The 144,179-nt window shown below is 39.8% G+C and overlaps 1 protein-coding gene and 3 long non-coding RNA genes across 4 annotated transcripts; 1 reads left to right on the top strand and 3 right to left on the bottom strand.

Annotated features, from left to right (window-relative positions):
• Positions 1–25,495: 25,495 nt before the first annotated feature.
• LOC134168277 (uncharacterized) lies at positions 25,496–31,287 on the bottom strand. Its single transcript, XR_009966480.1, has 3 exons — positions 31,092–31,287; positions 25,664–25,819; positions 25,496–25,562 (listed from the first exon to the last, which is right to left on the bottom strand). It is a non-coding gene; the product is annotated as an uncharacterized LOC134168277 (long non-coding RNA).
• Positions 31,288–46,228: 14,941 nt separating this feature from the next.
• OXCT1 (3-oxoacid CoA-transferase 1) lies at positions 46,229–131,991 on the bottom strand. Its single transcript, XM_062627761.1, has 17 exons — positions 131,768–131,991; positions 129,182–129,290; positions 127,747–127,837; positions 116,380–116,515; positions 113,532–113,681; positions 111,746–111,852; positions 108,327–108,387; positions 90,032–90,139; positions 87,309–87,420; positions 86,732–86,826; positions 86,031–86,079; positions 82,921–82,993; positions 82,083–82,158; positions 60,321–60,410; positions 54,768–54,848; positions 53,197–53,298; positions 46,229–46,702 (listed from the first exon to the last, which is right to left on the bottom strand). Exons 1-17 carry the CDS (start codon positions 131,849–131,851, stop codon positions 46,667–46,669), a joined length of 1,560 nt encoding a protein of 519 aa, XP_062483745.1. The 5' UTR covers positions 131,852–131,991; the 3' UTR covers positions 46,229–46,666.
• Positions 131,992–132,240: 249 nt separating this feature from the next.
• LOC134168268 (uncharacterized) lies at positions 132,241–133,923 on the top strand. Its single transcript, XR_009966473.1, has 2 exons — positions 132,241–132,579; positions 132,698–133,923. It is a non-coding gene; the product is annotated as an uncharacterized LOC134168268 (long non-coding RNA).
• An 8,240-nt stretch (positions 133,924–142,163) lies between these two features.
• On the bottom strand, positions 142,164–143,306 carry LOC134168276 (uncharacterized). The gene is made up of 2 exons (XR_009966479.1): positions 143,065–143,306; positions 142,164–142,486 (listed from the first exon to the last, which is right to left on the bottom strand). It is a non-coding gene; the product is annotated as an uncharacterized LOC134168276 (long non-coding RNA).
• Positions 143,307–144,179: the final 873 nt, after the last annotated feature.

Below are 144,179 nucleotides of genomic sequence, written 5' to 3'. Positions count from 1 at the left end.
TCTCTGTGGATGCAGAAGAGGATATTTCAGTCAAAAGTTTGTTCATCATTTCAGATTTTTTTTTTTTTTCTGATGCATAGTCAGTGCATAACATTTCAGGATTTTGACATGTTTTAAAATGCTGACAGCATGCACTGCTTGGCATTATTTTTTCTTCGTGGGAGCAGAGATGTAAGCATACAATATATGCTGAAGTAGAAGACAGGTAAGCGATTCAAGATTAAGAGATGCCATCTCTCTTTGTTTGTCTCTGAGGCTACAGGGATAGCAAACGAGGATAAGATGATGATAGGCCATTTAGACCTCAACATTTCATGAGATCAGCGTCGAAGTTAAACCACAAATATATTCTTTGCTTTTAAATCTGTTTTTCCTTCCTCATGCTGGTGTGCTGATTTTGTAACAGAAAAACTGTTACCCCTTCAGTGAGTTTTACAAGAACGTCTGTATGATATGGTCTTTTCATACCAGTGCAAACGTCCAAACTAGAGAAATGTGCAAAATCAGCTTCTTGGTTCCAGTTAGTAAAAAATTTAACATTACTTAGCTGAAAACATGGAGCTAGATTAAAGGACTCATGCAAGACAATATGATTAAACCAGAAATGTAAAAGTTAGGACCTCAGAAAGGATTTTTCATCACCTTTATGTGAGCCTGTTCTTTGCTTCGTGGGACTGCCCACAGCTTCCTTCTCACCAGGTGAAACCAAGAGCTTGGTTCAGCTCTTTCAGACTTCTCTCTTTCACCAGAGTAAACTAATTCTATCACCACAACGCCATAAGGCAATTTACAGTAGTATAATAGACTTTATCAGCTCAGACTATTGTCCATAAGACACTTTGATCATTAGAGCTATTTGAAATAAAAGCTTCATTCCTGTACGCTTGACTTTGTCTAGAATTGGAGGTGAGAGTCTAAGCCATTTGGTAGGAACTGTGGCCAAATCCCTGAGATACCAAATACTCAATTTCCCATTGAAATTAGTGGTTGATTAGGTGCTTTGCCACTGCTGTTGATCAAATCTGGTCCCCATCTGTTCCCCAGCTTCCTTGGTCTTGCCAGTGAAACACCGCACAACACATTTCTGTGTGTGGCATGCATACACACAGGTGTATATGAGTGTGCTATCAGGTTAACTATGCAGTGCTGTCCGGGGACTAGTCCCACTCTTCTTCACCATTGCGAGCAAGCAATAACCATTCTTTATAATGAACATGAATTTGGGAGGCCCATGCAAAAGTGACTCTTGCAATCCATTAGAATTCTGTTCCTTTTTGCATGGTGCTATGTTTCCCAAGATATTCATAGAATCATAGAATACTTAGGGTTGGAAAGCACCTTAAGATCATCTATTCTGTTGTATTCTTACACAAAAAATATTGAACATGCCACTTGTAAATAAAGCAATGTAACTTGATGCGCTGATCAGTTATGTGCTCTTTCTACCACTGCTGCCTGTGCTCCAGCTTTAGCAATGACAGGACTTTAGCTCTCTTGCTGCAAGCAGTTATTATTCTGTTTTTCCCCTTTAGTTTTATCTTAGCCCATTTCACTTCTGCAAGTTACAGCTTCTCCATCTTCAGATTAGTTCTCTTGCTATTAAGTAACTTCCATTTAAGACAGTGAATAGCCCATTGCAGATAACTGTGCATAGCACTCTTATTAGGTTAAGCCCTCTGCTGCAGGAAGACTTAGGTCAGACATTGGCCCTTTTCAGTCCAAATGTCATTTCCAAGAATAATTTCCCCTGGTTGCTTAGCAACTTCTCTTAATCTTTCCTTTCTCTCATTCATATCAATATCCAGTCCCTCAGCCACATCGCTAAGCCAAAGCATGCTGCCTCCAGCTTGCTGTTTACAGTGTCCTGGTAAAACTAGTAAGAAACTCATTGATTTCGTTGTTTTGCTCCTCAGTATAGTTGCTTTTATGGTTGATTTGCCCAAGGAATACATTAGGCATGAGATTTTCAGGCATCCAGGAAAGAGATCTACTGCTGCCTTTCTGCACTGGGGCGGAGGGATGTGAGTCACATCAGTTTTGCAGTCCTTGAGGAACCCCAGACTGGACAGAGGTTGCCTCTTGCTCCATTTGTAAGTAAGCACCTAAGGAAATCTTCACACCAGCATGTAGGGATAAACTTCAAGCTTCTAAGGAGTTCCTGAGCTTTTTATTTTTCTTTCCTTTCACTTTTTCTTTTCTTCAATATCTTTGTCTGAATTTGGCAGAACAGCAGCATGGCTCAGAAGGAAGATGCTCAGAGTTTAGAGGAGTAACAGCATCAGGTGTATGTGATCCTTTTCCACGAAAAAAAAATGCAGGCTGTCATTTAAAATACATAGCACAGTCTTGCATGATCGAAATATAATTTTGTTTCTGCAGAGTAATTTTGGCCCTTGCTGGTTTATACTCATTTACGCACAATTCTTCCCCTTTCTCTTCTATGCTGGTCAAGACCATGCCTCACAGTTAATGCTGCAATATCACTGCTTACACAATAACCATGGGTCTAAGCTTTTCTCATACACCCAGTTGCAGCTCAGAATTCAATGCAAGTGATATCATATTTACTTAAAAGAAGCAGTTATTCAAGCCCCTCCCTCTGAAAGAAATATTTTCTCTGGATGGTATTTAACAGTCATTGACCAAATATAGGAACTTCCAATATTTGTCATCTCTATGATTGCACTGGTTTATCCACTGGCAAGAACAAAATACTCAGAAGTATCACTATAGTCTCGTATGGTTTGATTTTTAACTCTGCTAGCATCTCTGTGTTTGCTTATGCATAAATAACAAAGATATGCTCTGCAGTTTTGTGGTAACCCCACTGGTACCTTGTGTTTCTCAAGCTGTAGGAAAAAAAAGTGACCTTGTAGTTCTCAGCCATACCACTGAGGAAACTTCAACTAAGGCCTTTATCAGTTTGAAAGTGTCCTTTACAAAACTAGGCAGATACCAGTGTTCGTCCAGAGCAAATGACCCTTTCAATAAGCAACTAATTGAAATGTCAAAATAAAGTCACTTAAAGTTCTTGGTGATATTCAGGACTACCCACAAGACTGGACAAAGCCACTATTTTCCTACATACCCCGGTGTCGTCCTCATGTACAGTGCAGACTGGAGACTGCTCTCCAAAGGTGAGAAATAGAAATATTTTTCAATGTGGCTGGGGACAACAGGTGGTTACTGGGTTGTTGGCAAGTCACAGCCAAGAAATCTGTCTGTGAAGAAGTTAAACTCAGCTTAACAGGACATAACCTGCTAGTCATCCTTGTAGCATGAAGCAAGTATCAACAAGAGAAGTTCTTCACCTATATCAAGATTATAAATAACAGTTGTCAATGTCATGATTATACACCATTCCTTTCAGTGGCACAAGAACAAAAGGATAGTTTGTGCTATCTTTTTTGGAGGAGAAAAGCACAAATCCTCACTTTTCTACTTGAACTGCAGTAATCGATAGAATTATGAAGACATCCGGAAAACAGCTACTAATGATGATACACCCTGAAACCAATATCATATCAAACAAAGCTAGACAGATGTGAGAAAAAAGCTTGTATCCATTTCTTCTGCCCCCAAGAGTAGAAGGGAAAAAGGTAAAAATAATGGAGACACATCGTTATTCACATTAGTGGAGAGAAATGGGTTTTCTTTTTTACAGATTCTTAAACAGAAGAGTTTTTCAAAAGACGAGGTGACCAGTATCTTCTGTGTCACAGCAAGAATTATTGGGAATGGAGGCAAGCACAGCAGTAAAGAAAGTAGTGCTTTAAAAAATAGAAAGAATTATGCAAAGGAGACAAATATAACACAGACATTAACTCAGCAAATCATGAACAAATTGACCTAAAATGACAGAAAAAGTGAAAAGAAATATCATCCAAATTGTTAGATCTTGCAGTAAGAAGCAAAAAGAGTTGGAAATTTCTCATTTACAAGATGACATTTAATATAATTGGCATTACAGAAATCTAGTGGGAGGAATTGCGTATCTGGAATGTTCAAAACATTGCTTTTAACCAGGTTAAGAGGAATAAAGCAGGTATAACGTAGGTAGAAGAATTACAACATATCACAGGCGCCATTGCTCAATTTAGGGGCTTGAAGTCCAGAGTAACAATAACAACAATATTACCTGGACTGGACAGCAACTTGAAAGCTGGTTATACCACCTATGAGTTGGTTTGCTTTTCTGGTTTTTAGCTCCTTTTTTCCATATTTGACACATACAAATATCTTGAACACAGTAGACCAATTAGAAGATTATATATGTGGACAATAAGACTGGTCTGAGTCAGTTTGCTGTTCTAAAATTTGCATCTTTGACATGGATGCTGCCTGGCATGCTGCTAGTTCGTATCGTTCTCTGTTCATCCCTTCAGACTGCTAACTGCTGTTTCTGTGGGGTCTTTTTAAACTTTCTTTTAATGTTCTCGAATTTTAACATTAAAACATAATTGAACAAAGCTGATTTTCTTCTAAAAGTTTCATTATTTACATTCCCACTTAGTATTCTGTTGAGGTCTAAATGTTTTACTTCCTCCAGTTCTTAAATTCTGTAAGATTCATGGATTAACATCAGTACTGATAAAAAGGAGATAGTTCTTTTCTTGTATGTGAGGAAAGTTTTAGGCAACTTCACCTGAAAGAAAAGATCAGACGAAAGAGAAGGAATAAGAATAAATTAGCTCTTTAAGAAAAGTTTTAGATGGTCAAAAATCTACAGTCAAGGCAGAGAACTTTTTTTGAGCAAAAGTTCCTATTGGGTAAATGAGGGCCAGCTAGACAATAGATATCTAATAAGGAAACAAGGAGGAACAGGTAAAATGAATATGATGTCCAGTTCAGATTGTAATGGGAAGGTGTAATAAGACAAGTTAATGATGTTAGATAAAAATCCATGGCAGGCAGGGCAAAGATCAAAGCAAATTCCTTTTAAGTGTTTTAAGAAAAAAAAGAGGAAAGAAAGAAAGATGGGCACCCAATTTTTTAACAACTCTTTCTACCTCATTAGTAACAGCTTTTCTATAATCATCTACTGCTTTACATCCGGCAAAAGGCAAGATGAGGTACTAGATGAGTATTTTCATGACAGTGGTGAAATGATTCCCAGGCCAGCAGTAACCAAAAAAGCACACCAAGCTATTGGTAGGGGACAAACTCTTGAGTCAGAAGGGCCAGATAACTTTTTCACAAGTCATGAAGCAAATTTTCTAAAGAAGAGTCTAGACAGTTGATTTCCTCTATTAAAATAAATTTTAGGAGAAGCAAGAGAAAATACCTGCTGGAAGAGTTGTGACATTGTCCACACTTCAGTAGGAATAAACAGAATGACAGATGGTGGCTTAATTTGATAGCAATCTCAGACAAAATAGTGTGAAATCAAACAATCAATTGTAGGAGATTCAACCCACAGAAAATGAGCCATCCTACATCTGCCATGGCAACGCATTTGCCACTGCTGATCTTCATTCTGCCCAAACATTTATTGATGGTTTTTGCTCTGTAAGCAGGAAGATACAGCAAATCTCAAATGTTAAGGACTTTTTGACCTAATCCCCAGCTTTCTGCCTTTTCTGTGATCCTTGTTATCCTTCTTCCTTTTTCCTGACTCAATGTTCTTTAGTTGTAGCTGGAGAAACATCTTAGTAAGCCTTTGTTGGCTCCTGTTAGGCAGAGTCTATCTAATCTGTCATAGGATTTAATTAATAAAGAATTAGAGGAAGACAATAATCAACGTGACTCAATGTGATTTTATGGAAAACAAGCCTTGCCAGACTGTTGATTAAAATTTATTGAGTGGTTGAAGGTGACAGACACAAAGTCTTGAATGGTGTTGACATTGTTCTTCACAAAGTCATGATTGAAAAATGAGTGCTCTAAAATATCTTCAAAGCACATGAACTGGCTAATGAGTTGGAATGTTTCTTACAAGATAACAAGGAAAAATGTTGCTTGAAATATGAAAAACCATCATCAGCTATAGTTTCTAGAACTCCAGTGCACAGCAGCTTGCTTATAACCTAAGCAATGAGCTAAAACATGAAACAAACTCAATTATGTAGAAAGTCTGCACATTAGCAGCAGAAGACTGTAAATAAGGGACAATGCATCTGAGAAGTCAGTAGAGAGCAGATATACACAATGGAATCCTCACCAAGATAAATCCCAGAGCAACCACTTGCTCGTAACAGCAGCTGCAAGAATGTTAGTCCACATGGCTTGGTGCTTTCTCCAGCCCCATCATGAAAAGCTCCAAGAACACAGACACTACGCTTCTCTTCACAGTCTGCTTCACCCTGGACTGTTCCCACGTGGAAAAAGGTTTCCCTTTATATATATTCTGGGTTGTTTCTGTTTCATCTTAGACCCTCAGTCTGCTTCCTTGCACTCCTGTGGAGAGCCTGGCTTCATCTTCTTAGTGACCTGTCTGTAGGCAGAAGGCTTCTCTGAGGTGTCCCCAGAGCTTTCCCTTCTTCAGGCAGAAGTAGCCCTGTCTCTAAGGCTGCCCTGCTACCCTTGCAGGGCAGATGCTCCAGCCCCTAAGTATCCTGACTGCCCTATGCTGGACTCCCACTACCTAATCGATCTTTTCTTCAGGTTTTGCTATACGATAAAAGGCTACAAAGATGCTTCCATTAATATTCCAGCAGAGATTTGTAATTAAAATAAACTACTGATTTAATGGTATTAGGAGAAAGACATTTTTGTTCATTACTTATACAAATCCATATCAGCTCCATTGTGGGAAGCCTTATACTGTGGTTCGACTAGATCTCCAGAGGTCCCTTCCAAACTCAACCGTTCTGTGATTCGGTGACCTGTATCTTAAAAAAGACCTTTTTAATGATGAAGGAGATCAGGCTGCTACTGATTGGGGATTGAGACAATTTTTGGCTGGATTTAGTCCTCAACTGCTTTTTCTGAACTCATCAAACTTCCACAGAGGAGTGGGAAGGATCTGTTTTCTAGCTTCAGAAGTTAATCAGTTAACCTGTGCCAAGTACTCCTGGGAAAAAAAAAACAAAACAAACCAAAACCAAACACAAAACAGAACACTAAAACAAACCAAAACAAAACAAAGCCAAGCCCCTATCTGTAAGTATTCATTTAATATTTTACAATAATTACAATATTTTACATCAATTACTACGATGAGGTTTATTTGTATTTGTTTCTGTGAATATTCTATTCAATGAATTTGCTCTGTCAGCTGACATGAAAAGCACTAATATTAAGTTGTTTTGAGTTCCAAATTCGTTGACTCGGCAATTTACATTTAAATGTCATGCAACATATGCATTAAATAAAAACAGACCAATATTTATGGTTTGGGTTTGTTGTTTGCTTTTTTTTTTTAAACTAGCTACTCTTCAAAGCAATTATTTTAAAAAAAAATTGGTTGTAAATAGTAATTTAAAGTAAATATTGAATCAAATATCACCCCATTTCTGGACATCAGAAAGTGAAAATATTTGCTGTTCAGATTACATGTCATCTTCTTCCAAGTCACATATACAAACATCTGTCTCTGAAATATCAGTTTCCCTCATTCACCTCTATTTTTTATACCCAATCCAAACACTGATCCCACTGTAAATTGCTTCTTAAAAATTTGCTTAAGATTAAAATAATCAATAATCATCACCATGTTTTGTTTTGCAGTGTTGGAAACAACAGACACATGTCAGTAGAGATGTTAAGTTCCCAGAATACATCCTCTTAAACGAGAATCAGATTCATACAGAATGAATAAAGCATGATGATGCAATGCACATTGTTCTCAGAGAAAGCAGTTCTCTTCCACTTTGAAAGGAGCTTTATTAACTAATCACATAGTAATAATCAGAACATGCTGATCCCAGGGATTAATGACCAGAAGGTTGTGATTGTTTCTGTGCACACCTTGGCACATTAGCTCTCAGCAAGCCCCTAGTTATTCATCCTCAGGAAATTGCGTTGTCCTTATTGGCATATTAAACTGCATATGAAAGTAGAGCCTTCAGGCTTATGGATAGCTTAATTTTTATCGGCTAGTATATGAATAACTAGTATGTACAGCAAAGGCAATGAATATCATGTATATCAAATTAATTGGGAATAATCCCTGAACCTTCTAGTAGCTTGATAATCACCACAGATTTTCCAGTAGCAATGTGGCTGATTTCATTTCGCACCACTGTACTTCCTACCGGTACCAATGAATTTACATTGCCACAATTTTTTTATTTTTTCTTTAACATAAGTATATATGTAATTTGACAATTTGGAGCTTACTGTTTTCAAAATAGTAATTGCAGTATTCACAAAATTACAAAAGCTTTGAAGAAGGGAAGGAAAGGAGTGATTTGATTTTTTTCCAGCTTCAAGCAGGGTTTGCTGACTCCCGTTAATTAATAGCAGTGAGAACCGTGACCGCAAAGCAGTGCAATAGCAAGTCCTCACAGCCAACAGCCCTCCTTCCTAAGGGAGTGTCATGGTTTAAATCCAGTCAGACAGCACATTCACTCACTACCCACCCCCCCCCCCTTTTTTTCCCTCCCCCTACTCCTGGAGGGACGGAAAGGAGAATCGAAAAGAAAGCAACTCCTATGGGTTGAGATAAGAACAGTTTAGTAACTAAGGTATAACACAAATCACTACTGCTACCACCAATGATAATAATGATAAAGGAAATAACAAGGGAAGAGAATACAACACCTCAGCACCAGCTGACTGATAACTCGCCCCCTTAGCCCGACCAAGCACCAACCAATACCTCCTCCAACCCCCACAGTCCTAGCCCTTCTGGGTAACTCTCAGTTACACCCCGGGCATGACGTGCTGTGGTATGGAATACCTCTTTGGTCAGTTTGGGTCAGGTGTCCTGTCTCTGCTTCCTCCTGGCTTCCCCTCCTCCCTGGCAGAGCATGAGGCTCACAAAGTCCTTTGCCAGACCAAAACATCATTGTTATCAGCTCTGTTCCCAGGCCAAAAGTCAAAACACAGCACTGCACCAACTACCAAGAAGGAGAAAAATGACTGCTACTGCTGAGACCAGGAGAGGGAGACAACCATTAGGAGAGGGCACAGCTTATTTCTCATAGAATATGTTCTTCCATCAACATAGTTTTCCACAACATAAAATATAACTGCTCTATTAAATCCCAGCTAGACTAAGTAATTTCTTACAGTATGGTTTTCTAAGACAAAATAAAAGGACCTGAACATCTCCCCAGACTTGAGCCACACTGCTAGGGCTGCTACACTAGATCTAACTGCAAGTTAGATCTAACCAGTTTGTTTTCTGACAAGCAGGATGGAGGGCTGGCTTTTTCAGCTCAGCAGTTTCTTCAGCATTAGCTGTTATTTGAGGTTTAATCAGGGCATGGACTGCTACTGGCATAAACAGTTTGATCACATTTGTAAGCATGGCATGACACCACTGTGGTAACTTTTCAGAAAAGCACAAGTGGAACATGCGCACTGGACTTGTGTTATTATGTAGAAAAAAATGGTCTTACTTAAGCAAGAAGCAGGATCAAACCATCAAATATGCCTTCTAAAGAAAGCACGGTTGAGTGAAAAAGAAGGGAAAGCTCAAACTTTTCAGTCCAGACTAGAAATATGATAATGAGTAATTTTATGGCCACTTTCACCCAACCTGCTCCAAGGGCTTTGATTAAGCATGCCTTTAATTCTTCATTTGTCCACCGTTTGTAACTTTAGAAAACAATCTTTTATAGTTATGTTATGCTTGATTTTGTCAAAGTAGGACCATAAATTCAAAAGCAAATGGTATTTTCCCCATCATCATATTATCCCAATCCCTTATGATTAACATAATCTCATTTTATCTGGATAAAAGACAAAAGCAGTATTTAAAGCCATCATTTTATAGGTGAAATAGGAAGGTCTAGAAAGATTTGAAAATTGGGCAGAAGTGGCCTAGAGATAAAGCCTGGGGACAACACCTTGATCACAGCTCACCCCATCTTCCTGCTTGCTCAGACCATTCCCTTGCCCTGCTGTGGGGTGTGAATAAATACATTTTGGAGGAGGTTAGGTGTCTTGTTCTTCTTTTATTTCTTTTAGCATGCATTAGAATCATAGAATGATTTGGGTTGCAAATGACCTTAAAGATCATCTAGTACCACTCTCCCTGCCATTGTATATGCTTTAGTATCAATCTCTGCTCTGAAAGAAGAATATGCTCTTTATTTCACAGCCAGGCTCATGCTCAGCTCAGTCTCCTCTTTCTACAGGGATACTCAACTGAAGATGCCCCCTGCAACCAAAAAACTGTGCCAGAAATATTATCCTCCCCTGAACATGGAGCTTTCTTGGAGGATGGAGAAGTCCCTAAAGCAGAGTGTTCATCATTATTCCATCAATGACTTTGAAGATGATGAGGAGGATTTTTAACTCCGTTCTGAAATCAAGGGGGATGAAACACGGTTAGCAAAGCACAGGTGTGAATTGCTTGCATTGGTTGTCATTGTTTATGAGGCATGTAGCTGCATGCTGTACATTTTCAGGATTCCTATAGCACTCATACTAAGACAGAGGAAAAAAGGAGTTGTAAGAGTCTATACTAGAAGTTATAGGAGTGTGGATCAGTAGAGATATCTCCTTGCTGGGAAAAAAGAAAAAGGTCTCTGGACCACCTGCAAGCTTCTTGACCAAAACACAAAATGTGAGTACAATTCTATAGCTTCAGGGTGCTCAGTCTTGATGAGAGAAGTTGAGCTTTGAAGTGTTACATAATACTGCTACAGAACTCTTAAAGCTCATGTGTTTCTTGGCTGGGTAAAACTTCCATCAATTGCTCTCTGCCAGTCAGTTTAGATTTTCCAAGTTTTGGAGTTTCTGCAAAAAGAAGGAAAGGAAGGAAAACCATTGCTGTCTCTACAGAAGTATGGCATGAAAGTCTTTTCTCTCAAGCTCCCCGAGGACAAACAATGTGAGGAAGGGAACAAAGGGGAAGAAATAGAGTCTGTGTGACTCACTAATATACAGGTGTACATAGCCAGAAGTATCTGCCTAACCAAGATCCAAAAAGATACATTCAAAGAGTTCTACAGTTCTTTGTATAAGGTCTTTAACAACCCTTGATATCAAAGTCCTGCCAGAAGCCTCTCAAAGCATCTGCTTATGTTGCTTGCAATTTAAGGCCAGCAGCAAGTTGCCTGTAACACCAGCAAACCCTCATCCAAAGACAAGGGCTAGGACCCTGAAGATGAGCATTCCTGCAGACTAAGCTGTCAATACAGCAGGGATGACAGCCTGGCTCTAGGCAGTGGCAGGAGGTCATTGGCACCAGCTGTATACCGTGACAATCACAGGTTTGAAGATGGTGGGTCAGTTGCAGCTTTCCACGGAGGTGTTGGTACCCTTGGTCACCTGGGCCATATGACCTCCTTGCTATGAGTAAACTGAGATTCAGTACATCATGAACAGCCTTCTGGGTTTCTGTTTGAGAGGGCAAGTCTAAATTTCAGTAAAGCCATTTCTTGCATTTCATTACCTTTAAGAGAAAATCACTCTTATTTTTCCTTAGAAACAGAAGAACTGCTTGCTGAAATACAATCATCAGTAAACACAAGCCATCTTTGGCATAGGATAAGAATAATAAGAATGGATGGCAGACATCTCCTCCTAAGAGATATGATGACACAAAGTCTGGCAGGTGAGGATGCTGACAGGTGGAACAAAGCACCAAGAGACATTGATGTTCAGCCATCACTTGGTCTCTCCATACCAAAAACGGGTATCTTTCTGGAAAATAAATCATAGATCAATGGACCAGGATGAATCTTTATAGCACATGGCATGTTGGTCAGAAGAAATAACTAGAGATATCTTTCAGTCTTAATATCTATTATTCAGATGATCAGAGCAGTGGATGAAAGATTGTGCATTCAGTAAGAACCACGGGCAGGAGCTAAGATAGGCAGGAGACACAATCTCCTGACCTTCCAGTGGGCAAATAATTTCTCCTTAAAGCAAGGTACAATGTATTCTATAGGAAGGCACATAGCTTCTTGATTTCACCCTTATGTGGTGGAGCTTTTTGCGTAGGAAACTATTTCCCTCCATGCTTTTATTGTTCTTGTTTTTTTCATGAGACAAAGGATAGGAAGAGTACATGACTTTCTGTTGTAGCTCATGATTTTATATCCTGCCTCTGAAAATGAAATGCAGTTTGAAATTTACTTTTAGTCCTAATGTGAAATTGTATCAAGTAAAAGCAATTTCTGTACTCTTAGCATGGAGAGATCCTTAAAAATAGCTGAAAATTTCTCTGTCCAGTTAAAAAAAGAAATTACCATCAGATTTGTACCTTGGCTCAAAATTATTTTATTGCCATCTAAGAATGATGATATTGAATTACAGATGGATCTTCATATCAAGCAACAAAATTATGAGATTTTTCTTTTGCCTTAATGTATTGTTCAAATCCTGGTTCTCTTGGACTCAATAAAAAGCACCAGGCTCTATGCAGCTGCAGCTGAAGGAACTTCAGCTACAAAACATTGGCTGATTGTAGCAATTAGGACAATAGTTTTCATTTTAATAACAATGTTCAGTGACTCATGTTAATAAAAAGTCCTCAAGAAACATAGGCCTGGAATGCTTGGATTTTTATTTTATTTTTATGAATTATTCTCCCATTTGAATATGGCTGTAGAGTTCAGAAATCTGTGGGGAAAAAATCATATGATTACTTTAGCTATTATTCAAACTCAAGCGAACAGGACAGATAAGCTGCCTGGGAGGTTGCAGCAAAATAGGAAGGAAGAACAAGGGTTCATAGGCTATTCCCCAGTGGCTTCTCTTTGTGCTTTGTCCTGCTGCAAGATCTTGGTGACAAACACAGGAGTTGCCATAGCACTGCCCAGCTCCCCACATGCAGAAGCATACACTCTGCCGTAGCCCAGAAGGTACAAAACAGCCCTGGCAGGGCAGAGTGTGACCCATTTGGTGCATCAGAAGATGCTCTTGCAAGAGCTGCTGAGAAGATGCTTTTTACAGACCTCAGCAAATAAAACAGGTCAGAGACCAAACTGGTCCTTAGAAGTCCCCCAAAATACCCTTCTCCCAGTGAACATTAAATAGCAGAAATACACATAAGTTGGCAGAATGAGCAAAATGCGAGTGCCTCCATGCATCCATAATGCTGGTATCCCTGTGCATGGGGAAAATGAGCCCTCTTGAAGAGCAACTTTTCTCTCTGCATTTCACATTGCCTTTCAAGGTACCTAAAAATACTGTTGAATCACCATGTTTTGAGTAAATAAACAGAGTTCCAGTTTGTAATTAGTATAAAACAGAATGATAAAATATAATGAAAAATTGGACCTTCCTTAGGCCATAAATAACGTTTTTCTAACACAGCACTGAAGAGTGGTTTGTCTGTACAAGAACAATGTAGGGTGAACTGCAAGCAGCAAAAGCTTTTATGCATCAATAAATTAAAGTTGTCTAGGTGGAAATTATACACAGACATGCACACTCATATGCATATGCAGAGATTTCACTAAGAAAATTACTCTCAAGCTGTTCCTCTGAAGCCATAACGGTTGAATGACCAAACTCTCAAGCAATTACTCAGGTGCTTGGCTTCACCTGCTCAGGAAACCCTAATACAGGAAGGGGATTAGCCACAGGTAACAGCTTAGGCAGGTGCAGGATAAGCCCCCAGACAGCAAAGCTGCTATTATTTTGAGGAAGACTGTTACCATGGTTTCTACAAAAATATTCCAGGTAACACTGAACCACTTGCTCATTCTATTTCAGTGCTATTTCCCTTTCAAAGGCAATGGTGCAACAAAAAAACCTTGCCCCAGCATCCATGCCTTTCAACCAAAGAGTTCCCAGCCCATGGCAGGCTACCATGGGTTGAGCTCTCTGAGCTCTGTCATTTTGTAGAAGAAGTGAAGGTGCTCGGGCCACTGTGGCTGGACTGGTGCCCATGAACTAGGGAAATGACTCAAGGTACAGTGCAGCACTGGAGCCCCAAAACTATCAACTTGCCATTCCAAGATGTAGAGTCACCAGTTTAGACCCTGTGACTCCTTACTTATCTACCACAGCAGTTCGTCAGCATCCTGTGTCCCTGCTGTCACTTGGAAAGACTCTGTGGACCCAAAGGGTGTGTCCAGATCCCCATAGTAAGGGTTTCCACAAGAAAACCTCATCAAAAAGGGTCTGAGCCCACAAGCACCTTCCTGAGTGCCTAAACCACCAACTATGGGCTCTCCTGGAGCAAAACTCTGTAAGCACCACTTTGCAAGGGATAATGAATTCTCCTGAGGATGGAGAGGGGGTGAACATGACTGTACACAGAAGTATGGTCAGAGCTCCCATCCATCAGTCTATAAGCTTACCTCATCCAGTGACTAACATTAAATGATATTATTATAAAATATAGAAAATGAATTGCTAACATAATCTGATTTCTAAATGCAATGGCATATGTTGAAAGCCATTTATCTGTAGTATGAATGGATGATAACTAGAGCAGGCACATAGTGAGACGGTAAAAGTGGCTGGCCAGTCCTTGCAAGGGCATGAAACATCCTGGAAGAGTTAGCCATGGCAAAGAGTGGCGGGATTTTTCTCAGTATGGATAAAGTGAATACCAGAAAGAAGAATTATTAAGGCCAAAAGGCCTTAGCCTAGGCACGAGAGGCTCTGGAGCAGCACCTCAACCTCTAAGGTGGGCAAGACGATGTGCTGAAGTGGGTCTTGACAGACATGCAACTGGGAAAACAAGAAGTGACAGGCAGGGATAGTGGGAGAACTCATAGCAGCCTTCCAATAGCTGAAGGGGACCTACAGGGGTGCTGGAGAAGGACTTTTATCAGTGACTGCAAGGGTAGGAGAAGGGGTAATGGGTTTAAAGGTAAACAGGGGAAGTTCAGTTTAGATATAAGGAAGTTCTTTACTGTGAGAGTGGTGAGGCACTTTAACAGGTTACCCAAAAAGCGATAAATCTTCCATCACTGGCAGTGTTCAAGGTCAGGCTGTATAGAGCTTTGGGTGACAGGGTCTAGTGTGAGGCATCCCTGCTCATGGCAGGGGATTGAAACTAGATGATCTTAAAGTCCTTTCCAAACAAAACCATTCTATGATCCTATGAGACTAGACTTGATGGCTCAGGAAGGCTTGGATCCTATTTTCATATCTGCAGGCAGAAAATCTCAGTCTGAAATTTACATTTGTCCTGGGTTCAGCAGTAGCAGTCATGTTTCTCCTTGGTAGCTGGTGCAGTGCAGTGTTTTGACTTTCGGCCTGGGAACAGAACTGATAGCGATGTTTTGGTTTGGCCAAGGACTTTGTGAGCCTCATGCTCTGCCAGGGAGGAGGGGAAGTCAGGAGGAAGCAGAGACAGGACACCTGACCCAAACTGACCAAAGAGGTATTCCATACCACAGCACGTCATGCCCAGGATGTAACTGAGAGTTAGCCGGAAGGGCTGGAAGTCTGCAGGGTTGGAGGAGGTATTGGTTGGTGCTTGGTCGGGTGGGGGGGGGCGAGTTATCGGTCGGCTGGTGGTGAGATGATGTATTCTCTTCCCTTGTTATTTCCTTTATCATTATTATCATTGGTGGTAGCAGTAGTGATTTGTGTTATACCTTAGTTACTAAACTGTTCTTATCTCAACCCGTGGGAGTTGCATTCTTTTCGATTCTCCTCTCCGTCCCTCCGAGAGCAGGGGGAGGGCAAGAAAGGGGGGGGAAGTGAGCGAACGAATTACCTGACTGGGTTTAAACCACGACAACATTTTTTTTCAAAGTCCTGATGCCAGATAGCATCTAAACAGTGCTTTCAACTTTGATACCTCTGTAAGAGGTTCATTCCCATTCTCATGCATGACCCAGCCTTGGTTTCACAGCTTCTTATTATTGTCACCAGGACAGTAGCAGTGTAACATTAATAGGACCTGGAACTCAGAAAGATTCTATTCTCAATAAAAATATTTCTAAATATTTCTAAAGTAAAATGCTCTTCTGCAACTGTGTTTCCCTCTGAAGACGTATTACAGAATGGCACGTGCCTCGCTGAAGTATCATGGAAACCATTCAGATGCTACACAGGGATTGTGTGAAAAGGGAGAAGTACAGTTAACACCTCTGAAGAGGCACACTATGAACTGCTTTGTGTAGTGGCTTCTAAAGTTTATTCTCTGTTGTAAATCTAAATGTAATGAAGCAAATAGCAATCTCTGTTCAGATCATCTGGGAAAAGATTGTTTAATGTCATTAATATTGTATAAGAATGAATTACAAGCCCACTGTTTCTTGCATAAAACAGATAAACTCTGTAGACTCAAGGGCTTTTTGAAATATGCTTGCAGCCATATCATTCGGACAGCCCATAGGCCTCTCACAGCACCATCTTCACAGCCTGCTTTGGCCTAGCAGTGGGTACCATGTGGTTTTTGCTAAGTCCACAAGGAATCAGGCTTTTCAATGGAACCAAAAACCCCAGGTATTTGCATGCCTTTGTGCATCACTTGTGATGAGAGACTAAACAGCCATGCACACTAGATGATTTTGAAGAATAATCTAGCAACATCAGGCTGCATGCACTGCCTAGATAGTCAAGAAAAGCCTTCACTCTACACTAGTGACTCTAAAGTCTTTGAGTGATGGCACTGATCTTATTCTTCACAGTATGACTGCTGTACGTTCTGAGTAGGAAAAAGGAGTTGCGTTTTAAGAGTTGCAAGGATGCGCATGTTAGCTACTATGTAGTGAAAGGGTATCCTCAAAGGACAAGGCAGTTATTCTTCGAGCAGGGAGTGAATCTGCAGGATCCTGTAAACTAGGAGGAGTGACAAAAATATTTGTAACAATCCAGACTGATTTGATTTTGTTTATGGACAATGGCAAAGCTCTCCAGAAAAACCTTACCTGGCACAGCAGGTTCTGGTATTTTAAGGCGCAAAAGCCCCATGCATAGTTGGAAATGACTACATGCCCTTACAGGGGACACTAATGTAACAGACCCACATGCTTCTTAGACAGGTGGCAGATTATGAAATGGGTGTTTTTTAACAATCTGTGGTCACAATTTTTATGCAGACTTTTAACTGTAAAGAATTCCTAAACAGTGAGCCAGGCTCCCATGGTTAGCATTAGAGATGGACTTATGCACATCTATGATTGCAGATAATTGTAAGGGTGGTGAGGCACTGAAATGGGTTGCTCAGGGAAGATCTATCCCTGGCAGTATTCAAGGCCAGGTTGGACAGAGCCTTGGGTGACATGGTTTAGTGTGAGGTGTCCCTGCCCACAGCAGGGGGGTTGGAACTAGATGACCTTAAGGTCCTTTCCTACCCTAACTATTCTATGATTGTATAATTAGTAGACATGATTATGAACAATTTATTGACCTACTGGATTTCTTTATTGAGATATCCATGATTAATTCATTAGCTTGTCCATGATGAAGTGCTTAAAATTAAAAGCATAACCTTAAGTAAGGTTAATTATTTCCAGACTGTGTTTTCCAAACAAAAAATTCTTCCCTAGTGAAAGATAAAAATATTCCTATAAAATGCTGTTCTGAAAAAAAGACAAATACTGCTGTTGAAACACGACTACAGCATGCATGTGCTCAGACACATCTGTACTTCTCCAGGTTTTGGAATAGTGGAACTGCCCAAGGACTGAGTTCCTCAGAGGTGTCTCCTTGCTGGACCAGTCACTCTCTTTTTCTCTTTGCTGGCATTTCCAAAAGAAATCTTCCTTATAGGTTAGCTAGCTTGGTCTTTCATCTTTCATTAACCAAAACTGATCACTACAGTTTAATACTCCTACTGTACCCTACTCTGAAAGAGGAGGAAAAACAGCCTACTAACCAAACAGAAAAGAAAATACACACACAAACAAAAAACACACCAAAAAAAAGCCAACCAAGCAAGCAAACAAACAAACAAAACAAACAAAAAAACCACACACACACAAAAAAAAAAAAACAACAAAAAAAAAAAAAAAAAAAAAAAAAAAAAAAAAAAAAAAAAACCACCACAGAACATCTCCCCCACGAAAGAGAAAAAAAGAAGAAAATATTGATTGGGAGTGTTAACAGGCTAAGTGGGGTTGCATGTTGATGATGCTACATAGAAAGTTTCACAGCTTTCCTACATGCAGAGGAACAGTCTTCCACACAGAGTGGGCAAAACATATGCAACAGCAGCGCAAGTGTTAGGAAAATAGACATACTGCCTGATTTACATTTCTTCATGGTCCCAGAAGTTGCAGGTGCTTTATTTTAGGGTAGATTGGGATCTCAATCCATTGTAGTTCATGTATGAAGTTTTCAAAAGAGAAATCCAAAAAGTGAGTGCAGAAGGATACAAAAAGAACCTGCTTTTTTAGGATAAGCCACACTCTCAGATTATGTCGTAGAATCATAATATGGTTTGAGTTGGAAAGGACCTTAAAGATCATCTCATTCAAACCCCTCTTGCCATGGGCATGGACAACTTCCATTCAACCTGTCCTTGGACACTTCTAGGGGTGGGCCACTCATAGCTTCTCTGAGCAACCTGTTCCAGTGTCTAATCACTTCCATATAAACAGCTGCTATAAGGCCTCCACTGAACCTTCCCTCCAGGCTGAACAACCTCATCTCTCTCAGCCTGTCTCCATGGCAGTGCTGCTTTAGCCCTCTGAGTATCTTCATGGCCTCCTCTGTACCGACTCCAACAGCTCCATGTCCTTCTTCTATTGGTGTCCCCAGAGCTGAACACAGTACTGCACGTGGGGTCGTACAAATACAGAGTAGAGAGAGGAGATGTCCCACCACATTCTTACAGAAAAACTAAATTCTCTGAAAACACAATATTGTTTAAGTGTACACACTGTACTGTCAAAACTACCAGATTTTTTAGCTTTCAAACCTACCAGATTTGTGCATCCAAAGGCATTTTCCAACATTTTAAGACTATAACAAAAGATGACAGGCAAAACTGTTTTTTTTTCTGTCTGTAAAAACTGAGCTTCAACTATCCTGCCTGACCAATTTGGTGGCCTCCTATGATGGGGCTACAGAACTGATGGACAGGGGTAGAGCAGTTGATATCATCTATCTGGACTTGTGTAAAGCGTTCGACACTGTCCCACACAACATCCTTGTCGCTAAATTGGAGAGATCAATTTGAGGGATGGACCACTCGGTGGATAAAGAACTGGCTGGATGGCCGCACACAAAGAGTTGTGGTCAATGGCTCAATGTCCGGCTGGAGACCAGTAACAAGTGGTGTCCCTCAGGGATCCGTGTTGAGACCGGTCTTGTTTAACATCTTCATCACTGACATGGACAGTGGGATTGAGTGCACCCTCAGCAAGTTTGCCGATGACACCAAGCTGTGTGGTTTGGTTGATACGCTGGAGGGAAGGAATGCCATCCAGAGGGACCTCGACACGCTTGTGAGGTGGGCTGATGCCAACCTCATGAAGTTTAACCATGCCGAGTGCAAGGTCCTACACCTGGGTCAGAACAATCCCAGGCACAGCCACAGGTTGGGCAAAGAAGAGATTCAGAGCAGCCCTGCGGAGAAGGACTTGGGGGTGTTGGTTGATGAGAAAATGAACATAAGCTGGCAGCATCCTGGGCTGCATCAAAAGGAGGGTGACCAGGAGGTCAAAGGAGGTGATCCTGCCCCTATACTCTGCTCTTGTGAGACCTCACTTGGAGTATTGTGTACAGTTCTGGCGTCCTCAACATAAAAAGGACATGGAACTGTTGGAACAAGTCCAGAGGAGGGCCACGAGGATGATCAGGGGACTGAAGCAGCTCCCGTATGAAGATAGGCTGAGGAAGTTTGGGCTGTTCATCCTGGAGAAGAGAAGACTGCGTGGAGACCTCATAGCAGCCTTCCAGTATCTGAAGGGGGCCTATAGGGATGCTGGGGAGGGACTCTTCATTAGGGACTGTAGGACAACGGGCAATGGGTTAAAACTTAAACAGGGGAAGTTTAGATTGGATATAAGGAGGAAATTCTTTCCTGTTAGGGTGGTGAGGCACTGGAATGGGTTGCCCAGGGAGGTTGTGAATGCTCCATCCCTGGCAGTGTTCAAGGCCAGGTTGGACGAGGCCTTGGGTGATATGGTTTAGCGTAAGGTGTCCCTGCCCACGGCAAGGGGGTTGGAACTAGATGATCTCAAGGTCCTTTCCAACCCTAACGATTCTATGATTCTATGATTCTATTAGTGCTACAAGTGATGCACTCAGGGGGTGGTATGACTTGCTATGGGAGAAGGTTCAACTCTGCAGTTGTGGCTCAAAGGCACCACACTGCTTATGGTCAAAGAGACACTGCATAGTCAAACAAGCAGCTTTTTTGCAAACAATTCCCACTCTGTGAACATTATATTTCAAGCTACCATAGGCTCAGTTTACTCTAAGCAAAAATATCTTCATTTAAATAGAACTTTGTGATTTCATGTATGATTGATGAGAAAAGTGTGCAGAAGATACAGCAAGGTAATTTTAATGATTACCTTATGATAATATGATATGATAATACATACATTGTCAAAAGTCACCCTGGACTAAGAACCTTACAAAGCAGCATCCCTGGTTTTCCAGAGCTATTTGCAGGGCAGTGGGTAGTAGTATGCAGTACATATAGGAATGCAAAGCTCAAGGGGCTGCCATGATCAGAAGGTGCCAGGCAGCAAGTGTCAAGTATAGAGGGAGCCGGGACATCCACCCATCTGCCAGGATATGCTGCGAGTCACAGAGCATCCTAGCTTGCAAGAAACCCGAAATCCACAGTAATAAGCTGAGGTCCACCCACAGGAAGAGAATAGGAGAAATCAGGGACATTGCTCAGTGGGTCTCCTGTAACTGCAAATTGATGTGCTATTGCAAAAAAATAATGAAAGACCCCTCACCTGGATGGATCAACAAGGCAGGAGAGGATCATGTCACCAGAGCAGACATGAGAAGCCCTCAGTTATCTCTTCCATCTAGACCGAGTTCTGGTGATGAGTTTAAGCAGAGAAGGAAGGAGGATGTGCACTGAGACTCCTTCTGAAGTGAATGCCCCAGCAGCAACTATGAGCGTCACCACCACTCTGGGTCACCAGTCACCAGTGCTGAGGGAGAAAAAGGAGATGTGTTCTTACTGTCACCCAAGACAGCTGAAACACTAGGCAATGGCAGTACAAGCACGGTATTAGCAGAGGAATCCAGTGTCTCTTCAAAAACACTTTGGGTTTAATTTCTTGCACCTTCACAGGTCTCACAAAACAAAACTCACCCCTTTTCTCCAGCAATTCCTCCTTCACCTATTCTGCCCCTCATGTGAGGACATGAAGCTCCATCTTGAAACAAGTCCAGGTTCCCCATTTTCCTGACCAAATGGGTTTTTCAGAACTTGTCTTTTCAGATAATCAGAAATTGTCTTCTAATTTACCATATGAATTTATTCATGAGCAATATGTAGCCATTTGATCCTCAGCAGATATTATTCTTCAACTCAAAGAGCTCTTTCAGCATTTACCACCCAACATGTTTATTAAAAGATACCCCCTCTAACCTTTGCTCAATGGCTAAATGAACTAAGCTCAACAGAGGAAATGTTATAATTATTTTAAAATACAATTACCAATTCTGCTAACAAGAGAGAGCAGAGAGACTACAAAGACAGGAGGATTTCAGTAGTAACAATTAAAACATGAAGGTATCTGCCTTAGAGGCTACAGACAGAGACAATCATTAATTCCCCAAATATGTATTTCCCCCTGACACGCAGCAGTGAACAAGTCTCCCACTAAAGATAAGGATAGTTCTTTATGTTCCACAATAACAAACCTTTCTGACATCCAGCCAGCCTCCATCTGGAGCAGCAATTTACCTGTCTGCTTGTCTTTGCCAGCACTGGTCTCAGGAGTTCCCTCCAGCCGAGGTATAGGCAAGTGCACTAGCTGTGGTGGGAGCAGAGTAGCTGTGCCAAGGAGTGATCATTTCTCAGGTTATTATTGAATTCGTTTTCCACTGGCATAGACTGTCAGACTGACCTGGCTCCATTTCTAATTAAGTCTTTCTGCAAATATTTTTAAGGAAAAGAAAAATCCCTTCTTTTCCTTAACCAAGTTGTGATTTAAAGATATTTCTGTTTTTACTTTGACATTTCAGAGATTTAATGGCAGGTGGGACATGTGGCCCCACACTGGGGAAAAGCCCTGTCATTAAATACAGGAGTGCTCAATATGCCAAACAATCTCAAAAAAGAAACAGCAGAAAAAAACATCTCCAGTATTGATGAAAGTCTTCTGCAAGAAGTGGCTAAACAGACACAAAGCTATGACTCGGTCATAGAACTGCTCACCCATGCCTGGGGGAGATGCAATGGGAGGACACCCTCAAGGTACTTGTCCCTTTGTCTGAGTTAGAACCTTCAGGGTTAGAACCTTGCTAGTCAAGCAAGAAGGATTAATCATCTGCTGAACCCTCTACCTGCTCTGGCTCACTGTGCTTAAATCCTGATGATGACCCTTACAGCATATCTAAGAGTCCAGGAATTGTATTATGTGTAGTTGATACATGTATCCATATAAAAGATCCTTCCATAAATGCTATAGGAAGCTGCTTCCATTTGCATAGAGGAAGAAAAATGTTCTTGCCTTGCAGCCTGATAAAACCTGTAAAAGCTGTAGATAATTTCTCTTCCTCATATGTAGTTCATTTTTTCCAAACCATTACATTTTCCTCCATGAGCAAAAGTAGGAAACTACAGCTGTTCAGTAGCGAACTATGTATTTACATCCTGCATGTGGCCTTACATGTGTTTGGACCAGACCTGGTGCACGTCAGGAAGGTTAGAAGAGAGGACATGACATGCAGCACTTGGCAGAAGCTGAAGGTGAGCAAATGGCACCAGATGACAACTGGGTCATCTACAGGAGGTGCTGAGACACTTGTATCATACAAGAGCCTGGAGTATTTCCACAGAGCTGCCCCATTTGTTACCCGCCCCACTGCCCACCCAGGCTACACTCCAGGAAAGGGAGATGAGGACAATAAGATGTATTATGCACCCGTGGATACTGCCTGCAGTCATCTGCATGTTGAGTGCTTTTCCAATTGCTCAGGCTGACTTAAGCCTAGCCATTGTTAGCTTTCCAAAGTATCATATGAACAGTCATATGAACACAATTCCTCTGTTTTATAGTAGCTGATCTACAATAGAGATGCAGTGCTAAGGAATAGTGTTTCCAGTGCTGGCACTGCTGGACACGCCCTTGGTGCCAGTCACCTGAGGACACAGGCTTGCTCTGAACATGCCATGGAGAGCTTTACCGCAGGGCACTGCAGGATCAGTTTTCAAGACAGGCTGCAGGGATGCAGAGCCCATCCTCCTGTCATCAACTGCTTCCTTTGTTATAACTTAAAAAGACTCAGAAATTAAAAAAAAACCCTCATTTTTACTTTTGCTATATGGCTGAAGCAGGTAGCGAAAGCCTTAATTAGGGTAGATAATGCCAGAAGAATAAAAACCTGATATAACATAATGTCTCTTGGTGGTACATAAATGTCAAGACATTCTTGGAAGACAAGTGGTGCAGCAAAACAAATGCCTGTATTTTCGTTATACTGAGCGATGGATGAAGATGCAAATGTCACCATATGGCTGAAGGGTGCTGTGCAGATGAGTGGAGGTGGCTTGCTCACAGCACACTGCTTGAGCCTGTTGCGCACCACTGCTCCTGGAGAGGGACCACAGCAGGCAATCTGGGCTAGAGCTGTCCAGGAGGGCATGCCAGGACTGGGCTTTGATCATGTTTTGGGGTGCATCCCTGCATCTCTTTTCTCACTGGATTAATCCTGGGTCCACCTAATGTGATACCTGCGTTGTCCATAAAACATACATAAGCTGCATAAGAGAAAAAAAAACATCGCCTTGGAGGAGGAGATGGGGAGACAGGGCAGAGGGGACCCTTTTCCATAAGCACTTCACACAGTGAGGATTTAGGCTCCAAGACACATTGACAGTTCAATAAATAATAAATAGTAACAGGATACAACCTGGACACTGGGCTTCAGTTTGAAGATAATATGACTAAATAAAATTAGTTTTTATGTTCCATTCAAATCATACTCTAATTTCACAGACATTTTCAGAAGTCTACAGCACTATACACGGCAGAATACATTAAAGATGCAAATAGAAGGTGAATGACTAATATTAGAGATTAAATAGGGAGAGTTACATTAGATATAAGGAAAAAAATTCTTCCCTGTGAGGGTGGTGAGGTACTGGCACAGGTTACCCGAAGAAGTTGGGGCTGCCCCATCCCTGGCAGTGTTCAAGACCAGATTGGACAGGGCTTGGAGCAACTTGGTCTAGTGGAAGGTGTCCCTGCCTCTGGGAGTGGGTTAGAAGCAGATGATCTTTGAGGTACTTCCCAACCATTTTATGATTCTATGATAAGCAATTAAACAAAGAACAGAAATCGTTTCCTAAAAGGAATAACTCCTTTCTTCCTTTTGCCTTATTTTTACTGTTGGCTTTAACAGATATTTTGCATTTAAGGGATTCTAAGTATGGCCTCAGTTTTCATTAGCACATGCATCTCCAGCCCCTGAACACTGCAAGGCCTTCAGGACCTCAGCATGGTCCCCTGCAGACGCCCAGCACCCTGGCAGAGAGCCCCTGGCCTGAGTCTGCTGGACACAGCACATGAACACAAGCACGTGTGAGGAGGTTCACATGCACCATTTAGCATTTGGCCAAGGCTGATTTTCTTCTCCTTCCCCTCCTGCTAAGCAAGAGCCCAATAGGAGGATGAAGGGCCAATCAAGACCTTACAGTTGGAAGATCTTGCAATTTTATACAGCTGCTGAACCCCTCAGGAAATATACTGGAGTAGGTAAAAAAGGTATCTGCTTTTCCTTCAGCTATAAAGGGAATCACTTGAGAGGTGCTACAACAGAGGAACACCCTCCCGACGACACCAAGGAAAATGCTATGGTTTAACTTAAAGGAAACAAACTGCAATCCCACATTACTCAAAGCCAGCTCCTATGAAAGATATAGTTTTCATGACCAGCCAACTTAGGCAATGAATGAGTGATTAAAATCATCAGCTGATGGTTTTCTTCTAAGAAATGACAGATTAGACCATAAAACACTGTAGTTTGATGTGTTAGACACTAGAACAAATCAATCAAACCTTTTCGTACCACACGTTAATGACAGACATTCCTTCAGCAAAGAATTTTTTCATCAGTTCCCTACACTGTAGATAAACTGAAATATATGAACCTATTTTCAAAGTAGGTGATTTAAAAGCAGTATTAAAGTAAGACAGAGCCAAATAGTTAAACTTTCCTCTAAAGGACCAGAGGTCAATCTTCCTTAATGTCAAATTTTAGTCTGTAATGCATTTATTTTCTTAAGATATTTTTTTCTTTTCAAATCAGATAAACCTTTACACAGGATAGTCTGACTTTTGCAGCTACTGCTGCTTCAGAAGGGAAGTCCTTTTTGCCTCTTTCCCCTGTCTCTGTAGGTCTCCTGCAGCAAGCACTTTCCCTCAGCACCTGCCTGTGAGCTGTGGGTGTGTGAGAGAAAAGAGATTAATGAAGTAGTTTCAGTGCAGTCTGTATGCAAAGGCATAAACCCAGCCAGAAAGGAATGCGCTCCAGTTTTGACCTCTTCCAAGAACCCAAGTTTTTTTGTAGACAGCTGAATCAAACCCACAGCAGAAATGGGTTTGTCAAGCTGATCGTGTCTCATCAAAGGGAACGGCAGGACGCATTTTGGGGATGAAGACATCACTTATTTACGAGAACAGGAGGTTGTAGGAAACTGAAAAAACTAGAGAGTAAATACAGAGTGACTAAAGCCTGGAAAAAAAGGACCAGTCTGCAAAGGGATTTTGGTGGGATATTTTTTGTGGTTTTGTTTGTTTAACTCTTCTGTCTCACTTTAAGGTTTTTCATCAATTTTCAGTTTGCTGCTGGAGTTCAGGGATTGCGTTTTGAAGAGGTGCTGCAGCTGTTCTCAGAGCTGCCACCAGGCAAAAGCCCACCACAGCCATTCACCAGAGGGAAAGGGGGAGTGATCCATAGAGAGTCTCATTTTCTCTCACAATATGAAGGATTTTAAGAAATACAAAAATATGCCAAAGCTTCTGAAACCTCATCGTTTGTAATGTCACTGACTTGGTGAGGTGGGAAGGCACCTCTTGGATCATCTTGTCTAACACCCCTGCTCTATCAGGTCACCCAGAACACATTGCTCAGTGCGTCAGGTTTCAAACCTCCCCCAAGATGGAGATTGCACACCCTCTCTGGGCTGCCCAAACCATGAGGCATGGCCTATTAAGTGTGATATCACTATCACAAATATTTCAGTTTCAGCTTTTCTAATGTGGCAATATAAAAAGTAGCTTCTATCTCCCTGTGCTCATGCTTAGCACCATTATGAAAGTCAGTTTCCACCAGCTTCAGATGCATACAATAAAATATACTTCCCACTAACTTAAGACTAGAATCATTTAGGCTGGGAAAGACCTTTAAGATCATACGGTCCCATTGTAAGAGACATAGACGAAAGAATACAAGAACTAGAAAGAGTTTGTTGCTGTGCGCAATCCATAATTCCTCTTGTATGAAAATACTTCCAGCAGCAGCCTGCCCCTCTGCCAGGCCCTGGAGCGAGCAGGGCAAGCTGCCCTTTACAAGCATAGGCTCTGCTGCGTGTGAGCATGTCACTGTGACCTGCTGAGATACTACCCTTGGGTTTATTAGCCCAAGCAGACTACACAAACCACATATTGTCTTTTACTCAGGCTTGCCCTTTCCAAATATTAATCCCTTTGTTATTCAGTGGATTTGCTTGCTTACAATGAGACTTGAACACCAGCTAATACTCTACATGATACCAACCAGAGAGGACCAGATATCCTCCATGCACGGTGCCTTTCTTCTCCAGGGACAAGCAGGAACACTCAAGCAGTGTCCCATCCCACTGCCCTCACTGGTAGTGTGCTTGGTGGCTGCAGCCTTGCTGGCCTGCCCAGTAAACACGTGCCTGCAGTGTACCAAAGCCTGCCAGGTTCTTTGCAGCACCCAGCCATCCCTGCTGCCACACAGAACAGCCCCAGGGAAGCTGCTGGCTGAGATTTCAATTTGTTGCAGTAGCACTCTCCTGAAATACTGGGAAAGGCATTTAACACTATTCCCAGCAGGTGCCCACTGCTGTATCCCTACCAGTTCAGCCTAGCCCTTGGAAGTAGCTGCTTAGGCAGAGCGCTGTGGGAAGTCTGCAGTCTGAATGTCAGCACGAGATCTGGGCATGGCCCTTGCTGTGGCTAACACCCCATAAAGGCAAGGCCCTCAGTTCATGAGCTTAGAACAGTCTTTGCTTCTCTTTTCCTTGGCTTTTTCACCAGCAGGGGAAGGGATGCTCAGAGGAGGCAGAACAAGGGCTGACCTGTCCATCTTTTTACTGCTCTCCTCAGAGTCATTCCAATCACACCAGCCCTGGCACGCCCAATCAGTTTTATCGCTGTCCTTATATTATCTAATGCACCCGGTTTGCTTAGAATCCCCTTTGGTGTTCATTTAATTCAATAATAATACTGCCTAAATGCTTGTGAACACCTCTAGGTGAATACCAGGGAGAGCACAATCTGCCCACTGGCACATCCTTGCACAGCTGATGGATGTGCAGGAGTGTGAGATTCCTGAAGCATTAAGGTTGCTGAAGTTTGTGTCTAAGTTTAGAAAAGGATCTCTCTTCTGCCTGACATGGAGGACAGGTGCCTTCTGCAGGAGAGCTGCGTAAAACCTGTGCATTAATAAACATCAGCTTCCCTGGGGCAGCTCCTGCTGTTTTGGCTTGCAGACCAAGATGTAGGAGGCAGTGAGAAGCAGTAACCTGTGGGACAGTTTGCCTCCCCTGCACAGGCAGCTGAGGCTGGACTGGGCACAGCGCCTCCACCAGATCCCAAACCAATTCAACCCCTGTCTGACGCTTTAACATTTGCTGTGGGTATATTTGCCCTTGACCTTTCAGGGATCTTTAACTTAGTGTTTTTACAAAGGGGACATAGGGGAGATGACAAAGAAACAAAAGACATAGAAAGGAGTTACACCCTTGTCTTCAAATTTTGACAACACAGTACCTTAAGTACTTAAAGTTATTCATGTCCTTATCCTGACTCCTGCTTCTCTGAGACGCTCCATGACATCCCTGTGTAAGAAGCCTATTTGGACATGTTAAAATAACAGGAGCTTCTGCCCAGTCCCTCCTGCTCTAACACATCCAGCAAGTACAGGCTCACAGCAAGAGCTGGTTTTGCTTTTCCCAAGGATACAAAAAATACGGTTTCAGCTGCCACACTTGAAAACCCAGCGCCACAATATTCTCACACTGTGCAATAACTTCACAGAACATATTTCTGTGAAGAAAAATCCTTCTTTTTCTTACCGCATGCAGATATGCAACACCTTAGCTTGCTTTTCCTAGAAACATTCCTGAGTATGTGAAGAGAGTGAAAGAACAGGTAACCCTTCTGACTGTTGTCTTGTATGAGCCAGAAAATAAGTAGCAGATAGGACCAATTACCATGGACGGAAAAGGAGAGGCAGGATTTAAAGAAGAGGGATTGAAAATGCATCACTTAGTCTTGTTCTTAATTACATATTGCACAGCTGGAGTAAATAAATGGACACTTGTCTTGAAGTGCTGCACAGCAGCAGGGGGCAGGAGGAGTACCTTAGGGCTCAGTGGTGGGGGTGAGTCTCCTTTAGCAAATATCCAGTGAGAAGAAGCCAGTTACTTTAAGCTGGTGTTTGAGAGGAGGCAGAGCTACTGCCTAGCTCATTACATGCCTAAACGAATCATAGAATGGTTTGTGTTGGAAGGGACCATCTCATTCCAACCCCTGTCATGGGCAGGGAAACCTTCCACTAGACCAGGCTGCACCAAACCCCATTCAACCTGGCCTTGAATGCTGCCAGGGATGGGGCACCCACAGCTTCTCTGGGCAACATGTTCCAGTGTCTCACCACCCTCACAGGGAAGAATTCCTTCCTTATACCTAGTCTAAATCTACCCTATCTCAGCCATTCTCCCTTGCCCTGTCTCTACATGCCTTTGTAGAATGTTCCCCTACAGCTTTCTTTTTCACCCCTTTAGTTATTGTAAGACTGCTATAAGGTGTCCTGGATTCAGCTGTAACAGTTAATTTTCTTCCTAGTAGCTGGTGCAGTGCCGTGTTTTGGCTTTAGTCTGACAACAATGCTGATAACACACCGATGTTTTAGCTGTTGCTAAGTAGCACTTACCCTGAACAAGGATTTTTCAGTCTCATGCTCTGCCAGTGAGGAAGGGCACAGGAATTCAGGAGGAAGCAGGACGCCTGACCCAAACTAGCCAAAAGGGTATTCCATACCACAGCACACAGGAAGAAATTGGCTGAGAGGTGACAATCGCTGCTCAGTTTGGGTTGGGTATCGGTGGGTGAGTGGTGAGCAATTATATTGTCATAGAATTATAGAATCAGAACAGTCAGGGTTGGAAAGGACCTTAAGATCATCCAGTTCTAAGCCCCCTGCCATGGGAAGGGACACCTCACTCTAAACCATATCACCCAAGGCTCTGTCCAACCTGGCCTTGAACACCGCCAGGGATGGAGCATTCACAGCTTCCCTGGGCAACCCATTCCAGTGCCTCACCAGCCTTACAGTAAAGAATATCTGCCTTATATCCAAACTAAACTTCCTCTGTTTAAGTTTTTACCTGTTACCCTTTGTCATGTCACTACAGTCCCTATTGAATAGTCCATCCCCAGCATCCCTACAGACCCCCTTCAGATACTGGAAGGCTGCTATGAGGTCTCTACGTGGCCTTCTCCAGGCTGAACAGCCCCAACTTCCTCAGCCTGTCTTCATACGGGAGGTGCTCCAGTCCCCTGATCATCCTCGTGGCCTCCTCTGGACTTGTTCCAGCAGTTCCATGTCCTTTTTATGTTGAAGACACCAGAACTGCACACAATACTCCAAGTGAGGTCTCACAAGAGCAGAGTAAAGGGGCAGGATCACATCCTTTGACCTGCTGGTCACACTCCTTTTGATGCAGCCCAGGATACGGTTGGCTTTCTGGGCTGCGAGCGCACACTGCCGTCTCAGGTTGAGTTTCTCATTGGCCAACACCCCCAAGTCCTTCTCCGCAGGGCTGCTCTGAATCTCTTCTCTGCCCAACCTGTAGCTGTGCCTGGAATTGCTCTGACCCAGGTGTAGGACCTTGCACTTGGCATGGTTAAACTTCATGAGGTTGGCATCAGCCCACCTCACAAGCTTGTCGAGGTCCCTCTGGATGGCATTCCTTCCCTCCAGCGTATCAACCGAACCACACAGCTTGGTGTCATCAGCAAACTTGCTGATGGTGCACTCAATCTCACTGCATACTTAAGATCTTTTAAGGTTCCCCAGATGGAAGTAATGGCCTTTATTATTAAATGCCATTGAGAAACTGGTTGATACAAGTATTGTCCTACTTATAATTTTCAACATGAATAAGCTCTGCTTGGAAATTACATTACATATTTCCACATCACTCAGCAGCATATAAGACTGTCTAAAAATACAGACATACTTAAATAAATCATTTTAATAAAGACAACAAGAGGGAAATCCTGCCTGAGCAGTTTGGTGGCCTTCTAAGATGGGGCTACAGAACTGATGGACAGGGGTAGAGCAGTTGATGTCACCTACCTGGACTTGTGCAAAGCATTCAACACTGTCAAGCATGACATCCTTGTCTCTAAATTGGAGAAACATCAATTTGATGGATGGACCACTTGGTGGACAAAGAACTGGCTGGATGGCTGCACGCAAAGAGTTGTGGTCAATGGCTCAGTGTCCAGCTGGAGACCAGTAACGAGTGGTGTCCCTCAGGGATCCATGTTGGGACCGGTCTTGTTCAACATCTTTGTGATTGTGCATCACTTGTGTTTGTTTTGAAGGTTTTTTGTTTTCCTTTTTCCCTTTTGCTTTTTAGTTTTATATTGTATCCCTTTGTTTTTTACCTTATCATTATTAGTAGTAGTAGTGGGTTTGTATTACTATACCTTAGTTGCTGGACTGTTCTTATTTCAACCCATGAGATTTACATTCTTTCAATTCTCCTCCACATCCCTGTGGAAGAGGGGGGGAGAAAAAGGTGGGACTGAGCAAGCGGTTGCATAGTTCTCGAGTTTCCAGCTGAGATTAAACCATGACATAAGGTCTCCCTGGAGCCTTCTCTTCTCCAGGCTGAACAACCCCAACTTTCTCAGCCTGTCTTCATGGGAAAGGTGCTCCAGGCCCTGGAGCATTTTTGTGGCCTCCTTTGGACTTGCTTCAGCAGGTGCACGTCCTTCTCATGTTGTTGCCCCACAGCTGGGCAAAGTGTTCTAGGTGGTATCTCACCAGAGCAGAGTGGAGGGGCAGAATCAACTCCATCAACCTGCTGGTCATGCTTCTTTTGATGCAACCCAGGACATGGTTGGTTTCTGGGCTGCAAGAGCACACTGCAGGCTCATGGGGAGCTTCTTAAAATCAACAAAGAACAACGCTCTCAATTAATAAAACAAAATAGTTCTCCCGCAGGTAATGAGAAAGGAAAATTGCGGAGCCAGAGGGAAGAGCAGCTGAAATTTGACAGTGAAAACTGGAAAGGAGTAAAATCAGCGCAGCAAAGTTTGCCCAGTATGTCAGGGAAACACTTAGTGGTAGGAAGGTAATAGTTAAGAAAGCTATGAATATTGCATAGAAATTTAATTTGCTTCCATCAGTCACCATTATAGCAGATACCACCCTACACATCACTGGGGCCTATGAGTTGAGATAGCAACTTTTGTGCTCTGTCCATAGTGTGCAGCACTGCAGGATGGTGCCTGACTCTGCAAGGTGCTGATAAACTGTGCTGAACCACATCTGCCTTCACAGGAGAAACCAGGAGAGCCGGCACTTGCTGTGTTTTGCAGAGCTTTACCCCAAGCACCACCGCCCCCTCCATGCCCCTTCCCCAGGCAATAATGGCTCTATTCAAGCTATTTCAATGGTCTTTTGATTAAAAAAAAAAAATCTCTCTCCACCATTAGGTATTCGCAGGCACCAATGTCTGCTTGGCTATGGACACATCCGCTCTCCATCCTGGTGGTGGCTTCCAACAAAACAAATCAGTTGCTGTAAGCGGAGAGCTTGAGTCATGTCAACGTTACCACTGGTTAATATATTCAGAGATGGACAAATATGAATTCATTGAAAAAACAGCGTTATCCATGGATTGCATTCCTTTCCTTATGCCAGCAAGCAGGTGAGTTGGCAGTGTATTCCCAAGATCTTTTCCATCAGTGTCAGATGATAACACTGCTCCTAGTCTGGAAAAACTTAGGGGGAAAAATCAAGTGTGAAAGAAAAAGGTGAAAAACTGCTTGTGGGGTGTTTCCTGATGACTAGAGAGCTGATCATAGAACACTAGAATGGTTTGCATTGGAAGGGACCTCAAAGATCATCTAGGTCCAATCCCCTGCCATGGGCAGGGACACCTTTCACTCAAAGCCGTGCAGGAGGGAGACGTTCTCAAAACAAACCTCTGGTGTGTGCAGGAAAGAGTACTTCCCCTTACACAGCATTTGTGTAGAAACTGTCCTGCTTTAGGGGTTATATCAGCCAGTTACTGTTGGAGGCTTTGGAAGTCTCCGGGCAGGTTATCACATGTTTGTAGCCATGGAAATTTGGTGCATGTGGGAAGTGGCCCTATTTTAAGAAAAATCAGTTTCAAAAAGCAATTTAATTTAGTGCAAAACCTCAACAGGGGGTCTTTGATAGCAGATTAATCTTGAGGTATCAATTTAGCTGAAATGAACTCCTTGCCAAACTAAGCAAGACATGTTATGGGTTAGATGAAGAAGTTATGGAAGAAGCTGGATGTCAGGCACTAAGATGATGTCAGCCCCTATGGGTCTCCAAAAGCTATCCATGGTGCTTAAACCTGATTTTGGACTGCTCAGATGGGATTTCAAACTTTTGAAAATATCACTTCTGAAAACATACTGAGTGGGATGCACATTTTTGCCAAGAGGCCTGTAAAACATTAGCCTCTTGGGAGGGCAAGTGGCTGGAGGACAGCAGGGAGCCGGAACAGTCTGTCTGTCCCACCAGCTCACCATACCATCCAGCACAGTCTGTGTCTCTGGAAAGCCCCTTTCTCCAAAACTAGGCTGTGTTTTTCAGCCCCAAAACCTCATCTACCAAATCATTGCTTTAGAAAATCCAAAATGCTAGAGTTTTGTCAATATGAAAGTAAAATTCTAACAAGCATTTGCTCTCCTGCCTTTTGGAAGTTGATCAAAAGCTCTCTGGCTCTGGCAAGCAAGAACTGAAGCATTATTTGTCTGAGTGTCTTCAACTCTTTGCAACCTGCCTTTGCTCTCTGGTTTGCCTGTGGAGGAAGTCTGCCAGGCTTTTGGGTGGGGAGGAGGCAGCTGAAAGCTGAGCCTGTGAAACAAAACTTTACAGAGGGTACCTAGAAACTGCTTATGTTATTTTGCAAATGCATTGAAAATAAATGTTTCAGTTGCACTGAAAAGCAACATTTTGGGATTTTTTTATTCTTAAGTGGCTTTTCATTCTGAAGTGTTTTATTTTGCTTTGCACCTTACTGAAAAGAGAAAATCTGTTTCACTGTAACAAAATGTTCTAAATGGCTGATCTGAAATTAATTGCTTTTTATCTTGTTTTGTGAAGGAAACTTTGATGCTTTGGGCTTTCTTTTCATTTTGCTGTGAAAACAAGTAGCAATATTGTGCAGCTTTCCCAGGCAAAGGAATATTGAATTTCAACCAGATCTTGTTAAAAATCACAAGCATATGAATTGCAGAGTTTTGTCTGTATCTTTACGAACAAAGATTTTTTTATTCTGTTTTTCCTGGAGTTAACAAAGATTTGTGAGCTACGGGAAGAGGCTGGGGAAGTCTAATTTGTTGCTTCTTAGTGGTACAGATGTAAAACATTATCTGTATCCTTATTTACAGCTAATAGCAAGATAACATGCCCAAGAGACAATTCATAGGCTCTTTGAAGTGCTTGTTAGCTCAGAAACACAACATCCCACAGCATTCAGCAAATAACAAAGGCTTGCAAAGGTATTGTTAAGTTTATTGTTAGAGAATAAAGATGATGTGAATGGACACAGGACTATAAATATAATTTCATGAAAGGCCACTGAGAGGAAAAATTGAAACCAGCACCTTTGCAGCCTGACTACAGAAGCAAAGAGGGGTGAAGCCATGCGAGGGTGATGGAGGAGGGTCCTGGGCCACCTGAGCTAAAAGCTTGTGGGAGGGTAATCAGCTGCTCCAGTGACTCTAAAAGCAAAAGTGTGGCCTGAAATCACACTCATTTGACTTCAGTGCTTGTTCCCAGGCTTTTACCATCGTTGCAGCTTCCTTGGAGAGTATACCTTTGCTGCCAAAGTGTGTACTGGAGAAAAATGAGGTGCCAGGCATGGCTGAGGTGGGTCAGTGCCTAAGATCAGGTGGCACAGCTTTGGCAGGGCTGAAGGCTTTCCGCTTTGATAAGGGAAAAAAAACAGGAATCTTCTACATTTCCAGTCTCAGTCTAACTGACTAGAGCTCTTCCCTCTTGTGTTGCCATGTGGCAGGGCAGGTCCCTTCTCTGTCAGAACCTCCTTGCTGATAATTCAGGAACACACACCTCTCTCCATGTTTGATTCTCACTTCCCTCTGTCCCTGCAGTGTTATACACAGCATGGTAAATCCCAAGAAATAGTCATATTGTCATCTTTTTCCAGGGTTACTTGAAGACTTCCATTGTGAGCAGCCTGAGAAATTGCCTTGAACAACATTACAGCAAAAGTCCCTGTTGCCATAAATGACAGAAATGAGCCTGCTGTAGGGTCACGGGTGAAGGCTGCACTGTCCCTCTCTGCTCTCTTGGTGCAGGTTTGCTCTATCAAAAGAATTACTGCATTGGAATAAACTGTTACTGTGCCAGACTTACCACCCCTGAGAGAGTTACTGTATAACTTATTATGAAAAGAGCATTTGATTGGAGGAGCATACAGATGGTCAAACCTACTTTACACTCATTAGGAGCTGAAGTGAAGGTTAAGCGAGAGGATGAGCTTTCAGGGATGCAGTCAGATGGGACATAACTGAAGGGAAATAACTTTTTCTGGTAACAGGAAAACTACCACCATTGCACAAAAATGTTTTTTAAGTTTAGTGAGACTTTTTCCAGTTACTGGCATGGGCAGTGAGCAAACTATTCTCCTGGCCTAGGGACTATGGGAGCCACTCCTCTCCCAGGCTTCATCTGAATTTTAAAATGAATTTTTTCTCCTGGATACTATTATATTTTTCTTTGTTTTTGGGGGTTTATTTTTGTTTTTGTTTTATTGTACTAGGATGTTCTGGGGATGATTCCAGAACCTGATTATAAAAGACAAAGCTCTGACCAAGTGCACACAGAGAAGCCTTGTCCCAAGCCCTGTCCCCAGCAGGTCCCTGCCTGCAGGCCCAGGGGCTCCATGGCAGCTCACATCAGTACCCACAGCCCTCGCATCACACACATGCACCATTTTGTAATCAGAAAAAATTTCTTTCACCTGTCCAAAAATAATCCATGGGGAGTAATGCACACCTCCAGTACTGAAACCGCATCTTGCCCTGCCAACACTTCACATGCTCCGTCAGTTCTAGCGTTGTCCAGAATACTGAGTAGCAAACTTTATGTATGCTCTTTGGCTATCTAAAAAGCTCTGAGACTCTGAAAGCTGGAGATTTGCCTTCTGCCTCACTGTTCCCTCATTTTAAATGATTCCAACAGCAAGTCATAGGATTTTCAGGCACTATGGCTCATAACCTGATGTGCAGTCCCTTTCCAAGGGCTGGTAACAAGACAGTGACCCAGGCAAAGAGATTTTAAATTTATCCCTAACCACAGCATATCGAGCACCATGCCTCTTAGTATCACTGCAACATGTGTGACTGCAGTCTTCTCCCACTTTATCTTACACTCATGCAGATGCACATATGCTGAGGATCCTGATCATCTCTGGAAAATAAGGTACAAAACCCCTATATCTTTTGTTCCAAGAAAAAAAAGCTGATTTTTTTTTTTTTTTTTTTTTTGCCTACACATGTGAAAAAATGAATATTCTGTTTGTACATGACTGAGAGGAAAGGAAAACTGTGGGGAAATGATGTGTGAGAACCAACTCTGCCTGTGCTTTCTGGAGATGGCTCTCAGCTGCAAAGATTTTTTGTTTACTGCAAGTATGTCTGCAATTTTTGAACCACTCAAATAGAAGTAAGAGCCCTCCGCTTTGAATAATATCTCTGCAACAGCTCCATTTTATCCTTAAAGATCTCCATTGCCTCTAAGGCAAGGACACCTTCCACTAGACCAGGCTACTCAAAGCCCCATCCAACCTGGCCTTGAACACTTTATGAATATTTATGATAACCTTCAGAAATGCCCCACTCCAGCCAGAGTTCAGCACTCAGCTTCTCAGTGAGAAGATGCAAAATCTCTGCAAAACAGGCTGAAGGGCCTCCTCTTTTCAGACAGCTTTGCACAGCCTCGATGAGACTTTGAGATGGGCTTTGACAGCATGCGGCAACTGTCACACCAGCAGCAGCATGCACAGCACTTCCCAGCTCTCCTGTCCACCATCACTTGCTCTGCCCAGAGAGTAGTGGCGTGTCCCACACACATGGCAAACAAGTGCCCCCTTGACTTCTGGCATGTCTGCTGCAGCCAAAAAGCCATTTCACAGCAGGGTGTCTGTCTCCTGCTTTTCTCTGGCCTCTTCCACTAAGCCCTTGCTCCTGGAGGTACCCAAGCACACCTTTAAATCTGATTAAATTTGAAGATATGCTTAAACTAAACATGCAGTAGTAGAGATCACTCAAAAGAGGATCCCATCCAGATCAATAACCATGAGTAGTGACTTTTGGAGGGTGGGTCTATTGGAACCCCCATTGGTCCCCAGGACCAGCAGTGCCATGATGTGATGCATGGGGCTGTTCACCTGTGACCCACGGCTGTGACTGAAATCGACTTTCATTTGCTGCTCCCTGGTCCCTCTACCGCTTTTTAGTTGTGCTGTGAAAGTCATCTGATGCACAATTAAAATCCCCATGGAGAAAGCTCTCAGGTTGGTACCTACTCAGAGGGATTGTTTTGCAAAGGGTCAGTCAGGCAGGTTGTTAGGTAGAGACATACAGAAGTGGTGATTTGGATAATCAGTTTCTAGAGGTCACTAGTGGGGAATGACTTCTGCTTTTGAAGTAAAGTTACCAGTGATTGTTACCCTTTCTCAGTTTCTCTGTGTTAATACACATTAGCTTTATTTTTTTATCCATGTGCAAACATGGAGATTTTTTTTTCAGATTGGATGAGTTTTACAGCTCCACATCTCAACTGGTCTGCAACATGTTCTTTGTAACTATTACCCTGTTGATGTACTGAGAATGACTTTCCTACATGACTGAGGGAAAGTACTTTGGAAATTATAAATGGGATTTTACAAGGCTGTGTTTTATTTTATATTGATCTGCAGCTGTTAACGTGTCCTAAAAATGCTGAATTGCTCTTAATGAGAACATGGATATGCTATTGCAGACTAATTTCACCATCCTTCAGTTTTATAGCTACTGGATTTATGCAGTTAGCTTTTTTTTTTTTTTTCTTTTCCAGGCTATAGGTTGTCTGAAAAAGAATCTTGAAATGTCGGTCTAAATCAATACAGCAGCAGAGAATCAGCAAATACAAGCTTGAAAGCTTGAAGAAAAAGGGAGTATCAACAATACCGTAAGCATCTCTTTACATAAGCCAAAGTTTCAATGACAGTTCTGCCACACAGGGCAAGGAAGTGTTTCTGTGCCACTTCAGTCCCTTTTCTTAATCCAGCCCTTTGTTCCAAAGACATCCTGAGCCATTCTCAGTCAAGGCAGTCAGACCTGATGGTACAGCCTTGTGGCCTGCTGCTGTTTAATCATGTCCTGTACGATGAGCATCTAAGATCTGAGAAGAACCATGTCCAAGCTTGGCATCTTCCTCCTTGCCCCAGCAGGCATTGCAGCCAGGAGTTTGCCCAGGGCTTGGACCAGCCAGCCCCTGGCTCTTCACCAAGATGCGTCCATTTCACAGGAGGGCATGGTATTCATTTTTCATCTATGTGATCTCCAAGCTGAAATGAAATGACAAACATGCATCTTCTTTATTCTTCTCCTGTCAGGAGGTGCATGAGTAGCAGTGCACTATAAACAGGTCAGCAAACTAGACAGGCTGATGTCAGTGTTAGCTCTGTAACACCATTCCTCAGCACCGCCTCTGCCTACACCATCCATTGCAGCCATATTTTGACTGAGAGCATCAGGAGTGATCAGTGCCCCCCTGCAGCCATACAGTCAGGCACTGCACACATCAGCTCTGCTCTTCTGGTCTCACTTCCCCCACTGGCATGGCTCAGCTGATGCAAAGAGACATGCTTCTGCCTTCTCTCCTTCAGCTGAGAATGAGCTCAGGAAGCAGGAAGGCTAATGAAAATTGAGCAGTCTTCCTTGGTCAAAGGGACATACTCCTTTAGTGTTACGTGCATGCCAAACCACCACAGGTGATGGACTTTATAGGAGCAAAGGCAAGATGGAGATAGATGGAAATTACTAGTAGCCAGAGCACCCTATTATAGCCTTAAAGTTTGTATTTTTAGGGATGTCCATTGGACAAGACAGCTTTGCTTGCTGTAGGCTCGCACTGATTGCCTCATTCTTGGACAGATCTGAGAGAAAGTGTTAATTTCCCACAAAACTGGATTTTCCAAAGTGATGGTGGAAGCACTGTTTTGCAGGGTATGGGCATCAGATACAATTTATAGTCTTTATTTACTCACCAGCCAGAGATTAAATTTGCCCTAGAATTAATGTATGCTTTCGGTAGGTGGTACCAATGTGCTGCTTCTGTGGTTTCCCTTTATATTTTAGGGTTAACATATTAAATTTGCTTTCCAAGTTGCTTTTGACAAATTTATGCAATTTATGCCAAATTAATTCTCCTCCTGGCTGCAGTTTTTGTGCTTCTTGTAACATGTTTTCCCTGCATTTATTTTTTTCCTATTTCCTTTTCTACCTATGCATTACATACTTTCCAGCTGACAGAACAAAAGGGAATGTTCAGAAACTCATCCAAAAAAATAAAAGTAATTGACACAGGCACCAGCAAGAGAGTATAATTAATTTGGGCAATCCATTCTTGAAAGTCAAAATCCCTCTCTGTGCCATGCTGAGGTGCCAGAGCACCACACTGATTGACCTGCCAGTTATGCAGAAGCCTTCATGCTTCTGCTCTGCATTTGCCCTGAAACACCTGGCTAACTGTAGGGAGATGCCTACATGCACGGGACCCAGAAAGGAGGGGAACTGAGTTGTTTTCATGGTTTAAACCCGATGTCAATAAAACAAAACCCATTCTTCAAGGGATAATTCAGACCTTGCCATTACTGGGTGAATGACTTACACATTAGATTATGGTCTCCTGCTCTTTCATTACTTCTTCACTCACAGCCTCGTAGCCCTTGCAATCCTTTCTGTAAAATAAGCTGTTTCTCCCCAAAGCAGCTGTCTTACCCAGCTCACCTCATAGTGTGGCAGGTTAGGTGCTTTCCTGGAACAAGTGAGATGAGCTTTGGATCTTCCTCAACAGAGTTAGGAACTGAACATTCACACACACTCTCCTCACTAATACAGGGAAAGAAGCAGTGTTGCCATTTTTTAAAGCAGCTATGGCTGTGCCACTTCTGTGTTGAAAACTGCACAAACATACCTACTTGGTGAGACCCCTCAGCAGTCAGGTGGAGGGACACCGACTTGTGAATCTTATACAGGCACATGTTTGCGACAAATGTAATGACTTGCATAGCACCAAAAGTAGCAGTTCTTTCACCCTGTGCAACAACAGCACTCACGATGCTGAAAGTATTGCAGCAGCTGCAGTCTAAGCATCTACCACAGCTTTACAAAAATTTAAGAGTGTTTCTCCTTATTGCATGCTCAGGAGACAGTTTAAGAGAATGGAAATAGAAATTCTAGTTTGAGACCCTACTGCTCCCACAAATAAGCAATGTTCTACTTGCTTTTGCACGCTATTACAATAATAAAATACAATAAATAAAATCTAAGTACCATGGGAGGCAGATGGAGAACCCATTGGCCTTGAAGGCAAGCATTTCTTCCATGCTCTCATTTATTCTAAATATGTACATGAATACATGAAACAGGAAAAGCAACACAAACACTATAGTACTTTTACCTTTGCTGAAACCTCAAAATCTCATGTTACATAAATGCATTCAGGAAAGGAATTTCTCCTCCCACAACCTCCCTCCTTCTCCCCAGGCGTCTCCTAAAGTCGTTCCATTAAAAACTAACTGCTATACATCTCGCAGTGTAAGTGTATTCAGAGCTAAAACCATATGGTCTATAGCAGCAGATGGATATGGGCAGAAGACGGGCACAGAATACTGCAGTGTATCAAAGAAATGATGGGAAATTGTAAAACAGTTGTTGTGGTTTAACCCCAGCCAGCAGCTAAGCACCACACAGCCACTTGCTCTTTTCCCCTGCAGTGGGACGTGGGAAAGAACTGGAAGGGTAAAGTGAGAAAATTCATGGGTTGAGATAAAGATGGTTTAATGGGTAAAGCAAAAGCTGCACACACACGCAAAGCAGAAAAAGTAATTCATTCACCACTTCCCATGGTCAGGCATGTTCAGCTGTCTAAAGGAGAGCAGAGCTCCATCACACGTAGTGGTTACTTGGGAAGAAAAACACCATCACTCCTAATGTCCCTCTTCCCTTTTCTTGCCCCAGCTTTAGATGCTGAGCATGACACCATATGGTAGGGGATATGCCTTGGGTCAGTGGGAGTCACCTGTCCCGGCTGTCCTCTCACTACTCCTTGTGCACCCCCAGCCTGCTCACTGGTGGAGTGGTGTAAGGAGCAAAGGCCTTGACTCTGTGTAAACACTGCTCAGCAATAGTGAACACATTTACACAGTTATCAACACTGTTACCAGCACAAATCTAAAACATAGCTCCCCACAAGCTACTATGAACGACTATCAACAGAAGAAATGCAAAATGGAGCAAAACTGCTCAGATATGGCTATAAGCAACTTTTTTCCCTCTTATCTAGTAAAACTTTTCCTTCAACATTTGTGTGAGTGGATATTAGAGCTGCAAGACCAGTGTATTATCTGCCTCAGTGGTTTTGGCGCTTACCTTGAATCCCCTGTCACATGGGTGACAGACTGTTGGATTTTGACTATGCATATAAATTACTCAATAGTTTCATTTCAGAGGAAATCATCAAGGTTTTTTCTGAGCCTAAACATTCTTCTTCACATCCATCAACCTGCTTTCTGATGATACTAAAGACAAAATGAAAATATGACATATCTACTCATGACCTTACACAGGTATGGAAGGATGACCCAGACCAGCATTTTCATCACTTTGCAGTCATCTACTTTATCATTCACTAGGTGGTTAATGGAATTCATCTTCATGTGTCATCTAGTACTATTTTCAGAGTGCAGACACACACTATCATCAATGATTAACATCTCAAATGCTATCATTTCTACAGCAGCTTTAATCAAAAGGTAAAAAATCACTTCTCTAAGGACTACATATGTAGTCCATTATTTGGCTTGATTGAAAAACAAGTAATCGCAAAAACGAACGTGATAATTATATTTGAGATTGACCCAACCGATACATCAGTGAGGTGAGAAGACATGGAGAATCCAGCTGTTAACTGAGTTTCAAGCTTTATTATTCCTGTTTATCAAATCCATCTTCAGAAAAGATCTTAAGTTTTTTGTGCGTGCTGAGATGTGACGTGATGGTGAGAACATGAAGTAACGTTTTATTGCACAAATGACAGAACAGAGCACCATGAAATACAGTAGTAATAGACAAAACCCAAGATTTTGAATTTTTATTTTATTGATTGTTTTTCAAGTACATAGAAGGACTTCAACATTTAGTTTGCAGAGTTTACAGTACAACTACGTTTTCTATAATATTTCATTTTTTTGCTTTTTCAGGGCAAGAGTCAATAAAATATAAAGTTAAATAAGTCCAATGTGATAATATAGTAGAATCATCATCTTCTTCAGGACAAATGATATCAGCTATCCTGTCCTGTGAAGTGCTGTCAAGCAGGGGATATCTCAATGACATCCCAATAAACATTCACGCATATCATCAACCACTGAAGAGGAGTAAGACAGTCTCATCCCTGTAATACCAATCATCACAACTACTACTCAGAGTAAACCTCACCTACAAAGCCACACTTGCCCCACAGAAAGGGAGATACTCAGAAGTGCTTTAATTTCTAATCCTACTTTACAAATCAGCTAAAAAAGTGGAGTCACAGCTTGTTGCAATTAGCTTGTGCGGACACATGTGATTTTCTTAACAATACCAATATTCCACTGCAACATGTCCTCAAGATGAAAAAATTCAAGGGTGACATGCAGATATTTACAGCACTTATATATGAAGAAAGCCTGTTCTCCTTTCTTCCCCAGTTTTCAGCACTATAGTGACTTTCACTCTCTTGCATTAACAGTGACACAAATAAGACAAGCCAGAGAGCTCTTGGTGAAGTGCGATCTGCAAACTGAAGAGAAAAAAATAAGCTGTTGCACAGACCTTTGCTGGTTATTTCTCACAACATCCATGTGAGGTAGGATGAAAAACATCTCCTTTTCCAGCAACAGGAGATAAGGCAGAGAGCACAGATGACATTTGTCAAGGCAGTATGCACAGAACTGGAAAAACGAAAACTCAGGAGTTCTTGGCTCTTACTTCTTTGCTTCAGAAACCAAGGTGCTAAACTCTCAGACATCAGGTCATCAATCTTTTTATAGCCATACATTAATGATAGATATGGCGTCTGTGCGTATGCCAGCAAAGCACAGTTTTATGGCAGAAGCAGCATACTCCTGATGCTGCCCTTAGACACTTCCCTTGTACTTTATTTACGTCAATAAATGTTCGTTGCAATAAACTAATCAATCAGTCTTACAATTAATGTAGCAGAGGTAATTGCAATAGATCACATTTCACTTATAGATTTCTTAAAGACTTCCCAGCTATTTAAATACATTTGTTTGTTTGCTTGTTTGGATATATTAACAGTTACTCCCTTTCCTTGTATAATAGTTTTTATATTCCTCCCCTAAAACCAGCATCCATTCTGGGTACTCTTTATGAGAGCTTTGGGGGACGATGAACAAGACACCTTCAGGGATCACACACATCCCATCAAGAGCAGCTTTCCACCCATCCTTGGCCATGAAGGTAAAGGCAGGCACCTTTTGCTGTGTACAGCACTCCACAAGGGTCAGAATTGTCACCGAAGTGTCTTTATGCACTGGGGAAGAGGCCTCTGGTCTGCTCTATCCAAAACCAAAACTGTTTCATATTGAGCTAAAATGGAGTAAACTTTTCTTACACAGAGAATTTTAATCTGCAAAAACTCTGCGAGCAGAACTTCAGGCTACCTCCATAGCAATAGAAATAGCCAGACTTTAAGAATGTCACTTGTTTGGAACGAGTAAGTAACATAGCAAATACATCTAAACAGAGAAAAAAGCTGAAAACTAAATCTAGGTAAAAAGTAGCTTGTGCTAATCCTGCATTAAGATATTTTAAAGCACTTTGATCAATATAGTTTCAAGTCTTGCATGCAAATTAGCTATCAACAAAAAGCCTAGCATATGCTTAGCAGTAGCCTTTGTACAACACGTTTCTTTGCCATGGGCTCAGCATCAGGCCTTGCCTATGCATTCAGGCTGCACAACAGCCTATCACCTGTTAGCACCCAGCAGCTCAAGTCATACAACTTGGTACTATGGCAGTACTTTTGTACTAGCATAAAAGTGCTTACAAAGGCATTTTGTTTATTGCTTTGTGGGAAGAGGGATAATCTATGCTGGTATTGACAAGAAATTTAAAAAGAACTGTTTAGAGTTAAGTGTAACTAAACAAAATCTCACTAATCAAAACAGTTTTACTGCTTTAAAACCTATGTATGTGTGGATCAAGACAAATTTTAAAATTGTCCATGAAAGAGAAGCATTTTTTATTTCAGAATGGAAAAAGTGCAGTACAAAGGCTAGTACAGGAGCTAAACATTGCTGGATTTTTTTATTCAATTTTTGGTTCCCTAGAAATGAGTTATACTTTTTCCACAACAAACACTGGCTATGGTGAATACCTCACCTATCTAGTATTCAGATGCCTTCCATACCATATCCCCATACTGTTTATCACTGCATATCACAGGTATGATAGGCATATATATATATACATACATATTTATTCGTGCATCTACATTTTACATGTTTTTTCAGTCACTTAATTTGCTCCAGTCCTGATGTCAAAATTATGTCAGAATTATGTCAGGAACTATTGTAACTGAAGTGTTTAACACATTCTTATTTACATGAATGACAGAAACCATTATACTTGGAGGGAACACTGCATTTTAGTAAATGCGTATCTCCAGTCAATTCATGATCTGTACAATAAAGACATATTGTGCTGATCTGGGATGTGATATCTAATGCTGTCATACTACCTATTTGCAAAAATAACAGTAATTTTGTAATTAATAACAGGGAAAGGAAGATCTTTATCAAATAGCAGAACGAGTATGAGAGAATGACTTTACATTTTGATTCTCTCACGGTACTCATTCTAGTTATCATGAGTCTGCTTCCAAACTGTTTAATTTTTGCTGATTCCTCAACTGACAAGTGGTGCAAACTTTTTACACTTAACCAACTGTATTCCTTTAGAAAGAATCTTCTAAGTGCCCACAGCATTATCTTCCCAGGTCTCTATGTAACACTGCAAGGACAGACCTCACACCAGAAACAATCTTAACTTGCCTTTGAATGGAGGCTAGGGAGAAGGATTATATCTGGAAAATACGAGCAGTTCAAGTAGGACAGTTGTGCAGCTGCCAGTTGTATGCATGGGGACATACTCCTTCACATTAGCCCCATTCCTGTTTGCATGATTTAATTTGCCATCCAGAGGGACCTTGACATGCTTGTGAGGTGGGCTGATGCCAACCTCATGAAGTTTAACCATGACAAGTGCAAAGTCCTATACTGGGTCAAGGCAATCCAGGCACAGCTACAGGTTGGGCAGAGAAGAGATTCAGAGCAGCCCTGCGGAGGAGGACTTGGGGATGTTGGCCAATGAGAAACTCAACATGAGCAGGCTTCAGTGTGAGCTCACGGCCCAGAAAGCCAACAACTATCCTGGGCTGCATCAAAAGGAGCGTGACCAGCAGGTCAAAGGATGTGATCCTGCCCCTTTACTCTGCTCCTGTGAGACCTCACCTGGAGTATTGTGTGCAGTTCTGGTTTCCTCAACATAAAAAGGAGGTGGAACTATTGGAACAAGTCCAGAGGAGGACCACAAGGATGATCAGGGGACTGAAGCACCTCTCATATGAAGATAGGCTGAGAAAGTTTGGGCTGTTCAGCCTGGAGAAGAGAAGGCCACGTAGAGACCTCATAGCAGCCTTCCGGTATCTGAAGGGTGGCTATAGGGATGCTGGGGATGGACTATTCATTAGGGACTGTAGTGACAGGACAAGGGGTAACGGGTAAAAACTTAGAGGAAGTTTAGTTTGGATATAAGGAAGAAGCTCTTTACTGTAAGGGTGGTGAAGCACTGGAACTGGTTGCCCAGGGAAGCTGCGAATGCTCCATCCCTGGCGGTGTTCAAGGCCAGGTTGGACAGAGCCTTGGGTGATGTGGTTTAGTGTGAGGTGCCCCTGCCCATGGCAGGAGGGTTGGAACTGTATGATCTTAAGGTCCTTTCCGACCCCAACTATTCTATGATTCTACGATTCTGTGAATTATACGGGATCAGAGTTGGACTGTGGGAGGTGTAGGACTCTTAATGTCAACAGACACACTGTGAAACATCAGATATAGTCAAGGTTAAGGACCTAGTTATTTCCACCAGTATAAAGAGTTTTGTCACTCATGAAAATTTTCAAGAAAAGGGAAGTTCATATTCCTGATATCTCTCTACAGGTGTGTACATTTTCTCTAGACCACTCTAGGAAAAAACAACACACCTTTACAGGCACAGGAGAATGGACATCCTAAGTGCTGTAGTTCCAGAGCAATGGAGTGACTTGTAAGTTTAATGACATCAGGAAAAGGAGAAGCAATTGTAAGTTTGCATGGACATTTTCTGATTCTGTGTAAAAAAGCATAATGTTTGGCAGAGAGACTACAAGGCTTTTTTTTTTTTTTTTGACAATGTTTATATTAGCATAACATCATTCAAAATAAATTCACCCATCCATTAAAATTGGTAATGTAATGAAAGTAAAATACAATTCTGATAGTCACAGCCTGAGTTTAACTATCTGGAAACTACTTAGCAAGCCCTTAGAAAAATTAAAAAATAAAAAATAAAAAGAAGACAAAGAAGAAGTAAAATTGCAAACCAGACATCAATTTCTCTTCACTGAGCTGCCGTTTGGAAACAAGCTTTCTGGCAAGTTAAGCCCAGTCCGTATTTCACGTTTAAATCTGCCTCATTGGTGTTAGTTTTGGTGAAACCTAGCAGAAAAGAGGGAAAAAACCACAACAGTTGGCATACAGATATAGCAGTACAACGCACCATTCACTTTCACCTCTATCAACTGTGCCACTGAAGACTAGAGATACTGTATTTATTTAAACTAATACATTTACAGGATTTCTGAGATAAACACTCCCACCGCTATATTTTCCAATGCAGGAATGCAAGATACGTGTGGTGTGCTAGTACCCATCCTCTAAATTTCATTTATCTTGATTTGGGTTATTGATTTAAGAATACAAGAAGATTAAATAAACTTTGAAAGCTGAACGTGTACTCGCCCCTGCTAACTGCATGGTCTTCTTGCATAGCTTCCAATGCCAGCAGAAGAGATAGCTGTACTCAGGTGAAGGAGCTCCTCAGTTGTACATTGCACGAACATCACTCAAAACCAGGCCTTGACCTAGTTAATGCACCGGCCCATAAATGGTTATGGGTGCAGAAGTAGTCAGTCAACTGAGTTTTGGAACATGCACATTAGAAAGGGATATACAATCAAATGTACATTACAATATACATACTGTACTTACAGTATATGTAACCTTTGATTTGATACTAATTTGAAGATGATATAATTCAGTACTTCTAATTTTACCTATTTTTTTAAAAAATATTTGCCTTCTTTCATTCACATTTGATTTGTTTGATGATGATGTAGTTTAATCTTTGTAATTTTACCTTTTTTTTAAAAAAACTTGCCTTTTTCCCTTCATATTAATTTTTGTGTGACAACACACATATTCTATTAATTCCACATACTTGTAAGAATAAATTAGTGATATTGGAAGACATCCAGCAGGACAAAAATAAAACACAGTAAGCTTAAATAGGAAACTAGATGAGGAAAGAAGGTTTAAATGGAAACAATACAAGACTTTGAAGAGTAGCAGTGGTTGAACCTGGACTGCAGGTCTACACAAATATCCTGAGGAAAAGCTCTGCACTGAAGATCCAAGCCTCTTCAAATACCTCCTGTTCTCAGCCCTATTTAAACATATGGTCCAGTATCAAAACCAAAACCAACTCGTGATCTTGTTCAGGATAAAAGACACTTCCATAGATAATCTGGCTCCTAGTTCATTAATTCATCCCTGTGAAAAATGCATTCCTTCTGCCTCCTTCTCCCATCTTTTTCACTTAATAGTACTGAACAAGCTAACTCATCAAAAGTGATGTATAAAGGCCTTTCCAAGCATTAAAGCTTCTTTTTTTTTGTTAGAGTACAGGGCTGTATTTCCTGTGCCGGTTAGATTTTTACATTTTCCTTCCTCTAGCCATTATCTATCATTATTTATAATCTTATGAGAAAAACCAAGAAAAGCTTAGTTCATGAAGAATACGTTTACTGTATCAAATGCTAATGAAATGTTTTTAGGAGATGGAAACTGTTCATTGATTTTTCAAAGTTGCGTGTGAACCAAGATAATAAATAGATGTAAGAGATACAAGTGCAGAGGAGATGGAGAAAATCCCTGAGTGCACCAGCTTTCCTGGACTAACTTCAGAAATGTTTCAACATTCCTAACTCTAAGTACTTATGTGCCTCACTTAATTTGTGCCTACTTCTGCCTTACACAGGGATAGTTCCATTGAATTGAAGGCAAAAACTAGACGGTGAAGACAGCACCATTAAAATCTGTATTCTGCAAATAACGACAAAAGCCAGTTACTGGAGGAGATTGTTCTTTTCTGCTAACGTAGATTCTGGTGCCATCAAAACCTCAAGTGTTTTACATTTGAGCAGATTACATTAAATGTAATGTCTGCACATCTGATGCTAACAGCTATCATTTGTGTGTACCACTGTCTGCTTCAGACATGGTCAGATCCCCTGACTGCTGAAATGCCACAATGCCAGATGAAGATAGTAGAGGTGGTGAGAACCCAGCACCCCTCAGAAATGGACTCAAATGCAGCTGTTTATTCTAAATAAAATGGGATTAAATAAGCATAAAACTGCTAATGTAACAAAAAAGAAGGTTTGTGCTTGGAAAACAAGGGCTCTGAAATGCAGAAAGCCCCTGACTTTTAAATCCCATAAGAGTCAGTCAATTTGGTAAGGGCTGAATGTGCTTAATGACGTCTGTTTTACAGTATACATCCACACAGTTGTCACTTTCTTACAGTACCTCCTAAGCACATTCTTAATATTATTTCACTTATAGGAAGAACAGCTTATCTTGGAAGTTTCACAGTAGTTTGCTACCATTAAACAAGAAGGTATACTGGGGGAGGATTTTGAAAGGGCAGTCCTGTAAGCAGCCTACAAACTGGTAAGAAAGAGGACACAGGGCCTCCAGGATTTCCTGCAATTCAAGCTCATTGGCTCTGATTTCCAACCCAAACTACCCTTCCAGCTACACAACACAGCCCTATGCTTACTTAGTTTTATTTCTTTTTAGCAAGCAGTTCTTTCAAGACCTGGTTCTGAACAATGCTTAGTCCTAATAACTTCTAATGACCTCACCAGGTGCGCAAAAGCAAGTTATTGTTCAGGAATGTAAAGAATCAGAGAAAAGAAACACAAACCAAAACACAAAGATGGCCAGCTTTAGCATATTTGTTAAAATAAGTTGCTTATCCCTTATTAACTCCTAATTATTTGAAATAGCAGATAAAAGCAAACTACATTTCCAACATCAACTTTTGTACAAAACTCTGTTCCTAATGTGACTTTGATAATGGGGGTGATTGATCAGGAGAAAACACAACATCCATTTTAAAATGGACTCAATACCTGACATCCTGTTTCCTCAAAGGAAATGTTCTTCCAGAAAATAAAACCTTATCCTCTATTATTTTTTACTCACTGGCAGATGCTTTTCCTAAGCAATTTTCATGATTTAGTGTGAGGTGTCCCTGCCCATGGTAGGGAAGGTGGAACTAGATGATCTTAAGGTCCTTTCCAATCCTAACTATTCTACGATTCTATTCTATAATTCTATGATTCTAAACTGTTATCTTTTAAGATCATTTTGTAAAACTGAGATTTTACAAAAAAAAAAAAAAAGATAGAGACTTATCCTGATTATTTTTATAATGAAATACAAATTCAGAAGTATGGTTCTCTCATGGTCTCCCCAATGATATAAACCAGTATCGGCCCAAACACATTACCTGCCAAGGTGATCTATATGCTAGGCTACAGCAAATATGATTTAAGCACACAAAATAAGCCAACATTTTGTCTTTAGAGCAAATTTAGTAAAATTGAGGGTGAACTGTTAATTTTTTATGTAATGCCAGTCTTTAATGAAGATTGTTGACTCTAAATCACGTGTTCTTTGACATTCTGTTGCTGCAAATGTCCTTTAGGGGATGTTTTCCCAAATAAATAAGCAGGCTGAGAAAATGGGAATGCACAGCTGAATGTGTCTCTAAGAAAGCTATATAGGCTATAAAATACCCTATAAAGGAGTAGTCTGCAGGAGGCAGATAGTTACATATAAAGTTACAGCTATCCCTTACAGTCTCACTTGTAATGAACCTAGAGAGATGTTTGTTTCAGTTCAGATCACCCACTGCACTCATGGAATAAAGCTGCTAGAAAAGGGTCAACTTCTCATTTTCCACCCATTATTTGCTTCAAACTAGCAAAACATATGATCCAAAAACCTGTAGCAATACAGCATCACTAAAGTTCCTGTCACTGATACAAACAAGAACAAGATGTCTCGTTCAGTGAACATACATAATCAGAGGCACAACTGTTATTCTTGCAAGGAAGCCTGAGGCAAAGTCTTGAAATGTGGAAAAAAGGACCAAGGATACTGCTTTCTTTAATAAATAAATAATTGCGGTTCATGCTTCCTATCTTTAGTGCTATAGAGATTTCAGGCACTTTCATATTTAGCAATCAGTAGGTAACACTGACCCCCTGGCAGAGGTACATGCTCTGCACAAAAGATGTGCTTTGCAAGCATTCATGCAAGCTGCATGCTGTTAAGGTAAGTATATAATAGTGCATAAACCAAGCAGTATCTACGTTTTTCATGCCCACAGCTCCTTTAGTGCGGCTCGTGATTTCATGCACGACAATGGCAGCTGTACAAAACACACTGCATCAGTTTGCCTCCAGGAGAGCTAGGAAATGGTGCCTGTGAAATGTCCCAGTGAGACAGATCCCAGAGACCTAGATGGTGGACTGTTGCAATACCTCTCATCAGTTGCTAACTTCAGGCTACCTTAAAGATTCAAGATTTATGCCACTGTTTTGTAACATTTACAGTAAAGTATGAAGGGATAGTGGGTGGTGCTAATCTTTTCTTTGGTCCTAATAGCCTTGCCCTATCATATCCACCATGCTGCTGTAAAGCTTAATCTCATAGCCCATCATTTTAAGGTTACCACTTCTTTATCTGAATTCTTTGGCTGCTTCTGCTTTCATTGCCTTGAGCATAGGCTGCTGGATTTTGAGTAACTCGCTCTCAATTAATACATATATACTCGTCACCCGAACCAAAAAGAAACAACTCCTTCCAAACAAGCAGGTTTGGAACACATAACAACTGGTGTCTTCTGAAAACAAAGGTCCTCTACTGTAGTGTCAGTCTATTTAAATGCTTACTATACATCATACCTTTAAATCATGAAGTTTATCCCCAAATTAAATGTACAAGGCCAAAACAAAGTTCCTGACTGCAAAAGACAAAAACTTAGAAGGTTGTCCTGGTTTCAGCTGCAACAGGTTGCTTTTCGGGTTTTTTTCTTCCTTCCTAGTAGCTGGTGCAGTGCTGTGTTTTGGCTTCAGTCCGACAATAGTACTGATTGGTTTAATTGTTGCCAAGTAGCACTTACTCTGATCAAGGACTTTTCAGTCTCTCATGTTCTGCTGCTGAAGAGGGGTACAAGATGCCAGAAGGAAGCAACGACAGGACACCTGACCCAGACTAGACAAAGGGGTATTCCATACCACAGCACATCATACCCAGTATATAAACTGGGGGGAGTCACCCAGAAGAGACCAGTCGCTGCTCAGGTTGGGCTGGGTATCGGTCAGTGGGTGGTGAGCAATAGTACTGTGCATCACTTGTGTTTACTGTTTTTTTCCTTTCCCCTTTTAGTCTTACATTATCTCCCCTTATTATTTCCCTTATCATTATTATTAGTAGTAGTAGTTTTATATTATACTTTAGCTACTGGACTCTTCTTATCTCAACCCATGAGGTTTACATTCTTTCCATTCTCCTCCCTACCCTCTCCCAGATGCTGAATGAATAATTTATTTTAAACATAGAATTGCTCAGCATGGAAACTTGCTTCTAGCATAAATTAAAAAATAACAATGACCTCTATAAAATGTTACATGGAAAATTAATAAAGAAGCAAAGTGAATTTGTAGCAGTTTCCTGCCCCTGCAATTGCAGCACACTTGTCTCTAACCAAACAATTGTTCTCAGATAAATGAATGTATTTTCAGAAGTAAAGACATCTTTACTTAGAATATTTAAGAAAAACATACACTATCAAATTTAGTTATCAGAAATTACAGGAATTGTAGAGAAATTCCACAAGCCCATTCCTCAGATAGTTTTACTTACTACCAGTAGTATGCTCAACCCTTAATAACAAACTCTTTTACATACTAACTGCTCTGCAATCTTTCAATTTTGTGCCCTAGCCCTGCCAAGTAACTGCAAAGAGGAAGAGTATTGCACATTACCAAATACTCCTCAACTATTTTTACAGCAGTATGTACATTGCCATACTCTCTGTCCTTGCCAAAGGAGGGCTGACCTGCCCCAAAAGACTTCACATCATGGAAGACAAAATTTTGCAATGTGCACATAGAAGACCGGGAAGAAGCTGTATGTTTTCAATCACACATATGCAATCAGTTACAGTCCCGTGCGCTACAACTTTTCCACTGGCTTTTCCACTGATAAACCAGTTTTATGTTAGCATTGAGTAAGACTTCAGAATGAAGGTCAAAAGGCAGTGGCTTTTCTGGATTAATGCAGAGCATATGTTTCGCTTGTAGAAGGCAATGGGAGAGAAAAAGCAAAGATATCAACAGTAGAGTACTTAATTGATTGGCACTAGTAACAGAGAGTGATGTGTAGTCACCCCTGTTGAGAAGACTCAAACCCTACCTAAAGATAGCATGAAAACTTAGTAACAGTGTTAGGTAAACTAACTTACACAGTGGAAAAATAAATATTCCTCCACCTTTCAGATATGAATAAACTCCTCTCTTCAAAGCATCATGAAAGTTCCATTTACACTTTGTCCTTTTACTCTTTGTCATTTCTCCATCTCTTCTGTTCATCCCAGGTGCTAATGCTTCCATTATAATCATATGAGATTAGTCCTAGATTGTCTTATTTTCATTGAAAATCCAACACCTAATCTACCCAGCCCTTACAAGTAAGGAGGAAACTTACTGCGTCTCCAAGACTTCATGTGATGAGTATTTGTGGAGAATGTATGTTCTGACACTCAACTAACTATATTTGTTTGTAAAATTACTTACTGTGAAGTCACAGCCAGTGCTTTTCTTGATATCATCCACTGTCAGACCTTCCCAGATTTCCACAAGGGTCAATCCCTTCTTCTTGTCCACATCAAACACAGCCTGTCAGGGTTCAAATAGCACAAAACAATTTTTTTATTATTAAAGCAGAAAATGAGGGTGTAAGTAGTAATATTGTATAAAATGGTGCCAAAGTAGGCAGTGTTCAGCCAGTAACAAAAGATGCCATTATCACTGGGTTTCAGTTTTCACTTTTCTGACTGACCAATTAAGATTTCTGCTACCTTTATCTGTACGTGAAAGAATCTGGAGTCTGAGACGTTTAAGTTTTGTGAGGAGAGTGTGCAACTGCTCTTCAGTGCACAAAATGAAGACCACGTTCCCAAACAATCTGGTGAGAACTGTCAAGTCCAAAAGAAAGGGCTGAGATGTTCTTTGCTGCAAGACAATGCTCATGAGCAGATTATGAAGAAAACCAAGAAAAGACAATGTCTTCCTCACTCTTCGATTTTGTTTTAAGGCCAGTAGAGAGGTACAGTGTGGTTGATCACCTTCATCAGATTATGAGATTCTCCAACAGCTATTGCACAGTCAGTACAAGTTTTAGCATTTCCATAAGATAGCAATGGAAGAACAGATTTCTTGTTGTATTTTTAATAGAAAGCCTGGGAGGAAGTGGCTGAAGGAGCAAAGGTTGTTCTTTCCCCTTGCAAGGCTCACAAATGCATCAAATAAAAACACATGTAAAATGATGTGCACTTTAATGATGCCTACCAGAGGGATATATACAGGTTGCAAGCTAGTTGCCATGGAAACCATAAGGTCTATAGTGATTTTTCTTAAAAAAAAAAATAAAGAAGTTAGTAGCAAAAGAACAATGAAGACTGAATTTGAAATTAAAGCAAAGTCTTAAACTTATCACAGAAGTGTACTTAGGTTCAGCTGTCCTTTGAGCATAAGACTTATTTATAGGATGGAAAAACAATAGCTCCTCTAAATCTTAAAAGAAAATCTGGGCATAAGGAAGTTAGTGTGGAAACAGAATTTGTAACACTACCTAAGTATTGTTGTACGTTTGTGTCATCACCTAATAAAGCAACAAGACATGACAACTGGTAACACAGGGCAAATTCTGTTGTTTATTTTCTATCAGTCTTCGCTCACTCAATTTTTTTCTGTACCTTATATTTGTATGAGGTCAGTTAGTAGAAGACTGAAAAAACTTCAGTTTTCATTTGTTTTCCCTTACTTTGTGGAGAAAAAAAAGAACAAACCACATTTCAAATTACAGTAGCAATATACCACCAGGAAAAAGCAAATTCTACACCGGCACCTTTGATGAATTCTATTTGAATGTATGACAGATGGCTTATAGAGGGACTATTCTAAGCTCTTAAAAATGTAAACACTAATAATAAAAGGAGTATGACTGCAGAAAAAATCTTAAGTCACTTATCCTTCGCTGAAAAGATCCTCTAATGTACTTCGAGCAGCAGCACTATCAGATGCTCACGCATACTTGCACTGGAGAAGAGGAACATATTGACAAGTATTCCAGAAAAGTATTTTACCTTCTCTGTAATGATGCGGTTTACACATTGTTTCCCAGTAAGTGGTAAATTGCACTTTTCCAAGATTTTATGGACATTGCCCTGTGTTTAACAATAGGAAGACAAATGTTAATTTTAAAAAGCAACACAACTTACATAGCATTCAAATGCTTACATGAAAATTGCAGATGTAGCCATTCAATATTAGTGAAACATTCACTGTACTCAGAACACTCTTTGAATTAATTTATATGACAGATTACATCTCCGGCAATTTGGGACAGTTATTACCTAAATCCCACATATAGGGAGATGAATAATAAGAATCTCACTGTACTACTGAGTGGGCTCCTGAGTTTAGAACTTCTGTATTCTTCTGGTTTATAATTTGTCTTTCCTTCTGCAATGTGAGGATAAAAGATACATGATAAGACCCCAATGATGAAGGACAAAAATAAGGGAAAGACATTATAGGCATGACATTTTTCTGTCTTACACTTTATCATAAACTGTATGTGCAGGATCAGCCATACACACAGGCATTTCAAATACCTACTAGGGCACAAATGCATAGTCATGCTCTGAAATTACTAAATACACTTTCTTTACCTACACTGCATTCACACTCCCTGTATCTCTCCACGAACACCCAAAAGCACAAGACATGAGTACAATAGGCTCATCTTCAAGTGCTACACAGGAGTTACATCTCCATTTTAGACAGAACAAATTAGCATGCAAATACAGAAGAAAATAATATATACATATATAAAATTGGATTTATTTTAAGGCACTTCCTTTTAGGGGCATTAAATACCTGTTCCTCTAAATCGTAAGAAAAATACTACCTAATGAGAAGGAATAACTTTTGACATAAAGGTTTGGGTGGTGAGTTTGGGGAGGTTTTCCTCTTCTTTTTTTGTTTTCTTTTTTTTTTCCTTCCTTTTTTTTTTTTTTAAATAGTTCACAAATGGCTTTACACCCTCCTAAATGAATGTAGGCTGCAAAAGCTCTGAATGAATATAAAAGTGATGGATTATTTTATTTTCAGTCAGTATTTGTAGGCATTTTACAGAGGTAGCATAAAGTACACGTTTCTCCCATCACCATATGCTTTTATTTTGTCTCTAATTATCAATTTTCAGCTATGCATTTTGAAACTCTCAGAGTATTATGTGTCTTTATTTAACTATCTGAATCTAATACTTTCTAAATTGACAATCATCAGTTTGCCTTAAGGCTTAATATAATCTCAGGAACCATCTCTCAGCCAGTTTGACTCCTGAGTGATAATAAAATGAGCAATCCATGCACTTTTGAATTTATCTTTTTCTGTGAAGACCTATTTCTTCATTCTAATTCTAATACTACTGGCAAGATCCACGTCAGGTATCAAGGCAACTGCTTTGATGAAACTTGCTTACTCGTAATAAAACTAATGACTTGCCACTGTTACTTTCAATTGATCTACTTATATCTCATCCATCTCAGGGACCTTCCTGTGTGCTTTGCCTAACAGTCAAGATTAACCTGGGATATTTGTAATATCTTCAAAAAGATATCAGGTATGCTTCTCAGCCATATGAAATGAAGCGTCTCTTCAACTAAGATTGAAATGTACGGACTTGCAGAGGTGACAGCTTGAATATCTCCCATGACCCTGAGAACTGGTACCTTCCATCTTCCTAACACTTCAGCTTAAGATCATTGTATTATCAATTGGCATAGGAGGCCACTTTTGGAAGACATTCATCAGGGCACTATCAGAATAGGAATCCAAATGGAACTGCATGAATTTTTACCATCTTGAGTTCATACAGGATTTGTTCAGACAAAGGAAAAGACTGCTGTGTAAATACGTAAAGCCTTAAGGTGTTTAGTCTACTTTAAGTAGAGAATTCTGTTGTTGAAGAATAAAAATGTCCTTAATCTTCCACAATACATTAAAATCAAAACTATTCACAATGATACAAAGGAGTTTTCAATTCAGGGCTCCATGCTTCAGTCATGTCCAAATCAAGGGCTTAAAACTAGTTTCCATTCTCTTTTTCTGAATGGTGTAGACAACTCATTTTACAACATGGAACAATTACCAGCCATTACTTTATTATGTTTTGCAAAACATGTCAATGATGCTATGAGGGTAAGAATTTGATTGTTATTTCTCTTAGGCAGTATTCAGCAGATTAGGCACAGCTGCATAGTGACTTTTAAAAGATTAAATAGCAACCTTACATCCTATTATTTTTCCTTATGGTTATAAACAAAACCCTAATTTAGCAAAAAGTACATGAAGAAATATCGTAATGAATTAAACTTAAGGTCTGTTTGCAAAGTCTTTCACAGTGGCTTAAGCATATGGAGCTTAAGCATATGGAGCAAAAACTGAGATACCCTTCCACAGATACGTACTCCTGGTTCCTGGTTGCATCTATCTCCTCCATGCCATTATAATTTTTTTCATTTCTATGTCACCTTTCCACAATAACATTTCTTAAGCTAAAAAATCTTATCACAGAATCATAGAATAGTTAGGGTTGGAAAGGACCTTAAAATCGTCTAGTTCCAACCCCCCTGCCATGGGCAGGGACACCTCACACTGAACCATCTCACCCAAGCTCTGTCCAACCTGGCCTTGAACAGTACCAGGGATGGAGCATTCACAACTTTCCTGGGCAGCCCATTCCAGTGCATCACCACCCTTACAGTAAAGAACTTCCTCCTTATATCCAATCTAAACTTCCCCTGTTTAAGTTTTAACCCACTACCCCTTGCCCTATCACTACAGTCCCTAATGAACCTCCCCAGCATCCTTATAGGCCCCCTTCAGATACTGGAAGGCTGCTATGAGGTCTCCACACAGCCTTCTCTTCTCCAGGCTGAACAGCCTCAACTTTCTCAAGCCTATCTTGTACAAAATTAATTTTACGCTCTGTCATCTTTCTTCTGTATGTTTTGGTTTTCATTACAAGTAAGGAGTTTAGTAATTAAAAAATGCAAATAGCTTCTGGCAGAGTGTATTTAGGTTTAGTTGCAATATATTGTATATCAGAGTTTATCAGTGTTAAGACAGAGTCTAGTTTCACCTTCATAATTAAGCTAAGTATTTTGCCTCCCCTGCAAGGACTTAGCCTATCCCTATGTTTAAAAACTACAACGTGTACTGAAAAGGAGAATGCACTTTTAAACTCTTGGAAAACTTATTTCACTGCTTAAAAATCCATTACTGTTCCAAAAAAAAAAAAAAAAAAAGGATTGAAATATCCTTCACAAGATCACAAATCAGACAAAGCTGACTCCAAGAACTACCTATCGCAGCAACTCTTGAACAGGTCCATTGAAGGTACTGCGTACATCTCATGCCTTTCACTTTATTTCCATCCATCAGATCTTGACTGCTGTTGATTTACAGAAGTCTTTGGTGTCTAATGATAGATTTCTTATTATTTATTTGGAGAGTAAGGTAACAGAAAAGCCCTTATTCTAAAAAGCCAGCAGACACCACAAACTGTCACAGTACATGCAGACATTTCTTTCACTCAGTAGCACATTGGGCATTGAGCAGGATAGAATAATGTTCCTCTGATCCATAAATACAGATGCAGTAACTTTGTGAGAAAATATTTTGTGTAAAGAATTAGACAGCTGTAGTGTGAGGTGTCCCTGCCCACGGCAGCGGAGTTGAAACTGGATGATCTTGGACCTTTGCAATCCAAACTATTCTATAATTCTATGAATAGAAATCAGCTTTGTAAGAAACAGTCACTCCAACAAAAAGCTGAATTTCAGAACTGGTCTCACAGGCACTATGTTTGCTTGTGTTCAAAAAGATTAAAAAAAAAAAAAAAAGGAAAAAAGATAGAGGAGCACCTGAAAACTTTTAAGATCAGCTTTTGATTTCCAAATGTAAGATTTTCATATTTCATATCTTCACTTATGAGCAAACAAGAAGAAGCAGTATGAAGACCCCAAAAACAGCTAAGGTAAGAGGAAAGAGCGCTAAGAATACCCTCTTTGAAAATAAGAGTAAAATTAAAAATCATGCATATAGTTTAGTTTTGCTGTGCAGTCTCACAAAAGCAGGAGAAATAATTTATGAAAGCCTACAACTGGCTCCGTAGTGGTGCTCACCAGGCATCTCATGTACTTAAGAGCCCAAGTTATGTATACATATGCCAATAAAAATAAGTCAGTGCCTGGACTGTTTGTAACAGTGAACATATCTATGTTTCCATCTTTTGCAGGTTTCTGTACTCCTGCTGACAAAAAAAAAAAACAGCATGCAAACACTTCGAAATAACTGTAGTGAAAAAAAGATTCTGGTAATACTACTTTTAAGAGAAAAACTGGCATGAATAATTACATTTGTGCGGACTCTGGGCCTTAACCAAATTCCACTAGAAATTTAACATAAATATTTTTTCAGATCATATTTGCACCTCAAGTACATCTCTGAGTAAATGGATAATTACATATCCAGTTTTGGGGTGGCTGTGATACAGATGCGAATCACATAAATGAATTTGCTTTGTACATTAATTTACTTATTGACACAAATGCACGCAGAAACCATCAGGTCAAACTCAGCCCTGATACTAAAAATGTGCTCCTTGAGATCACAGCTTAGTATAAACTGTGAAACTACTATATTTTATAACAATTTTTTCAAGTGAAAATTCAATTCTTCAAACAATATTTAAAAACACACAACTGTTACTATATTTAGTTTTAATATTTACATATTATAGTTTACCATGCAAATTCCTTATGTTTGCCCTTATGCATGCTGAGAGGGATATTATCTTGCACAACACACAACTAATTCTTATTGCAAGCATTCAACAAACTTGGAATTACAAAAGCACAGGAATAAAAGAAAAAAAATCATTTTTTAACATTTGGTATACTTCCCTGAAAATTAAGATATTTGTCCTTCAGCACATTTTTGTCATAGTTTGGACAGTGCCATTTTAGAATTTTCAAATGACACGTTTCTTTGACCTTCTGTGGGAAACTGTTTATATCTATAAAACTCCACCCCCCCCCCCCACAGCCCCCCCTCAAAGAAGTCTCTAGATTAACCTCTTAACCATATAATGTTGTAAGGCATCCAGCATTTCATCACGTCAAAAAGATCTGTGCTGTTAAGCTGTCAGTACCAATTTGACTGGCAACTTCAAAGGTAAATACCTTTCTATCGTAACAAGTTTTTAACCGTGGGGAACCTCATTTTCCAAATTATTCTGAGGCAAAGAGTAAAACCTCTGGGGTAGTATCTACTGCAGCTTTGGCAATTGTCACCCTCCTTAAACTTTTATAAAGTAACTAAAAAAATGCGTACAGCTTTTGAACATCAACTTACTATTTTTTTTTCCATAGTAAATGATTCTCTTACAATACGAAAGGAATCATACTAACCTAGCCCCCTTTTGCACCTCCATAATAATTAACAGCAAAACTGTCAAATCCTTACAAAGTAGCAGAATGAATGTAAGATGTCTTTTTCTTTTTTTTCTGTCCTTTTTTTTGGTATAGTACAAAACACTTACCTAGAAAGAAGTGACAGAGCCTTACCTTGGCTGAGTGCTCCATGGTGACAACCACTTTGGTTTGTGCACTGGATACCAGGTCCATGGCACCTCCCATTCCTTTCACCATCTTACCCTAAAAAAAAAATTTTAATGGAAATGTAACATTCTGACTACTACAAAAAAAAAAAAAAAAAAAAGAATATGTTGGCTGCACCAGAGCAAAACCAGCAGTCTCATTCTAGGCTCTATTCAATGCAAATACGAGAAGAATAGTGAGTAGAGTAAGGACCTACTGTGTTTAACTTAAATCTAAGTAGTACCATTGTCTTAATGGAAGCCCTGACACCCAGAAGTGATGAATTCAGTTCAATGGCTCTGACATTAAAAAAGCAAAGTGTTCACTCTCCTGTTGATAGAAATGTCATTACTTCCTCAAAAGAAATCTTTGCTTATGAAATGTAGCAACAAGAGCATCTGAGCACTCTCCACCTGCCAGTTTAGAAAGACATAGCTTGTATCACTGTATCAGCACAAACCATTTTGTTCTATTCCAGATATGTGGATACCATTTCAGAACATGGCCAAACAAATTAATGTGGATCAGTATTCACTTCTGTTTGCCCCTCAAACCACACAATGTTTTCTGCATCTGACTCATTCTTCTCTTAGAGTGCCTGAATTTCACCTGTTATGACAGCAGCGGTATTATGGCTTGGTGTTCAACTACCTCTATTTTTACTTTCTGTAATGCTACAAACAAGGCAACAACCTCATATTCCATTTGATGAGAAGGGCAAAAGGGGAGCGAAACATCAAGGTACCTGCATGATACTGGAGGTCAGTAGGAAATACAAGGCAAGGAATTTTATAGCTTAAAATAAATTAACTTCTGTCTCAAGTGTTATGTATTTGCTCTCTTTTGACTGGTTATTATCTGTAATTAAAGTAAGTTATGGACAGTAATAGCATTTATTTTATGTTTCATAATCTAAAAGTAAACAGTTGACTGGAAAACTTGCTAGTATAAGCCTTTTCTCTTCATTTTATTAGCTAGGTGATTCAGTACTTTACTAGTATCAGTACCTATGATCCAATACATAAAACATATGGAAGGGACTTACTGGTCTCTTGATCATCATGAAGGGAATATGCACATGCTCTCCCCTTAAAAATAACCCAAACAAACAAACAACGAAAAACAACCGTATTTTCTTACTGTTTGCACTATAAATAATAAATAAAATCTTCCTGTATCTATAAACAACCCCTTTGGAATTTCTCACATCAGATTAATATTTACTGTTAATCACATTAATTAACATTACCACTAAGTATTTCTTGGCAAATACAAACCTGAAAGGAATGAAAATATTTATCTACATCCTTAACTTCCTAGCATTCAGATAATTCTCCATCTTACCTGGAAATACAGAGCTCTTACAGAGACTGCAACAATCTCTCACCTGTCTGGCAAAGGCTCACTGACGAGATAATGCAGAATAGCTGAAGACAATGGATTATCTCCCTAGTAACTCAGAATGTGTTTGCATTGAGGATTATGCTATCAATACATCTGTCCTGACAATGCAGTTAGTTCATTTTCCAGGCCTTTTAGTTCAACTAACTAGTAAGACCTACAGCAAGTAGGAAATAGCTGAAGAAATAAGTGATGATGAAGGACAACAAATCTACTTCTGGAGAAGATGTCATACAGGACTCAGAGAAAAAACTCCCTCCCTTTGTGTATGCAGAAGCCACAGAATGAAAGTTCAAGAGAAGGACTTGTGTACCTTTGAATTGCTACATCTGTGTCTCCTCTTTAAGCAAACATGCTCATCAATGCAGGGTGCCTAGTGAAGCAAATCAATCAAGCATTACCTCTAACTAGCCAAGTAATCACATGTTTTTATTTTGAGGAATATCCAAAGCATAAGAGCTTTACACCACTCTCAGTGCATCTACCAAACTCCCACAACTTGCTCTTTCCCCCACACCATACTGGCATAGGGGACAGCTATATATTACATTTGAATTAAAATGTTTGAGACTCAAAGCGATTTCCCAAAGACAGTTTGTTCCTTTGTGCCTAGGATAAGTACACAGAACAAAACAGTTTGATATTTATAAACACTGCATATTTACAAACAACAAGCAATTTCTGTTCCTTTTAAATTTTAATAGCGCATTTAATTGCATCTGACATAAGTCAGACTGTTTTATTTGAATACTTTGCATGTGATATGCAGTCTGTCATAAAAATGTTTTCTCCTGAAGACTGCTTGCCACAGCCACCACTGAGGTGAAATCTCTGGTTTATAGTTCTGGATATTAACTGAAGTGGGAACTATATATTTCAGTTCAATAAAGTGTTAATTTTTATTTATTTTTTGTTGAACAGGGCAAATTGCAGGCAGTAAAACTGTTCACTCTTGGTTACTTAATAAGGCATTTAAGTGTAATGTAATAATGTGTACAAAGTTCAATTGTTTTAAACAATAATAATAGTAATAATAATAGGAGGTATTTCAAACAAGCAACTGATGAAGTATTTTTGCAGGTTTCCGGCTCCTTCTTACCATGTTGGTAAGGTTTGTGCGCTCCTAAACTACCATTTATTTAAGATTATTTTTGTTAGTTTCCACATTGGTGGGGTTAGCATAAGAAAACAGAAAGGAAGACTCACTTCAGTGGCAGAGCACTGGTAATCTGAAGCACTATTATAAAGCCCACTTCATCAGCAAAAGCTTGAAGTGGGAAGAAAAGATATTTACATTAGCCATGTGCTTCCTGAGGGGTCTAAGGTTGGCAATATTTATACAGAGGGAGAGGCAAAGGACAGAAACAAGCTGACAGTTTCCTTGTAGCTTCTCAGTTCCAGAAAAGGTCCACACTACAGACAAGAATTCTGCTTTTCCCATTGTGCTTAATCAACAGTTCTTGTTAAGCTTCAGTCCAAATAACCTTGGGGAGCAAGAGGTAGAAATTAATTTAAAACAGATGATTTTTTTTTTTAATTGAGTTATTTAGATCTTCTGCAGCTTCACAGCCATGAACACACAAAATTAGTGGAATATTTTATAGAATGCCTACTTTTTACAAAATAAATTATTTTGTTATTGTGGTGATGCAGCATATTTATGAAAATATGAGAGAAGGTACGTATCCTCTCATGTGATGTTTTCATATCTGAACATCATTTGAGTGGTCAAAATACAACATTAAAGGATGACCCAGGGAGCTTTGTAGTTTTGTATAAAGCTGTGTAGCTTTGTAGCCAGTAAGTCTCACCTCAGTGCCTGGCAAGATCATGGAGCAGATTCTCCTGGAAACTGTGCTAAGAAACATGGAAAATAAGGAGGTGACTGGTGTCAGTCAGTATGGCTTCACTAAGGCAAACAGTGCCTGACATATATGTTGGGCTTCTACAGTAGGGTTAGCATTAGTGAGTAATGGAAGACCAGCTGATAGCATCTACCCAGACTTCTGCAAAGCATTTGACACTATACCAGACAACATCCTTGTCTCTAAACTGTGGAGACATCAGTTTGATAGATGGACCACCCAGCAGATAAAGGCTGGATGGCTGCACACACAGAGTTGTGGTCAATGGCTCGTTGTCCAACTGGAAACCAGTAACAAGTGGTGTCCCAGAGGGGGCGGTGTTGGGACCAATCCTGTTCAACATCTACGTCAGTGACATGGACAGTGGGACTGATGCACCCTCAGCAAGTTTGCCAACGACACCAAGCTGTGTGGTTCAGATGATCAGCTGGAGGCAATGAATGCCATCCAGAGGGACCCTGACATGCTTGAAAGGTGTCCAATGCCAACCTCATGAAGTTCAACATGGCCAAGTCCAGGGTCCTACACCTGGGTTGGGGCAATCCTAAGCACAAATACAGGCTGGATGGAAATTGGATTGAGAGCAGCCCAGAGGAGAAGGACTTGGGAGTGCTGGTTGATGAGAAGCCGGACGTGACCTGGCAATGTGCCCTTCCAGCCCAGAAAGCCAACCGTATCTTGGACTGCATCAAAAGGAATGTGACCAGCAGGTCAAGGGAAGTGATTTTTCCCTTGTATGTACTCTGCTCTCGTGAGACCCCACCTGTAGTATTGCATTCAGCTATGAAACTCCTGACATAAGAAGGACATTGTCCTGCTGAAGCAAGTCTAGAGGAGGCCACAAAGATGATAAGATAGCTGGAGCACCTGTGCTACAGAGACAGGCTGAGAGAGCTGGGGCTGTTCAGCCTGGGAAAAGAAGGCACTGTGGAGACCTTAGACCAGCTTCCAGTGTCTAAAGGAGCTACAAGAAATCAGGAGAGGGCTATTTTACAAGGGCATGTAAATAGAGGACAAGGGGGAATGGCTTTAAACTGGAATGAAGTAGATTTAGATCAGACATTAGGAAGAAGTTCTTTATGTGAGACACTGGCACAGGTTGTCCAGCGAAACTGTGGCTGCCCCATCCTGGCAGCGTTCAAGGCCAGGTTAGATGGGGTTTGGACAACCTGGTCTAGCAGAAGGTGTCCCTGCCTGTGGCAGAGGCATTGAAAGTACATGGTCTTTCAGGTCGCTTCCAACCCAGATCACTCTATGATCCCATCAAAGAGCCTGAGAAAATAATTTAGCTTAATAGTAATCCCTAAACAGAAACCTTCCTGCTGGTTTGGTCACCTTTGCCATCCAAGACAATTTGTGGTGTCCCAGCAGAAGGTTGCGTGTACCTGAAGGTGGGCGAGACAGTAAAGATATTTTTCAAGAGAATGTGAAGGTTTTTCACAATGGGATAGCAAGCAGGAAGTAATTTATGAGAAAATCCAAACCGGCTAAAAAAGAGGTGGCTGAGAGAAAAGAGGAAAGATCAGGAGCCTTCCAAGCTTTTGAAGGTCTTGTAACCACACTGGTGTCTTATACCATTCCTTTATATTCCCAGGTGGGAAGGACTTTTCTTCCATAACTGAATTTTATAGCTACTCCAAACATCGTAAGATAAAACACACCTAAACTGATCTGGTTGTGTTAAAAGAACATAAACTTTTGAGACAAACAGATATCACATCAACTGTACAGCAAAGCAGGTGCTGATGACATGTTTGAGGAACAGTGAAAACTGTGGTAACTGTGAAGGATTAATACTCAGATTGAAGGAAACAAAAGCTTGAATAATTCAATTTAAAACTGAATATCAAAGGACAGCCAAGATGAAAATGTGTACCTGTTTGAAAAGGAACTAAGGTACTTCCTTATTGAGTCCCTGCCCATCTTACCAACTGCCCTAATACTGTATTAAATAAATACCATCCAGTCTGAAACTTCTCTTTCCTTCCATTAAATGAAAGAATATATATGCTTCACACTATGCTCAAAGTTCGTGAAAACTATTTCAAAAACTCTCACAGAAGATAATGAATGCTTCTAGTTCAAACTACAGTTGTCATGGAGGCTTCCCATTCAATCTGTATTCCCAGTCATCTCCCTGGAAGCAGTTGAACAAGCTACTTAGGATGAGAAAGTGAAGATTTTAAAAATGTCAGTGTGGTCTCTGACAGCTACAAACACAGACTAAGTAGCAGGTATGGAATCCATCACCAGTCTCAAGTTCCTTACAAAAGGAATTAATTACATAGCGCCAGTGATGGCTACTAAAATTCACAGGAACTGGAATTGCGCAAACTCCATGGAATTAGACCATGGTTTGGGTTGGAAGGGACTTTACAGATCACTTAGTTCCGACCCCTTTGCCACGGGCAGGGACACAGAAATTAACGTAATGCACTAGATACAAGACACTTCCATGACCGCTGTCAATGGTGTTAACGCTGCAGTCGAGAGGATGAGCTTCAAAATTTTTTGCTCTGCCCCTCCCTGCAGTGCTGTGTATGCACTAACATACATTAGTCACATAGGTTTCCCTATCCATATAGGTCTGTCTGTCTTCACAGATGTGCCAACTTCAAATGACATGCATAGCACAAGTTAGGAGCTCACCAGAGACATAAATAGTTATTTAAAAAAAATCTCGTTAATTGTTGTGCAGTTAGATGTCGCTAGTTTGGGTGGGGTTTTTTTGTATGGTAGGTGCATATTAACACAGAGCTTAGCTTTGTACAAAAGAGATACCAAGCAGAAGGTAATATTAAAAAAACACATATGCATAAATCTCCTCTAACTACATAACAATGTAGATAAAAATCCTTTGCTCATTGTTAACAGTCCTGTCCAGTGTTTAAAGGAAATGTACATCTATAGTTGATTACAAAATGAAGGCCACAACTCTTCCAGATTTCACTTCCCATTTCTTCAGTGCAAAAGACTGTATAAATACTGTATCAAAAATTATGGATAAGACTGAAGATTAAGTGTTCTAAAATATACTTCCTTGTCCTATTTTCCATTGATTTGATGTCCTTATACAACACATTTACAGAATTATTGTAATTATGCTGTCAACTATGACAGCTAGATTAGATTTTACTCCAAGAATGTGACTGAATAAACATTACCAAGAAACAATGGGAAATCATTATTGGGATATTTTAATCAGTAGAGCTGATCATTCAATAACACAACAAAGAGTTAATACCGTCTGAATGTAACAAAGCTGAGCAGACTCTACATGCATGAGGGTGAAGATACATTTTTAAAGGACGTCCAAACAGAAAATGACCCGTTTTTCCAGAATGCTAACCAGATATCTCCTAACACACACACACAAAATGAAAAACAAATGTAAAAAGAAAATATAATTATTTTAAAAAATGGAACATAAGTTCTTGAGTGACTGATACTTCCTGACAGAATTTATTAATAACTGTTCCCTAAAATGTAACATACACAAATATGATCACTAACTATATTTATATTTTTAGTTGCTATAATCAGAAAATTAAGGAAGCATAAAATATGTGCAAAGAAAGTTGGCTTAATTTTATTCTTTAATTAGTTCGTGAAATTTTATTCCTTTATTCTCCCATAAAAATCATTTTAAAAACCCGTTGGCAACAGATTCAAATGACCGAATGAAATTCAAATGAATACATTGAGAAAGTGCATCTCAAAAGCAACTCAAAACAGTCTGTAACATGCATACTGAAATGGATGTGCTTTGCAGAGGTGAATGTTATTTCAGTGTAACAGGACAGTTAATCCTTCCATTTACCATTGCATACTGTTTCCAAAACACACAGCATAGCATGCAATAATTAAATATTACTGCCAACATAATACTAGTCTCACTTGAAAGTGATGGTTCCGTACCATAGTCACAATTGTTACCACTAACCTGTGGATTTGGAGTCTTTTAACATATGCTTGTATTCTTGGCAGAATTTCTTCAGCTGTTCTCATTTTACAGATGCCTCATGCAAAGCAGCCACTTCCCACATGAAAATTTAAGTATGAATAAAATACCAACAGTGAGCTCCTACATTCCCTCCATGCAGTTTAAAGAGAAATCAATAAAAACAAAATTGGTAGAACAACCCTCAAAAAGATGGAAGAAGTAGACCTAACATAATACGCTCCCTCTCTCCTTTGAGGTTCCAGGACTCTTCAGTAGTGGTAATCATGTGTTGCAAGAGCTCTGCAGGGCTTCCAGGCACACGTTTGTTGGGAGAGAAGGAGTAAACTGATATACTACTGTAGGCTTTATTCCAAGACACATGCCTGCAAATACCTAACAGCTATTTATATTAAAATAATACCCCATTGAAATGTAGATTTCCAAGGAGAATAACTAACTGCAGGTCCTGTTCTCTTTAGTTCAACTACTGCTGTATACCACTTAGTCAGTCATGTCCTAAACATTAAACAACTTCACATTGCTACTATGAGAAACACAGTCATTGAGCATAATTAAACTGCACATTTTCTAGTCACACAGAATTTAGCTGATTTGTAGTCCTTAATTCATCTTACAGTTAATAGTCCAAAAAAGTTTCCTAAAATTTCTTGTAATGCCGTACAACTTGAAACAGAAATATTAGAAGAGTGTTATTAGACGGTGCATTTTGACTCAAAAGTATAATAAGCCTTGTGCAAAGACTCTTCTATTCAAGCAAAGTGGCAAATAGCTGGCAACAGGACTTCTTGGAAAAGACATGTGTTCCCAGGCATGCAGGGATACATGACCCTTCTCCCATCATTAAAATTACAATTTCAAGTCAGAAAATCGTTTGCTGCGGAGCCCTCTCCTATCAAATTCGGCACTACAAACAGTAATTAAAACCAAAACCAAACCCAAAACCCCATCCCACAGTCACATACTCAGCTAGCCTCTGCCAGTTTACTATCATTTTGAAAATATCTCTACCAATGAACATGCAGTTCACCTCATGGCCAAAGTGTCCAAAACTGTCCAGAAGTACTTTGAAACTCTGTAGAAAAACTACCAATAATGTATAAAATTATATTCCTAACCTTAGGTTATACACCTAATAAAATAAAATATTACTAAATTTGAATTGTGGTTCCTGATGCCTTCTTTTCAGATAATCTTCTTTGCCAATGCTTAAAAGTTTTATACAATTTTATTTTAATTTATTGTATTATTACTGCTTTAATCATTTAGGTTTGACTAGAGCATTAAAAACTAAGACTGTTGCTTCTAAAATTGAAGGACTTTTTTTTTTAAGAATTATCAAGATTTATGTATCCAAACTGCATCATCCTGCAAAAATTACATCACCCTCTTCTTCAGTCCCCTGACTGCACTACGTTACTTACCAAAACTTATCAAAAAATTATTTACCAAAAATTGCTGAGGTGAGTAGCTCGAGAGAGGACGCCTCCAACACCGGAGCTGGGGAGAGATCAGCGTCCAGGAGCCTCAACTCAGAGCGGCGAGAGCCACCGAGGGAGCCTCAAGTCCTCGACGGGACCTGCCCAGGAGCCGGCAGCTCAGCTGACGAGAGCGAGCAGGAACTCACAGCGGGCGGAGCCAGGAGCAGCGGCACCAGCCCTGAGTGGGTAAAAACCTGCCCCAGGGAGCGCGAGCGAGCGGCCAGGGCAGGCAAACAGGTCGAGGCAGTTTGCGCGGCAGTTCGAGCGGGGACGGTGAGCACTCGCCGTATGAGCAGGGCCCGGTCCGGGAGCTCTGCTCTGGCTGCCCCGGCGGTGGCCAGCGTAGGCACCCAGACAGAGCCGGTGGGAGGGGAGGCTGCAGCGCAGAGCTCGGGGTGTAGAGAGTGCCTGCACTGGTCTGGTGAGGGGAGGGTGCACAATGGGCAGCGCTGCACCCGGTGCTCCCTGGTGGAGGTCCTCCTGCAGCAGGGGCTGAGCTGCGGGATGCTGTCAGTAGGCTGCGACATGTCAGGGAAGCTGGGAGGAAGCAGGAATGCTTGCTCCTGGCCCAAACTGGGCAGGGGCCTCAAGCTTCCCCTCTAGCTCATGAAGGAAAGAAGAAGGTCGTTAACCCAGGAAGCTTGGAATTAGTGACAAAAAAAAAAAAAAAAAAAAAAAAAAAAATCCCCCAAAAAGGAGGAAAAGGACAACCAAAAGCAAGGGGCTTCCTCCTAAATCTGTTGTCCCCACGCAGAACCGCTTTGCTGTCCTGCAGGGGGCTAATGAGGAAGCACACTCGAGCCAGAAACAACCGGTTGATGCTCTGGTAAAGAATATCTCTACTGGTGCTGCCAGGAAAAAGCAGCGGGTCATAGTAGTAGGGGACTCTACACTGAAAGGGACAGAAGCACTCATCTGCCGGCCAGACCCTGTCTCAAGGGAGGTGTGCTGCCTACCAGGGGCATGGATCAGGGGTGTTGCAGAGAGGCTGCCTGCTCTAGTAAATCCCACTGACTATTACCCACTTCTAGCGATCCATGTGGGTGCTACGGATATAGATAGTAGTAGCCTGGGGAACATTAGGAAGGACTACAGAGCCCTGGGGGAGGTGGTTAGGGGCTCTGGAGCTCAGACTGTCTTTTCGTCAATTCTCCAGGATACAGGGGAGGACCTAAAAAAAGCTAGGAGGATTGGCCTGGTTAATATATGGTTAAATGGGTGTCTTCAACAGGGGACCCAAGTTTGTGGGCCAGGTCTAGTGGAAGCTGGTGGAGCTGGTCTGATAAAGAAGGGAAAGAGCAGTTTTGGTAGGAGGCTTGCCAGACTGGTCAAGGAGGCTTTAAACTAGATGGGGGGGGCATCATCCCAACGCACTCAAGTCAGTTGCCAGCACCTATAATAAATGCTCGGAGCAATGTAGAGATATTCCAGCCGCTCCAGCCCATGAGCTGGCTTCATTTGGAACTCAGCTCAGATGCCTCTAGACAAACGCCTGTAACATGGGGACCAAACAAGAGGAATTAGAGATGTGTGCACGTCTACAGGGGTATGATAAAATAGGCATCACAGAAACATGGTGGGATGGCTCCTATGACTGGAGTTTTGGAATGAAAGGTTACAGGCTTTTTAGGAAAGACAGGCCTGGCAGGAGGGGAGGGGGAGTTGTCCTTTATGTTAGGGATAGGCTGGAAAGTATGGAACTCTCTCTAGGGACAGGTGAGTGGTTAACAGAGAGTTTGTGGGTCAGGGTTAAAGGGAAAACAGCTATGGGAGACATTACTGTGGGAATCTGTTACAAACGGCCTGATCAAGGAGAACCTGCATTTCATAGACAGATGAAGCATTCCATAGACACACAGGAAAAGCCTCACGCTCACAGGCCCTTGTCTTCATGGGTGACTTCAACCACACTGACATCTGTTGGAACGACGGTACCGCCCAGCACAAGCAATCCAGAAGGTTCCTCGATTGTGTAGAAGACAACTTCCTCCTGCAAGTAATAGAGGAGCTGACAAGGAGAGGTGCCATGCTTGACCTCGTGCTCACCAACAGGGAAGGGCTGGTTGGAAATGTGATGCTCCAGGGCAGCCTTGGATGCAGCAATCACAAGATGGTCGAATTTGAGATCCTCAGGACAGTGAGAAGAGTGTGCAGCAAGCTCACTGCCCTGGACTTCAAAAGAGCAGACTCTGGCCTCTTCAGGAACCTGCTAAGTAAGGTTCCATGGGATATAGCCCTAGAGGGCAGGGGGGCCCAAGACTCTTGGTTGATATTCAAGGATCACCAGCTACAAGCTCAGGAGTGTTGCATCCCAACTAGAAGGAAGTGCGGCAGGAGGGCCAGGAGACCTCCTTGGATGGATAAGGAGCTCCTGAGGAAAATACAAACGAAAAAAGAGGTTTATAAAAAGCGTAAGCAAGGACAGGTGGCCTGGGAAGAGTACAGGGATGTTGTCCGGGAAGCTAGGGACCAGGTTAGGAAAGCTAAGGCCCAGTTAGAATTAAACTTGGCTAGGGATGTTAAGGATAACAGGAAGGGATTCTACAGGTATGTAGCAAATAAAAAACAGACTAGGGACAACATAGGCCCGCTCAGGAAGCTCTTGGGAGAACTAGCTACACAGGATTTGGAGAAGGCTGAGGTTCTGAATGACTTCTTTGCCTTGGTCTTCACTGGCAAAGGCTCTGACCGCACCACCCAAGTCTTGGAATGTAGATGCAGGGACTGTGAGAATGAAGACCTTGGGCCCACTGTAGGAGAGGATCTGGTTTGAGACCATCTTAAAAACCTGAACGTACACAAATCCATGGGACCTGATGAAATCCATCCGCAGGTCCTGAAGGAGCTGGCGAATGAAGGTGCTAAGCCACTGGCCATCATATTTGAGAAATCATGGCAGTCAGGTGAAGTCCCCAAAGACTGGAAAAAGGGAAATATAACCCCCCTTTTCAAGAAGGGGAAAATGGATGACCCAGAGAATTACAGACCAGTCAGTGTCACCTCTGTGCCTGGCAAAATCTTGGCAGGCATGCTAAAGCATATGAAAAATAACAAGGTGCTTGGTGACAGCCAGCATGGCTTCACTAAGGGGAAATCCTGCCTGACCAATTTGGTGGCCTTCTATGATGGGGCTACAGAACTGATGGACAGGGGTAGAGCAGCTGATGTCATCTACCTGGACTTGTGTAAAGCGTTCGACACTGTCCCACACGACATCCTTGTCTCTAAATTGGAGAGACATCAATTTGAGGGATGGACCACTCGGTGGATAAAGAACTGGCTGGATGGCCTCACACAAAGAGTTGTCAACGGCTCAATGTCCAGCTGGAGACCAGTAACGAGTGGTGTCAATCAGGGATCCGTGTTGGAACCGGTCTTGTTTAACATCTTTGCTGGTGACATGGACAGTGGGATTGAGTGCGCCCCCAGCAAGTTTGCTGATGACACCAAGCTGTGTGGTTTGGTTGATGGAGGGAAGGAATGCCATCCAGAGGGACCTTGACACACTTGTGAGGTGGGCTGATGCCAACCTCATGAAGTTTAACCATGCCAAGTGCAAGGTCCTACACCTGGGTCGGAGCAATCCCAGGCACAGCTACAGGTTGGGCAGAGAAGAGATTCAGAGCAGCCCTGCAGAGAAGGACTTGGGGGTGTTGGCCAATGAGAAACTCAACATGAGACGGCAGTGTCATGGAGGGCTATGTCCTTTTTAGGAAAGACAGGCCAGCCAGGAGGGGTGGTGGGGTTGCTCTTTATGTGCGGGAGGAACTACAATGCACCGAGTTCTGTCCAGGGACAGATGATGAGCGAGTTGAGAGTCTGTGGGTGAGAATTAAGGGGCAGGCTGGCAGGGGGGATACTGTTGTAGGTGTCTGTTACAGACCACCAGATCAGGGTGAGGAAGTTGACGAGGCCTTCTACAGGCAGCTGAGAGAGGCCTCACAGTCACAGGCCGTGGTCGTCATGGGGGATTTTAACTTCCCTGATGTTTGCTGGAAGGACCACTCGGCAACCCAGCCGCAGTCCAGGAGGTTCCTCCAGTGTGTGGATGATAACTTCCTCCTGCAAATGGTGGATGAGCCGACCAGGAGAGGAGCGCTGCTGGATCTCATCCTCACTAACAAGGAGGGTCTGGTTGAAGCAGTAAGGGTAGAGGGCTGCCTTGGTTGCAGCGACCACGAGATGGTGAAGTTCAGGATCTTGTGTGGTAGGACCAGTAGAATACCAAGTAGAATTACAACCCTGGACTTTAGCAGGGCAAACTTTGCCCTTTTCAAGCAATTGCTAGGGGAAATCCCATGGGCAAGGCTGCTTGAAGGAAAAGGGGCCCAATATAGTTGGTTGACATTCAAGGACTGCTTTTTCCGTGCTCAAGATCGGAGCATCCCGACACATAGGAAGTCAAGGAAGAGGGCCAAGAGACCTGCGTGGCTAAATAGGGAATTGCTGGGTATGCTCAAGTGGAAGAGGAGAGTTTACAGGTCATGGAAGGAGGGGCTGGCCACTTGGGAGGAATATAAGGCTGCTGCTAGGGGATGTAGGAAGGCAGCTAGGAGGACTAAGGCCTCCTTAGAATTAAACCTGGCGAGAAGGGTCAAGGACAGCAAAAAGAGCTTTTTCAAGTACATGGCAGACAAAACTAACACCAGAGGCAATGTAGGCCCACTGATGAACGGGATGGGTGCCCTGGTGACAGAAGATGCAGAGATGGCAGAGTTACTGAATGCCTTCTTTGTCTCTGTCTACTCTGCTGCAGGCAGTCCTGAAGAGCCCTATACCCCTGAGACCTTAGATGAAGTCAGGTCGACGGAGCGACTTGCCTTAGTCGATGAGGAATAGGTTAGAGATCAGTTGAGCAATCTGGACATCCATAAATCCATGGGTCCAGATGGGATGCACCCGCAGGTGCTGAGGGAACTGGCGGAAGTCATTGCTAGACCACTCTCCATCATCTTTACCAAGTCTTGGGAAACGGGAGAGGTGCCTGAGGACTGGAGGAAGGCAAATGTCACTCCGGTCTTCAAAAAGGGCAAGGAGGAGGACCCGGGTAACTATAGACTGGTCAGCCTCACCTCCATCCCTGGGAAAGTGATGGAACACCTTGTCCTTGGTGCCATCTTAAAGCATATCAAGGATAAGAGGGTTATGAGGGGCAGTCAACATGGCTTCACCAAGGGGAAATCATGTTTGACCAATCTCTTAGCCTTTTATGAGGAAATGACACGGTGGATGGATGATGGCAGAGCGGTGGATGTGGTCTACCTTGACTTCAGCAAAGCCTTTGACACAGTCTCCCACAGCATCCTCACGGCTAAATTGAGGAAGTGTGGTCGGGGTGATCAGGTAGTGAGGTGGACTGCGAACTGGCTGAAGGAGAGAAGCCAGAGAGTTGTAGTCTATGGGGCTGAGTCTAGTTGGAGGCCTGTAACTAGTGGAGTGCCTCAAGGGTCGGTACTGGGACCGGTATTATTTAATATATTCATCAATGATTTAGATGAGGGAATTGAGTGTACTATCAGCAAGTTTGCTGATGACACTAAGCTGGGAGGAGTGGCTGACACGCCAGAAGGCTGTGCTGCCATCCAGCGAGACCTGGACAGGCTGGAGAGTTGGGCAGGGAATAACGGGATGAAATATAACAAAGGAAAGTGTAGAGTCCTGCATCTGGGCAGGAACAACCCCAAGTTCCAGTATAGGTTGGGGAACGACCTGCTAGAGAGCAGTGTAGGGGAGAGGGACCTGGGGGTCCTAGTGGACGACAGGATGACCATGAGCCAACACTGTGCCCTTGTGGCTAAGAAGGCCAATGGCATCCTGGGATGTATTAGAAGGGCGGTGGTTAGTAGGTCGAGAGAGGTCCTCCTTCCCCTCTACTCTGCCCTGGTGAGACCCCATCTGGAATATTGTGTCCAGTTCTGGGCCCCTCAGTTCAAGAAGGACAGGGAGCTGCTGGAGAGAGTCCAGCGCAGGGCAACTAAGATGATTAAGGGAGTGGAGCATCTCCCTTATGAGGAAAGACTGAGGGAGCTGGGTCTCTATAGTTTAGAGAAGAGGAGACTGAGGGGTGACCTTATTAGTGTCTATAAATATATAAAGGGGGAATGTCACGAGGATGGAGCCAGGCTCTACTCAGTGGCAAACAATGATAGGACAAGGGGTAATGGGTGCAAACTGGAACACAAGAGGTTCCACTTAAACTTGAGAAGGAACTTCTTCTCAGTGAGGGTGACGGAACACTGGAACAGGCTGCCCAGGGAGGTTGTGGAGTCTCCTTCCCTGGAGACATTCAAAGCCCGCCTGGACACATTCCTGTGTAACGTTATCTAGGTGTTCCTGCTCTGGCAGGGGGATTGGACTAGATGATCTTTTGAGGTCCCTTCCAATCTCCAGCATACTGTGATACTGTGTGATACTGTGACTTGGGGGTGCTGGTCAATGAGAAAATGAACATGAGCCAGCAGTGTGTGCTCACAGCCCAGAAAGCCAACCATATCCTAGGCTGCCTCAGAAGCAGTGTGACCAGCAGGTTGAAGTGATCCTGCCCCTCTACTCTGCTCCTGTGAGACCTCACTTGGAATAATGTGTGCAGTTCTGGTGTCCTCAACATAAAAAAGACATGGAACTGTTGGAACAAGTCCAGAGAAGGGCCACAAGGATGATCAGGGGGCTGGAGCATCTCCTGTATGAAGACAGGCTGAGAAAGTTGGGGCTGTTCATCCTGGAGAAGAGAAGGCTGCGTGGAGACCTCATAGCAGCCTTCCAGTATCTGAAGGGGGCTATAGGGATGCTGGGGAGGGACTCTTCATTAGAGACTGTAGTGATAGGACAAGGGGTAACGGGTTAAACAGGGGAAGTTTAGACTGGGTATACGGAAGAAATTATTTCCTGTTAGGGTGGTGAGGCAGTGGAATGGGTTGCCTAGGGATGTTATGAATGCTCCATCCCTAGCAGTGTTCAAGACCAGGTTGGACGAAGCCTTGGGTGAGATGGTTCAGTGTGAGGTGTCCTGCCCGTAGCAGGGGGGTTGAAACTAGATGATCTTAACATCCTTTCAACCCCTAACTATTCTATGATTCTATGATTCTAAACTATGATTTTTATACTCTGGCAGAAGAATATACAAAGCTAGAGCTAATTTTCTTGCTCAGAATTGTATTTAGTTTATTTTATTGCAGGGAACAGATATTAAACCGGCTCAGTGTCAGTAACACCTCTCAGGCTGCTGCTTGTTAACTGAACTGCTACCCACCAGGCTGTGAACCTAGTGGTTTAGAAAATTACCAGCTTCCTTGACACCTTTGGATGTATCCTATCTGCTCTTGTGGACTTTGTGTGCCCAGTTTACCCAGTCAGTCCCTGTTCCTCTTATATAATGAGTACTATACACCCTTCCCCACTGAAGTGCAGAGGTTGCTAACCATTTCTCCTTGGATTATCGGGCTTCATTCTGCTCTCTGTCCCTGTCTTCAAGCTCAGGGGGCTGATTACCTATCTTACTATTAAAGAGGCAAAGAAGGCATTAAGTACCTCAGCATTTTCCTCATCCTTTGTCATATGTTCCTCATTTCCCCACCCAATAAAGGATAGAGATTCTCCTTAGCCCTCCATTTGTTACTCATGTATTTATAGAAACACTTTTAATTGTTTTTTATGGCAGTACCAGATTAAATTCTGGTTGGGCTTTAGTCCTTTTAATTTTCTTCATTCATAATCTCATGACAACTTTCTAGTCCTCCTGAGTATATTACCCTCTCATTAATGGTATGCTTCCTAGGTATACTTTCCCCCATAACAAGTTTCTGCCTACTGGAATGTGACAACACAGACATTTCATCCATTTTGCTTTTTCATATTCATGAACCTCCAGCTGCAGGGCTCCTCTGCCTAGTTCAAAGTTTTTTTCTGCTGGTGTAGCATCTCAGCTGTATCAGTAGTCATATTATTAGTATGTTTTAATGGTTAAGGGATGTTCAGAAATTCATATTAAGAAGACAGAGGCTCTGGTGTTTTGTTTTGACCAATGCCCAGTCTCTTGACACATCACAATAGCAGTCAGGTACCTTCCATTAGGAAGGCTGTAGCAAACAAAGCCATACTTCTTAGTAAGGTGTAGCAACCAAAAGGGCACAAAAACCTGTTTAATAAAATGTTTCTATTCTGAGGGTCTCAAAAATTCACCAATAGAAAGGAACTACAGACAAAACAAGTAGAGGCAGGGGGATGTGCATTCAACCCCACAACTTTTAAAATCCCAAGCGACACAATGCAAACTGCCACAGGAGCCAGGACTGCTGTGACAGTACAGTTTTATGCTGCTGCCCTGCCTGCTGCAATTTCTGACAGTTGCTTGAGAGATACAGACAGGTCAGATCCTGTGCCTGCCACTCACGAAGTGAAACGTGGCTCCACCCAGTGGCTCCCAGCAGACATGGGTTTCCATCTGCTCTGGCCTGTCTGCCCTACTACGTGGTGGTGGCCTGGCCGTTTCTCTTCCACTTCTCATCACTTTCTCCCAGCTGCATTACGTTCCCAGGTACTCCCCAGAGAACAATCTCCTTCTCTGCAGCCTCCTTCTCCTTTCCCTCTCCAGAAACCCTCTTGTTAGTTGGAGAAATACCAAAGGGAAAAACACGAAAAGCCATTAAGTAGTAGTGCTTAACGGAATAAAACTACCAATAAATGACAGTGTTTAGGGAGTAACTTCTGCATAAGCAAACAGCATTGTTTACTGCAGGTACTTAAAATATTCTTACCCTCTTATTCCTTTACTCATAGGATTTTCCTATGCATTAGAGATTAGCATATGAGAGCAAAGAAAGGGCTATTGTTGCAATGAGCCTCCTTAGCTCACTTCCTAATAAGAGCAAGTAAATACTCACATGCACACATTAGGGCTCTTATGGGAGAAGGGTAGCTTCATGATGGTACTATTCAAAACACAAAATTTAGAGTTATCACTTGCCTCTGAAATAACGGTGAATACCATCAATCCAAGATTCCAAAAGCTACTAGTGCATAAGTACTTAAACCAAACCTAAATGCAAAACTAAGTAAAAAATGTTACAATAATACAGTTTAGTTTTGTTACATTATGAGCTTTCAGCAGTCAATCTTTGTATCACCTCACTCAAATCTTGTGACTAAAAGAAGACACATCATGCTCGCAATTCAACTTAACTGACAATGACATACCACCTTATTTACAGGAAAAGCAGAAAGTCCTGAATACCTACAGGCTGGTTAATCCCATTTTACAAATCTGTACTGTAGAACAGTAATAACAGCAGTAAAGCAGATTAAAAAGCATCTGAGCAATTCTCAAAATAAAGTGAGGGAAATGATTGATGATTTGAATGGCTGGATTTAGAGTGTCATAAGGCATATTTACTCAGAAGTATATATGAAGTCACTGCAAAGAAAATGTACAGGCAGCCAAAGCTTAGTAAGAGTGGCAAATGAAAGTAGCAAAAAGTCAAATATGCATGTATGCTAGTAAAAAGGTACACCTCGAAGGTAACAAAAAGACAAATAAAAGCTAGCAAAAGTCTTATTTTATTCTTTCCTGTTTTAAAAATGCACACATAGTTCCTAAATTTGGGACTGAACAGAATGAAAAGGCATTTTCATAAGCAGAATATACAATTACAGATATGAAAAATAATGCCCTTGATATGGATGCTAAATTGAAATCAATATCTTTTAGAGAAGATAAAGCATTTAAAAAAGGAATCTATAAGTCTGCCCAGTTCTAAGAAAAACTTAAAATACAATCTGAACTTCAATGTTTCATGAACTATATTTGTAAATACACCTGTTTTATTAATGCCAAATACTGGCTTCATCTTTTGATAGAACAGATCTTGAAAGATAAGTCACAAAATCTGTCAGTGAAGGAATGTCAACATCATGATCAGAAAAATGAGTTTAACTTCCAGGTGGGAAAAAAGTATTCTGAAAGAAAGTAAGAATTGCACAAAGCTACTGGAAAAGTTAATATTACTTAGATCCTGAAAGCACTGTATGTTATTGTACATATTATGTGTGCCTGCATTGCCTGTGAATGCTGTGCTTTTGTCCAGTGGAAGTCTAGGATATTGAAAAAAAAAAAAAGCAAACAAAAACCAAACAAATTAAAAAAAAAAAGAAAAGGAGGGAAAAACCCACCTCAAGTAAGAAACCAAGCAAGAAAACAACTAGTGAATTGCTCTGGCTCATGACATTACCTTTCAAGATTGAATGCTCTAGTGAATAGATTTTAGATTCAAAGCTATTATGCAACCACATAAAATTTCATATCCTGAGATACCAATATGGTCAGTTGAAATTACTGGGATTTTTTGGCATTAAAACCTATTCACCTATTCAGGAGTGCCTTTTTTCAAACATTTCAGCTTCATAAGCTCTCACTAGAGGTACATTTTTGCTAGTTTAATAGGAATACTTTAGTGCAGGAATATTTATTTATTACTTGTTCACTGGGTATTTTGAAGAATACTTCTCTTGCCACTTCAATTTACAAAATCAACAATAAAGCAAATACAGCTATTCTTCCTACCTAAAATTCAACCTACCCCCTTCCACTTTCTGATAGGTCTTTCAAAAACAGTTTGAATAAACATAAGGCTTTAACAGGTGCAGGAACATTTAACACTACTTTTACAGGACCAAAGGACTGTCAAAGAAGAAAATCTCAGGAGTTAAGTAATCTTGAATACAAAAGATAGTCTAGAGACACTTTTACATATACAGTGTTATTTCATTTTTCAAAAGTATAAAGAGAATGTCAGTTTAAAGCAATTCAGCTAAATAAAACCTAGAACTTATCTGACAATTGAAAGAAAAAGAGATATAGATTAAAATAATCTTGAGCTATGCCAATAAGAAAAATCTCTAAACACTAATAAACCCTCCCCCCCAAAAAAAGTTTATACCATAACAGCATAACAACCTAAGTTTAAATGTTTTTTTCTCCTCTATCTTTAAAATTTTGACAGACAATGTAATAATTCAGAATCATTCTTAAAAGCCACTATGGAAGCAAGTAATTTCTACTTGTATAAAACACTATGGCCACACCAAATTAACATGAAGGAAGTGCTTTCACAAAAACAGAGTTTCCTTATCCAGTGAAAGAAAGGAGTAGTTCTTAGACTGACACAAAAAAAAAAAAATCCTACTCAGCTTGTCAGTGACACATACTTGCAGTGCTGGACTGACAGCGTATATTTATTTATGTCGATCATCTGAAGAAAGTACATTTCACTAAATGTGTTTCAAAGTTAGCAATTTAAAATATGTAATTTGAGTTAGGGTGACTTACCATATCTTTGAGATACAAAGCCATGGATAAATCAAATGAACTCCAATTTCAGTTAACCAAGGTTTTAACTCCTTGAAAACATACACTATCATAATTTTGCCTTGGCTCAAACGGCAAACCTAGGGTCAAAATTTAATTTGATTTACCCCTCATATTTCAAAGTGTGTGGTGAGTTCACAACAGAGGCTAGTTTCATTTTGGATTCTAGTGACAAGTTTTTGTAACTCTAGACAAAAAATAAACTGGAATTGAAAATGCAAAGCTAACCAGTATTAACTTAATGCATGTCATGCTTGAACTCTTACACTGTATCTGATCATCAGGTTATGTTTAAAACACAGAGTTCCATCAAAACATATAAAACAGCACTAGAAGAGCACAAACAGGATCCCAGAGTGCTACACTAACAGAAGCACTAATTTCCAGACCCTGTTTTTCACGCTATATACTTGATGACAGCACAAGTAAAAATGTCTCGAAAAGCTAGCACTTCAATCAATGGAGTCTGAAAATATCTAGGCAGAACTAATTTGTCTGTTCTCATAAAATCAGGTTATGCTGTGACAACATCTAAGGACTGTTTTCTTATGGATTTCTCTCCTATATGCTATATTCCAACCCAGCCATAACCCCTTCACATTCCCTTACAATCACTCACATGGAGACCTGAAATCACTCTTCACATATTCCATTCTCCCACATCTGCCTGTACAGACCTTTTCTTTGTCCCCTCTTGCTAAAAGCAGCTTATGCTCCAGCCACTGCTCCATGACTTGTACGCTCACAAGCCTGCTGGAAAAGTCACACAGACTGCTAGGCTCAACCAATGCTCCTCCAAGAGACAGGACATGCATTGTTTTTTTTATCTCCTCTACCCAGCTTTCAGTTTTCAAAAGACTCTCCTGAAACTTTTAGCAGTGCTCAGGCAGATAGAAATATGCCTCATTACCTTAAACCAGGCTAAAAAGAAAATTTGTCTCTAGATGTCTTTGATGAAAACTGTATCAGAAAGAACCATACTGAAAATATTAAACTTGCAAACCACGTGAAAGGTAGATATGTTTTTTAATGCTAAAACATAAACTTTGTTCAAAGAATGGCTTAATGTCATCAACTGCTTTAATAATATATTGGGATTAGCCTGTACTTTTATGGTTGAAACCTGTAGGAATTTTTTGGTGAACACAATAGTATTGCTGCCTTCTATATTTATTCAACACGGCAATGCTGTGATCCTTTGACAGGAACACTGAGAAATATAATGCAGATATTTTAAATTTTTTTTTTTTTTATGAGCTATATATTATTTTACACCTTCCTTCAAGTTCTTGCTCCAGGCACAACTATACAAGAGTTGACAGTCTCAAGAAAAAGCACAAGATCTCAGCAAAAGAAATGTAACATTTGAAAGGCATAGACCCAAGTGGAAGGAAAAAGGCTTGTGCATAAACAGTGTTTATGCTTTTCACAATGCTTAGCACAAGGATAATTTTAGGGGGGTCACTCCTGATAATTGCAGCTTGGTGCCAGAAACGGGAAAAAAAAACTATTAACCTTAAAATTGAATATATCCTACATTTTAATGATTTAAGCATCACAACACCCATTATGCTTCAGCCCTTTTCTCCTTTGCCTGACCCTCAGCTACATTTATATTATCCTAAATATAGTGCATTGACAGTAGTACAAACATCTACTTACAGGAATCATCCAGTTGGCCAGGTCACCATACTTAGACACTTGCATAGCTCCAAGCATTGTCAAATCAACATGGCCTCTGGCAACAGAAAGTGTGTAATTAGCATTATCATGTTCAAGTAACAGCCCACAGACCATAACAAGCTTTTGTTCTCATTATTATTACATCAGTACAAAAAAGGTGGCATACCACAGAGGTAGCAACCATTCTTTCACACACATAGCTGGACTTTTTTTCCCCTGCAGATGTATCACTGATGCAAATTTTTCTACTGAGCATCAAATATGTTACTACTTTTTGTCTGGGTTTAGCTACTGCATGCAGAGTCAATCAGTTCTGAACTCATACTTTTAAGTGCACTCATTCGCATATTTACATGCGCTCATTATCTTTTCAGAGCCATTAGGATTTAGTGTTTGTTTGCATTCAACCTCCTCCCCAAAACAAACAAAAAACAGGTGCAGATAGTGAATTTCCATTAGGGAGGTGAAATGATGATCACAGTTGCAAGCTGAGCAAAGAGAATATACAGAGTGCAAGTACAGATTAGGTACTTGGAAATGATGAAAAAAATAGTTGTTAAAACATAGTTACAAACGTGTTTATATATGGCCAGCTGGTGGTAGACATGAACATCACTATAGTATCTATTAGTTACAGTGTTTTTCTATTTCCAATAGCGTGACCTAATCCTCTGTAAACCGTCACTGCTTAAATCCACGTTTATTTTACAGGTTGTTAAACGCTAACTGCATTTCAAAGAATTACTAATGAGTTCAGTCACTGACTCAGTTTATTCTTTTCATGTTTCAAAAGATCAGGGTTTGTGTTGTTACGTACCCTCTTATCATTGCAAATGATTCATCACTAGAGAAATAGGAAGAACCTGGAAGAACAGTGACTGTCTCCTTACCTGTAAAAGAAATAAGCTATAGTATGTATGTGTTCTGTCTCTTTTACAAATGAAGTCACAGCTATTGACCAAGATAAGTTTTTTAATCAAATCCCTTTGGATTCTGCAGAACTATGGACCTGATTACACTTACTATGTCACATGTAAACCTAATCATAATGAATTGTAGCAGTTTGTTACAGTTTTTAATGATAGGACTGTCCACTCTTTGACTACCAACAGTTTCAGGCAAGACACCACTGACACCAGAGGCTAAGAAATCTCTGTGCATTTCGGCTTTCTGCTCTGCCTACAGAAAAAGTGAGAGGTAACTCTTTTGAAACAGAGCATCATCAGGAGAGAGGGAAGTTGCAAGGAAGAATGAGCAGATCGCTTTGAACAGTCTAGAGTGATAACAACGTACAGTAGAGAAAAATAAATTACAGATCTAGTCTACTCTTGCTTTGCTAGAGTGCACCAGAGAATGCGCTTCTGTGTTCTGTACTGTTCTTTCCACAGTGCTTGGATCAAGCAATGAAGCACACATGGAAGTGCCTTATTTTGACTCTGTCCAGGGCCCTTTCTTTCCTGCCAGCACAGAAACAGTCTAAGCAACAACCATGCATACAGAGTGCCTCTGGAAAAGCATATGAAACACAGCTGAAGGCGAAATTATAAACCAAGCCTTTATCACCAGATGATTTTATGAAGAAAAAGGGAAAGAGGAACGAGACATCTTTACAGTTTCCAGAAAACAGGGGAAAAGACAATGGGATTAATTAAGAGGATGGGAAAAAGGAAGAAAAAAGTGCAGGAAATTAAAATGGAGACCAAGTTACTTGCTTCAATTTACTGAGTTCACTCGATGTATATTATACGCCAAGATATTGCATGAGAATGTAATTTTGACACAAGTGCATAGAATTAAGGTTATACAGCAGACCTGTAGTCAGACCTCAAGAGTTCATCATGTTAATATCCAGACCTTCTAAAACTGCCTCAGTTGCCTTTCCCTACCAGGTACCCACCCAAAGCAGTGGGAGAGACAGCATAGCCTGCAAACAGCTAGATGGAGTGAGAACCCTGGGATAAAGTGACAAGCTAAGAAAATGCTAAGTTGAAAGAGACACAGGCTGAGGATCCAGCAGCACCACATTACTCTGTAAGACAGAACTCTGCCTTGGGGAAAAAGAACCCATACATTTTTCAGAGAAATACAACTGCATTTGCAGACAATATCTGGCAAAAGCCCAAACCAGGAGTGTATTTCTAAAATGTAGACTTTGGGGGCCGATATAGGACCATTCCAGTAGATGAATACAAACAGAATTAAATCCTAGTGTTTTGTCATATAGTTTCCGTTTCCTTCATGTATTTATATATTTAGCTGGAAAGCATCCAGAATGGTCTTAATTCAACTAAGTGTCCGAGAGGTTTAGCAGCTACTGAATGCTTCAGCAATGATAATGATAATTTTGGTGGTAGAGCTGAGGTTTGCCTATCCTGTGTCTTGTCTACTGCAGCTGCAGAGGAAGATGTAAAGGTGCTTAACAAAGAATTAACAATACTAGAATAATCTTATTTCCAATGTTGCATTCTGACCTCCTAAATTACCTTCATCCCTGCAAGATTACCTCTTCAAAAATATTTATCACCCATAAACAACAATTCAAGATCATCTTGACATCCATATAAGAGCACAGTGATTCTTCAGAGTATTTATCAAGTTCTTGGATATTTTTCCCATCATTAATTTGTTAATGTGTTCATTTCTAATGCACCCATATTAGAACTTAAATTCTAATGTGCATGCATATAATGTCACCTCTTATAGTAACCATTTTTTTATTCTAAATTTTTCCTTCCAGTGATACCTTTAATTTTAAAAGCAAACTACCAAAACACAACATTTTCAGTTCAAGTGTTAACATAGCTCTCATATCCCTAAGACATTTTTCTTTGTGCGGTTTATCATCAGCAGTTACCTAGCTACTACTGAAATGCTGCACTCAAATCCTTAATAATTTCTTATTTCAAATCAATTTTTTATTTAAAACATAATACTGGAAGAAGGGCAATAACATAGCAGAATGATAATATTATCAATTAGTTAAGACAGGTAGCAAATGTTTCAAGACAGTGAACAACTGATAGACTTCATCCTAATATTAAATAAAAAGCAGATAACTAAAAAAATATAAAATGCAAAGGTTTTCTATATGAAAAGAACAGCTCTAAGATGTCAGCTATGGGTCTATAACCTATACCATTAACATTAATGAGAATTTATACCGTGCCAAGGCCTATTTTTGTTTGTTACAATACTATATGTAGGTGCAATTTTACATGGAAACAGAACAGATGCAGGCACAACTTTCCATAAAGAAAACAGATATCAGAAAGACACATTAAACCATAAAAAGCTTACATTTTTACATTGTATGGCTACTTCTGAGGTGTCATGCCCCAAACCAGTTGGGCGAGAACAGTATGTGAGGACTGGCATTTCCCCCTTAAAATGGCAAAACCAACCATCTGCAGCAGAGTCCTCCAGTGGCCAGGTGCTGTTTTGGGAAGCTCTTTCCCCCAGCCCTGGCTACTGTTCTCTCTCTAAATGCAAATGAATTGCATTCCTGCAACTTACTAGCCTGGAATAAAGCAGACCAGGAAACATGGGATGTTTTAAAGCATGTCCCAAACACAAACCATTTTCTAGAAGACACAAGGTGGAAAGTAGCAGGAAAACAAATCCACATTCACATCTAGGCTTAAAACAATCTCACTTCTGAAAAGGAAGAGTTAACCCTTTACTGCCTGGCCTCAAGGACAACTTTAGTACCAACTAGAATGCATCAAAGCATAAGCTCTTTAACTAGAATATTAAACATCTCCATTGATCAAAACCAACCTTCAGTTAAAAGAAGACAAATACATTAATATTCATAATATTCAGTATATGAACCCAAGAGTCTGGGTTCATATACTGAATCAAAATTATATTTTTAGATTAACATTCATTAACAATTTTCCATGAAATAAATTTATTTAAATATTTTACCTGCATTAATCAGGTCTGGATCTACTTCATTTTCAAGCGGATAAGGACCCTGAAAACAACATACATATATGTCTGCTTTATATTAAAATACATTTGAGAGAGAATTCACAACTTCTTTTATTTCTAATGCTTGTTACTGAAAACAGTTCATCACAGACATGCATTTTTTTAATCTTCAGCAGAACAAAGTCCCTGACAAGAGAAGCCACAATTTACATCAACTATCGTATGAGAACTGATGAACATATTGTTAGAGTTGTTACGTAATCAGAAAGCTGGGGGTACGTAATCAGAAAGCTGGGGGTTTGGTTGGTTGGTTGGGTTTGGGTTTAACCAAAGTGACATTTTTCAGGAAAAGGTAGATAGGTGAAACTTCATAAAACCAAACAACAGTGAAAATAACGTTTACCTTAAGATTTATTTAAAATTATGTTTAATGAGGCTTACAAGGCTTGGTCTTGAAAAACTACTGAAGTTTCTGACTCCTTCTAGCAAAACATGTACTTAAAAACATATTTAGCAAAGCAGTACTATAATCCTGAAATAAAGATTTCTAATGAGAGTTTTATGATCATGAAATATGGCATATATTTGAGTATGACTTTTAGTAAAATTCTGATCAAGTTGGGGGTGTGTCGGGAATGAAACTCAGCCCCTGCAAGGTAAGTACACTGCAGTAAGGGACCAAGATACATTCTTACCAAGCCCAGGACTCCATTTTCACTCTGTAAGTGAACAGTTATGTCTGGACTGATGAAGTTACTGGCCAACAGTGGGATTCCAATACCCAGATTAGCTGAAGAGAGTAGGTTAAGGCACAAACAGGAACATACTGCAAACTAGTAAATTAAAAAAAAAAAAAAATCATTCTACTATGACTAGAACTGTTCTCTTCAGAAACACTTTCATTTTTAGTTAGATGCCCCATATTTGTGATGAATTATTTTGCCATTTGGATTGTTTAACTGCATTCTGTCAATGCTTTATACGCTATAAAAATCCACAGTGCAAGTAACCTTCATTTTCAACGTACGTAACTTTTTTGAGAAATTCTTCAAAACATTCAACTGCTAACAAACTTTCCAGATATGCTTGGATAAAAACTCCATATACCCTATTCCCCAACATCCTATATATTTCAACAAGGTATTAATAAAATGACAGAAGCCCAGCTCTGTGAAAGACAATGAGCATGGTAATTAACCCATCTTAAACAAACTAGCTGTAGTATTATTCTAGTGAGTCATCAGTTTAACCTATAGCACAGATGAAGGATACCATACATGCCATCCTCAAACTCTAAAGCAGCCCGTCTGATGATTCTCTCCCTCACATTGTCTCCTTGTTTTTGTTTGGCCTTTGAATCTTCAGGCTTTCGAATTGATAAGCGCTGGAAGAAATGAAGTAATCATAAGTAAAGATTAGAATCCAAATTCTTGCTTTTCACAGCACAAAAGCCTGATGTGTGGTTGCTCAGAGGTACTTAGTGTAAGGATAAAATTATTTATGCATCTTCTACAAAAAAAAAACAACCTTTTATTCTATCAGTTTATCTAAGCCAATGAAGTCATCAAATATCCCCAGTGATGGCCTTAGAGCAAAATGTTATTTCTTTGACTGTATTGCTATGGCTGATATAATACACAGACAACTGGTTAAGAAGGCACCAAGCATTAGTGCAAATATTAGCAAGTCTGAGATTCATTACCCAAGAGATACTTAAATAGATTTGTTAAATGTCAGCCTAAAATACAAATACTGCTCTCTTTCTTCATTTAATTCAGTGGTGCTAGTATAGATTTATATGCATGAGACAGACAAATGCCAGTCATCCAAAGATACTGGGAGCTAAACAACCAAATTTTCAAACATAAATCTGTATAATCTTGCAAAATATGCCCGAAGTTTTTTCCTGATATTTTCTGCCCTTAAGTTAATGCTTTCTAAATCACACATTGGTGAAAATGCCATGATATTCCACAAGTTTGCAAGACTTTTTTTGAAAATTATTGTTTACATTGATTATGTTCTTCGCACATCTCTCCCATGTATATAAAACTGCTCTGGGTAGCACCATGTCCTGCACCCCCATTATTTTTCACACGCCTTCCTACTTCAGGCCATAATGAACACATCATGCAAAATTATCCTCTGTTACTTTTCATCACCACAAAAAAAAAATTTTGCAGTCTCTTTTTTCTCCATGTTGGAAGTCACTTTCCTCTCAGGCAGCCAGAAACAGTCAGTATAAATCCTCTTGAATTCCCCAGAAGCTTTCTTTTTATGCCTTGGCTATTTCCCTACAATTGCTTCACTTGCAAGTTACAGAAAAAGAACAATCACAGAGGGTTTCTCTGCAGCAAAGAGAAGGTTGGACAGAGAGTATGACTTGCACTAGTGGGACCATGTCTAGGCCAAATTAGGAAGGAAATGCTATTTAAATCCAGCAAGAATTACAATAGACTAGATTCTTCTTATTCTCTTTATTTCTCATCTCTCCTCTTACCACTAACATACTCAGCACTTTCATATGTACAGCTACTTCCTTATACATAATCTTTTATGGAAGAGTAAATAAATCTACCATTTCCTTCCTATGCTTCTATTAATGAAAGGCACCACTGCCAGAATTACAAAATTACACAACCAAAAATAATCTCTGTTCCTTTGCTGAGCCATTTATAGTAGTTCTCCTCCCCCACCCCTTCATTTTTTCCTGAAGTATATAGGAAACAAGGCAGTTGACTATGTAGGTGTATTTACTTATATAGGCAACCCAAAGAAAATCAGGTGTTTGTACAAAGGTCTTCTCTGGACAGAGAGTCACCTTTTCATCCACTGCCAAACTGCAGTGAAAACAGCAATATAATTAATGCAAAATGGATTTTGCTTGTAAAAGGCAAAAGCTTTTATGTGAGATATTGCATCCTCAATAATACAGGCCATTAACGTAAGTACAACAAAACATGCACAAAGAAAAAAAAAAGAGAAAGGAAGAAAATATATTTGACACATTTGTTTCCAGTTAAATACTCAACAACATGCAATATGTTTCTGCAGAAAGAACAGATGGAACGAAGAAAAAAAAAAATGCTTTTTAACCTAACATTCATGAAAGAGTTTAATCAGAGAAAAGGCCTTATATGACTTGCTAGGACTTTATGACTTGATTTTAATATTAAAAGTTTAATTATTACTATTCTTTTCTGCACTGTTTTTTGAGATGCTTCTTTTTCCTTACGTCATATATCTCCCCCTCCACCAGCTCTTCTTATGACATTTTGAATAATTCCCACCTCCAGAGTATGGAGACATAGGAGAAATAAGAATTTTCAATTACACTTTAAAAGCACTGTCAAATCACCAAAATTAATAATATAGGGACATAGCCTGAGTGGGCAAAGCCACAGAAACAAAGACCAATTATGTAATCCTCATTTTTCAGTGACAGAATATTATTGCTGTGATGTTGCTATTGACATCTTATGCAGACCAGAAATGCCACTGATTAAAGAAAAAGAAAGGGGCCTTTGCAATGTAACACAATTCAATACACAGCAAAAAAAAGGGGCTGATGCTGGCCCTACATGGTCATATCAAAAGCTCTACAGCAGAAAACATCTGATCAAAGACAGCTCATAAGTCTATGTGCTCCCCTTGTTGTGTCTGCAGTAGGTGAAGTGAGAGAAGGAAGGAGAAAGAGGTAGCATTTTCCATCAAAATTGCCACTGCATTAGAGCCCCCAGGACTACAGGCTGTTGCTCTTAAATTATTCAGGGAATGAACCAGAGAGGCTGAGGTATAGGAAACAATGCTTGATTCTCAGGCCCACACCTAACTACTAACTACGTAAGTACCTACCCAAGCTTCTAGCAAAACTCAACAAGCGTTTCTAACACTGTGTTCTCAGTGCTAAGACTTGGTGTCTAGAGTAAAACCCTATATATTCTAAAATACCCACCAAGCTGAAATATATTGTGACCAAACACTCAGCTACTTACTTCAATTCTCTTCTCAAACTTCTCTCCTTGTATCAGACGATCAACATAGATTTTGGGAACATGAATGTCTTCTGGGGCAAATGCTCCTATATCAACAATTTCTTCTACCTGTAGAGAGAAATGGAAAAGTGAAAACATTTAGAAAAGCTTATTCAACAAGACATTAGCCATGAGGTTTCAAATATTAAATATACAGTGGATCAAATAAAGAAAACTAAGGAATAGGACAAAATAGATACACCATTTAAAATAGGCTGGCCTAGATGTTTAGATTTCCTCTTCTTTCAAAGGACATTTCTACACACAAATTGAAGGTTTACATTTTAACAGCACAATTTGTATGACCACCTTGAAAAAACATAGAATATACAGTTACATCAGAATTGGTTTTACCAACAAATAATTTCCATCTAAATAAGAGAAGCAATACGCTGGTAACAAAACGTCAGAGTATAAAACAGAACTGGGAATATTAAGGATACAAACAGAGAAGCTGGCTTGGAATTTCTCCATGGTGTACTTGAAAATAAAATTGAAAATATTTGAACTGTAATAATTGATTGTAAGAGAGATGCAAAAATCTAGAAGTCTCTACCTTTAGTGAAACAGAGATTCAGCACAAAATGTCACCATTCCACACAGAGTATATTTGAAATTTCACCTATTTGGAGCACCACAGACAACAGGATTTTCCTTCCTTCTATACCTGAATTCAGGGTGGTCTATGCGGAGACCCTGCTCTGGTCGGATGCCTGCAGCACAGACCCTCAGCTGTGTCTGGTGCTTTCTCTACAAGCCTTATGTGCAGAGAGCTCACAACTCTCTGACACAAAACAGACGCTGTGTTAGGGCTGCACCTGCATCTGTATAACATTAAAGCTACAGGTCAAAGATAATGTCTGAAACAATCTAATAACAAATAAATTAAGTTTCTAAACTGCTTTATCACAAAGAACTAGTTAAGCTTTCAGGAATGTCTGAAGTCTAATCCAAAAAACAAGACTCATGTTATGACATATCCGTAAGGGTACATCATTTAGCAGCCATCACCAATGAAGCAACATTAAAGAGCTTAAAATTCAGTTTGACATCCTACTGTTACTGCACAATGTGATCAATAACAAAATCTATAGTATATCTCATAAGCAATTACCTTCCCACCGTCCCTTGCAGTGTGACAGTAAACAAACAAATCCACACTAAAAAGGCAGAGGGAGAGAAAAAAATAAACTAAAGATGAGGAGGATCAGGTTCAGATGATACTTAAAAGAAGCCCTGGGGTAAACAGATGGGATGAGGCAAGTTGTGAAATTTGTAACGCAAAGGCTGTAAGGAAGATGCAATAACAGTAACACCAAAAATCTGTCCATGGAGAGCAGACACTTCCAAAAAGTCCTTATCCACAAGATAAAGAGGGACAATCAGAATGAGTATTTTAAGAAGTCAGACTATTGTTTTCATGAAAAATGATGCAATCGCATCCATCCCGTCTCGCTTAAGATTTGCTATTTTATACATGAAACTTAAAATTAAGATGGAGACCAAGTCAAACACAGGGTAAAATGAAAAAATCCTGAAGCACACAGCTGAAAGACACTGCACTCTTGGTGCAGTGACTACTATCAGAACATGCTCAGAGAAAAGACTTTGAGGAAGCCATGCACAAGCAGAGATGGTCTGCTATTAGCAGAATTCCCAAATTCACCTTTCTTAATTAAATTTGTCCTCATTTATCAGGTGGAAAATTAGGCCTGAAGAATACTGATTGCTACTGATTTGAACTTTCTCACTGAAAGACTTGCATTTATTTGCTGCAGTACCTGAGATTATAAAACCAGAATCTTTGCTGGCACAATTCAACCAACTTTAACAGAATTATACCATCAGAAAACTTGATGCACTGTATCTTTTCTCCCATAGAATACACAGGATAAATTATTTATCCAACAATAAATTCGATTTTGTTGTTAGTCACCCTATCCCTTTAATTGGTTAGTATTTTGTCTCTTTGGAAACAGCAGTCAGTGTGATAGCTTTTCCCCTCAAGATCCATCAACATAATTATTTATTATTTCTGTATGTTTTCCTAAATGAACATAACGGAGACAAATCGTATTTTGTCCCAGGGATTTCAAATGAGCTTAAGGATCCCTACAGACTGGACCATCTTTGTGTTCACAGGCAGTCACCCCACTATTCTTACTGGTGCTTTGCAATTTCCACCTTCTATTACGTGAAATAAGCATCAAATGTAATTAAAATGAAGCATATTCAAATATCCATCTAGCAATAAAAAGGAATTTTGAAAAGGGATTAAAAATTTGCATGTAATTTCTGCAATACATATCACCCCGCTCTGCAAGTGAAATTAATCAGCATGTTATATGAAACAAAAAGAATTCACACAGTGGAAGCACAAATGTCACCTGATTGCTCCAGCCCTCTCTCCCAACTCTGCTCACAGGGAGCTAGAACATACTCCAGCTGAGACACTGCAGGTGGGCAGGCTGCCAGCTACTCCATCAGTATTGCCAGCCGTGCTACCACAAACGAAGCTGTGCCAACAAAAGTGAAACCGGGAAATCTGATAGCAATGGGAATCAGCAACTTAACTTTCTGTGACCACTGCAAGACGTAACCCAAGCATCCTTCTAGATAAGGATGATAATGCAAAAATAAATAGTTTCATATCTGAGTATATTCATTACCCTTTCAGGTTTCATATTCTTTTATTGAGTTTTCTGTAACATAAAGCTCCTAAACCTCAATGAGACATGCAGGTGAGCATTCATATTAATAGTTAAAAGGGGGGGGGGGGGGGGGAGGGGGGGGGGAGTTTTCTTCCTGGCCTGCTCTTCTTCTTATCTAACCTTTAGTTCTTTCTTCCCTCTACTCACCTTGCCTCAGGCTTTATATTGTCATGTACAGAAGAATCCCTGTAAGCATAAAAATTCATTCTCTGGCATCCCACCCAAGAGACACAAAGTCTGGCAAACGCATAATTAGGGCAGACTACCTCCTGCACTTTTTTAAATTAGCAAATCAAAATACTCAAGATTGCTTTGATCATATTTGTAAATTCTAAATCTTAAGTTCATCAATAAAGAAGAAGACAGAAAATGTTTACATCTTTGCTACACAGGTGAGGATAAAGAGTAATATCAAGAGACCATACAGGCTGAGTTCCCTCTTCTAGGAAGACTCTGATGTGTGCATGATTCAAAAGTCCTTTCATTGTTTCAAGAGTTTCCCAGTATTGGTTTTCTTCCTGGGCATAAATGTTCTTGCAAATCTTGTCTGATTGCTGACAGAGACCAGAATGAATAAATTCAATCATTCTTGAGTACTGGTTTATCTGCAAGTACACCCAAAACATAAAAGCTGTTCTCCGCTATGATTCACAAGAGCCTTCTGCCATTTGTTTCGGTATCAGCGCTCATAGAATCAGTGGTCATTTGTTTCGCAATATCATTTCCTTCTGTAATTTACATCTACTTTTCCCTATTTCAAGTAGTTTGATTTATTTTTGTTCACTGAAATTTAGCTACTCTTCTACAGCTTTATCTCAGAATTTCTGACAGCTTCCAGAGAGAGAAAAGGAACCTCAAAGGTTATGGACTTCCATTAGAAAGATAAAGAACTTTGGTTCTTGGCCAAATATTGGCAAGGAAATTACAAGGACACAAATATTCATGCCAAAACACATGAAAACAAAAAGGCCTTTCCTTTGAGTATGTACCTTTCAACCTATTTCTGCAGCCTAATTAGGTCCTCTATGATGCATGAAATGTTTTCAGCTCTTTAGGTTTTAAATCTCAGTTTTCATAAAACTAAGACATAACCAGAAATGGCAATGTAATTCCTTATTATGAGAAAAAAAAAAATTCAAAAATGTGCATGTGTGGGTGAGTGACAGACAGAAAGAGACTGGGAGAGAGAGAGAAAGAGCTTAGCAAAACCTGCGCATTTTTAAATATTAAATCTCTCTATCACTATCTATCACTATCAGTATCCTAGTACACTTCAGATCTTCAAAATAAAATAATAAAACTACCCAGCAGAACATAAATAGAATAAAACATTACACCTGTTCAAATGTTCAAAACAAGAATGAAATCAAATTCAGCCCATTAGATGCTCAAGACAAACTCATTACAGTGGTTATCAATTTCACTACTGGAAGAGTCAGCATGTCACTGCAAAATTCAGCATAACATTTATAAAATCATGAGTATTTAAAAGAAAAATCAAAAGCAAAATAGGGGCTATGAGGAAAAGTTGTGTGAAAACATGACTGCTACTGCTGAACCCAGGACAGTCTGCTATACTCAAGATCCCAGAATGCTCAATTGTTCCTACGGCTAAAGACAAACAAGATTTAAAAAAAAAAAAAAAAGAAAAAAAATGGTACAAGGTCAATTTTTTAGACTGAATTTTACAAGAAACTTTGATGTTGCAAAATAGTGGAATACACTCTGAAAACAGGTCACTGGAAATCAAAAACACACTATACATATATACTTATTGAGCTACAGGAAAGAGCAAAGCAGGTTAATATTTACTCAGTTCTGCCTGCATGCAGCAAGGTAAAACGGGATCTTCTGAGTTCCTTTCTGTCCTTTTCTGACTAATATCAGCCAGACTATGAAGTTTCTACTCATGCCAAACTGCTATGGTAATGAAATGACAGTCAGTCAGAAGCCATCCTGAAAAAGAGACTTTTCCAACAACTTTAAAAACCAAGCAACCACCAAGTAGTCTTGGTAAAAGCACATCTTGGTCAATAATCACCACATTATACTCACATCAGACTTGGAATAAATGCCTTCATAAGCATAGTGAGAGGCAAGGGAACAGTAAAAATCAGTTAAAAAAAAACAAACCTAAAGTTCAGGTTTATTAGAGATTAACCTAACGAGACTGACCTGGATCACACTCAAGGTCCATTTAGTCTAGTAGACCTTCTTTTTTTGGCAAAGAAAGGGAGCTTAGAAGTGTGGTACTTCTGATTATATTCTTCCACTTCTAGCAATGTGCAGTTTAAGGACATCCTCAGGCAGAGGCTGGACATAGACCACCTTGCTTCATAGCTTCTAACGGACCATAAACTTGTCCAATAGTTTTCTTGGAACCTAAGAGACCCTATCATGACATTCCTACAGTTTAACTAGTATGAAAAACATTTCTCATTAGCTCTTGTAATTTCACTGTATGCTTCCTTCTCTATGCAAGACAAGAATAGCATTGTTCCTTCTTTGACTGTTCTACACCAATAAAGATCCTAGGCACTTTTACACTTTTTCCCATTTTTCTAGTAGACTGTTATCCTCTGTGAACACCACAGAGAAAAACAGTTAGGTTGTGCTGCCAGTATGTCATTTCTGATCATCAGGGAAGCAAAGTTGACATAAGTCTCCTAGGTTTGTCTCCAGGTTTTTTATTATATTGCTATAGATCCTCATAAATTAGGAGCCCTTGCTAGATTATACTCATTTCACCTTTGTTTTCCATTTTTAAATCTCTGCAATTACCTCCACTTCTTGTTGCCTCAGGCTTAATCTCTTCTCTCACACTTCTCTGCACCTGCTGCTTGTTTCCTCTAACTGCCCCCTTTCCTTCCATGCATTTTGCATCTTCCTACATGCTGTATTGCTGACAGAAGAAAACAACTAAAAATACCTGCTTTAGGCATTCACATACAGAAATTCTGGAATAACAATTGCAAAGGAAAGAGAAAACATGCTTATTAACTGCAAAAAGTATATGTAAAGCTGTGTGCATGCATGAAAGAATATGAAAAATTTACACACCAGCCTCTGAAAAAGTTCTACCATAGGCATAAAACTACATTTCTTCAGAGCTTTTTTAGCTAGTCACATTTTAGCACAGCCAGAATAGACAATATTCTTAAGTTTCAAGAACATGATCAAAGTGAGAAGATACTGAGATTTCTCAAAGGAATAATCCTAAGAAGATAACATTCTCAAAACAATGTATTTTCACCTTTCTTTTCTTTTTAACTGGGAAGTTTTACCCAAAATAAAAACTCACATGGGCAGATTCACTTAAATAACAATAGAAGTGATCATATAAAAGAGTAGCTATCAACCATGCCAATGAAGATATACTGTAAAAATGTATTTCGTAAGTATAAAATTAAACTTGCAGGGCTTTCCTCAAGATGTTTGCATCTTGATGCATGATAATGAAGAAAAAAGTAAAGTCTAACTGTTATTGGTCACTGAAGTTCTCCATTAAATTGATGGAATTGCTTGTTTGACAATTGCACAAGTAGGTCTATATAAATCTGTATACATCAAAAAGCTACTGATAAATGATAGCTATCTTCTTGCTTCCTTAAATTCATTCATTTGGATTTTACACTATTTTTCTAATGTAAAATTACCTAATTACTTTATAATCCAGTGTCCTCTCAGTCCCAGTATTACCAACCAACCCAGCCTCCTGCAGCAGGCACACCTAAGAAGTGATTCCTTCCTATCCCTTCTTAAAATCTGGTTGGTTTTATATAAACCATCAATGAACTCATGCTGGTTGTGATCACATTTTGTGACTTGTGCTTTCTTGATGAAATTAGGTGATTTCAGAGCACTCAGTGCTTATTTTTACTGTACTCAAGTGAATGATAGTACTGACAAGACCAGGAACATAACTATGTTCTTACATCTTAATTACAAACTGCCAAATTTCTATTCAGCCTAGGAATATATATGTGGAATACATATAAAATTGCCTTCTCAGATCTGGAGAAGGCAATTTTGGAAATTTTTTTTTTTTTAGATTATATTATGCAATTATTTTTCAATCAGGTAACTAAATTAATGGGAGAAGAGCCAGAAGAAAACAAACAAAAACCCCCACAGTCAGTGGAACATAAGCTTCATCTGTTAAGGGCTGGCTAATGGTGAAAGGACGGGCTTAACCTGTACTATTTACCCTTGCGGAATACGGTAACTGACCACATCTCTAATTCTTCCACTTCAGAAGGGCTGCTAATAGAATTAACTCTACTAGAATGATACAATTCAACATTAAAAAAAAAAAGAAGAAAAAAAAGTGCATTGCTTTAAATACATTATTCCTCTACTTATTTTTAAAATACATGAAGACTGAAAGCCTTTGAACTATTAGAAGATAAAAATAAATAACTGACAAATGACAAGACTGAAAGAAATCCCATCTCCTATGCATTCAAAGAAATATAAGTTAAACGTCAGGAGATAAACTTAAGTTTTACTTTCAAAAATAAACTAAGAGGAATTTAAGTACTGAAGGTAACAAAGTAAAAAAAAAAAAAAAAACCACAACAAAATAGCACAAAAAAAAACACCACAAACAAAAAAAAAAACCAAACAACAACAACAAAAAAAAAACCACCAAGACTCAAATACAATTCAAATAGAGTTCTTTGCATTTTCCAGGCTATGCAAGTCCAACTATACCACCCTCAAATTCAAGGAATACATTTCAGAATCAAACCAGAGCACCTTAAGCACAAGACATACAGGAAGGTAATGAGGGCAAATCAATATATTAGCAATTATTTTGTAACAAATATGTTGCAGGGTCTCTCTGGTAACTAAAACTCTGCTTGTACTTCAATAAAGGCAACAAAGAAACTCATCATTTCTAAACGGCATTTTACATGCACACATGTATTAGTTATCTTTATTTCAGATGCTCATTATAGACAGTGGTAGTTACAAGGACTTTTGAAAACTACATGCTACCACTTTCTTTCTGAACAAGAGATCCCTGTGGTCAATTTCACCTTCAAAACCACAGCAGATACCCCCAAACCCAAAATATCCATGATGTAACTCTTCTCCAGTGTTAAGGAAGAAGGTAGAGTATTTTCCAAGGAAAAGCTCAGAAGAAAGAAAACAACTCATGGTAGTATGTCATGTGGCTTCTACGCTTCCAACAGATTAATCTGAAACCACAGGAATGTGGGTATCAAGAGATTGCAAGTAACAAATTTTAAGAAAAATAAAACTTAAATATACTTAATCATTATCCTTTCTGAAATCTTCCTGGAAAGCAAAGCAGTAGACATGCATGGAAATAAAAAACAAGAATAAAGTGCTTCACAGACCAAAACTGTTATTTGATGATGAAGCTGATGGAAACATAAATCAGCTCTTCGCACCATAAAAATAAAAAGTTTTTGTGCTTATCACACTAATGAGAAAGCTTTTATTTCTTTTCCTTTAGAAATGGTGAAAAATTGTCTTCAGCACACCTGATATTCAAAGACATAACAGGTATGATCTCTAATCTCCTGATTATATCAAGTTTTCTATTCTGTCTCTGTGTTTATAAATCAGTTGGAATAACCTTGAAGAACATCAAGTCAATACTAATTGGCTTAAAATTCCCAACAGAGCTCTTATGCAACTTAGTTAAACTGATTTTTGTATAAACTGTTTATTTAGGTTTGTAAGCCTTCCCTCCCCAGCCCCTCAAAATAGAAATACATTATTGTTAGGTTATGATTCAAAGTTAAGCGGCCAACTTTATATAACCCACATGGTTTTCCCCTTTCTCAAAAGCCTCCTGGCAGACAGCTAAGTAGGATACATTAGTTTGGCATATGTTCAACCCTGATGGAATCTGATAGAATCCATAACAAACAGCAATTCATGTCTACTTTTACAATCACTCAATTTAGTGCCTTAAATATGTTTTTTCTTAAAACCCCAAATTAGTTCTAATAGTGAACGAATGAAGCACATCTACTATCACATTTCTGTAAAAATTAAGATCAAAACCATGTGAAGATAGCTTTTCTCAATGCACGTATACCAGGAGATACTGAGAGGACACATAACTGAGGAAAATCAAGGGGTAGTCTACTTCAATGGCGGGGACAGTAGTCCTTTTTAATTGCCGGTAGCAAAGGCAAACACAAAGCACAACCCCTCCTAAATGCCTTACAAGAGGTAACCAAATGCCACAGCATCAAGAATGTGCTGCTGTCCAGGCAAGGAAGCCGATATCTCAGCTGGCCTCGTCATAAATGTTACAAAAGCTACAAGTATTTTCAAAATACACAATAGAAATAAAAAATAAAACAGCAGTGTAAAAGCAACAGAAACAAGGGCACATAAGAACTTCCCTAACTCACTTAAAATAGCAATGGAGAGCCATGAGACATGAGTACAACTTCCACCAGCCTGGAATTCAAATAGGTAAAGATTTTGGTATAAAAAAATTAAGTTTCTATTATGAAGGTACTGTGGGAAAAATAAGTAATGCAAACTATTTTTATTAAGAAATCCAGTTTACTAGATTTCTCAATAAGATCAGTTAAACAACTAATTGCCAGTAGTGTTTGTTTGCAATTCTTTATGCTCCTTGAAAAATTAAGCGCTTTGAGAATCCAGAAGGCACAGGTGCTCCTTAGCATGCTGCTTATACAGCCAATTGGCTACATAGTTGCCCTATTTTCAACCAGAACATATTCCAGCTCTCCTCTCTGCCTTCCCTTTCTTCTTTCAACAAGAAGAAAAAAAAAACTGGTATAACACATTTGACTTAGTCCAAAAGTTAACAAAAAAGAGAAATGTTCTAGGTTTTCTATAATAATAAACAAACAAACAAAAGCAAACAATCAAACATCAGTATAAACATGTGGCAAACTAAGGAATTTATTATCTAATTTGTGGGAATATCAATGGGAGTGCACTTCCACACAGTGGACTTCATGACTGTGGGAGCACAAATGTAAGGTACAAAGTAATTTAATGCAGTTTTGGAAAGAAATGGAAGACTAGGTGACTTTCTAATAAACACCAGGAAAGTGTTTGGGAGACCGAAATAGAAAACTACTCTGTGGTCTTTATTCATTCTTTCACCATCTTCTGCAGCCTGAAAAATAAACATGATTTGAAGTCAAGATAGTCTTTGTATCTCAATCCTTTTACTTCTCTTTAAATAATCACTTTCTTCACTGGATAATTCTATAGCATTTGCAGGGAAGGATGCTGCAAAAGAATACTAAAATCTGAGCGACTGATTCAAACACTTACTCTAAAATTCTCACTGCAGCAATAGTTACAAAGCTGTAGCTTTTCAAATCTCTGCATTTGTCCACCTGAAAAAATGCATATGCTTCATGTCAGTCAGCACTTACATTGTGAACTTCTTGTATTATTTTCAGCTTGAATGTCAAATCTTTCTCATTTTGTACTAGAAATCTCCATCAGGACTACTAATAGCACAGAAAATAAATTATTGCTTAACAACATAAATAAAAATACAGATGCATATAAAATCCTTCAATCATGCCTAAAACTCTTTGTGCCATATTTTCAGTGATATATTCATACATGATTTAAAATGCAGAGACTGATAAATCATCGACTAACACATCTTGCACACAAAGCAGGGGATAAGAATTATCATTAATTTATTGTACACATTAATATACTCAATGAAAAGTTAAATCTAGAGTATTTTAAATTCTATTAATTTTCAAATTCCCATGATGCAGGACATGGATACTCTTAATGAAATATACTTCAAAGGCACAGCATATCAGGCTTTCTACAAATTTTTATAAAAAATATCCCCGACTAAATTTAGCTATAGAAACAAAGGCTTTCTAACAGTTTCCCCAGCACATGGACTTTCTCACAATCTGCAGTTATCTACTGATCAACCCTGGACTTGCCTTAGCTTGTGCTTTTTGAATATCATTTTTGTTCTTAACACATGTGACAAGGACAAAAGGATTTTTTTTCACTGACAATTATATTCATATCTGCAATGAGCTTCTGAAGCTGAAGGCTGAGAGAGCTCATGAAACTCAGTCAAAAAGGTATTGATTTAGAAAGGAATAAAATATGAGAGACAGATTAAAAAAAAAAAATCAAATCTTTCAGCATAATGTTGTGTGAAAGTAAAACTATCTGAACAGCAGTCAGCAACAATTTGATCTGCTACGAATTTTAACCACTTAACATTCACTGCTCCAGCAATGAAGTGCCAAATCTGTACCCACATAAGTAGAGGTTACACATAAAAGAAAAGCAACTGTAGGGAAAAAAAAAAAAAGAAATAAAACAAACAAAAAATAATAAAAAATAAACCACAAAACAAAACCACATACCTAAATTAACTATTAAAGAAGGTCAGAAGCATGTTAACTAAATGTAAAAATCACTCCCTTCTAGCTCAGCCTACTAGAGTGCATCTCAAATCATTCTAAGATGGACTGCGCAATAGCTGTAAAACTATTTTGCTTTTCTGTTCCATCTTTTAATAAACACATGCACAGATAGAAGCAAGGAATCAAAAGCAATGAAGTGAAATAAAAACACCAAAAGAGCATTCAAGTCTGGGGGTGGGATTCTTTTTGGAAAACTGAAATTACTGTGGCAATGGTACGCAACTGCTTCTAGGAGCTGCTTTTCCAAATCAGTACAAGCAGTCCCTGGGTTCAAATTCCAACCCTTCTGTTGACCCATTCTGCAACCTTCTATGATTGGAGCCACAATAGCCACCAAACTGCTTCTTAATGTTGCTGAAGACTGAAGCAGAAAAGGTATTAAACACTTCAGCCTTTTTTGTACTCTGTATTGGTAAAATTTTACTCTCCTTATGGAGCAGTGATATATCACCATCTTGGGTCTCTCAGCCCACTACGTATGTAGTCTTAGAAACTTGCTGCTTTCAAGTCTACTTATTTTGCTGGAGATTTCCGAGTTTGCTCCTTTGTGCCTAAATTTTTTTGTTTGTCTGGGTTTTGTAATGCTTAGCCTCAGACATCTGATCTTGGTCTCATTTTCTGTCATTTTTCTTTTCTGTGTTTGAGAATACAATGATTGTGATCAAGGTCGAACTCCCACTGCTCTTCCAATGCTTTCTCCATGATGGAAAAGTTTATTCTCAAGCTCTAAACACAGTCTTCCTCAAATTTCATTTCTACTTAGCTATATCCCCCAGAAGCCTTTATCTACTAAGTCTTTGAGCTGACAAAATCATTCTTCTTAAGAGATATTTTGCCATTTTCCCTCCTATGTTTGCTAAGGATAAGAAGCTTGCAGTTCATAGTCACTCTCAACAAGCCTTCACTCAAATCTTTTATCTAAGGTTCCTTTAGGAAAGGATGTTGTAATGTCTATACTCTATAATCTGGTTATCTAAATTCAGATCCACAAGCATTTCATATTCAGGATTTAGCCAAAATCTAGGCATGTAAATTCAATCATATAGTCAAAAGACCTGACTAACCACCTAGGTGTTTTAAGATGCAAAGACTTCCGTACTTATATTAATAATATGTATTTTTATATATAACATAACTTTTGCATATATTATACTAATGTATTATGGTAACTATAATTTTACTGCCACTTGTACCAAATGCTTCTAGTAAGGTGGCAGGATTAAACAGCTCAGCATCCATCCTGCGCCAAACAGGATTCTCAAACAAAACATTCCCCCACTGAGGATTTGTGGGACACCCCCTCAGCAACCACTGCCTCAGCACACACAGAGTCATCACTGAGCAATTAAATAATATCAGAAAAGGCCATAGCAGTGCAATGGTTACAGCATTTGCACGGAAGAACTTCAATTCTGTATCATTCTTGGCCTCAAACCTTGCTCTATGGTTTCCCAGAAATACATCCCAATGCAAAGTCTGTGCCCATCCCAAATCCACTTCCTGCACTAGGGTTCAATTTCAAGTTCCTTGGATGAGTCATCCAGGTAAGGAAAAAGATTCTTTTAGACTCTGTCTTCCACTTTAAAATAGTACTTGCAGGTTTTTTACAGTAAACTGTCTCCATGTAAAAACCTTGAAGAATTTCTCAGTATACAGCTATGCATCTGAGGAAAGTTTTGCCTTTGTTAGAGCACTTAATAGAACAGACACCAAAAAAGGGCATTCATTTTCTACTTTCCTCAATAAAACACAATGCCATGATTTAGCACAGATAAGAGGATACAAATAGCTTATTCTAGTCTACTTCTGTCCCTTAGTGTGGTGCAGTTCATTGTACCTGAGATAATGGCATTCACTGACGTGGCTGTGTTGTCACTAGGCAACCAGAGATAAAATGCTGGGTTTAATGATTTTTATTTAATGCATTTTTATGAGAAAGTACACTCTCTTTATACCTCCCCTAATATTATTTGAGGTGGAAATGCTGTTTACACAAGGAGATATATTTAGCCATCCTCTGCAATCTAAACAAGAAAACTATTCAAACTGGATATTCAAACAGTCAGTCAATAAATATTTCTAAACATACTGACTATTACCACTATCAAACACTTACATCATGGTTGTGGCTGAGATCTCAACCCACTTCACCATCAACAAGTATTCAGTAGGTCTCACCAAAAAGAAGAGCAAGGCAAGAAAACAGACAAGCTGAGGGATGTTTGGGGCTGTTATGAATGTTTATGTACTCCTTCATGGCAGAGATCAAGCTCAAGTCTCTATCACCTTTCACCTCTCCCATGCTGAGATGAGGTCCACACAGGGCAAGGTGACACCATGTTTCATCCTGTGGCTTTGGGTTGCCCCTATTTTTTCCATAAAGGAGGCATTATCATCAAAAGCTGACACTCCTGGTGGGGCTGTGCTCACAGGTGCCTCTATAGGAAGAGGCACATACTAGAGAGCATTCTAGTATCACAGCCATTGCTCTAGCAGTCTAGGCACACATAATCTGTATAACTCTGAGGGGCTACACATTTCATTTCCCATCACACCATTCAACAGGTCTGCTGAGGGGCCTGACAACAGTGCTGGCTGCTGTATTCAGCAGATACCTCCGTCGTTCAGCAGAGTGCTGGAAATGTTATCACATACATAAGACCACACAAGCCCTCAAGTTTCTTCACATGCTGGGCCCTTCCTCTGCACCTTTTCAGGGGCTGGTGGCTCATATATGACTTGTCACCACTGATTTCCCAACTTTCCTCTTTCTGCAATAGGAGCAGGAAAGCGTTTATAGATTGGAAAATCAACTGAAAGCCTCAGGCTGAGTGTGTGAGGGCCAGACAAAGCCACAGTTCTGCACACCTAGCTCAGGTTCTGCAAGACAAAGGGAGAAGCAGGTGCACAGAGAACTTTTTAAGTGCAACACTGTGTAACTATGAAACCAAATAAACCCCTTCATAATTTTGCCTACACATAGCTAAAACCAAACTAACTAATGCTGCCAATACTGGTTTATTTAACCTTTTTCTCTGCAAAGGTTACCTTCCAAATAACAGGAATCATGAAGTTCAGTTGAAAACTTTTTGACCTTTAATACTAGTCATCTTTAAATTAAAGTAGAAATTTAAATGGCCTCAGCCACAGCTGGATCTTCTGTGCCCCAGCATATAACCTTATTATCTTGAATGTTAGCAGGTTCTATTTCCTATTGCTTAAACAAAAGCAAAGCATGTAGCACTTCAAAATATTAGTTCAGGTCAGCAAACAGCTCTTGTATTTCACTCTGATCCTAAAAAGGGTACTGGACCATTTGCTTAGTCAAAATAAACAAGGCTGAGGGTCAGACACTTTAATTACAAATTAATTCTGGGGAAATTTCATAATCAATAATTCTCCAGTGTTTGCACAGACATAGGTGGTGATGGTACAGCCTGACTCGTTCTCCTTCAGAAGGGTGAGAAGCCCTGCTCCTCACAGCACAGGATAGTTTCTAAGCAAGCAATAGCTATCAGTCTGTGGGTTTGTGAGGTGGAGGTTTTTTTGTCTCTCCTTTTATCCTTCATACCTACAGGAAATGGTGCCAAGTTCTCCCACCTCTGAATTGTCGTAAAAATTGTCTTTACATACTTCACCTAAGAGAGTGCAGAATGCCACACTGACTTTAGATTAAGAGACCAGAAGCTTTAACACATTAAAGAAAAAAAGTGTCTTTTCGTATTTAAGCGTATCAGGAGATTTCACAGGTCCTCAGGTTAACTTAAAAGGACAAGTTAACAAATGAAATTGATTCCTAGGGCACTTCCCACTTCCACCAATTTCACAGATACCTTGAGATTGGATTTACAGTAGTTTGTTCTTCCCTTGGCATGGAATGCACTATGCCAAGTACCATTCTATATTTTTATCAATTATCAGAAACTAAAATAAATTGAGAGAAAGATTGGTGAGATAATAAACCCTAAGAAGGAAGTATCAATAACCAGACACACAGGTAAACTTGGTCTATTCAACTATAACATGTTTTATAACAAAACACAAAGTTAGACATCTGTGATGAAGAAATATCTGCCACATTTACAGAATGTATTTTGGAAAACACTGATTACACTTCCTGAAGAATGCTGGAAACGGATCAACAAGATGTAAGCAACGCTACAGGAGCCCCTGTATAATGATCAGCAAAGACTGCAGGTATGCAAACAAGGAAGCAGCAGGACCAAAGAGTAACTTTACTTTTCAGGTGACATTAGTGGCAGCAGTGTTACAATGCTGAAGACACTCCAATTACTCACATTAGTAACGTTTCAGAAAAAAAAAAACAGAGCAAGAAGGAAATGGACGTAAAAAGGATAGGAGAGCTGAAGAAAATGTTTTTAGTTAGAATCCATATGACCTCAATCTTTTCATCATATTAACAGCACTGAGAATTCATCCAGTGGGAAGGAAATGCCAACTTCAGAAATTTTTCTAATCTAGCAGAAGAGGTGGAACGTAAAACCAAACTAATTACAGTAAGAAGACATATTTATACCAGTGAGAGTGATTAACCACTGGAATAAGCACAAACAGAAGGATGATTTTTCCACCTCTTGTTTTATTTGCATCAAGGTAGGATAAATTTCTGATTAAACCTATCGTCCAAAATTCAAATTATACTCTGATTGAATATACTTACTGGCTTAATAGTGACATAAATGAACAGCCTAGCATGCATTCTCCTAACTTAGAGTTTAACAAATTAAGTTCTGTTTCTGAAAAAGGTACTCTTTCTAAAGGACTAGATAAAACTTGATGTATACAAATAAGGAACAAAAGAGAAATAAATAAATTACCAGAGTAGCTATGAGAGAAAACAACAACAACAAAAATACACCAAAAAACCCAAACCAAAACAGTTCCCCTTTTCTAAGTATTTATAGCATTCATTTTAAAGGAAAAATTTCAGCAACTCAAAAATCAGAATCAAATATTAGACGGATATGCTTCTAATTTTTCCTAGCCACCTATCTCAGCTTTGTTCTTCATGCTAGACAAGCAAATGTTGACAGCATAAGTCTGGTTGCATAACAGGTGGAAAGCTCCACCATCAAAATCAGGATGGGACTGCCAGACAGAGCAACTACAATCCTGCAATTTCCAATTAATCAATGCATGACTCTGAAGACAGCCCTGACCTGTAGCTAGTTTGATGGAAAGTAGCACGGATGACTTCAAATCTCTACTTATAGGACTCTCTGCTTGAATTAAGCTAAATGGTCAGCGGGTGATAAAGGGAAACAGAGCTGGGAACAGGAGCTAGAATTCAGAAATCCCTCTACCAAGAGGGTATCTGAATCACTACCCTACAGAAACCTTTTTCTTCTCCCTCTGTTATTGAATATTTCATACTTCAGCCTTGAACAATATTAACTAAGGAGTTAGGCAAAACTCTTTTCAGTCACTTGGGTTCCCTAGTGATTAGCTCTAAGCAGCTGCAAGCTGACAATGCGCTGTACTGAGAAAGTGCCTTAACGAGATCTCTCCTGACTCCCTGGGTTTGAACTCTTAAATCCGGACACAACATTCTGAATTCCACTTTGGAAGAAAGACACTTAAAAGTTAAGCAAATAAGGCACTGCATTTGGTTCAAAATATATATTTGTCCTAAATCTCTGATTATGCCTCTTCATCCATTAATTTGTCCATAAAAGATAGAATTGTGAAGAAACATTAATGTACCATCTTGCAAGACACCTGTCAGTTTCTAAGTGTTACTGAAAGTGCAACAAGATTCAAGGTGGACACAGTTCACAGCAGATCTGTTTAAGATTGCTAAGTGGAATTATAGCAAGAAGGGTGTCTCATAATTGTTGCTCACTGACAAGAAAATTCTACCCTATCACATGTGGATAAAAGAGCAGACAGAGAGAATGAAATGAATGTAGGTGGAAGGCTTTGATCTACTTAAATTCTCTAAATGCCAGACTGAAAAAAGTATTGAAGGGCAACTGTCTAGAAGGAAAGGGAATGATGGAAAATTATTTCATTTTTAAATGGAAAAATATTTTAAACCTCTCTTGAAAACCAGCTGTGAAAATTCATGTACTGCTGCTCAATTGTCACTGTAAATCCTGCGAAAAATTCTATAGTACTTTTTGCCATAGTTCTTTTAAACACAATGAAATAACTCAAGTTCCCAAATGTATTATCCAGAGATGTTTATATAGCAAATGTTTTCCATGTGAGTTTTTTTTAAAAAAAAAAAAACCAAAACAGAGCAAAACCCAACACCCAAACAAAACCAAAACAGAACTCCTGAAGAAATAAAAGCCTATTGCATTTAGAATTTTCTACAAATAGTCCTGAAGAGTTTTTCTTGATCTTACTATTAAACCTTATATAGCTTTCATTAGGCATATAAAAAGCTAACAGAGATGAAAAAATGAACAAAGCATTCTATCTTTCAGATATTGCTATGCCTTAGCAACTCTTCGGTCACTAATATATTTCCAGTGTAGGCTGCTCCAATGTTTTAAACATTATTGTTTTAGACAACAAGGAAAAAGAACAAAAAGAAACTTACAGATCATCTAGTCCAGCCTCTTTCTCAAGGCATAACCAAATGTCTATATCTTATTCTGGACTTAAATTTATGTAATTTATGAAATTTTCGAGCCCACAGCTGTGATACCTCCATAATTTGCCCTATTTATGTTGTTATATACTTATCCTTATTTTCAGGAATTTTTGCATAAAGTATTATGTTAATCTTCTCAAGCACAGCCTAAGACTATTGTTTCTTCTTTCATCCACATTTTATTTAGAAATTTGAAGGCTGTTGCTCTGTTTCCCTTTCAAAGGCTGATCACAGTGAATACGAAGTCCTGGCCAGGATCAGATGAATAATAATAAACTGAGGAACCATAGCGAACTAATTACTAAAACATAACAAGTGTTAGGAGTAGGCAACCCAAGGATACAATTTATAACACTGTCCCTGATATGAAATCTAACAAAAAGTCAAGAAAGGGAGAACTCTGTCCTCAGAATACCATGTAAATTGAAGGGGTATGTTAACTACAGGTGTATAGGGCTTACTATGTGTCAATTTCCTACCTCTACCACAGTTGTCTTGGCAGCTTTGCACATAGGTTGGTTGAAGTTTCTTGCAGTTTTCCTGAAAAAAAATATAAAATGAATAAATAGCAAAGACTGTAACAGTATGAGGAAAGAATTTTCAGAGATAAGCTACTACAAGTGTCTCTGTAATATAAATATTACAAACCTTTTTGACAAATAGCTAGAGGACTAATAAAGAAACAGAAAGGAGAAAAATTATTATGGATTGTGTAAGATACGTATGAAATTAAACCACATTTTGTGACATTATAAAATATTACAGCTCTTTTTCAATCAGCACCTTCTCTAATTGGAATTGGGTATGTTACTTATATCTTCATTTAATAGATCCAACAGCAGCAGCAAGCTGGGCTTTGCACAACGCTCCTTCCTATTATTTCACTGCACAAAGAATTAAATTAATCTTCACGGGGGCCAGCACAAAGCCTAACAACCTCCCATATCCCACATGTGCCTTCATAGTTCAGACTAACACTTGGGATAGCATTTTTCACCATAATAAATTTAATCCAACCCTTCTGATTGAAAAGGCTGTGCCAGTTTTGGCACTCACTGCAAAACCCTGGCATTCATCCTAAGTACTCCAAAACAGTATTTCTGTAACAAGGGATCTGCACAGAGATTCTAGAAGACACAAAGGAAAACAAGCTAGCTGTGTCAACACCTCTATGTATTTTTCAGAATATTTAAGAAAAATATTTTTAATGGGGTTCCACTGATCTCATCTCAGCATTTTTCTCTTTTAAAAGGTAGAATTCTTGGAAATCTTTCATCAAAATGCATGAAACTAGGGTTCAAAACAAGCCAAACTCTCCTATTCCTTTTCCACACAAACTTTTCTTTTTCGCTGGACACCCTTATTTTCCAACACCTCCTTTCTTCACCCTTCTGCGTGATGACCATGCCTAATGCCACAGCCATGATAAACTTTGGGATGCTGCTGCCATCTCGTGGTTTTGGGGGAGGTAGCAAACTGAAACGGTCAACTCCTAAGGCTTTCAGTTCTAACAGGATTTCTAGAGAAATCTGCAGAGACCTACAGAGTCAAAGCTAAACCCAAAGACACATATCCTGGAAAAATCCTGTTTTGCTGGCCATATGCAGCAGCTGTTAAGTCTCCAGTGGAGGCTACAGAAAGGACAATATCTTTTGTCCATGGGTCTCCTCAGTGTGTAAACACAAAGGGATGTGAAACATTAAAAGTGAACAATTAAAAAAAAAACCAAACAAATTTCTATTCTTCTAGCTATTAATAAATTGTCACCCTAAACTATGTAGAGTCAAAAATGAGAAGAAAAATGGAATTACAAAATCTGAATTAAAGGAACAGGGAAATGGATACAGATGGGGAAGGCAGACGTGACTACTTTACTGAGCCAAAGAATTTTCAAGGTAGTAGTGACTAGTCTGCCAATAAAAGAAATAGATATGAAATTATTTTTTACATAGGGGAAAAAGTTACAATAAAACATTTAAATGTCAAATTATGACAACTTAATGGGCTTGATTCTGACAATTTATAAAAGTTTATGCAATTTAGAATTTTCTGGTGTTAGTAAAGTTGTTTTAGAAGCAGCAGTCTTTTACAAAATTGAACATCTCATTTCTAAAAAACACATCATGTCATGAGAAACATTCTAGAAAGAGTCCCACACTGCTGTGAAAGTGGTGGCAGATTTGAGTAAACAAAGCCTATGTCTATCTAGGCATACCTCAGCAAACAAAAACAGAAGTCACACAATAAAAAAAAGTATGTATGAATCCCATTGACAGTGAATATATAGACTCTATGTGGCATGATGTCAAAAACACATTTTCCTTTTCATCCTGCAGGTCACAGAAATATTATTGTTACATTATTGTCTATGACAATCTACTCTTTTGTTGTCTCCCGCAGGATCTGAAATGAGCCTATATTTCTCTGTTCTAGGCCATCAGGCAATGTGTCTCATCCAAAAGCAGAATGGGTCACTGCTTATTATGAGCAAAATCTTTTAAGCTAGCAGTACTTAGCATGGAGTAAGGCACTGGATGATGATGTTCCCATCTTTGATTAGTTACACTTGAAAGAAGGAATCAAGATTTTCAGGTCTTTACTCCAGGCAGAAATAGTATGTGTATCAAATGACCAACAGAACATAAAGGGGCGGGGGGTGGTGGTGAACAAACGGAGCCAGTTTGGTTTCTGTGAAGAATGAAAGAATTTTTCAGAAATAAGTATCAGTAGACAGATACAGGGTAAAAGCACAGACAGCAGAGGTTCATGATCAAAGACAAGCCCAAGGGGGAAGACTTTCTTGTATTCCATGTCGCAGACTCTAAGGAAATAAGTTTAGTGCCATCACATTCACATGAATGAACACAAGAAACCAGTTTTCGATCAGAAACCAGAGGGCAAGACAGGATGTCAAGAGTTTTAGATTAAAGAGATTCAGATTAGACATTAGGAAGCAGTTGTTCACTCTGAGGGTGGTGAGGTGCTGGACAGGTTACCCAGAGAAACTGTGACTGCCCCATGCCTGTCAGTGTTCAAGGCCAGACTGGATGGGGCTTTGAGCAACTTGGTCTAGTAGAAGGTGTCCCTGCCCATGGCAGGGGACTTGGAACTAGATGACCATTAACATCCCTTGCAACCCAAACCATTCTGGGATTCTGGGATTCAGCATCTTGTAGTAAACTGCAACTGATTACCACAACACTTGCCTTTTCATCTGATAGCCATAAACAAACAAATAAAAACGAGGCATTAAACATAAGTAAAGCTCTCCTGCTTCAGTTCAGGACAAACCAGAGCACAAATGCAGTAACTCAATAAATCAACAAAGTCAAATATCAATTAGCGATAACATCAAATAAACTATGTTATCACTAGCACAACACCCAAACTTTTCACTGCAAAAGATGTTTAAATTCATATAATACCTCTCCCTGTATCACTGAGATCAATATGATTTTAAATACAGTTTTCAGGGGCAGGATCAAGTTTTCCCATCACTGACTGGCCAGGACACAGACTCTGGTCCCTTCCCTTCTGATGTACATAAACTTGCACTTCTTGAGTCAGCCTTCAGAGGCACAACAAGAAGGACCAAAACTAACATGAAAATTGAAATTAAAAGAATGTCACTACATTTCTCCAAAGTCATCACAATGACTTTGGTCTGCTAAGCCATATTTTTAACTACCAGCGCCCTATTTGACAGCTATGTTTGAATTCTCAAAAGTCATTATAGAAAGCAATTATATTTTGATTTTTCAAGAAGTATAATTTGACAGTAGGGAAAGGCAATATGAAAAGCAAAATCAGTGAAATATTTTGCCATTGCACAGGACACAGGATTCTCCTTCTCTTTCATTATCTAAAGAATCTTTTCCCACTGGTAAACAAGTCATACCTGAAAATTATGTTTCCTGCACGATCAGCTTTCCATGCCTTCACAAGAGCAAAATCTCCTGTAATTGACTTCTCCAGAATATAGTGACGGCCATCAAACTCTCGCACCTACAGAGAAAAGTACACTACTGAAATGTAGTTTTTTTCAAACAGATCTCCCGTGTAGTATTTGTTTATGGGATTAATTTTATGAACTATTATATTTAGACCTCTTCTGGTACTACACAAAGTTTTATCTGAAAAAAACTGCAACTCAGCTGTATAATAATAGAGAAGCACAGGAAGGTTATAAACCCCAGGTTCATCATAGTATCGCTCTTTAGTGAAACTGTATGAGAAAGAGATCCATATTGCTGCTGCTCCATCTGCTGGAATTAGACATGCTTTTTCTCACACATCTACCACCTAACCAAAAACTGAAGTGCTAAAGCGGAAGTACTGAGTAAGTTCGTAATCACTGCCCATCACCAGACTCCCCAAATGTAAAATTAAATGGACAAAGCGAGACATATTACTCAATTCACAACATGCGATGGGTGGAATTTCATTTGGTTTTTTCTGCATTTATGATCAATATTTGTAATGATATAGTGCCTGAAGTGAGAATATGTAACTGATGAACAGCTAATATTTTAAACCTATATAGAAACATGAAATAGCATTTCTCTTAGCAATGCAGAAAGTTAGAGAATACACAAACACTTGAGACCTGGTTAAAATTCCTGAGAGGCAGAGGAAGTATGCTAAAAGTCAGAAGTCAGGTTTTCGGTCCTGTAAGAGGAGATCTGAGCTTTTAAAAATGACGATTATATTCAAAATGGATTTGATCAAATCATGGCAGTCACATTATTAGCCTCCCAAAAGCCTGAGGAGGGTAAGAGAGACGTTTCCACAATTGTTAAAAGTAGAAGAAAAATGTTATCAAAATTATAAGCTATTTAATAAACAAAACGTTCCTTCTAATTGTAAAACATCATAATGACATATTCAGCAAGAAAATAAAGGGGGGGAAAAAACCCAATCCTAAGTTATTAATTAAATACTGAAAATAACCACATATAAAATACAAAAAACCACAAGGGGGGAAATTACCTTTACCCAGACATGTTCCTGAGGTAGAATTTAATGCAGTTTGCATCCTATTTGGAAGTTACAGCATTAGTCGCATCCACTTCTTGAAGAACAGTTATGGCACCAAGAACCTATTTTCTTTATGAATCCCTTGTTTCCCACTTGGAAGCCACACTTTTTTCTCTCTTTGCAATTTCAAATGTTCCAACTAAACTGCACCTCTGAAAGGCTGTGCTAACTGAACTCTTCCCCATGTAACAGGAAAACTTCCCATATCTGCTACTGCTAAAGCTTCATGTATAGTGACAGGGCTGCTTACTCCATTCCACAGTATTTAAGGAGCACCGGACCCACTAGCAGGATGCTGTTCTCCATCCATACTGTGCACTCTGCTGACCTGGTATACGATTTTCTTTGAATACACAGGGAATCTGGTCAGAAAACTGTCAAGTGAAGGGTAACTCAGCAAGGCAGGCTTTCACCTGGACCAACTTTTGATACTAAGCCACCGTGAAGATGTAAAAACTTGCCTAACACATCACAGAGGACAGAAGAGTGGAAGCAAAACTAATGCATCTGATACAACAGAAAACCTCTTAATGCAATATACCAAGGTTAAACTTGGACAGGAGGTGCTTAAACTACTGTTTATCTTGGAAATATGTAAGAAATTCAGCTTTTAAAAAAGGCTTCCTTAGTAACAATTGACGTCTTACCTCTCTTGGCTGGCTGGCAATAGCAATGGTGCCGTCTGTGTTATATTTGATAGGTGCACCCCCTTCCTGTACCAGCGTCCCATAGCCAGTACTAGTGTAAAATGCTGGGATTCCTGCTCCTCCTGCTCTAATACGTTCAGCAAGCGTACCCTATGGGAAAACATATTTAAGAATCAGTCACTTGGGAACACCAAATCAAACTTTGCTGAATGGGTAACTAACTTATTTTTACATCCTGTCATTTGGAGCTTTTCTTTCTGAATTCAGCAGACCATCACATCTATTTTTCCTCCTATTTTATCTCTCCTTTATGGGATCGGTATTGGATATGGCAAGAAATGCTTCACACATGGCCATAAATTGCTCAAGAGTACACAACTTGCTGTCAGTTCTCAAGCCCCAGCACTTTGTTGTGCCTCCTTTCCTTCAGCTTGTTCTCCAGTTCATTACTGTAAGTACAGAGATTTTTTCTCTTTTCCAACTAAATAAGCTAGAAGGTTTTTGTTTTGTAACAGCCTAAACCACAAAAAGTATGTTTCTACATAAATACAAACTACATAAATGTGTTTCATTCTCCAAAACCTTAAGAAAAACTTCATACCTCACTCCAAGATGAATCAGCTAAACACAGCAGATCAAGAAAGAGAGTCCAGTGATCTAGGTCGCTCATGCTAAGAATACCACAAAGCTGAGAGAATAGCATTTCTGCTGTATTTGGCCACCAAATCTACACTCTGCTCTATGTCCAACTGTACCATGAATACTAACAGTCCAAATTTCTCATCAGTCTTAATTACAGACTTATGGCCAAAGACATGTCTGCCTGCTTTTCATTAGTATCTTTTTTTTTCTTCCTTTTTTACATATGTATATAAATATATGCATTTCTGGATTCTAAGCAAGACAAGACTGTCATGGTCAATTACCAGTCTTAGCAGCTTCCAAAATACAGGTTGGATTGTCACCAGTTATCTTGTAAGAAACACAATGTGTTTCCAAGCAGCCTTCACATTTCAAGATCTGACCAGGACCTCTCCCTTCCAGTGTAACAAGGACACAGCAGTCCCCCATTTTGCCTGAAGTCATACCACTTCGAAGAGCATTTTCCAAAAGCCTATTTTATCTTGAAACAAATATTTCAAATCCCACATATCCTAGCAGGTCATTAATTCACCTGTTTACCATTGCACACTGTAGACCCAGTATTTTCATTCTGGATCTACACAGCTTGTCTGTGAAGTCCACAAAACCAATTACATGCGTAAGGAGCTCAAGATCTTCTAGATGAAAGCATTCAACATCAAGTAGGGAAAAAAAAAACAAAACAACAAATTGTGAGATTTGTGGCTTTTGAAACTTGGGAAGTGACAAGCGCCTGGTTATTTTCTGGATGACTGGGTATAAAATGAGCTTTTCTGTCCATCTCTGGGATTCTGAGGGATACTCCCAAGAGATGGACTCTTCTCTGTAAAAAACACAGGACTGTTGCTTTACCCAAACACTTAAAAAAAAATAGCTGCTTAAAGCCCAAAGGTTATGTATCACCTTTGGAATTGCCATACACTAATACGCTGTACGCTTTAAATTCAAAGCACTGATTTTACAAAGCTACATCTCAATAGAACATGACTGATACTCATTATTTTAGCATCTCATTGCACTCAGGCTATATAGGTAGCTTGGCAGTGCTAAAATAATTAAAACTATGTTACTAAAAAGTAAAGATGTAAATACTGGCTGATAACTCTACATGGAGATTTAGTCAAGATTTAATGACCAAGTCCAGAAGAGTTACGTCTCACAATGAACTGAAATCCAGTTTGATGTCTACCCACTAGATGGCAGACACTGCACACACAACATACCCTAAAGCACACAAGAGCTGCTTTTTTGCCCTTACATAGGCCATAGCAGCCTACAGTCCAGGAAGAACTACCAAAAAATCAAACACTGTACAATAAAATGTTCATATGTGTGTGTGAGTATATGTATATATATGTATATGTGTATATATATATATATATATGCACACACTCGAAGTTAATATAACGTAACTAGCCATAAAAGGAATTCACATAATACTACCTATCAGTTTTTAACAGACTATCTGTTTCTTAACAGACTAGTTGCAGTGCACCTCCCATGAGCCTAAGAGGGTGCACTGGGCTTGTGTGGCAAAGTTCTGGTAGCATGGGGGCTACAGGGGTGGCTTCTGTGAAACGCTGCTAGAAGGTTCCCCTCTGTCCAAATGAGGCAAAGCCAGCCAGCTCCAAAATGCACCCACTGCTATCCAATGCCAAGCCCACCAGAAGCAGTGGTAGGGCCTCTGGGGTAACATAGTAAGAAGAGTGGGGTGGGAGTGGAAACTGTGTAACACTAGCTGCAGTCAGAAGGCAGAGAATTGCAAATGTATGTGAGAAACAGCTCTGCAGTCACCAAGGTCAGTGAAGCAGGGGAGAAGCTGCTCCAGGCACCCCTGCAGACCATGGCGAAGACCATGGTGAAGCAGGCTGACCTTCTGTTAAACTCCTTTCCCCAAGTCAAGTCTGTTTTGCCCATGACAATAACAGGTGAGTGATCTCTCCCTGTCCTTATCTCAACCAGCCTTTCATTATACTTTCTTTTTCTTGTCCAGCTGAGGAGGGAGAGTGATAGAGCAGCTATGGTGGGCACCTGGCATCAGCCAGGGTCAACCTACCACAGGCAGCAAGTGCTGTCTGTCTTCACCATACATCTTCACAGAGGTGAAACATTTAGACTGTAAAATTGTTTTGTAAAAACATTTCAGCACTATTCTACTCAGCAGTATTTCAGAAAAAATCACCAGTCTCCTAGAGACACTACTTACCTGAGGTGTAAGTTCAACTTCAAGCTCACCAGATAAATACTGGCGTTCAAATTCAGCATTCTCTCCGACATACGATGACACCATGCGTTTTATCTGCTTAGTCTGAAGCAGAAGACCAAGTCCAAAATTGTCAACGCTGTGTGGAAAATGCCAGACAATACTCAGCATTTATAACAGATTTGGGATATTCAAAGCACTTGATAAGCTTTAATGACTTAAAAAGACAGAACAAAGGTATCTCCTTCCACTTTAGACATAAAGAATTGGAGACAAAAATCAAATTCCATCTTTTAGAAGGAGAAACATCAAAGATACAGTTAAAATTTAGGCGTCCAGTGCTCAGACCTCTCCTCTTCCAAGGCACTGAATAGATCTAAAACTCCCTTTTAAAGATATTTCACACGTAACAGCTACAAATACCAGCTTAACAAGTAGTGTTATTTTACTTACCTGCTCCTTTACAAAGCCTTACTAATTAATAAAAAGTGACACATGGCATAATCTGGTTTTGAGTGAACAAAGAGCTATTTCTTGTTTAAATTCCTGAGGAAAAAGGCAAGTGATTGATTAGCAGCTTGGTGAGAAAGGCACATTCACATTTATAGTGCTAGTCTGTATATAAGGCAAGAGAATATTTGTAGTTAAATTTTCTTATTACAGTAAGTAATTCAATTTGAAATTGCCTACTTCAGCAAAAGATATTAACACTGAGGTCAAGATTTTCTTGTCTTTATCATAATATCAGCTTAAACTGAATGCCAAAGATAACACATTACATTTTTCTTGTCCCAGTGCTTCTAAATTCTGATATTGTGAAGACATTACTCTCTATTAGTCTTTAGAAATTTTGTGATGTTTGTCACCCTTTATTGTGTACATATTTCAAGAGTTCCTGTGACCAAGGATAAAAGAACTTATCTCTGTTAGAAAAAAACAGTAAGTTAAAATATAAAAATTGAAATAATCAGATTATATTGCAAAAGCATGTTTCTTTCATGTTCCCAACACATTATGCAGGATGTTGTCAGGCTGGCACGTGTGTGCAAAACTCCACTACATTTATGTTGGTCATGCAACGCAAGTGGAGAACAGAAAGATGTTATGGTCCAGAAGCACCTCAAAAAAAAGTGACATATACCTACCACTAGATGTCTCAACTCAGTACGACTTCATTATCTGCACAATAGCTTGAGATTTCAGCGTAAAAAAATATTGAAAAATATCAAAGGAATACTTTGAGAAACCAAACCCAGTATCCAGCATGCTGTAACTAGCATGAACATGTATTTAAAATATATGCATCCTGTTGAAAACACCACCCCCAAAGAAGAGGTCCAAAAAGGTTGTCTGTATTTTTGTAATTCTGTTACTTGCTTTAATGAAATATATCCCTTTCCTGTACAAATCTCACCCTTTTGGTATTCTTACATCACCACGTCTCCAATAATGGTTCCTTCTCCATGTAATCAGAAATGAGCTCTTTTCCCACTAATGACCAGATGGAGAAAGCAGTGTGTCAGATCTTTTTCCCTCTATTATCCCTCCTTATACCTTACCCAAATTATCAGTCAATATATCCTCTGTGTGCTATGTAAGCTATGGTGATGGAGAAAAAAAGAATGTAAAGGAGACATGTATAAGTACTGCAACAGAGAAAGCAGTGCGTCAGATCTTTTTCCCTCTATTATCCCTCCTTAAACCTTACCCAAATTATCAGTCAATATATCCCGTGTGCTATGTAAGCTATGGTGATGGAGAAAAAAAAGACTGTAAAGGAGACATGTATAAGTACTGCAACACAAATCTATGCTCCCCATACAAATGAAAAAAAAACAACCAAACAAAAACAACCAACAAAAAAAAAAAAACCCACAAAGAAAAACCACCCACCTATATTACTCAAGGGGGGCAGGGAGAGGGGACAACAAATCAAGACACATTGCTGAGTGAGCTGAAATGTATTTGTTTCACACAATGAAACAGTGTAGATCAGAAGAAAGAATCCACCGAGCCACCACAACCAAATCCCACTTAATGCACGCTAATATCCCACCACTTCAGGATCCATGTCAAACATCTCAGCTGCAACCTCATGACATCCTTTCAAAAGGCCAGATTAAAAAAGTTTACTGGTATGCAATAGTCATTTTCAAATATTAAAGTGGCAATGATGAACCCAGTTTTGCAACAACAATTATTGCTTGTCAGCATCAATGTCCCATATCACATGCTGCAGTGCTTCAGATGAAGGGATTAGGGCTGAGCAGAGCAATATCAGGGTCACCTCCTACCACAATATTCACAATAGATGCACGGAAAGACGTGCAATCAGAAAGACTTCTCAGCTGCATTCAGAACAAGGACTATTTTAAGGTCAGGACTATTTTAAGAAGATAGCCCACTTCTATGCATATTCAGGCATTTTGGAAACTGCAATGTGACGACATGGAACAAGTTCTCTGACCTGGGTCTCTGCATTTATTCTATGTTCTTTAATCCAAAAGAACATGAGTTACTATGAAAGCTTGCTCCATTCTCTGACTCTGACCTATAAAAAAACAAATAAATAAATAAAAATCTAACTCTGATGCAATATTTAAAATGTCACAGCGCCAAAGCCTCAAGACTAAAATGTGCGTTGCCTGGAAACGACCTATATTTCTACCTCCCCACAGGAAAAGATTCCAGCAGTTTCAAACTAGAAAATCTGGGAATAGAGAAGAAAGAGGAGTCTGTGAGCAAAGAAAGGGATTAAAACAAATTAAAAAAAAAAAATACAAATGCCAAAACTTCCACCCATAGCAGGACAATTTCTCTTACAAGAAAACCACCAAACCCTGACCTGTCATTATAAAAGGTAGCAAGCAAATGTAGCAGACCAGCCAATACCTGATGGCAGTTGAATGGGTTTGTGTTACTAAAGTATTATGCAGCAAAAGTACAGAAGTTAAACAAAAACCAGGCAGTGCTTTATAGTGCACTAACAACTAGGGGCAGCTTGAACTGGTTACAAACCAGTCTGCCACTTCTGTGTACCATTCAGGTGGTTAACATTGCTCTTACCACTGCAAAATTTGCAAGCTATTGAATAGAAAGAGGCAGACAAGAGACTTTTGCATGCTACAAAATTCTAAGTGTGCGTTCACACGAGAAAGGGACGGCAACAAAGTTTCAGCAGATTTGCAATGGTTAAAGAAATTTCTGCCTCATTTTACTAAGATCTATAATCCACCCTCCTACAGTCTCAGAAGCAGCTATTGCAGCCCACTGTCCTCAATAGGATTCTGCTTATCATCCTGCAGGATCCCACATGGATACACTTGATTTTTTCATCTGCTACCGGCAGGTATTTTCTCTCAAACAAAACTTAGTACTGTTACGAAGTCCCGTATAGAAATGAAAGTTGCACAGAAGTTAGGCTCTGTCACATTCATCCCAAATTGTTCTTCAGATCTTAAGTCATTCCTTTCTCCTCACCGCAAAGGCGAGGAGCAGTCACTGAGCACACAGGTCATAAAACCTTATTTCCCCAGCACAATGAGGAGAGGAAATTTACCTTCAAGAAGTCATGCACCAAGAGTCTCTGACTGCCTGATAACAAAAAACTACTTTAATTCCCAGGCACATTTCATCTTCAGAGCAGCATTACAAAATCCAATTGCTGTTACTCATAGTTTATTTTAAATGCAAATTTCTTAAAAGAAATACAGCACTACCCATCTTTTTAAGGATGCAGTCTTCATTCAGTTCTCCAGCTAAAATAACCGTTTTGCTTTCCATGCTCATCCTTCCCAAAACTCACTCTGAGCACTTCAGCCTGTTTCACACTTTCTATGGGTTTTTTTCTTATATTTAAATGTCCTAAGAAACAAACATTTCACATCGGAGTGAAAATGCTGTTCACAGTATTATTCTTCACTTGACATGCTTATCCTAGAATACAAATAAAAATTTCCAGTTTAAGAAAATTCCTTTCAATGTAGCATTTTTCATGGCAATTATTAGCTACTTGCTCTCCCCTTCCATATTTTGCTGCTTTCATGGTTCTGTTGGTTTAGGCACAAAAATTTCTTTGAACTTTTCAACTTAAATTATGATTATACTGAAAATATTACTATTTGATAGAAAAGGGATTGCCTGCAAGACAGATATTTTAGGGATAACCATGAAAAGAAAACCAGATCCTTTAATGAGTGCATGGATTGCATGCATCCCGTGTATCTATTTTAAAAGCTGGATTAAGTGTTCTAAAAATTTAAACAAAGGTGAGTGCAATAAAAATGTGTTGCCCAAGATAGGAAGGAAGAAGGAGTGGTGTAAGTTGATATAGTTGTATGCTGTTGGAACAGGGAAAGTACACATTAGTGCCTAGACAGAGAATGCATTCTTCAGCTCATAAAAATGTTAAGATTTCTAGAAGTTTCCCCTTTCTGTATTAAGACAAAACCTGAATCAAGAGAATACATGAAACATATAGAAAAAGAGATGTAACCTGGCACTCACAGGTAAACTAATTTTCCCATTCTATTGATGTGGACAAGAAACATTAAGGAGGTCTGGTTGTTTAGCAACACATTCCTTCCAATTGGTTTGCTCCTTTCAGACCTACGAAACCTTCCCGTCAAAAACTAGTATCTGCCTTCTCTAATAAAATATTTGTCAGAGACAACTTCCAGAAAAAAGACTTGAATGTCATGCTACTTTGACAAGAGACACAAGATGGCTTACGGGTAGGGGTGGGGGTGAGTAAAAGGAGATAATTATGCTCTCCTCTCTCTCTCTGCATTTGTAAAGACACATATACGTGTCTAAGAAAAATGGGAGTGGTCAGGACAGACTGGCTGCCCTTACTGGGAACACTGGAAACCCACAGTGAGCAGCATTAATTAGCATAATGGCTTCATTCCACATCTCTTAAAGAACAGTCTTCCTCTATATTAATTGTTCAAAGAATCTCCAGGAGCTGTAGTGGATATTTCTGGGAGACCCCACCAAGACCAGAAGTCATGGGTTAGGAAAGATTAACATAAATATACATGTTTTGAAGAAATAAAACACACTGCTCAGAGAGGAGATACCAAGATGACCTTCCTGACCTTGCTCTTCTCATAATTTGGTGATTGGAGGAATGAGAGGATAACTACATCACTCCTGAAGACTATAGGTTAAAACACTAGTCATCTTCTGGAGAACCACGAGCAGTCTCTCCAGGCATTCAGCAGGTCCCAGTGCTGCAGAACTGTGTGTGAAATTTGACAACAGATAGACCTGATCCAGAGCTAGACATTTTCCTCACAAGATACTAGGACTGGAAGAGGAAAACTCCCTCTAGCATTCTCCAATTAAGAGTCTTCATCTTGTCTGCTTTACTATAGCATGAAACTTTACCAACATGAAAAAGGTATGAGGATACCATTCAAGTTCTTACTGATGCACATTCATAGGTCCACAAAAGTAATCATAGAGTATAATCCTGGAAGCACCACAAAGTGATTCTTTCTAGACATTGTGCAGAAAATGAGTAGATGCCTAGTAGATGGTGACTGCTAGAAGACACTGCACAAAAGTGCAGGCATACCAAGAGTAAAATAAACATGGACAATCACCCACATGAGTTCTTCATGACTTAATCTTTCCCAGTCTTCTAGTTGCCTCTTAACAGTGAGACTATGTCCCACAATAACCTCCACGTTACACTAGAAGATTACTAAGAAGCCAGCTCAGATGATACTCTGTTTTGCCTCCTTTTCTGTCCCCCATTTCCAGAAAGCGGAGGAAAGAATGACAGCAAGATGAGGAATGGCAGTCAACTAATCTGAAGAGAAAAACAGATTCAGTTCATAGGAAGGTCAACTAGACACAGGCATAATTTTTATTTGGCCCATTGATTCTTCAGAAATTGTCTATAGCCACCTTTTTTCTTTCCTGCTTCCTAGGGAATTTTCCCACCTGTCCTAATGGAAAGCAGAACGGAGAGGTAGAATCTCTCTGAGGGAAGGTGACCAAGAAAAGAGAAGGAAGGGAGAGGTATGGGTGCTGCCATATACTAAGGCAGTCTTGGTCATGAGAAGTAAGAGCTAGGACAGGAAAAAAAGGGCAGTGGGTCAGCTCACAGAAACCACAGAAATTGTCTCACCCCCTTTTCAGCCCCTGGCAAAGGACAAAAGAAACAGTGCACTGAATCTCCCTCAACTCAGCAGCCTGGGACTTCTGCCACTCCTGAGGGGAGAAAGAATAATGAAAATAAGGGAGCCCAAGGTTGTGGGAATCATAAAGCCCTGTGTGCAAGTTAGAGTAACTAAGCCCTAAACTCCCTCTGCTCCTTCTCTGCAGTGTTTGCCCTGCAAAATGCTCCACTACTAAAGCCTTCTTAAGTGAATTCTGTCCTCTCTGCTCCAGTAACTTTACCTCAGCTCCAGCTTCTCCCCAAAATGGCAGTATTCTCCCCCCACCATCCTCCAAAAACGATGGTCCACTACTGTGGGAATGATGGAGGCATATAAGCCAAGTCCATCAAAAGACTGCAAAGGCAGGTAATTTTTGAAGAGAACAGTTACTGTATAATGCATGGTTAAGTCGGCATGAAATCACAAACTGTGTTTTCAGTTCAACAAATAAAACAACTCTATTAAAAACTTCAAAAATTTACCGTATTTTTCCTTCTCAGTGAAGCTATATTGTACAGACTTAACCTGGTAAGTATTTTCATTTCATCATGAATTCATCATACTTCAAAAGTTTCCTGGCTGAAAGCTAGGTTAAACTTCTACTGTCACTTCCCTAAAACCAACTTGAAACAGCTCCTTAACAAAGCTGAGTTCTATACCTACTCTGTTTTCATTTGTAATCACAATCAGAAAGTCAAAGGCACATCTGATTTCTCAATCATGTTGCATGTAGTGCAAAGTTTAGTACAACTCATGCTGCTAAAATGCTAACTAACCTCTATACTAAAATCAGCAACATGACCTGGTCAGATTTTCAGGGATTTGCAGTTCACACAGTGTCACCAATTTAATAGCTGTAATAAAGCGTCTGATCAGATATGTTACAAAGAATGAAGATGATAAAAAGAGAAATAAATTGCTTCAAGGAATCAACACTGAAAATATCTTAAATATCTTGCTTTGTTCTTTTGGCAACTTGCCATGTGCAGGATTTTACTTAACTTCACTTCTCTCTTTCCACCAAGACAGACAAGAGGTATTGGTGACCTTGTATTTCACTTCTGAAAGTATATTTATGTTTAAGGAATTTCTTTATGCATATACAAAAATGACTCACAAGATAAGATACTCTGAGCATCACCTTGATCACATCTTTATGGACATGCAGGCTTCTTTCCCAGGCCTTCAGAGACGTTTTCAGTAATATTTCACTTCTCTGAATCAACGGATAGTCAAATTCATGCCATTAAACCCCTTGCCACCTTACTTTATGTGAAAAAACTTCTAAACTCTATGTGAATTCAGAATGCAACTTCCACCATACTATAAATTTTACATATAATTTTAATATATTTTAATACATATAAATATAAATACATATGTAAGTATATATAACAGATATAGATATATATATATAAAAGAATAAGAAGGATGCAAGAACAAATATGGAGTCTGCGGGAAAGGTGGCTGACATTTTGTTTTTAGCAGAAATATACAATTAAAAGTAATGACTGAAAAATGAGATAACCTTAAAATTTAATACAACTAGCAGTTAAATATTTTGAATTTAAGGCAGAATTGATAAATGCTAAGAACAGAAAAATAGCCTTTGTGTTTCAAAATATGGGGTGCAGCAAGTCTACCATCGCATCTGATGCCATATAGCGCCTTATCTGGAGATATGGCTATTGCAAATAGCCCACTGGGAAAACAAGGGTATTGTGTTCAACAGAACTAAATAACAGTGCACTCAGGCATCATGATCAATGGTTAAATTGTTTATTTCAAAGCCATTTCCTCCTTTCTTTTGTATAACACTGTAACATAAAAAGAACTTTGAAACCAGCTCGAAGACCAAAGGTTCAAAAAGCTGCTCATGCCTTTTAATAAGACAGCCTGAACCTGTGATAATCTGACAGCATGCTGTCAATCTCCTTCTAGATGAGCACCTAGGTGATTAGTAATTAAGATATTAACCATGAGTTCTCTATTTTTACTGTGAGGATCTACTGTTCAACACTCTTGCATTCAAGAACAATGTGTATTTAAGTCCCAAAAGCAGACAAAGCCAGAGGGAAGTAGCTCATTCGATACAACAGTCAGACCACATGTGCAGCTACTCAAGTAATGGACTTCATTTTTACCAAGTACAAATTCAACCTATTTATGTGGCAGAGACAGAATGGAAGTATTGATCTCAGAACGTGATTATAGCCAAAATTAGTTATCCGTTTCATTAAGCAAAATTAACAATAATAATTTGGTGCCAATTTATTGAAAGATCATTTTAAATGTTTGGCTATGTTGACAGGTTAAACAAAAATAGGTTTTGTTTCTAAATTTAAAGGGTTTATAATAACATAGTATCAAGGAAGTATTTAAAATATGAACAACATAGGCAAAAGAAGTTATAAAGGAAGGTGTGACAGGTGGTATTTCAGAAGCACACCCACCCACCATGTTATCTTTCGCTATCTCTGGTTCACAAGCTCCAGTTTCCCCTGAAGCAAGTTGTGTAAATACCAGAGATACTGGATATTTGTACTGCTTCCCTTTCAAACACTTTGCCTTGTTTGGCTTTGCAAAGTGCAACTATGGTGCTGTTTCACTAGCTAGCACAAAGCATATGCACTAACATAATCGATAGCAATAGACTTTAAGTTTATCAATATGATGTTCTAACTTAGGGTGCCTAAGAACACTCCACACACTACTCTACAACTTGTCCTTGGTAAGCCTTTCAAAGGCTGGAACAAGGACTTTACCTGCCAGCAATTATGTGACTTGAACAAGGATGTGTGGGAGGAATCTCATTCCTATTACACTGCAGCACAGAACAGTACAGTGTGAACTTGAGAACATTCTTCTTCTTTAAAGTTGCCTCCAGTCACTGCCAAGCATTTCTAGGCTTTACTGAACCTTCTTTCCAGCTAGAAGAGAGTTGGTAAGAGTGCTTCAGGACTTCCTAATTACTGCTTTTTACTTAGGTATAAGTGAAGCACTGTCTCCATTGATGCTATTTTATGAACAGATAGCTCTGTAACACATTTTGTGTTTACGCATATTGAAAGACATGTGACTTAATTCACACAGCTGCACTGTTCTCCAAAATAGGATGTCTGTCTGCAGACTTGGCTCCTTCTCTGCTCCAATTGCAAGCTGCCTGCTAACCCTGCTGCAGGATGAGAAAACCCTATCACAACCAATTACCTTCTGCTTGCTGGAAAAGCTGGAGAAATCAGCTGCATTCAGGAAGATGAAACACAGCAAGGCATCAAGTGCAGCACAACAGCACCAAAACAAAACACACTGAATCCTGAGGCACGGTTGAAAGTAACAAATTACTCATCCCACAAAGTACCTGACAACTCACCCTTTGAATACTATTGCTGTAAGATACATGACTGCTGTGCTACGCCAGCTTAAAGCGTTAACTTAATATTGCAATACTTTTTAATATCACTATACTTTTGGACATGGTATTGGAAGATGCTTAAATGATATATACTGCTATGATAAGGATCATGACCCTATTAATGATGACATTGGTGTTTTAACCTGGTTCCCAAACCCTAATGAACTATAGCAGGAGAAGTTCCATATAACAGTAATACAACTAAAACAAGCAACAGATGAGACTATACTTTATTATGAGTTAAATTTCAAAATAAATTATGCTGTTCACCATGAGAGCAAAAGCAGGACTTTTACAAACTAGACTTCTGAAAATCTAAATGCCCTTGGGCATTTTCAAATCAATACACTGTTGTATGAGAAACTTGCCAGACTCCCATGAACGACCATGGAAAACTAGTTTCAAGTAAAAAGAAATTAAATTTTGTTTTTCTGCCAGCAGTCAAACATTTTACAGTAATCATTCCAGCCTCAAGCTCCAAAGAATTTTCAGGAAAGACAGCATTGTTTCAATCAAAATTGATTCTAACCTGCAACACCACCACCAATTTGCAGAAATGCAATGCAAAATGGCTTCATCTCCATTCTATTCCACAATGTTTCTCTTTTTACTTTTCCTCACACTCCAACCCTCCCCTCCAATCCAGGAGCATTTGTGCAGTCTCTCTATCTACATACACGTGTGTCATTCAGAGGTAAGAGTATGAGGAAAGTGAATGATCTCTACATGACTGATCTTTCCACTCAAATTATTTCTGTCTCTTTCTCTCCTCTTTTTATCATCCAGCAGAAATAGCTCCCCATTGTCATGGTTTAAGCCCAGCCACTGGTGTGTTATCAGCGTTGTTCTCAGGCTAAAGACAAAACGCAGCAATGCATCAGCTACTAGGAAGAATTAAAATAACTGTTACAGCTGAAACCAGGACACCCACAAGAGTCTAAGGACCTTCAGTCTGGCAGTGTATGTGCCAAATACCAACACAAATCATATCTATCACCCATCAGTATGAAGGACAAGGAAAAAGAAAAAAAGATAAACATATTATAAACTTCATCCTCAGAAGCCTGAAATACATATAAATACATTAAATCTGTGGGTTTTGAATGGTATTCAGGTTTTAACTACTGTTAAAATGTTGAAACAAAACAGACTGAGATGCAAATCTATGGAGAAAGTGTATGGGAGATGTAATGACACAGCTGAAAATAGCACAAGGCATTATTAGATAAATCCTACCTAATTCACTTCTTTGGCAAGGCTGGACGAATTGAAGGAGGAAGGTTTGACATCTATTTTCATTTTGTATGAACAACAAGGATCTTTATACTCAAACAACCTTTCTGGCTCACATAAACTTGTCTCTCTTTCATTCTAATGTAGGTACACAAGAAAACAGTTTCCCAGTGATATTTTTTTTTATTCCCTTTAGCAACTAAATAAAGGCTGAGCTCCTACAGAGCAGATGGGAGACTACCTACATGAGAAAATGGCTCATAATTACAAGCATTATAAGTTCCATGGAAACAATACAAAATTGTCATTATTATTTCACCACAAATACAGAATTAAAAAGTAAAAAGTTCACAGAAAATGAAATAATGCAGTATACATAACAGAGTACTGAACTTTCTGGACTCATTCCAAAATTAACATTTTCAAACAAAGCGTATGGCTAATGCAAAACTCGTATGACAAAAAGTAAGACTTTTTCATATATATCAGCCTTTTCACATGAGCATAATATTTAGTCTGTACTTAGCAAACCACAAAGATATGAATACCTACCCTGCATTATTACTGACTGCTGTTATTCCCTTTACACCAGTCTTCAGTAAACCCCCAATGAGGTTTTCAGGAATCCCACACAATCCAAAACCTATGTAAATAAAAGAAAATTGAATATGTAACAAGTGTTTGAAAGAACACAGATTAATCAGAAGTCTAAGAATGTGCACTGCTTTATTAAAAAACTTTTTTGAGCAGAACAAGCTCCTTCTAGTTGACGTCAATAAAAGAGCACTTCCGGAAAGAGTTGCACCCTAGTACTGGAATCTTCCAGTCTCTAGATGGTTCTCAGTTTGGAGGAAAGCCATTTAACCATCTCCACCCACACACAAATGGCCTTTGAAGAAGGGCTCCAGGATCCTATTGATGGTACTCATTATTCCTTGTTCCCTTTCTACTCAATTAATCTTCAATGGTTTGCTGCACATAACAGCATCAAACAGGAGGACCAAGTTGCTCTTCCACACAGCCTAGCCTATAATTAGGTGATAAAAATCTCAGAAACTTAATGCTCTCAGGAAGATGTGTAACTGGAAGTACAGTAACCCAGATCTCCACCCAGGCTAAAATACCTACTATGCAAGAGCCCAATATGCCTAAAATGAAACACCACGCCACATCTGAGGCGCTTAAGTCTTAGACCAGGCCCTAACACTACAACTACTACCATTTTCCTCCCAACTACTTAGCTCCAGACCTTCTTTTGCTCCAAAAACAACAAAAAATACAATAATTCTTCCTAGAAGGAATTTTACTTCATTACACATCTCCAGTGAGGTTTCTCATGTTTCACAACATTCTATTAGTTACTTATTCAATAGTGAAAATCATTTACAACTTACTACATAGAGAGATCGCTTTTCTCTCAGTAGACCAAATAGCATGAAATTGTGGAAATCATATAGAATATTCAAAAGTTGTGAAAGTCAGTATGACACAACTTCCTTATTCCTGTGGAAATGCTACACATAACTATTTCGTGTAATGTTTATAAGTATTATCTTCACTTCCTACAGCCGTAAACAGGTTAGGTGATTTGTTCAAGGTCACAGAGATCAAGTCACTTGGCAGATATAGAATACAGAAAATGCTACCACAAGAAAAAGAAAAAAAAAAAATTAAATTTTACTTCCTCACCATCTGAAATAACAATGCTAACTTTAAAAATCCTAAATTGATTTTCTGCATTCAAATTGCATGAGTGAAGTCTAAGCACTTCACTAGTGGGAAAAAAAAAAATAATGATTTTTCTAGGACTTTTTCTCTCCCCTAAGGCACAAAGTGGGCTTTTCTCACTGAAAGAGTGTCCCTCTTTTATACCCACACAAGCATATGTATTCTCAAATTAGTTAATATTAAAACAAACATGGTAAACCAGTAAAAAGTATCTCATTAATAGAATGTAGTTGCATCCAGAAATAATTTAAATATTTACCACCAACAAGTATAGTTGCTCCGTTGGGTATATCTTTTACAGCTTCAACAGGATCAGTATAAAATTTGGTGTTGCGATGACAGCTAGTGGAAAAATAGTATCCAAAACTCTGGAACAATATTAAAATAAACAATTGAATTAATAAAAAGATTACATAGTAGCTTTATAATGATGACAATCTCTCTGGATAGGTAAGTGGGAAAACATTGAATAAATATTGCTACTATAAACAGTAAACACTGGGGGGGAGGGGAAGAGAAGGGTTCAGGTCTTCAAAACAAGGACTATTGTCTCTTCCCTGCACCCACATTTTACAGCGTTCACATGCATAATGAAGGCTTTAGGCTTAATCTGAATCGATTTGACAATATCCAAACTGATTTTATATTTCTGAATTCCATTCTAAACTGCTGACAGATTGTGCTTACTGTGAACAGATCCACAAATGCAACTCCTCAGCACAAGTCAGAGCAACACAAAGGCTGCTTTAAACAATATATTGTTACTTGCAGCTTCAAAGATATCCAGACACTAGGCATAACCAGAAATAGCTGAAGAAGAGCCAACACCACCACAAAATTTGAGTGGAGGCCAAGGAACAATATGAAGTACATCACTGTGCTGGCAGCAAAGTAAGAAAAGACCCCTTTCAACAAGGCAAACCTTTCTCCAGCTTCCTAACACAGTCTTACAGGTCTTCAACAATTTAAGTTGAAGGATCAGAAGACTTCAACAAACTGATGAAATGGGGAGGGCAAAAGGGAAACCAATAACAGATCTCACTCACAAAACTAGACTTCACAGTGCAAGGCCATTGCACAGTTACCATCATAACTCATCTATTATATTCTTAGGTCATGGTAACCTATTTTTTTGTTGTTTATTTTTCTGTAAAATGGGAAAGAGGGAGAAGAATGAGTAAATATATAACGAAGCTAACCTATACACTGTTTAAAAACAATAGCCTAATTCTTCCCTAAAGAGTTGCCTGAAGATCCGGTTACAACTGGAGCAGTAATTTTTGGCTCAGTTTCAAGATGACACAAACTGCCTTCTTTTATAAAATTAAGGCTGCAAGAGTTTATATTGAATATTAACAAAATCTTTCTGAATGGAGGCTCATCTGCTTCCCAAAGGAAACACTGATGTTTCTTTGTTCTGGTGGGCTCAAAAATGAAATCAGTACATGGGTCATACAGAACAGTGCCAAGTGAGAAAAAAGACCCTTCTCCATGCTCAACTATACCATGTTTCTCTCAGAAATTTTTTTTCAGAAGGACAGTAAGACTGCAAAGCATGTCTCTTCTGGTCACATTCAGCAGGCAAGGGACAAAATGAGTTATTATGGCTGGCAGCCTCAGGAGACTTGGTACAAACAGGTCTGTTAAGCAGACATGAGGACTAGGGCTCGAGGTGGCCAGACCACTGTTGTGTCACTGTACCCACACACCAGAAAATATTTTTAAAAAGACCATGTGGTACCTCTTCCTTAATCTTCCCAACTGCCTGCCGCAGAGGGGAACAACAGAGCAGCATGTGTTATATATGCATGTGCTCCAGGATGGATGCCTCTAACGAGGGTACATGCCCTTCTACACTAAACAGGTTCGTTCCAGTCCCTTTCCCACCCACTCTGCTCTTTGAGAGCAATGAGATCTTAAGGAAGCAAGATGCCTGGGATCAACCATGCTCCCCTGCACACAGAGGCAGCAAGCTAAGACCTCAGGAGCTGTCTGCAATTCTGACACATCAGATTTAAAACAGAAGCAACACGGGGACAGACGAGCTTCTAGAACAACCAACAAAAATCTAAATAAACTTTACAGAAGAGCAAAATACAGCTTAGCAAAACAATGACTGAAAGAGCAATCATTATTTGCCCATAAAGACATCAGGAAGAGTAAATATGGGTATGAGAAGAACAGATGAGCTGCTTCAATTAAAATAAAATAAGAAAAGCCACAGGAACAATTTTGGCTGAAGAAACTAAAAATTAACATGGCTACGGTTGCATGTGGGCTGGAAACCATTATAACAGTGAGGTCAGGTAGAACCTTCCCCCAGGAAGAGGAAATCGAGCAAAGGAGCGAGCTGCATGGCTGAACTCCACGCTGTATGAATGGCAGTGCATGGAGGGCTGCAGGGAGCTGTGTTCCTGACCTGGGCTCTTCCTCCCGACACCTGCCGCTACCTCAAGGAAACACCAACGTGGTGAGAAGACAAGACTGGAATATGCAGCAACACACTGCAGTGGTGCAGCGATTTCAAATGCGGGGTAAGTAAACAAACTAAACCTTAAAGCCAAACCTCCAGGCTGGTCCCCAAGGTCACCGCATCCCAACGCGCCGCGGGGGCCGGGCTTATCCTGGAGACGCGCTCTACCCTTCTCCTCGCCGCCCAGCCCCCGCGGGCCAAAACCGGCACCAAAACCAGTTGTTTTTATAGAGAAACCCAGGCTCATGGGTCGGTTTTGTCTATGAACAGGTTCCCCTCGGGCTCTAGGCGCCCGCCCAGGCAGGGTTCCGCTGAGGGGGAGCAAGAAGCCGAGTGCCGACCCGTGGCCTGTGTCCGCGGGCTCGCCTTTACCTCAACCGCGGCGCCTCGCGCCCGGGGGGAGGGAAGAAGGATGCGGCGGCTGAGTGGCGGCAGGAGGAATTTGTACGCCGCCATCTTCGCGCTGCTGGGATCTCGGCGAAGGGGAGCGGGGGGGGGGCAGGCAGCGGGGCAGGGCCGAGGGGGTAGCTGCTGCTGTCCAACGCCGGGAGAGGGGAGCGGCTGCGGGCGGGATGGCGGAGCCTGAGGGCGGAGGAAAAGAGGGAGGTTGAGGGGCTCGGCCCTGACGTCGGCTGCGACCGAGGCGGGGCCGATGGAGGGACGGGTGGGCCGCCGTCGGAGGTGGGGCGGCAGCCGCTGGGGCCCGAGCTGCCGCTTCTCCTCCTGCGGCGGGCCCCCCAACCCCGCCAAGCCAAGACAGGGACGCGAGAGCTGCGCAGCCCACGGGTACCACCAGTTTTGCTCTATAAGCTCCTCAGAGACACGGAAAAGGCATGTGGAAAAATCGTCAGTGCTACAGTGCCTTCAGTTTTAAAGGACGGGAATCTCCCCGTCCATCACTTCCACAGACACCTCCTATGTGCCATTGCAGATGTCTCCCTTTGAAGTCAAGGTGGTTTAAATTTCTGCCCTACCACCTTCACAGAATCATTAGGGTTGGAAGGGACCCCTGGAGATCCTCTAGTCCACCCCCCTGCCAAAGCAGGGCCACCTTGAGCAAGTTGCACAGGATCATGTCCAGGAAGGTTTTGAATGGCTCCAGAGAGGGAGGCTCCACAACGCCCCTGGGGCAACCTGTTCCAGTGCTCTGCCACCCTCAACGTAAAACTCTTCCTCATGTTAAGGTGAAACTTCTTGTGTTTTAGTTTATGGCCATTGCTCCTTGTCCTGTTGCCAGATGTTTATTTATGTTGAGGTTTATTTATCATGAGATCCTCTCTCAGTCTCCTCTTCTCTAAACAGGCCCAGCTCCCACAAGCTCTCCTCATAGGAGAGATGCTCCAGACCCCTGATCATCCTTGAGGCGCTTCACAGGACTCTTTCCAGTAGCTTCTTGTCTTTCTTGTACTGAGAAGCCCAGAATTGGACACAGTACTCCAGATGTGGCCTCACCAGGGTCAAGTAGAGAGGTAGGATCACCTCCATTGACCTCATGGCCATGCTCCTCCTGATGCACCCCAGGATACTATTTGCACTCCTGGCCGAAAGGGCACACTGCTCGCTCATAGTCCTTTAAGGACTAACATCACAAGAAGCAATGGAACGACAGAGGCTTTGAATGGTTAAGTTTCCACTGTACAGCCCTTAGGGGTGAGCCAGGCTCCAGTAAGCACGTGGTTTCCACAGGGCACTTGGATGCTATGTTTGGGTGGAAAAATGTTACTAGAATAGATATATACTCATTTAAGCAGCCACGTGATGTGAACTGCTGGTATTTCTGCTTCTGCTAGAAGAAAAATTCAAAGCATGCCTCTGCCATTATTTACACTGTCTAAAAATACCCTAAACGATTAGCGCATGCCATAATGATGCCTGATGGAACAGAAGGATTCACAGAAAATTGTGAGCATTTGTTCAGATGAGGGAAAAGACCAATTCCCCTCACACACGTGATGAAAGGTCACACTTCTTGCAGGTCACACTACTTCTCCTTTGTTTCCAGCTTGTCTCCAGCACAGCTGCTGTGCTTAGCCATTGAGATATGAACATGCAGCAGGATAGTTTCCAATGAGGAAACCAACATTTTAAAAGAGTGCTGCCAGTTTCCAAAGTGTTAGTGCACACCCAGCCCATTGTATTCAGAGCACTGGTCAAGCCTTGCAGCCTGTCTGTGGCCCAACTTGTCTGTGGCCCTGCCATACGCATTTTAAAAGGTGGCAGTACCAGTTGTTACAGTCCATGTTACAAACCTTGCAGATGCCCATAAAGCGCAGTGGAGACATCTTTCCTGATAGGAAAATTTAGGGTTAGCTTTTTCTTAAATATTCACTGTATCTAACTAGTCAGTTAAGTCTGAGCAGTTCCAGGTGTAAAAAGCTACAAATTACACAGGCTTAAAGAACTGAAAAACAAAGTTAACTGTACAGCTTGCATTCTTCCATGGCTAAGCATCAGCATAAACTTTTTAGAGGGTGGATTGCTGAGCTTCAGTTCTGCCGAAATGTCATATAAACATGTATATTCCTTAAGTCAGGTTTCCTTTCTTGAAAAAAATTTCATAAGCATTGGAAAACCTGTGTAAAACAAGTTTATTCTCTTCCTTGAAAAAAATTTCATAAGCATTAAAAAACTTGTGTAAAACAAGTTTATTCTCTTCAGTTCAATAAATATCTTCCTTTAAATCAACAGTGTGCATTCTCAAACCTACCAAAGCATTCACTCCTGAGTACTTGTTACATCCCCTGAAAGCATTTATTTTGCATGGGATTTGGCCTATTTGTGACTGCAACAACGTCCCTCCTTGCAGGCTGAAGGAAGGGGGCTAACTGCATGCAGTTGGTATAGTGCATGAGTATTTGTACTTCCTTGGAACAACTATTTGCAAAGCTGGTAATTCTACTTATATAAATTACAAGTTTTGAACTAGATAATTGGGGGAATATACCTTCTCCTTTTCAGGTGCTATGGATTATCTAAAATCAAAATTATTTAAAAAAAAAAAAAATTTTGCAAAGCCCATGTGCTTCAGACTGCAAACCCTCTTATTTTGGGTTAGAAAAGCTTCAAACATACCTGAATGAGTAGATAAAAGAATTTGTTCTGGAGTAGTTTATAAAGCATAGTAGATCATCTACTTTGTCTTAAGATGTCTTAAAGCTCTTCACACAAGGACTACAACTAAGCAGCCAACATGAAACAAGCCTCTGAAATTATCAAGAATACTTTTAATATGATCTTAGTTTATTCATTGAAGTAAATCACATGACAATGGTAGCATGCAAGTCAAACACTTTGAAAGGTCAACAGCATTTACAAATGAGTAGTGGGAGAGTTTTGAGCCATTGATTCCAAAAACATGTCAGCAGGGAGGCATTCTGGAGCTCCCACAGGTTAATCATTATATATACACCATATAACACCAGCTTACTTATACTACTACCAAGCATAATAAAATGTCAAAGTCAGCACTCCAATACAGTGAAATAATATTTCCCAAACAAGCCACTAGAGAGTCAGCAGATAGGCAGGCTATTTTTGTATGTTTGATTTACTTGTAAAGGGGGGAGAACCAGAACTCTGAGACTAACAACTTTGTTTCTAGACAAATTTCTTAAAATTTGTTTATCCTCAACCCTGATTCTAGCTAACTGAAATTTAGCAATTTACCTTTCTTTCTGATCCATTGCAATCTGGCAAAGAAATTCACTTATTGAGGCAAGAAAATCACATATGGAGTCACATAGAAGGGAAAATTCTTTAAACTATGAAGAACACACAGAAAACACCTAAACCGACATCCAGTGTCTTAATAGATCTCAGTCCTGAAACAAGGGTGTTTAAGTATTTCTGAGTATTACTCAAGTACTGAAGTATTTTTTATATTAATTATTGAAAAGCACTTGAAACCCATCTTTGGATAAAGTGGAATGAACCTGATTCCCTTGTTACAGGATGAAAGTTAAAAAAAAAAACAACAAAAAAAGCATTTAACAGCTTCCTCATCTTCCTGCAAGGATGGAGTACTACAGGGAAAACAAATAAAGAAAGAATATACAACTTTTGATATAGACCTAAAAGCTTTATATAGTTATAAATACATTCTGTCTGAGAACATAAAAATAATTATGGGCTCCTGTGTGATATATTAAATTATTTTAAGACCAACTCAGAGAGCTTACGGGAGATATATTTAACTAGGGAAAACAAAAGGGCTGCCACCCGCATCACCAATGATTTCACAAGTAAGCCACATGAACTTAAATACTCAACTTATTAACAAGGTTCCAGTGAAAGGAAGGTCATTACAAAGAAAAATGGATACTTACAGGTCTAGTGAAAAGTATACATGTTAAAAATCAGCAGGGACTTGGCAAACAAAAATTCATACATAATATAAACACCAAGGGCAAAATTAAATTGGGAAATACTCAAAAGCCATCTTCTAGACAGTTATGGAAATGTAAAGCAAATGAGAGAACCACAGAACCAAGATTTTTGAAGGAAATTACATGCAAGGTGTGGAGGAATCCCTTTGCTGACTAACTCTGGCAACATTTTCTCTTCCTAGTCCTAAACTTAAGATAAAAGGCAATACCAAACTATGAAAGGATCCTAGAGCTATGTAATAAGAAGAATTAATAACCTTCTTTTTGGCAAAAGAAGTTCTTTATCCCTGGAGGAACTCTGAGCAAACAATAGAAGGTCAACAATTATTTTTATTACAGTATCATAGTGGAAGACAGCTCACCTAATTAAGAAAATTTCAAAAACTTAATTGGATAAGGAGCCGGACATTGTGAAAAATAATCTGGCATGATTTTTTTCGTAATAATCCAGTTACCATTAGAGCAGTCTTATATGTCAGGCAGGATGCCCTGCTTTCATATAAACAATACAGAAGTTTCTAGATCATGTCGGTTTATCTTGTCATTATTACAAGCAAAGATAAGCAACGGTGAAGAACTTAAAAGCCACTGAACATTTTATACTTGGTCAAGATGAATTAAAGTTAGCGCAGCAAGTTACTTTGACAGCACTAAGAAATAGCAACTGAAATATCAGCAGTTAAAAGTTAAGTAGTTACAACAATTCTGTAGTCTTAAAAATACAAAACTTTGGACTTTCTGCCCACTGCAAATGCTGCATCTCAATTCAAAACCACAATATTTACAAGGTGTAATTATGCAGTATTTAAAATTAAGGTGCAATTTTTGTTTAAATAGAGTCACAAAGTCTGTTACTGAGCATGATCCTTGGCACTCCTATTTATGTTCATATATTGCCTAGTTAGTAACTGAAACCAACACTGTCTAAATTAGTTAAGTGTAATAACCTTCAACAGTGATAGTCAGTATGTCTACTAGTTCTGAAGAAGGGATAAGTGACTTATCACTCCTTTACAGCAGGAGTGAGATAAAAACAAAATGCCTATTCAGCAGATACTTACAGCCAGCAGCTGCACAAGTTCCATATGTTTGTGTACTGATACTTACAGAGGTTGATCTAAACTCTTATTCAGAAAACCCTACTAATCTCCTATTCCTCATTTTTGACAGGAATTTTTTTGTTGCAAGAATGCAACAGAACAGGAAAGTCTGTTAACCCCCTTCCCCAGTCAAACTGAAAGAATGGGATTATATTACAAGTCCATGCCAACAGTGTTGTAAAAGAGTAAAGGTAAACATAGCAAAAGAAGCTACAGAAATAATTAACTGTAAACAGGAATCCTATGCAGCTGTCACACCGCAAGTCAGTTCATGTTTGGTAGCACTACTGTAACAAGCTTTTCTTGATTCTGCAATGCAACTCTACGTTAATAAGCTTTCAAACAAAGCTCATCAACAAGAGTATACTTTACATGCAGAGCCTATGAGGACTTTGTAAAATTACTAGTGAAGAAATCTGTCTTTTTTTCAGTACACAAGTTAGGACAAAAAACACAGAGCCTTAGGATGATAGTGCAGAACTCTGCAGATATGCACAGTAAACAGATCACACACACAGCCCTCATACTTCACAGCGGCTAGTGCCGTACAGTAACACTACAGGACAGTTGCCCGAGATGGAAATGAAGAAAGCAACACCTGCCTGTGTGCAAGTTTCACCCATCTCTGGTTTCCTCTTGTCATCCATTTCATGGGTGTGGAGCTTCATTGGCAAACACCATTTCTTGGCTTGAAGAGTCTTCTAGCATGGAAAGTCACACATGCAATCCAAGCCCTTGTAACTAAGCTATCATCTACTGACTAGGGAGACAGTTCCCTGCATGCACTGACAAAAACAAGTGCCAATCCATTCTCATCTGAATTGATGTGCCTAATTCTTCTAGTCCATCCAACTGTTGGAGGAACAGCTGTCTGGAGTTCGGAACAGCTGTCTGGAGTTCAGAACATCTTCCCCTCTACAGTGGGCAACTCATCAACAGTTTGGTTAATATTCTCAATGATGTAAAACTAACAAGAAAAGCAGTCATTTCCTGTGATATTTCATTTCTGTCACAATCAATGAAAAGAAGAATTAGTAATGAAGGTAACTTACTTTTCACATGGGATGTATGGTAAAACAGGAAATTTTGTTGTTATGTGCTCTGTAAAATTATTTAAAATGAATCCCTACCATTAATTCATCCATTTTTTTAAAAGGCCTCTTCGAATCAGTCATTCTGGGGTTTCTCTTGCCTCTTCCCCAGTTTCAGTAAAGTTTGTCTGACTTCTAGCCTAGTTCTACAAATACACACTCAAAAGAAGTGGAAGCCTCCCAAGACTAACCAGCAGATTCCCTGCATTTGCAAGCACAAGGCTGCTTGCTGCAAAGCTCGGGGGCCTCTTGCTCTTAATTTCTGTACTGCACTTTTGGGGTTTTGCAGAATTTCACTTCATATTGACATAACTACCACAAAACATCCCCATTAAAAGCTGGACGATCCTGAGCACACTGGTGACACCCCGTGGAAACCTGCTGAACTCTCAAACACAAAGGGCTTCAAGGTTTTTGACACTTTTTTCCTTCAGCAAAGATGCCTCTTCTTAGCTGACTCGGAGGCCCTAATAACGTGCTACTACTATAGCAAGTTTGGCATAGGGATCTTTATGTACCAGTGGTAACCACAAAGACTTGAGTCGAAGCTAGCTACTATGGGAATGTCATACGGAGTCTCAGATCCCACATAATTTTAAAGCATCTTTAGAATGTGTCATTCACATGACTGTAATTATTCACCCAGGTGATAAACATGATGCTTTTTGGTTGTAGTGCATTTAAATTGTCAATAAATTAAAGCAAGTGCTTACTGCATTTTATTCAGCCTGCAAGTTATCCACTCCAGGAATCAGAACATATGTCAACGATCTTGGATTTCCCAACTACCTCACAGGGCAAAAACACTGATTACCATTAACACAGTTTGCAACTCCAGCAGCTGTACACTGTAAAGGAGGAATTACTTGTGACAAGAACAGGTCTTCAAAATCAGTGTGCTTGTATTTATTTTCCTATGCCTTTGAAAAGTTAGGGTATTTGGTTGAACTTAGGTTGAAGTGAGTTCCCTCGGCAGTTACATTCCCAGGTAGCAGATTTCCAGCAAGCCAACCAGAAAACCTCAGATACTTCAGAACCCACGCCATGCTTACCATACAAGAAACATGGACTTTTTGCCCTAGCAAGGACAGTACATGCATTTGCATGGTTGAACATTCAACTGCAACACAGGAAAAGGGGCAGGAAAGCTTTTAACATACCTGAGATTCCCAGTCATGTTCATCTGAAAGACACAATTACATGAGAACAATTTAAAAAGCAGTATTGTAAAGTGGGAAGAAGGGGAAAGAGAGCAGAACAGCTATTTAAACTGGTACTCTTTCAAGAGAAACACTTGCTAAACTACAGCTTGACATGTCTGTCTTGCATTCTCAAGTACATACTGCATCTTATCCATCCCATGATCCTTTCAGGAATTTTGCGGTTTGGTTTTGTTTCTCAAGGGAATTCCCAGAAGAACCAGAAAAGCGTTAATGCTAAGTGCTACACAGATTGATACAATACCCCAATTAGTAGATTTAATATTTCTATGATCCAAAACATTCAAATTTAGAAAGCCTCTTACAGTAGCATAGAACTTTACTAAAAGCCAGGTAAAGGTTCCCTGAGGGTAAGTTATACATTACAATTTCAGAAGGAAGTTAAAGTCTCAGCTTACAGCACTCAGATCAGCTTGTGATCCAACTGCAGGCTAGGTTTGTGGAAAAAAAAATAGAAGCTTTCAGTCAGATAAGCAAGCTGACCTTATACACGAAACCAACACATGACTCGGATTAATACAGTCACAGATGGGAACATGCAGTTAGGGACATGAGTCTGGTCACTGTGACCTATTGACATTACTTCTGCATTAGCTAGAAGTCAGCCATGAATTACATACATCCTAAATTACATACACAGTTATCAGTTGCAGCCCGGGTTGAAGACTGCTGTAAGCAAGTTCTCCCAAACCGACATGTACACCATAAATGAGATGTGGCAGACACAGGCATTCTTTTGGATAAAGGTGTCCACAGTGCACACCATTCTTTGATTATTAACACTGTAATAGAAAAACACAGGCTTCCTTGTTGCAAGTAAACTACTTCCTTCCATTACAGAATATTGTACATTTTATACTTGCTTTTTGAAAAGAAACTATTTCATCTCTCCCTCAAGCATCACAAAGCAGTTCCTATCTGTCCATTCCTAATGCTCCCTTATTCAAGGGAGGTCATTCAAAAGAGAGTGGTTCCAACATCAAAGTTCAGTGTATGCCACTTTTAAGAACCAAAAACTAGACTGTTAAATCATTTTGTACATCCAGAACCTATTTAAATGTGAATCAGGTAACATGTTGTCCTAGTTGCAGGTGACTACAACGTAAGAAAGCAGCTGGTTTACATTTTGTCAGGGCACCACCCAAACTACATATAGAGCAGAAAGCAGGTAAAACAAAGAACAGTCATGCCAGGTTAGGAAAACAAATGTATGACACACCTACAATGTCTACTGATATTTGGCCCTCACATGTCTCCAGAATAAATATATTTCACATCTATTGACACAAAGGGAAAATTCCATTACAGATCTCCCTTATGCCCTGATTTCACATTTGGCATCAACAGTATGAATATCAAATGCTCTGATATGGATATATTTCAGACTTTAAGGGGACTAGATACTTCCTTATTCAGTGCCATGACATTATCCACTATGACAATGAGTTCTGGAAATTATTTCATAGTACTTAATCCCATGAACATGGAGGCAATCTTTGATGACTATCTTCCAGTTTCTTAGCATTATTCTGAATAAATTCCACTTTAGCCTTCCCTGATAGCCACAAAGCCGCACAGTGAAAGAGAACATGCTACTTCTTTTTTGAATCTGAAGAACATTTGAAAGGTAAAACCATAATATTGACCATCTTTCTCACAGATATTAGATACAATAAACTCATGAAGTTCACATACAGTAAACACCCTTGATTATTAGTTTCTGTAAATAAATACTTTTTTTTTTCAAGAGCAGAAATATTTCATTCCAACAATACAGTGATGAAAGGCCTGAGGACAGAATATTCTATAACATAGTTTAATAAATTCAGATTCTCTTAAGTATTTATATAAAAAACATTTCTTGTAATCCTCAGATAGCACAGTTTATGGCGCATCTGACATCTGAATGCAATAATTCAGTTGCTAGTGATCCAGCTCTGACCAGCTGAGCCACAAAACAGATTTTGAAGCTGGCACCTCCCTTCAGTTCACCTTTTTGCTCACCAAAGCTCCTTTGTTGATTCAAACTAAAACAAAATAGACCAGAAGAAAACTTCAAACTTATTTTGGGCAAACTTGTTGCTCAAATCACAAGACAAGTATGACTAAATGTCATTAATCCATATAAATGAGTAAAAGAGCAAGTACCTTGGATTAATTTTTATAAACTGCTCCTTAGCCACTGCAGGAACACCACAATAGCAAAGCTTCATTTCTAAGACAGCTAAATCAGCATAATGCTCATCACACACAAAAATTCTGATTAAATCCTGAATTCATACTAACACCCAAGAGAACGGAATTTATCCCTAGTTTAGGCAATTATGCTTTTCTAACAATATCAAAGATTGTAATTTTCTTAAACAAAAGAACACTAAAGAAAGTCATTTACCTCTACTTTCTTTGCTGACAAAAATATACCATTACTACTTAACATTTTACAAATATTCCCTAATTTAATTAACTCACCAGATATCAAATGCATTTGTGAAATACGTCGCACAGCTGAATAAGCCTACCTCATCTTTCCTTAGTCAACTCACATGTGTCTCAAGTTACAGTTACAGAAACAGTTGCCTGACACTAAATTACCTGCAAAATTTATGAGGATCACACATCAGTCATACTTGCAAAATAAGGGCAAGGATTCATTCTGAAATACAGTAATTCAGTGTCATTCTAAGATGCTGTACCACACACAGTATTATAATTTCTCTCAGGTTTTACAGGACTTGAAGCATGCTGCTATAAACTCGTATTAGCCAAGTACCTCTGTATTCATATCCATGATGTCTTCCCTTTTCATTTCAAAGACACGCTTTGATCACAGACTCTACAACTGTTAGGAATCTGCTACATAAGGGATCATTTCTGACATCTTTTGAGTGTTGTTTGACCAAGTCTAATCTAATTTTTCCATCTCTGTCTTTGCATTCAATTTTGCCATTACTAAGTACTTCCACCTCCATACATAATCTTTTTCTTTCCTTGTTTGTCCTCCTTTTATTTTTTTATTAAACAGTAAGAGTCAGTTCATAACCAAAGCAAATAGTAAGTGATCTGGTAATCATCACCAGGTTTGGTAACCTCTGGCCAGAGGACTAATTTGCTGAAGGGAAAGTGTCTCTCTTACAACTTTCATTCTAGAGCTCAAAACCACACAGAATCAGAGGGCTGAAGGGTCCCCTCCTTGCAGTCTAGATTTTCCTAACTACTGGCCACTTTCTCTCCAAGAATTACTATGACTTCATTATCGCCGCACTTACCTACCATAATTAAAGAAAATTTGTAAAACCTTGTCCTGGGTTCAGCACTAGCAGTCTTTTTTGTCTCCTTCTTAGTAGCTGATGCAGTGCTGTGTTTTTGACTTTCAGCCTGGGAACAGCGCTGATAGCACCAACCGTTGCACCAACTGCTGCTCAGTAATTTTTACTCTCACCAAGGACTTCCTAAGTCTCATGCTCTGCCAGGGAGGAGGGGAAGCCAGGAGGAAGCAGAGACAGGACACCTGACCCAAACTGACCAAAGAGGTATTCCATACCACAGCACATCATGCCCAGTAGAGAAACTGGGGGCAGTTACCTGGAAGGGTTAGATCATTGCTCGGGTCAGGCTGGGTATCGGTCGGCGGGTGGTGAGCGGTTGTATTCTCTTCCCTTGTTATTTCCCTTATCATTATTATTATTGGCGGTAGCAGTAGGGGTGTTGTGTTATACCTTAGTTACTGGACTGTCCTTATCTCAACCTGTGGGAGCTACATTCTTGTGATTCTCCTCCCCATCCCTCCATGAGTGGGGGGGAGGAAAGGGGGAAAGGGAGTGAGCGAGCAGGCTGCATGGCTGAGTTGCCGACTGGGCTTAAACCAAGACAAACCTGCTGTGAGAAAATGGGGGAAATTACTCCCCCAGACCCACAAAGTTCCATTACAACACTAAGGGAACCTTAGAGTAAAACAAAGGTGCTACTTCCAGGGTGGGATACAGTTGGCATGCATGGAAACTATGCGGTGACAGTTCCCCGGGCAACCCTGCAGCCTTGCACATCCTGAGAGAAATTGACCAGAGTGTGGAGCAGAGCAAAGGCTCCAAGGCCAGGCTCTGCTGTACTCTCTGCAGGAGCGGGAACTTGCGGGCACCATATACTGATAAACCACACAGCAGCTGCCAAACAAGGAAACAGGATTTGTACTTTAAAAAGCAAAACAAGTGAATTTTACAACAATTGGTAACAAAGTGTGTGTGACCGGAGTCACTCAGCTCCACAGGCACAGAGCGAAAAACTGAAACCTGTGTTACTATGGAGAAGCCTGGACAGATGCAAGAGCCTCCCACAAGGCCAAGATAACACTGACGAACGAAGAATTGACAGCAGGAGAGGTGGCCTTGCCCTTGTGTAGATAGATTAAGAAACAGGGCTAACGAATCTCTAATTGGGAAGGACTATCCTTGAAGCCTGATACATCTTGGAAGCACATGGACATTGCCAACATATGGCTTCACACATCAGCAAAACTTGATTAGGGTGTCCTTTTGATGAAAATGATTTGACCTTATGCAAATTAACTGACACTATACAAATTAACTGACACCTTCATACATGGTGGGAGTGTTACAGGGAGTTACTAACCTGAATTGTATAAATATGTGAAATTGGGAAAGGGAAAGTAGGGATGATTCCATCATAACTTCTGGGATCAGTTAATGGGTTGAACCTGTCTTCTCCCCATATGGATGCCTATTGGTTAAGAACTTTATCTTATGCGTGCTGAATGACTAACTCACACTAGCTGTTATTAGTGATTATAATCTGGTTGTGTATCACTTCAAGCTTGTTTTTATAGACACTACCTTAGCACTAGCAACCTCTGAACCCTACCCTGTCACAAAGTTGTATTTTATACATACACTTGTATATATATACTTGTATATATACACTTGTATTTTTATATAAACTTGTATATATAATAAAAGACTTCAGCTGAAGTGTAT

The sequence above is a fragment of the Pezoporus occidentalis genome, unplaced genomic scaffold, assembly GCF_034315485.1.
Source record: "Pezoporus occidentalis ecotype Australia unplaced genomic scaffold, CSIRO_AGI_Poc_V1 ctg306, whole genome shotgun sequence".
NCBI classification, from domain to species: Eukaryota; Metazoa; Chordata; class Aves; order Psittaciformes; family Psittacidae; genus Pezoporus; species Pezoporus occidentalis.
This window is presented reverse-complemented; position numbering and strand designations above follow the sequence as displayed.

Bases quoted from the DNA above. Each gene is read 5' to 3' on its own strand.
- OXCT1 (XM_062627761.1), bottom strand. From the start codon at position 131,851: ATGGCGGCGTACAAATTCCTCCTGCCGCCACTCAGCCGCCGCATCCTT. The intron at 116,516-127,746 runs GTAGGTATTCAT...TTTTCCACACAG, and splicing joins GCAGTCAGTAATAATGCAGG to CGTTGACAATTTTGGACTTG. The intron at 108,388-111,745 runs GTATGACTTGTT...ATTTTTTTTCAG, and splicing joins GCAGGAAACATAATTTTCAG to GAAAACTGCAAGAAACTTCA.